The 105,240-nt window shown below is 41.5% G+C and overlaps 1 protein-coding gene across 1 annotated transcript; it reads left to right on the top strand.

The window, feature by feature from the left end:
• Positions 1–28,393: 28,393 nt before the first annotated feature.
• LOC132817340 (secretin receptor-like) lies at positions 28,394–102,251 on the top strand. Its single transcript, XM_060827748.1, has 14 exons — positions 28,394–28,537; positions 29,611–29,728; positions 48,725–48,832; positions 58,126–58,229; positions 58,444–58,541; positions 60,135–60,267; positions 62,410–62,563; positions 62,711–62,771; positions 64,635–64,704; positions 73,105–73,196; positions 93,617–93,755; positions 94,022–94,063; positions 94,172–94,310; positions 102,202–102,251. Exons 1-14 carry the CDS (start codon positions 28,394–28,396, stop codon positions 102,249–102,251), a joined length of 1,452 nt encoding a protein of 483 aa, XP_060683731.1.
• The last annotated feature ends 2,989 nt before the right edge of the window (positions 102,252–105,240 follow it).

Raw genomic sequence — 105,240 nt, 5'->3', positions numbered from 1 at the left:
GGAGTGGGGGAGGGGGGTAGACAGGTTGAGGCGGTTAATGTCCCGGCGGCAGTTGGAAATGAAGAGGTCGAGGGCAGGTAATAGGCCAGTGCGGAGTGTCCAGGTGGATGCAGTGTGTTGGGAGGTGGGTGAAAGGGTCCTCGGAAGGTGGGCGGGAATCCTGTTTGTGAAAGTAAGCTTGGAGGCGGAGGCGACGGAAGAATTGTTCGACGTCACGGCATGTATTAAATTCATTGATGCGAGGAAGGAGGGGGATGAAGGTGAGTCCTTTGCTGAGGACTGATCATTCGTCCTCAGTGAGGGGGAGGTCTGGGGGGATGGTGCAAACTCGGCAGGGCTGGGAGCTGGGATCTGATGTGGGTGTGGAGCTGGGAGTGGGGACGGAACCTGTAACTGGAGTGGGTGTGGTGGTGGGGGGAATGGGGGTGGAGTCATGAGCAGGGGTAGTATTCCCCTCAGGGTTCTGGGGGGTGGGGACAGTGACAGAGGGGTCTGTGGGGGACGTGTTAGCAGAATGCAGGTGAGTGGCACTGGTGGGGGCAGAAGTGGTGGTGACCACGGCAGTAGGGGTGGTGGAAGTGAGGACTGCCGATGCTGGAAATTAGAGTCAAGACTGTGGTGCTGGAAAAGCACAGCAGGTCCAGCAGCATCTGAGGAGCAGGAGAATCAATGTTTTGGGCAAAAGCCCTTCATCAGGAATCATGATGAACCATCTTATTAAATGGTGAAGCAGGGCTGAAGAACTGAATGGTCTTAATTGAATTCATAACTCACACGTTTGCTCATTAACCAGCAAGCACAATCTCTTATCTCCACAACCACAATGTCACTCTGCCCAAAACCACCATCTCTACCCCACCACCAACTACCTAATTTAACTTATTTCAGTACTTTTAACTCTAACCCCCATTATTGGCACAACCCAGCTTCTGAATATTCCAAACAAGATCAGTATTACCAGAGAACAATCTGACATGCAAAGGATGAAAGATTTTCCCTTCCTTAACCAGAATATGGTGAACCCATTTGCAGTTCTGCTACTGCTATCCAAGCTGAGGTCAGTCAAGTCAGTAATTACCGGTGATCAGATACTCAGCATATTAAACAAAACTTTGCTGCTATATCATACTAACATTTCCAATCTTTCCAGTGTCCTTCTCTGATTGAGAGTAGAACTACATCCAGGTCCATTCACCACTTCTGACACTCGAGGCAGCTGAGGAAATATGCAAACTTCACTTTTACATAGAAATTTACAATCCTGCCATGTAAGTGACAGATATCAGATATTTTCGTAATCTAAAAAAATGTAATCTAATCTAAAAAAAATCTTAAACAAAAGAAACCGATTCCATTTTACGCTGTCCATTGCTAACACAAATAGCCATGGTACATTCCACTGCCATCAATATATTTGGAGTCTTTCGACCAGAAGCTGAAGTAAGCCAATCACATAAACCCTGTGACTCCAAGAGTAACCTAGAAGAAAGCACTCTGCAAATAATCACGCAACTTCTAAGACCTCAAAATCTTAACTATACTCATCACTGATTGTGTGCAAGCACAATAATGATGATGCTCAATATGATCCAGGACAAATTGTCCCTGCACACTGAATTCAGTATCCATCCATTCCATGGAGAAAATGAGGACAGCAGATGCTGGAGATCAGAATCGAAGAGTGTCGTGCTGGAAAAGCACAGCCGGTCATGCAGCATCCCAGGAGCAGGAGAATCAACGCTTCGAGCATAATTCCTTCATCAAGAATGGGGCTTATGTCCCAAGGGGGCTGCGAGATAAATGGGATGGGACTGGGGGGAGGGGAATGTCGCTGGGAATGCGATAGATAGATGAAGTTGGGGTGAAAGTGATATGTTAGAGACAAGGGTGGAGCAGAGATGTGGGAAGAAAGTTGAACAGGTAGGACAAGTCAAGGGGGGGGGCACTGAGTTGGAAAGTTAGATCTGGGATAAGGTGGGGGGAGGGGAAATGAGGAAACTGGTGAAATCCACATTGATCTCACCTGGTTGCAGGATCCCAATGTGGAAGATGAGGTGTTCTTCCTCTAGGCATTGGGTGGTTAATGTTGGATGATGGATTGTTTCAGAGAACTTCTCTGGGACACATACACAAAACAACCCCAACGTTGTGTGGCCAAACACTTTAACCTTCTCCTCCCACTCCGCCAAGGACATGCAAGTCCTAGGCCTCCTCCAACACCAAACCCTTCCCACCCGATGCTTGGAGGAAGAACACCTCATCTTCCATCTTGGGCCCCTTCAGCCACATGGGATCAATGTGGATTTCACCAGTTTCTTCATTTCCCCTCTCCCCATCTTATCCCAAATCCAACCTTCCAACTGAGCAACCACCCCCCAGACCTATCCATCTTCCTTCCCACCTATCCGCTCCACCCTCCTCTCCGACCTATCAGTGTCACCACAACTTCATCTACCTATCATATTCTTAGCTATATTCCCCCCAGCCCCATCCCCTCCCAGTTATCTCTCAGCCCCCTTATGCCACAAGCCTCATTCCTGATGAAGGACTTATGCTCGAAATGTTGACTCTCCTGCTCATCAGATGCTGCCTGAACAGCTGTGCTTTTCAACAGTAATCAAGAACCTCAGGTTGATGTGCGTTTGAAGCCTACCTGCAAATGGTGAAAATTTGAATTCAACAATAAGAATATAAATAAATAAATAACCATCCAAAGATGGAGCTTTTTGAGGTAGAGAGGCGATCGAATAGAAGTTTATAAAATAATGAGAGGTACAGATAAAATTAATGGTAGTTGTCTTTTATCCTTGGATGGGGTATTTCAAGACCGGGGGCACATTTTTAAGGTGAGAGGAGAGAGAGATTTAAAAAAAGACATATGAGGCAATTTTTTTACACAGAGGATGGTTCACGTGTGGAATGAACTGCTTGAGAAAGTGGTAGATGCAGGCACAATTAGAACATTTAATAAACATTTAAAAGACATTTGGAGCAAGCCCATGCTTGAAATGTCAACTGTCCTGCTCCTCGGATGCTGGCTGATGGACTGTGCTTTTCCAGCACCACACGTTTTGACTCTGATCTCCAGCATCTGCAGTCCTCATGTTGTCCTAGTTCTGGATTACTGGTCCAGTGACATTACCCGTTATTTATATATCTCTTGTCATAAGTTTACAATTAGATACTGCATTGACGTCTGCCTAATATTCCCGAGCACCACAACTCTGAAACATAACTTCTAGGATCCCTGCTATTTCCTCAAGATGCTTAAATTATTCCATTAGATCCTGTTAATTTATCTTTCTTTAGGTCCATTACATCAATACTTCTATTTATTTATTATTGCGACATTTAACTACTTTATCTGCTAACCTGTTTTAACCAATTTGGGATTTATTTCCTGCCCATAAGTCAATATCTTCTATTCTACAGAACACCAAATGAAAAAGGACATTCAACATGCAGCTAAACATTCTCTAAATAAATCATTCTTTAGATGGACTGTTAGGCAATCTAACTGATACCCCAATCACGCCTAACCATGTGTGTCAATTGAACTGAGTATATTTGAGAGGGTAGGAGAAAGTGAGGACTGCAGATGCTGGAGATCTGAGCTGAAAAATGTGTTGCTGGAAAAGCACAGCAGGTCTGGCTGCATCCAAGGAGCAGGAGAATCGACGTTTTTGGCATACGCCCTTCTTCAGGAATGAGGAAGGTGTGCCAAGCAGGCTAAGATATAAGGTAGGGAGGAGGGACTTGGGGGACGGGCATTGGGAGTGCGATAGGTGGAAGGAGGTTAAGGTGAGGGTGATAGGCCAGAGAGGGGGGTGGGGGCAGAGAGGTCGGGAAGAAGATTGCAGGTCAAGAAGGTGGTGCTGAGTCCAAGGGTTGGGACTGTGATAAGGTGGGGGGAGGGGAAATGAGGAAGCTGGAGAAATCTGCATTCATCCCTTGTGGTTGGAGGGTTCCTAGGTGGAAGGTGAGGTGCTCTTCCTCCAGGCTTCGTGTTGCCATGGTCTGGCTATGGAGGAGGCCAAGGAAATGCGTGTCCTTGGCAGAGTGGGAGGGGATTTAAAGTGTTCAGCCATGGGGTGGTTGGATTGGTTGGTGTGGGTGTCCCAGAGGTGTTCTCTGAAATGTTCCGTAAGTAGGTGGCCTGTCTCCCCAATGTAGAGGAGGCCACATCGGGTGCAGCAGATGCACTAATTGATGTGTGTAGAGGTTGCAGGTGAATTTGTGATGGATATGGAAGGATCCCATGGGGCCTTAGAGGGAAGTGAGGGGGGAGGTGTGGGCGCAAGTTTTGCATTTCTTGCGGTTGCAGGGGAAGGTGCTGGGAGTCGAGGTTGGGTTGGTGGGGGGTGTGGACCTGATGAGGAAGTCGCGGAGGGAGTGGTCTTTCCGGAACGCTGTTAGGGGAGGGGAGGAAAATATATCCTTGGTGGTGGGGTCTGTTTGGAGGTGGTGGAAATGACGAAGGATGATATGATGTATCTGGAGGTTGGTGGGGTGGGAGGTGAGGACCAGTGGGGTTCTGTCTTGGTGGCGATTGAAGGGGCGGGGTTTAAGGGCGGAGAAAGCCGGAAGTGGAGGAGCATCGTCAACCATGTCTGAGGGGAAATTGTGGTCTTTGAAGAAGGATGCCATCTGGGTTGTTTGGTATTGGAATTGTTCCTCCTGGAGCAGATGCGGCAAAGGCGAAGGAATTGGAAATATGGGATGGCGTTTATCTTCACCATGGACATCCAGTCCCTATACACCACCATCCCCCATCACGAAGGCCTCAAAGCCCTCAAAGCCCTCCTCTTCTTCCTTTCCCACCGACTCAACCAGTACCCTTCCACTGACACCCTCCTTCAACTGACTGAACTGGTCCGCACTCTGAACAACTTCTCTTTCCAATCCTTCCACTTCATCCAAATTAAAGGAGTAGCCATGGGCAGCCGCATGGGCCCCGGCTATGCCTGCCTCTTCGTCGGATATGTGGAACAGTCCATCTTCCGCAGCTACACTGGCACCAAATCCCACCTTTTCCTCCGCTACATCAATGACTGAATTGGCACTACCTCGTGCTCCCACAAGGAGGTTGAACAGTTCATTCATTTTACTAACATCTTCCACCCCGATCTCAAATTTACCTGGACCGTCTCATACTCCTCCCTCCCCTTCCTCAACCTCTCCATTTCAGTATAGGGCGACCGACCCAACACGGACATTTACAATAAACCGATTCTTTCCCAATTCCTTCGCCTCCACCGCATCTGTTCCCAGGAAGGCCAATTCCAATATCGAACAACCCAGACGGCATCCTTCTTCGAAGACTGCAATTTCCCCTCAGACATGGTTGATGATGCTCCTCCACTTCCCGCTCCTCCACCCTTAAACCCCGCCATTCCAATTGCCACCAGGACAGAACCCCACTGGTCCTCACCTACCACCCCACCAACCTCCAGCTACGTCGTATCATCCTTCGTCATTTCCACCACCTCCAAACAGACCCCACCACCAAGGATATATTTCCCTCCCCTCCCCTATCAGCATTCCAGAAAGACCACTCCCTCCGTGACTCCCTCGTCAGGTCCACACCCCCCAACAAACCAACCTCCACTCCCAGCACCTTCCCCTGCAACCACAAGAAATGCAAAACTTGCGCCCACACCTCCCCCCTCACTTCCCTCCAAGGCCCCATGGGATCCTTCCATATCCATCACAAATTCACCTGCACCTCCACACACATCATTTACTGCATCCGCTGCACCCGATGTGGCCTCCTCTACATTGAGGAGACAGGCCACCTACTTACGGAACATTTCAGAGAACACCTCTGGGACACCTGCACCAACCAACCCAACCACCCGTGGCTGAACACTAACTCCCCCTCCCATTCCGCCAAGGACATGCAGATCCTTGGCCTCCTCCATAGTCAGACCATGGCAACACGAAGCCTGGAGGAAGAGCGCCTCATCTTCTGCCTAGGAACCCTCCAACCACAGGAGATGAATTCGGATTTCTCCAGTTTCCTCATTTCCCCTCCCCCCACTTTATCTCAAACCCAACCCTTGGACTCAGCACCGCCTTCTTGACCTACAATCTTCTTCCCTACCTCTCCGCACCCACCCCCTCTCCGGCCTATCACCCTCACCTTAACCTCCTTCCAACTATTGCATTCCCAACGCCCCTCCCCCAAGTCCCTCCTCCCTACCTTTTATCTTAGCCTGCTTGGCACACCTTCCTCATTCCTGAGGAAGGGCGTATGACCGAAACGTCGATTCTCCTGCTCCTTGAATGCTGCCTGACCTGCTGCACTTTTCCAGCAACACATATTTCATATTTGAGAGGGTGCAGAGCCAATTGATCAGATTGTTTGCAGGAATGCAGGAACTTTCAAGTATAAGCTGAAGTACTAGTAACTCAAGTTGTTTCCCTGGGAGCAAAGTAGATTAAAAGAGGCTTGATGGAGGTGTATAAGATTATGATAGGTTTAGAGAAGGTGGACAAAGAAAATCTGTTCTCATTAGCTGATGATACAGCAAAACTGGGGGATGAAAATTTAAGATTGTGGTCAAGAGAATCAGGGGTAACGAAAGGAGGAACTTTTTATGTAGCGAGGGGTATTGTGCTGGTACTTACTTCCAGGAAATAAACTTGCAAAGTTATGGGGATATAGTAGGGTAATGGGACTGATGGGATCGCTCAGAGAGTGCTAATACAAACTTGATAGGCTGAATTGTTTCCTTCTGTGTATATATGACTCTATGACACTGTCATATCCTGTACAAGGGAGTGTTCTAACAGACCAACTTGTGAGTCAATTTATGTTGAGTCAGTTTTATGTCTGTTTTTGTGGGTCAATTTATGTCATAATGGTGATAACCCATTTCTGAATTTGATTTTCGTATCAATGGAAATTATTTATAGTTTATTAGAGTGTTATTCTCTCACATCGCTTCTAACTCATTGTAATTCTACTTAAGATGCTCAATCAGAATACAGTTTGTTCAGTGAATAACCTTATTCATTTTACTGTGTGAATGCTTTTGTTTGTTTTAAATGTAATTTTGCAACATAATCTTCATTTATGATACAATGCAAATTTCTTGTCAATGTATCTAATAAGAAATGTATACATTTCTGTACATTTTGTACTGAAATAAAAGATATTTCTTTGCAGATTGTCTACATTGACTAATCTGGAAGGTTTGTTGGTCTCAATTAATGTATCCATAACACCCAAGAAAGACAAACTGAAATTCTTTATAAGGAATGTAAGTCAGTATTGTCACAAATGTTTAGTTTTTATTTGAAATATTTATATAAATAAAGATAAATCCTGAATTGATTAAAAGTGAGTTAAAAGATAACGTAGTTAAGGATTTATATTTTGTTATCATATGTCTTCTAAATAAAACTTCTGTCTTTAAATATTTCACTTTAGCAACCTGAAAAAGAACCATTTGTCCTACTTCCCACTTCCTGATAGCCAACCATGTGCTACCACCTATGTATTGAGTTTTTTTTTGCAATAACCTTTGTAATCAAAAGCTTTCTAGAAACCTAAGCACTGCACTGCACAATAAAGTTTACCCTTTAGACACAGCATATATTACCGCCTCAAAGAACTCCAACAGATTATTCAAACACGGTTTCCCTTTCACAAAACCATATTGACTCTATGTGATACACTTGAAGGTATGCATCCAAGTCCCATGCTACAGTCGCTTTAATAATAGCTACTAAAAATTTCCCTATGATTGATTTTAAGCTAACTGGCTCATAATCTCCTGCTTTCTGTCTCCCTCCTTTTTTGAATAAAATTGTTACATTCACTCTCTTTCAATCTAATTGGATGACACCGAATCTGGGGAATATCGGAAAATTAAAACAAATACATAAGTTATCACACTAGCCACTTATTTTAGGAGCAGGTCCATCAGTGCCCAGGCACTTGCTAGGTTGGAAGTGTACTAATTTACTCTCTATCAATTCTCTGGTGTTTATAATTTTCTTGAATTCCTGCTTCCCTTTCATTTCCAGACTTCTCTGGGATGTAACTTTTACCCTCTATAGTGAAGACAAGATGAAAAATACCTGTTTATTTCATGTGCCATTTTCTTATTTTTCAGTAGTAATTCTCCAACCTCACTTTGAATAGGACTAAAGATCAATTTGTTACTATTTTCTTCTTTAAGTATTTATAGAGATTATAACTATCTATTTCCACATTTCTGTCTAACTTTCTTTTGAGTGTTTCCCTCTTTGTTAGTTTTTAGGTTATTGTTTGCTGCTTCTGATTTTCCATCCAATCTTCTAGCCTGCCACCTTCCTTTCCACAATTGTATTTTTTTTATTTCGATGACATCATTAACATTTGTTAGGACTGTTGTCAAATCTTGCTGGAATAATACACTAAGAAACAAGCCAAGTTATTCCTGGAGTCATCACAAAAGTTCATGATTTTGAAAAGCATGCAGCATTTCCCAACTTAACTGTATGTTTAGATCCAAGTGAACAGAAAACATGAACCATGTTCCTGTATTAAGTAACAATTATTTATTTCAAATAGATTCCAGCTGCAGGCTAACAACAATGAACTTTTGACAAGTAACTCTATTGAAAAAAGCCATACAACCTCCCTTTCTATATGTATGAAGGCTTATGCCAATACCGTTCATGCCCACAACCTGTTCAGCTACCAGGAGCCAACCACATAGCTGTGTAATGGCCTTTGTTATCCATAGCTGGTCACACCCCAATCAACAAACTAACCAACCACTTGTTGCCATCCAAATCTCATCTTTTTCACACCCCCTAGTGCTGGCCGATCTGCAATTGACCTCCCTTACTTGTTGAATAAAGCAGCAAAGTAAAGACCACTTCCAATGGGTTCTGGCAACTTGATTCCAAAAAAGTACTGCAATACCTTCCATAGTCCTTGGTTATTAAAGAAATCCTGTTCCCGTTTCAATACACAATAAAAAAAAACAGAAAGATAAAAAGATACAGTCTTTACACTGTCAATTAGATTTTTCTTCTTCGCCTTTAAATGTATTCTGACATATTCCCTTAAACCCCTGCTTGTCAACTCTATGGAGCTAACTTTTAACTTTAATATACCAATTTACTTTAGCCAGTTTTGTTTTCTATGTCCTCAAAATGTCCCGTATTTATTTTCTTTAATATAGCGCAGACCCAGTCTTCTCTCTCTCTTAAACTGAATGTAAAATTTAATCATATTACAGTCACTGCTACCTCAGGGAACCTTCAGCATGAGGTACTTAATTAATCTTTTCTCATGGCAAAAAAAAAATCAGATCCAGAATCGTCTGCTTTCTGTTTGTTTCCGGAACATGTGGTTCCAAGAAGCTAGCCTGAAAACATTCTATAAATTCCTCATCTAGGCTGACTTTGCCCATCCGACTTTTCTAGTCAAAATGTAGATTAAAATCTCTGATGATTATCATCACACATTGCTTACCTCAAGCAAAAACCACAAGCTTTTGAAGTGTAATTACCATTTCCAATAGTACTCCTTTCAATGATTTAATTGGAGATGTGAATAGTGTTTCCTATTGCACCTAAAACCTTACAGTATAAAAGCCATCCAAGTTAATAATTGAGACAGCTAAAAAGTTAACTATCTCAATTTTAAAAAAGGATGTATCGATACCCAGGCACAATACCTAACATGGAACCATAATTCAATAGCTTTGAGATGACAGTTATTTTAAGTTTTGACCTATACAAATATGTGGCTATGAGCAATCATTATGCAGTGACAGTAAGGAAAACATCTTGAAGTAGTCACTGCTTCTCAACAGGAATTCAGGAGGAGGGTGTCATGGACTGCTGTGCTGAATCAGGCACCCAACAGCCACAATTTGTAGAGCCAAAAAAAAATGAAACAAAGGAGCTTTCACTTACTCCCAGGTGCATGGTTTGCATGGTTAATCTGTGGGAGCAACTTTCAACTATTTGACGACAGAAGCCACAGACGATGTGGAGTCTGACTTCAAAGTTTCAACCCCTTTATTTGGAAAAAGAATCGTCAAGCAAGCCAACCTGCAACTATGGTCCAAACTGATGTCCTTTTCACCTTTGTTCATAAATTACACCCTTCCTTACTTTGTATCTATATTTTATCTAATCTTTTTACCACATTTTACTGAAATAATTGCCTACAACAGTTATGTAATAAACTGTTTATCTTGTTTTAAAGTATAACCAAGAGAAAGTGAGGACTGCAGATGCTGGAGATCAGAGTTGAGAATGTGGTGCTGGAAAAGCACAGCAGGTCAGGCAGCATCGGAGGAGCAGGAGAATTAGTTAAAGTATAACTGCTGGCCAGTTCTTAAAATAAAAATTGAAATTCTAAAGGAGGGGGGGGGCTAAATGCAGTTTATTTAAATTCATTAGTTCACAAACTGCATTAAGGATATATCTTACTGTGATCCTAACAATATACATTATTGCAAAGTTACTGCAGCATCATCTTGGTAGAGGATTGAAAGAAATTCAGATTATTTATTCAATGCATTTTCTCCCAGAGTTTGAACGGATGCAGAATGTCATTCTTGACCTTATCCCACCCCAGTACCGGTAATACCAGATTTTTCGCTTATTCCCTTCTATGGCTGACTTGTGTGCATCTGTTTCATTCGTAGTTCGTCAGATTCCTTGGCAAGCATAGAGTCCAGGAATTTCCCATTAAAAACTGCGGATGGCTTTACTCTATTAATCTAGTGTTTGCTTGTCCCTCTCCCCCAAACAATTGAATACTGCTGCCTAACTTGCTGCCAAATCCCGTGGCTTTCGGAGTCTTTTCCGGTTAAAAAATAACATCAAAGCTGAGGCGATTTCTCGGCTTTCTCCGTCCATGGCCTTCGCCTGACCTGAAACATTGGTTAAGGATCCTTTGTATATTGAGAAAGCTTATAATCATAAACTGTGCTTGAAGTTTTACACTGGAATATATTCAATTTACAATTACAATCTATCACAGTTCTAATTGTATTCCAAAAAGGCACTCTCAGTACTTTGCTGACACAATCCCATTTATAATTAATCGGCGCTGTAGGACAAATAGAAATCTAGATTTACCAATTAAGAAAGACTATTACAGGATCGCATATGCTGTCCCTCTAAATAACAGTGCATTCCCATCAAAGATACATTTATATTAATTACATCCAATCCGCTCGTATGTGGACGGTGCAGTTCTGGGGTTTATATTGTGGCTGCAATTGTTGTGCACCCCAATAATTTCGCTCCTGCTTTCGACTTCCTTGCCACTTGTCACTAAAAGAACTGAGGTTGGAGAAGGGAAAAAAAAACACCTCGCCTCAGCTACAGGGAAGGGCCACAGCTGGGTTTCCATTGGGAGTGCATTATCCAACCTATTGATGCCGAGTGATGGTGTGGGTGAGGGGTTGGCATGATAAATGAATCAGTGTTAATCCCTCTTCTGCCTCCTTTGCTGCTATCCCTTGCTTGCCCTGCTGGCAGTTATCAAAGGGGTTGGCAGAAAGGGAGCAAACATGGCATTGCCACATGCCCAAAGGGAGGGGGGGGGGGGCGCGAAGGAATACCCTTCCTGAAAAAATACCATTTGAAATTACCAGTGAGCAGCCCAATGTCTGCACCCAGAGGTGAAGGGGCATTGAGTACAGCGGAGAGGATCAGTAAAAGCAGCTGCTGTCCCTTTTCCAAGTGCTGCCAGGTTAGGCTGAAGCTGATTATTGGGGAGCAGCTCGGCGATTCTGTAACACTGTCGAGAGAGTGGTGCTGGAGAAGCGTAGCAGCATCTGAGGAGCAGGGGAACAGACCTTTCAGGCATAAACCCTTCATCAGGATTCCTGATGCTGCCTGAGCTGCTGTGCTTTCCCAGCACCACAGCATCTGGAGTTCTCACTTTCTCCTAGATTCTGTAACACTGCTTTATTTTTGTGGCTCTGAGTTCACTCACCCACTAATGCAGCGTTATCACCAAATGGCTCGGGCCCCTTCCCTACACCGCGACAGCCACGTTACCATGGCAACGGCGTCTCCAAAACAAACAGCGGCTTCCGGTCAAGTGACTCGAGCCCGGCAATCCTACGCTGCTGGGGCTCAGAGCTTTGTTCGTGTCTCCAGCGAAGTGGCCATCAATGTCGTTCCTAACCCCTGGAGAGAGCTGCTGCTGCTTCCCCTTCCCCAGACATTCACCGGGACTCTCTCATTATATACCCCAGAGTTCCGATACCTATTGGGGCCACGAAGCGAAACCAACTGCATTTGGGGCTCACAACTGTCAGGTTTGACAGATCTGGGCATATGTCAAAAAAATTCAGGTGAGATGAACTTTGTGCTACTGCAGGCAGGGCGTGATACAGGCTCAAAGGCCAAAACTCCATAAAGAACACCATAGATAAATGTTCTGCAAGGTGCCTTAATTATCTTTGAGGATAACGAATAAGGTATTGAATATTCAAGGAGACCAAGGAGAGATAAAGCATTAATTACTGTAGAGGCAGAATATCGATCCCTATAAGAGGTACTGCAGAAATTCACCAAAGATCCTCAGATTGCATCTTACAAACTCATGACCACTTCCAATTAGAAGGACAAGGGAAGCAGATATTTGGGAACACCACCACTTCCAAGTTCTACTCCAAGCCACTCACCATCCTGACTTGGAAATATATCACCATTCTATTGCTGGGTCAAAATCCTGCTATTGTCTCCCTAATGACATTGTGGGCCAACTTACAACAGGTGGACTGCAGTAGTTCAAGAAGGCAGCTCACCACCACTTTCTCAAGGGCACCTAAGGACAGGCAATAAATGCTGGCCAGCCAGCGATGCCCATATCCCCCAATTTTTTTTAAGTCAAAGTGGACCCAAAAAGAGGCAAGAGGCATGACTAAAGTGTTAAATTGATAAAGTGTTAAACTTTGCACCTGTCTTCAATTATGAGGCCAATGCAGCCCAGCTAAGTTGACAGACAAGGAAACACAGGCACTAATCTGATGATGAGGAGATATTGGGTAAGCTTTTGGTACTTAAAATTGGTAAGCACCAGAGATACAACTTGGAATATTGGAGGAAGTGGGAAGTGCAGAGATACCAACAAGTATCTTTCAATCTTCCCTGGATTCAGGGAGAGGGTTGCTGGGGGACTGGAGAATTGCAAACATTATGCCCTTGTTCAAAAATAAAATGTGGTAAAGTTAGACCAGGAATTACAGACCAGTTAGTTTAACTGTGGTGGTGGGGAAACTTCTAGAATCTATTATTTGGGGTAGAATCAATAATCACATGGAAAAATGTGGATTGATTCAGACGAAGAAAAGGAAATCTGGCCTACATGTGACTCCAGACCCACAGCAATGTGGTTGACACTTAAATGCCCTCTGAGCAATTGGAGATGGGCAATAAATGCTGGCTTAATCAGTGATACCCTCATCCTGTGAATGAATGAATAATAAAAAATAGGACAGTTAGTATGAATTTGTTAGGAGAGCATCACATCTAACTTGTTAGGGTTTTCTTGAGGTAACAGAAAGTGTTGATGAGGGGAAGGTGTACATGACAATGTAAAAGCTGTTCAATGCAGTTCCACACATCAGACCTGTGAGGAAATGTTCAGGTCATTGAATAAAGGGGACAGTTCCAACACAGACACAAAATTGGCTTTGGGATAGGAAACAGAGTAATGGTCAATTGGAATTTTTCACTATCTGTCATGGTGTTTCCCAGATGTCAGTGTTGGGATCCTTGAAGTACCTGATATATAGAAATGATCTCAACCTTGGTGTGCAAGGGACAATTTTTAAAGTTTGTGGGTGTAGCAACACTTGGGAGAATTGTAAACTGTGAGGAGGGCAGAGCAGAATTTCAAAAGGACATTGACTCATAGTAGAAATGGGCAAATGGTGGTTGTTAAAATTCTGTCTAGAGAGGTGTGAGGTGACGTACTTTGGTACAAAAACCATGGGGAGGATAATATTTTAAAAAGGTTATTATTCTAAGGATGTGTAAGAATGGAGAGACCTGAGTATATATGTAAATACATCATTAAAGATGACAGGACATGCAGAGAGAAAGCTGTTAATACAGCATTCATTATTTTAGGCTTCATAAATAGGGGGATAGAGTACCAGAGGAGGGAGGCAATGATGAAGTTACACCAGATATTGATTAGACCTCAGCTGGAGTACTGTACAGTTATGTTTGCCACAGTATAGAAATGCTTTGAATACATTGGAGATTATGTGGAGGAGGCTAATGAGAATAGTTTGAGGGATAACTCACCAGTTATGAGGAAAGATGTGAGAGGTTGAGAATGTTTCCCTTTGAGAGGAGAAGGCTCAGAGCGATTTGATGGAATTTTTCAAAATCATGAGGAGTTCAGACAAATGGTTGGGAGAAATTGTTCCCACTAAAAAAAAATCAAAAATCAGACAGAACGGGTTTAAAATGTTTTGCAAAAGAAGCAACTGTGAAATGAGAAAAATATTTTTCACTCAGTGAGTAATTATGGTCTTGAATGCTCTGCTCAGACATGTGATGGAGGCATGTTCAACTAAAGAATTAAAAAGGGTATTGAATGATTTCTTAAATGGAAATGTGCAGAGTTACAGATAAAAGGTAGGAGATTGGCACTGGCTCAAGAAATCCAGAGAGCCAGTGCAGAAACAATGGTTCAAATGGCCTCTTTCTGCACAGTAACAAATCTCTGATATTGTGAAACTAACTACAAGTTCTCAATATACAGACAGAGATTTGTACTATCCATCACAGCATGTCCCAACAGATTTCCTTGACCTTTTTAGCTTTGGTTTCATTTGCTAAGTGAATTGACTGAGTAAATAAGAATCAATTCCTTTCCAGTTTATCAAGAAGACTAGATACCATTCCATTGCTTTCTAAGGTTATTTTATTTTTAAAGACAAGTGTTTTTGCAGTTTTCAGAAGAAATATGAAATGAAAAACAGGTTTATCTTAAAATCTAGAAATGTCAGTGGTAGAGCTCTTTAAAAAATTATACAGGAAAATATTTTGATTTGTAGTGGACAGCGAAGAAGGTTACCTCAGATTACAACCGGATCTTGATCAGATGGGCCAAATGGGCTGAGAAGTGGCAGATGGTGTTTAATTCAGCTAAATGCGAGGTGCTGCATTTTGGGAAAGCAAATCTTAGCAGGACTTATACACTTAATTGTAAGGTCCTAGGGAGTGTTGCTGATCAAAGAGACCTTGGAGTACAGGTTCATTGCTCCTTGAAAGTTGAATCGCAGATAGATAGGATAGTGAAGAAGGCATTTGGTATGCTTTCCTTTATTGGTCAGAGTACTGAGTACAGGAGTTGGGAGGTCATGTTGCGGCTGTACAGGACATTGGTCAGGCCACTGTTGGAATATTGCATGCAATTCTGGTCTCCTTCCTATCGGAAAGGTGTAGTGAAACTTGAAAGGGTTCAGAAAAGATTTACAAGAATGTTGCCAGGGTTGGAAGATCTGAGCTACAGGGAGAAGCTGAACAGGCTGGGACTGTTTTCCCTGGAGTGTCGGAGGCTGAGGGGTTACATTATAGAGGTTTACAAAATTATGAGGGGCATGAATAGGATAAATATGCAAAGTCTTTTCCCTGGGGTTGGGGAGTCCAGAACTAGAGGGCATAGGTTTAGGGTGAGAGGGGAAAGATATAAAAGAGATCTAAGGGGCAACTTTTTCATGCAGAGGGTAGTAAGTGCATGCAATGAGCAGCCAGAGGATGTGGTGGAGTCTGGTACAATTGCAACATTTAAGAGGCATTTGGATGTGTATATGAATAGGAAGGGTTTGTAGGGATATGGGCCAGGTGCTGGCAGGTGGGACTAAATTGGGTTGGGATATCTGGTCAGCATGGACGGGTTGGACCGAAGGGTTTGTTTCCATGCTGTACATCTCTATGACTCTATGACTCTAATATAACTTTTAACCACAAGTCTTCAGAACTTTAATGCTTCATTGCATATTTTAACATGTTTTGCTATGTTCCATAGATGAAGAAGGCTTTCCACCCAAACACAGTGGTTACCAAGATAATTCTTTCAGCATTGTGGCCTAACTTTATTAGGTAAAAGCAATAACTTTTGAAAATTACAGGTAATTGTCATCAGGTGCTAACATGATCATACCTCAAGAAAAAGGATTAACATTAACAAATTCAAAACCTGTAGAAACCCTATTTGAACATTAAGTGTACATTGGTGACTTTAATATTAAAGATGGATCCATTTATGGTTTCCATACAATAATAAAGAAAGAGATGGAATATGATTCTTCCAAACACTATAAATAAACCCAGAATACCGGTTCACAAAAGTAGAATTTAACTTCTCCAATCATGTAATTCAATGGTCCTTCTGTTGTCTCCCACATGGCATAATTATCCTTACCATGAAAAAATTACTCTTCTGGCTAATTAATTGCAAGACCTTGAGAAATCTTCCAGTTATTTAAATTTGATACTCAGCAGTATCCAGTTTCAATCAGACAAGTTCCTGGGTCACTGTTAAGGAGCTGTTTTCTATAGTACTGGAGAGTGAAGAAAATTAAATTTCCCTTTTTGATCACAGGTACCTGCATCTTTCCCTCATCATGACTTCCCCAACTGTATATACCAACTCTAGTAACAATAACATTCCTTTCTCCCTGGTCTCGCTTCCACCAGTCACTTTTTTTATTTGATTATGGGGTGTGTGTGTTACTAACCAGACTTGCATTTATTTCCCAATTGCTCTTGAACTGAATGGCTTACTCAGCCATTGTAGGGGACAATTAAGAATCAACCACATTACTGTTGGTCTAGAGTTACAAGTAGGTCAGACCTGGTAAAGATGAGAGATTTTCTTTCCTAAATAATGGTTTATTTTACAACAATTGACAATAGTTATATTGTCACCAATCAGCTAAATTTTAGTTCCAGAATTTATTGAATTCATTGTTTTTTATCATTCATTCGCAGGATCAAGGTGTCACTTGCTGGGCCAGCATTTATTGCCCATCCATAATTGAAGTTAAGGGTCAACCGCATTGCAGTGGGTCTGAAGTCACATATAGGCCAGATCAAGTAAGGATGGCAGTTTCCTTCCCTAAGGGACATTAGTGAGCCAGATGGGTTTTTCATCCTGACAATCGACAATGAACTTAATGGTCATCATTAGACTCTTAATTCCAGATTTTCTTTTATTGAATATTAATTATCTGCTATACAGGATTTTAAATCCATGTCCCCAGAACATTAGACAGAGGTTCTGAATTACTGGTGACTTTACAACTGCACCACTGCATTATCACCTACCCAATTCATCCACCAAAAAACAGCTTTCAGTAGCATAATTTCCACTCCACAGTAGCTGACCTACAATTTCCTTCACACCTTCCATTTTCCAAAAAACTTGGAACTCCAACATGCTCCGTATTCTACTAGTGTTATCCCTTGATCTACTACTTTATTCCTAGTTTAACAATTTGCCACTGCCACAACAGCATTCCCTCCATGTATTTGTACTTTTCCTCCACTTGACCCATGACTCAGAATTTCGCTCAATACTGCCATGCATTAAATGAATAGTTTCTGCTGCTTTTCATTTCTGAATATGATCCAGTAGTTCTGAGCAGTGAGATCTCCAAAGTTAAACTACATAAAATATTAAAACTATATCAATGCAAGTAACTCAAACTGTTCCAAGTTACGATTAAAGCACTTAAAGGTGATTAACTTACAAAAACTTGATTAAAACAAAATAAAGACCACGAGGTACTGGCTACATTTTCAATTTTCTTTAAAAACCTGAGCTAATTTCCAAGGCCTGGAGTCGAGCTTATATGTCTAATTGTTTAATAAGAGAAAGAAATCAATGCTGAGGTTTATAGACCAGTCAGTTTGATAAATATTGAGGGAGAGCTGCTAGAGTATTATTTATTATCACTTAGAAGGTTTTTACTAAGTTATTAAGGATGTCCAAAACATCTTCAGGCAATATTAGTTAAATCACAATTGTTTAAATTATTTCAGAAGCAACAAAATTATTGGATGCTGGCAGCCCTCTTAATCCTATTTCTCTTGATGTCCAAAACATTTTTGATAAATTTGGCACATACAAGGCAATTAGAGATAAATAATGTTATCAGATTTTATACACAAATAGGTAACTGGTAGTAATATATTGACAAAATTATCGAATTATTGGATTCTTCTGAATGGAGCTTAAAGGACTGTAGTTGCAAAGAGTTTTATTTCCAAACCATTCCTGTTCATTATTTTCATTCATTAGATTAATGAAGGGATTGACATAAAATATCTGTACATTCATCAATGTCATCAAATGACATTTGTAACTAGGTTAATAAATTGCAGCTGCTTTCGATAGCTTGAGAAAATGAGTCTGTTGGTGTGACATGTATCTGTCAATGTGGAAAGTGCAATGCAATACATCTGGAGTTTGGAACACCAACTCTATTTATTTTGTGTTGAAATTTTTATTAAATAATCAAAACATGTTTGTAATCAACAATGGAACAATGAACAGTACACTACAGGAACTACCTTTTGACTCGACAAACCTGAGCTGATACATACAGCTCTAAACTTAAAACCTTTCACCTCTATGCAGTCTGTATCCCTCTATACCCTGCCTATGCATATACTAAATCCTGTCATTGTTTCATGGTGCTCTCAATCACTTCATTTTTTCATGTAGGAGGACTGGGAGAAGAAAGCAATCTCCTCTATGTTCTACTAGGCATTTGCTGTATCTTAGAGTACTTTTAAGTACTATGTTCCTGAATTGATAATATGTAAGTATAGCTCTAAGTGAACAGAGTGAACAATATGCTCAAGACTGCAACTGCATATGAGCAATGTCATGAAGAATCGAGCAGAGGATTAAATGAGACGTCCATGTCCCAAAACTTGAGTCTGAACAAATATAACTGATTTTGAAAACAAAACCAAGTATCAAATTTAAGAAATATGCAAGAGATGTTGTTATTGTTGTGTCTAGTCAGCTTAACCTAGTGTTCAACTGATTGCTGCAAATATGGGAAAGATCCCAGATTTCTTAAAATTTTGTTTTTAGTTATGAGTATGTAATGTTTCATAAGGGATAATGAGCAAACATTGATAATGATGCCTTATTTGGTGGAGCAAAATTGTGGGGTCATTTTCAGCATATACAAATACAGCACAACAATGTGCCAAAAGTTAGCTAATTACTTTAAACTTTTGGAATTTGTGATTTTTTTTTCTAAACCTGAATGAAAATGGCCAAAATAATTTGCTTTCAAACTTCAGTAATTTTCCTATTTTGTCTTGCTCTGATAATCTTTATCATAAAGTGTTTCTCTTCTGCACAATCCCTGGGGTGAATGTATGAACAGACAAAAATGTTAAACAGCAAAAAAAAACAGCTGGTCTATTTAATATGCTCCACATAGTTATTATGCCTTATACAGGAGAAGTAGGAAAAATCCAGTTCCAAAGTTGGAATGGCTCAAGAAACAAACTGATAATATTCAGAGTCAATGTGCTGGTAAATCACATGTTGTCCTAATCTGTTACTTTATTAATGTTCTCACATCAACATCTAAAGTCTTGATGAACTTTTCCTCAATTTCTATAACACGTTATAGGACAGAAATGTAATTACCAGTCAATGCCATTTTAAACATTGAATAATTCCCCAACTCAGACTTTAAAATGAAATGTGATTAAAGTTTTTATTGAGTGATACTAATATCACATCACAAAAACCAAAAGTTCCAGTTTGTTTAGATGATGTTATTATCTCACTGGAAACAGATCAGTCTGTTCTTTGACCTCACATCTCATATTTTCTATTTTTTTAACCTTTCAGTCTATATTTCTACACGTATTAAACTGTAACAAATTTTGGGTCGATTTGCAAATTCCAGTGAAGGAGAAGTTCAAACAACATACTGGCGCTATACTTAATTGGCGAACAGCTAGTGAAAGAATCTAATTTTTTGAATCAGATTTATTAATTGTTTATCATTTATACAATTTGAAACTTACATAGGGAATCTGTCCTGCCTGTTAAAAGCTACTTAGTATCAAAAACTGATCCAAAGTGACATCCTATTACTGAGGTTTCACTTATGAGTTTCAATACTTCATGCATTGGTTATTGCTAAAGAATTGACCTGTCGAGAATAATTTGGCTTATGTTATCTATTATCCAAATTGGACTATTTATAGCTTTTTTTCACATCATCCCTAGAAACCTACTCTTTGACAGTGCTGTATAAACTTTGAATGCTCTGTCTGTCTATTTGATTTCCACATGAAGCATCCAGATTTCCTTGAGCCACTTCATTGGGGTTGGCATTTTCTCAAATGAGACCAAGAATATCTCATCCTGTTCCTCACATTTTTGTAAAGCCTGCACAAATGTAAATGTCACCTTACTTGATATTTGTATCTGAAGTCTCCTTTCTGTACTTGCATCATTCTAAGCATAAATTACTTCCTTTCTCCCTCTCTCTTTCTTGCATCTTTAATTGTAGTTTTCTCAATTCTAATTTTTTTTATTTCCAATTCCTTATATTTTCAGCACTTTGTAATTCTATTTTCAGCTTTTTCAGCTTTTCTTCTTGCTGAAACTGCTATAACTACAGCACAATATTAACTGATTCTATGATCCTGTTCCATGTATCTAGTATTCTATGTATCTGGTCCCTGCTGTATTTTTACTAAACTCAAATGCTGTGCTAACTCTTTGGTTATCCCCATCTTCTTAGTTCTGGCAGGCAATTCCACTTACAAGTTACTTACCAATTCAATTAATTTGACTTTTGTAATCTCTTTTAAGTTCATCAGGGCTCAAGGAACTCATTTGAAATCTGTAATATTTACTTCCATTGTCCTTGCTTCTAAAATCCAAAATAAAGAAAAAAAAACATATTGTAGTCTTTGCAGAATGAATGCATATAAATCAATGTATGTGAACTCTTAAACTGTGCACCAACACCAGGTAAAAACCAAACCGATAAATATTATTATGCATGCATTGTGATAATATATTTCCTTCAGCCCCAAAGCTGTAACTACCTACAAACAGTTCTGTAGTAAGAATGAAAAATACAAGCTAATCAAAACTAGTATTTTCCTGAAGACTGTCCATTCCTCCCATATTCTACTACCAATATTGTCTCCTATAGCTTCTTTTAAACCCTCTTTCAACAGCAGGTTTAGGGTGAGAGGGGAAACATTTAAATTTTTTAAATAAAAATTTAAAATTTAAAATTAAAAAGGGGCAATTCTTTTTCATGCAGAGGGCAATGTGTGTATGGAATGACCTGCCAGAGGAACTCGTGGAGGCTGGTAAAATTACAACATTTTAAAGGCATCTGAATAGGAATGTGAATAGGAAAGGTTGAGAGGCATATGGGTCAAGTGCTGGCAAGTGGGATTAGATGAATTTAGGACATTTGGTCAGCATGGATGAGTTGGACCAAAGGATCTGTTTAGAAACTAACTTATTTCATGAGAATGTAAATTGATTTTTATCATTTATTTCATCCAACTGACTAATATCTAAAAACCTACTTTCTATTATCCCATTCTATTTCATCAATGTAATGAATAGTAGGTTTTATACTTGCTCTTGTCCTTTTGGATTGGCCTGTCTCTGAACTGCAGTAGAACTTTCGATCCTCATGAAGTATCAAGGCTGATTTGCACCTCAGCTGCATTTACCCACCAAAAGTCCTTTTCTTTTAATATGCTGAACTAAATGGGTATATATTTTGAAGGGGGGGAGGTGCTGTATGATGAATCAGAGAAGATGATTTTGAAAATGGATGGGATATTCACAGAGAAGAGAGCCAGAGTAACTTAACAAATTACTTAAAATCGTAAATAACAGTTCTTATCTGAGGATAAGTAAAACAAATCAAAACAATGTAAGATCACTTGCTGTGATGGACAATTGCCAGGCAGCATTGGGAAATCTACTAACTGAGGCAACGGAGTCTTTTTGCTCCTAGGGAACAGTCTTTAGTTGACATCTGTGCTATATTTTACTATGGGAGGAATCGTTGAAAACCCAATGAAATACCCTTCTGCTGAGGACAAATTACGTTCGACTGGATTGCAACTGCCCAATAATTATGGACAGTTGCAGATCACACGGTAACAGTACCTAGAGTGCAACGGCATCACAATAAACGAGAAAGTTAAGATTTTGTAAAGCATAATAGGCAAATTGAATTAGTGATTTTTGAGAAGATTTGTAGCTCAGGTTGATGATAAGTCTAAGTTAGTTCGTTAGTTAGCTAACTTACAGGAAAATTGAATATCAATAAACAATTTCAACACAACATTACAATTACGGCACGCTACTCCTCAAACCTATTCCCCGCACCTCCCGCTGTCGCTTACCTATTACATTTGGTAGGGTGTTACTAAGACGAAAAAGAATGAAAAAAAAAAGTGCCCATTGATCAAATTTAGTGAAAACCGAAAGAACTACGGATGCTGTAAATCAGAAACAGAAGTTGCTGGAAAAGTTCAGCAGGTCTGGCAGCATCTGTGCAGAGAAATCAAAGTTAACATTTCTGCTCCAGTTCTGAGGAAAGTCACCAGACCTGAAACGTTAACTGATTTCTCTGCACAGAGACTGCCAGACCTGCTGAGCTTCTCCAGCAACTTCTGTTTTTGTATCAAATGAAGTGATTCGACATAGCTCCCAACCTTAAGTTGAAACTTGAATTACATTTTCTGGGTAAAGTTATATTATTTCAATGGTGATTTTAAAAAGAACTGTATTACCACTGTCTTTTTATTCTTATCCATATTTACGCTAGCAGCCAGTGCGCAATTTAGAATCCAACCGATTGTCTACCAGAACTTCTGTAACATCCCAATAGTTCGGAAGTCACACTCAATAGCAGCACGGCAACCAAATCACATCGTGCATTACTTTATTATTTGTGTATATTAATGAAAACAAAGACAAATCTTAAATTAGTCACCTCTTTATAAAATAGAATACCAGTTCTAATACACACTGGGTGGTCGGTGTATTACGCGGCCAGATCCATATTTTTAAAACATGATGTTTCCACTCGAGGAGATCAGTCTTAACGTGGTTTGAATCTTGAACAGTTTACCAGCAGCGACAGCATAGTTTTGATTAGCTGTGGCGCAATGGAGAAGGAATACCCTGTCCGGCATTACAAATGCTTTTTTTTCATATTGGACATAAAATGTTTTTAATTACTCGCAGCTTCTGAACTGTGTATGATTTTATCAAACGGATGTAAAACATTTACATATCTCTGAAACTATTCGAAATAAAGTGACAGTATAAAATATGTTGAAATATTATCACTCCCAATATCATAGAGTTGTGGAGCAGCGAAACGAGCCCTTCGGAAAAACTGGTCCATGCCAATCAGTAAATTACATTAATTTAGTACAATTTGCCAGCCTTTGGCCGATATCCCTCTAAACCCCGCCAATTTCTGTACACATCCAGATGCTTTTTAAATGTTGTGATTGTACCAGCCTTCACCACTTCTGGCAGCTCGTTCCATTGGGCTTGTCACCCTATCCATACCTTCATGATTTTATAAACCTCTATAAGTCACCATTCAGCCTCCATGCTCCTTGGAAAATAGCCTCAGCCTAAATAGCTCAGACCCTCCAACTCTGGCAACATCCTTGTAAATCTTTTCTGCACCCTTTCAAGTTAATAGCATCTTTCCTGCAGCAGGGGGACCAGAATTGAATGCAGTATTCCAAAAATGCCTGAACCAATGTCCTATACAGCTGCAACATGAGACCAAACTCAATGCACTGACCAATAAAGGCAAGGGTACCAAAGACCTTCTTCACTACCCTGTCTACCTGTGACTTCATCTTCAAGGAACTATGAACCTGCATCCCAGGGTCTCTTTACTTGGCAACACCCCCCAGGGTACTAAAATTAAGTATATGAATCTTGCCCTGATGTGCTTTACCAAAATGCAAGCCCTCATATTTATCAAATTAAAATCCTTCTGTCACTCCTCGGCCCATCAAGCCATCTGATCAAGGTCCTGTTAGTGGGCGACACGATAGCACAGTGGTTAGCACTGCTGCCTCCAGCGCCAGAGACCAGAGTTCAATTCCCACCTCAGGTGCAGGAAAGATGCTATTAACTTAAAAGGGTGCAGAAAAGATTTACAAGGATGTTGCCAGAGTTGGAGGGTCTGAGCTAATTAGGCTGAGGCTATTTTCCAAGGAGCATGGAGGCTGAGTGGTGACCTTATAGAGATTTATAAAATCATGAAAGTATGGATAGGGTTGGATAGGGTGAATAGCCCAATGGAATGAGCTGCCAGAAGTGTGTGGAGTTTGCACGTTCTCCCCATGTCTGCATGGGTTTCCTCCGGATGCTCTGGTATCCTCCCACAGTCCAAAGATGTGCGGGTCAGGTGAATTGGCCATGCTAAATTGCCCGTAGTGTTTGGTAAGGGGCAAATGCAGGGGTATGGGTGGGTTGTGCTTTGGTGGGTCAGTGTGGACTTGTTGGGCCAAAGGGCCTGTTTCCGAAGGGCCTTAATCTAATCTAATCTAATCTGTTGTACTCTGAAGTAACCTTCTTCACAGTGCACTACACAACCAAATTCAGTGTCATCTGTAAACTTACTAATTAGTCCTCCTAAATTCACATCCAAATCACTATTTTAGAGAAGATTTGTAGCTCAGGTTGTGGATCAAGTTGTAAGTTTGCTCACTGAGCTGGTAGATTTGTTCTCAGATGTTTCGTCACCATGCTAGGTGACCTTCTATGAGCCTCCAGTGAAGCACTGGTGTTCTGTCCTGCTTCCTATTTATGTGTCTTGGCCTGTTGTGGTGGGTGATATCACTTCAGGTTCTTTTTCTAAGAGGTTGGAAAATGGAGTCCAAATCAATATTTTTGTTAATGGAGTCCTGGTTTCAGTACCAGACTTCTAGGAATTCCCGTGCATGTCTTGTTTAGCCTGTCCCAGAATGGATGTATTTTCCTTGTCAAACTATATCTCTCTTTGCCTGTGTGTATGGATCCGAGTGATAGCTGGTCATGTCTTTTGGTAGCTAGTTGATGTTCGTATATCTGGTGGCTAGTTTCCTACCCATCTGCGCAATGTAATATTTGTTGCAGTCCACACAGGGTATTTTGTATATGACGTTCGTTTCACTGGTTGTTGGTACAAAGTCCTTTAAATTCATCAGGAGCTGCTTCAGTGTGGCGGTAGGTTTGTGGGCTAGCATGATGCCTAGGGGCTGGAGTAGTCTGGTCATCATCTGACATGTCTTTAATGTATGCCAGCAGAACCAGCAAAATGAACATCATATACAAAATACCCTGCAAGGACTGCAACAAGCACTACATTGGACAGATGTGCAGAAAGCTAGCCACCAGGATACATGAGCACTAATTAGCCACCAAAAGACATGACCAACTATCACTACTATCCATTCACACAGACTTGGACAATACATTCATCCTGGAACAGGCCAAACAAAGACACACAAAGGAATTCCTAGAGGCCTGGCATTCTAACCGGAACTCCATAGACAACCTTGGAACTCATTTACCAACTTCTCAGAAAAAGAACTGGAAGTGATATCACCCACAACAGACCAAGGCACATAAATAGCAAATGGAACACCAGCATTTCATTGGAAGCTTGCTGATGATATTACCTAACATAGTGATGAAACATCGGAGAATATATCTACCAGCTCAGCGGACAAAATTACAATCTGATCACATCCAAATAATTTATGTAAATGACAAATAATAGTGGATCCAGCACTGACCCTTGCAGCACACCACTGGTCACAAGCTTCCTGTGTGAAATATAGGGGTGGCACGGTGGCTCAGTGGTTAGCACTGCTGCCTCACAGCACTAGCATCCCAGGTTCAAATCCCTCCTCGGGCAATTGTCTGTGTGGAGTTTGCACATTTTCCTCGAGTCTGCATGGGTTTCCTCCGGATGCTCCGGCTTCCTCCCACAGTCCAAAGATGTGCAGGTCAGGTGAATTGGCCATGCTAATTTGCCCGTGGTGTTAGGTGCATTAGTCAGAGGGAAATGGGTCTGGGTGGGTTACTCTTTGGAGGGTCGGTGTGGACTTGTTGGGCTAAAAAGCCTGTTTCCACACAGTAGGAAATCTAATCTAATCATAACCATCTACTACCACACTCTGAGTCCTAATTTCAAGCCAGTTCTGTATTCAAATGGATAGCTCTCCCTGGATTCCATGTGATCTAACCTTGCTAATCAGTCTACCATGTGGAATCTTGCTAAACACCTTGCTGAAGTCCATATAGACAATGTCCATTGCTCTGCCTTCATCAATCTTTTTAACTTCTTCAAAAACTCAATCAAGTTATCGAGACATGATTTCCAACACACAAAGTCATGTTGACTATCTCTAATCACTCATAGGATTATAGAATCCCTATTGTCCCCTTCAGACCAACAAGTCCACACCAACCCTCCAAAGAGTAACCCACCCAGACCCATTCCCTTTCTTATTATCATATATTTACCCTGACTCAGGCACCTAACTTACACATCCCTGGACACCATGGGACAATTTGGCATGGTCAATTCACCTAAACTGCATATCTTTGGATTGTGGGAGGAAACCAGAGTACCGAAAGAAAACCCACACAGACATAGGGAGAATGTGCAAGCTCCACACAGTTGCCCAAGGCTGGCATCAAACTTGGGTCACTGGCACTGGGAGGCAGAAGTGCTCACCATTGAGCTACTGTACAACTCCAATGCAGGTAAAGGACACAAGTCAATAGCAAGTCAAATAATAACCTAATTCCTGCCTACAACTTGACCAAGAAGTATCTTTATAATCCTGGTTAAATCAGGGAGTCGGTACCTCTTGCCTTTTCAAATACATGTAAATCCTGTCCCTTAGAATCCCCTCCAATAATGTACGCACTATTGATGTCAGGCTTCACTAGTCTGTAATTCCCTGGTTTTCCTTACAGCTTTTCTTAAATAGTGGCACTATGTTAGACACAATCCAGTCTTTTGACACCTCACCTGTGGCTATCAATGATAAAAATATCTCAGCAAGGAGCCCAACAATCACTTCTCTAGCTTCCCACAAAGTCCAAGGATATACCTGATCAGGTCCCAAGGATGTATCCACCTTTATGAACTCTAAGATATCTAGCACCTCTTCCTTTGTAACAGGGGCCAGTTTTCAAGATATGATTATTTATTTCTCCAAGTTCTCTAGCTTCCATACCCTTCTCCAAAGTAAATACTGACACAAATTAATTATTTTGTACCTCACCCATCTCCTGCAGATCCATACATATTGACCTTTAAAGGGTAACTAATAGATAATGCGGAGGTAAAAGAAACTCAATGTGACTCATTTAAAATTATTAAAATCATTAAAAATTGCAATTTAGTAGCAGATTACTGAGAGTAAAGTGGAGCTGCATGGATGTATAGTATTAATTGACTGATTTATTGTCATCACATGTACCAAGGTACAAATGAAAATTGTTGGTTGGTTCACTATGCAGACAGATTGTACCATATAGAGTACGTCATGGTAGCAGAACATAATGCAGAATACAGTGTTAAAGTTGGAGAGAAGGTGCAGACAGAGATCAGAATTAGCTGAGAGGAAGCTGTTCTGGGATCAGTTTGTACCTTTATTCAACCTATCATCTGCCTGATGGAAGAGGGAGGAAAAGAGTATAACTGAGTGGGAGGGGTCTTTGATTATGTTGGTTACTTTTGAGAGACAACAGAAAATTTAAATGGAGTCAGTGGATGGAAGGCTGGTTTGCCAATGAACTGAGGCTTTGTTGACCAATTCTGTAGTTTCTTGCTGTCGTGGGAGAAGCAGTTGCTATACCACACTGTGATATATTCTGATAGGCTACTTTCTGTGGGGCATTTATAAAAATTAGTAAGAGTCCTTGTGAACATGTGAAATTTCTTTAGCCCCCCTGAGGAAGTAAAGGCGTTGTTGTGCTTGGAGACTAATTGCAAAGGATTAAGGCAATTTGATAATGTCTATTCATAACGAATGATAAGGATAGAGGAGTCGAAACGTTAATTGTTTTCTCTCCACAAACACTAGTGATGGTTGTGGCTCACAGGGTTCCTCCTCCTACTCCTCCCCTGACCATCCATTGTCGGTGAGTAAAGGATAATGTGAAATCGAAAATCACTTGGTACTTGCCTTTAGCATTCACAACAGCGGCTAAAACAACGGATCATCCGGCAAATCAGACTGAGGCTGGCCAGGAGCCGGGGTCTTCATCATTTTAGCAGCTTTAACAAGAGGTCAATCAACATCAGCGCTAAATCTGCTTGCCACGGACTCGGGGATGTCAGCATTTTATAGCATTTGCAATTGTCGAAAAACACCACGTGAATCGCAGCGCAGCCCGTATTTCCCAAGATCTGGGGATGTCACATCTCCGGGCTTGCACTTTCTTCCTGAAGTGAACGAGCTGCGACCAGCGTGTGCTGTATAAGTTTTTGGCCAATGTTACTGAATGTTTGTGTGAGGAAGGGTTTGCAGCTGATGGTCAAACCTCAGAGCTCGGACTGAGTTATTTTCCTCGTATGGAAAAGGTCAGCTTTATATTAGTTACCGACGAATCAAACATCGAAACTGACATTTTAATTGGCAAGATTGATGAACTTCAGGCGATTTGATGCAATGATGCACAGAGCGGCTGGAGCACAACTTCTGGGAAATGTTGATGCTAACAAGATCTTCCTGATTCTGATGTATCTCGACTCCGTCATCACAGTAAGCAAACTGTTTAATTTTGTTCTCAGGTGAACATTTTTCTCACGGATTTAGATGAATGAATTTTCGTGATTTGAAGTCAATACGGGAGAAAAGGTTGGGTTTTTTTAAATGCCAAGACTATTTTGCACATTTTCGCAGTTAAGATGTTGGGCCGAGCATAAGGGTTGAGTTCCTGATCAACTTATTCACTTGACGATTTGGAGCAAAGACCACCAATCCGATGTCAATAACCGGACTGTTCAATTCACTGGCCAGTGACCCGGAAAAGCGTTAGATTGGCTTAAGTCTGGTAAAACGTGTTATCGAGAGAATACCCTACAATTAAACACTACTAAAGACTCTGAGAGATGCGTAATGCCGTGAACACCTTGCGATCGTGCGATGCTATACAGTATTAAACTGATGTATTCTAATTTTTGCTCTTCTATGTACATCGTTCATAACGAATCCACTACACGCAGTTAATTCAATGTATTCTGATACTGCACATTTATTGGCTAAGACACAGTTTGTGTCAAAATTCAAAACAAGAAGATGCCTTGTCATTTGCCTGGTTACAGATTTCAGACTTTTTATATAAAAAAGGCTGTGAACCAGCGACTCATTCACAATTCTCACTGGTTGAATACAATAGAAAGTATATGGAGAAGTAAGAATCTCGCAAAGTGAACGTTTAAAACAAAATCAAAAGACGAACGTATCATTTTCTGTTGCACGAAACGTGATGAAGCTTGATTGAGGAGGTTGTGGATAACATACCAGGTTATTTTTACGTTTGTACAGGTGAGAACCAACCCACCAGAATGCGAAATTCCCAATATCCTCAAAAAACAAGAAGAGAAATGTTTTGAGAAGTTGACAAATGATAAAAGCATTTTTGAGAAGCAAAAGTTTCAAGCAGGTAAGGCTGGAAACATGGAATGGAGCATATAACATACAAATTGAAAATTAGGTGAAACACTTTACCAGTGTTGTGATTTGCAATATATTGTCTTCCTGGAATCTTGTTCATTTTTCAAAATCACACTATTCATCTTCCAGAATATCCAGAACATAGGGTTCTAGTACGTAACTGCTTTCGGGAAAACAAAGGCCATCAATTTTGGATCTGAAAAGTGGCCAGTCTATGTCAGATTGACCAAGAATTGTAAAGCCTCAAATATTTGAGCAGTAGGAAAAGCCAGCTGTTTCATGCTGCTGCCGTGCACTAGCAATATGAGTTGCATTTGCCATGAACAGATTACTGTTAAAATAACATTCTGCTTAGCACATTGTTGAGCAATGCAGTGTATGAATCTCAAAGCCTAGCAGTTAAGTGCCAATCATCATTAACTGATGCATTTCCCATTGTAATGCCTCAACCAAGATCACTTGCCAACTAACCAGCATTCTCCTTTCATGCAGTCTAAATATTATTTTCCTCAAACTGATAGTTTTGCAAATTGCCCTGATAATTGCAAATGAAAACATTCAACAAAATTTGTCTTTTCCAGCAGCAAATATTAGACATATAAATCAATGCAAGTACCTCACTCTGGCCACCATATAACTGTTTCTTCACCACAATGTCCGTGCATGTTCCATGGTTACCATCCTATTTCATCTGTCATCCACTCTTGTCAGCAGCTGGAAACCACCAACCTCCCCATGTCATCATGCCAGTCCTCAAAACAACTCACAGACCACTTCAGCTCTTCAACACTTTGAAGCTAAGTAAAAATTATGCCTGTATCTCAAGGTCCCTGTCTGTGAAGAAGGGTGCAAACTTTGCTTTCTAGGTCCTGTCCTCAGATATAATAGTCAAGCACCACAGCATAAGGGACAGTTCCTGACTTGTAGTGCATATGAACTGGTATGTAATTGTTCCACAGGCTAGAGTGATATTAACGTGGGGGAAGATCCTGGAAGTGGTAGGTACTTCCATCCGTCCTGCTGCACAATTGCACATGAATGGTATCAAATAACTGGGTTACATAATTACATAAAAGTGTGGAATATTGCATGAGTAAAAGTGAGCCATTGCATCACCAGGAGCCATGAATCTGACCCAACAAAGCACTTCAACTGAAAAAGGGAAATTCAGCCGAGTGGATCTGCTATTGATGTTTGAGGGATATTGCTGGCACATTGTGTGGATATTGTTATTTTTTGACAACAAAGCTCTGATTGGGTTTCAAAAATAGCTCTTGCCAAAATTGATTGTTTAAAGGGGAGACAGGTGTATCCTGGCTGAAAATGTCTTGCTGGTTAAAGCACAGCAGATCAGGCAGCATCCAAGGAATAGGAATAGGAATTTCCTATTCCTTGGATGCTGCCTGACCTGCTGTGCTTTAACCAGCAACACATTTTCAGCTGTGATCTCCAGCATCTGCAGACCTCATTTTTTACCCTACAGGTGTATCCTGGACTGGTAACCCAAACTAATTGTCTGGATTCAAATCTCCCGTGGGCAATTTTAAGAAGAAAATTTAATCTAAAGTCTGAAACAAAAACAAACATTGCTGGAAAAGCTCAGCAGGTTTGGCAGCATCTGTGGAGAGAAATCAGAGTTAATGTTTTATGTCCAGTGACCCTGCTGCCAGACATGCTGAGATTTTCTAGCAATTTCTGTTTTAGTGTCAGATTTCCAGCCTCTGCAGTTCTTTCAGCTTTTTATGTAAAATCTGGAATTAGAGTCATAGAATCATAGAATCCCTACAGTGTAGAAAAGACCCTTCAGCCCAACAAGTCCACACCGACTCTCCGAAGAATTGAAAGCTAGTTTCTTTAGTGGTGACCATGAAATTATCAATTTCCATACAAATCCAACGGCTCACTATTATACTTCAGGGAAGGAAACTTGCCATTCTTACCTGACCTAAGATTCCAGCCCAAAGTAATGTGGTTGACTTCTGTGTCCTGAAATGGCCTAGCAAGCTGCTCAATTCAAGGGCAATTATTGATGTGCACTAAATGATGGGGCAGCATGGTGGCTCAGTGGTTAGCACTGCTGCCTCACAGTGCCAGGGGCCGGGTTCAATTCCTGCTTCAGGGAGCTGTCAATGTGGAGTTTGCATGTTCTCCCTGTGTCTGTGTGGGTTTTCTCCCACAGTCCAAAGATATGCAGGTTTGGTGAATTGGCCATACTAAATTGCCTGTAGTATTAGGTGCATTATCAGGAGTAAATGTAGGGGAATGGTTCTGGGTGGGTTGCTCTTCAGAGGGTCGGTGTGGACTTGGGGCCTGTTTCTATGCTGTATAGAATCTAATCTAAATGCTGGCCTTCCCTCTACACCCACATCTCATGAATGAATAAAGAAGAAAAACATTTTTTAAATGCCAAGTGTTTTTAAATCTTTCAAATGTTAACCCTTGTAATTTAGAACAGGGGTTCTCAGAGTGGTGTTAGGCACAAAATAAAAGTCTTGTGACATGAACTCCAAGACAGTAATGGTCACCATGAGCTCTGACCAAGTCACAATAGATGACTTTTACCCAAACAGGCACTCTGTACCTCAGTCATCCCTCCACCAAGTCTCAAAAGTCTCTATTTTGTGCCCACAGGTCTCCCTCCCTTCTTTCTCACAAGATTGCTACTCCCATCACCGATCTGTAGCCCACCCCTCCGCTACCTGGTTCTCACAGATCTCATTAAGGGTCGTGAAATATTCAATGCTTTTTTTTTATTGGAAAGGAGTTGGGAAGCATGGATCTAAAGACATATTCTTTTGTTTTTAATACATCAGTGTAAGCTTTCAAAAAGTATTCACCCAAGCGATCCACAATTAAAACCAATTTATACAAGTCAAAGTATTGCATATGTTACCTTCGACATTTAGACAGCACACCCTTGCAATAATATTCTCTAAGAAAAATACATGTTATACTTTTTATTCTTATTATAATTACCTCTGAAATCTATTGCATTTCAAATAATACATGTCCTCTATTCAAGCTTCAACTTCTTTCCAAAATTCCAACATGTCTATGAGGAATTATTATACAAATGATAAAAAGAAAAATTGGTCTTAATATGAATTTAATTGAGATAAACCACAAGAAAAGAAATGGAACAACTACTATGTTCAGTTTTACAAAAATTTAGTTGTAAATGGTTCACAGCTATATGAAAAGATTGACTATCTAAAGATACTCACCATGTGAAATGCACTTCCCATTGCAGATTTGCTATGATAATAACTGTAAACTATACAGTTGTGCATTGCATTGTAATCTGAAGTATAATCTCACAAGTTGTTAATTAATTCAATATGCACAAGAAGACACTAACATGAAAGCAAGCATCTTTGTATCAGGAAAGCAAAATAATCCTGGCAGTCTTTATTTGGCTGCTTCCTTTTATCTCTTGACTAAGGTACATTATAATTTATATGAAATGTGCAGCTCTCTAGAGCACCCTCCAAGCCATCATTGGAGGAAAAATATGGAGAGGAATGGGAGACGCATTCTACCAAAACACTAAACTAAGCGTGTACAGGCACAGCAATAGTTAAAGACACGCAAAAGTCACAATTATAAAATGTTTATTTCAAACAACTTTATAAACCTGTGCAAGTATGAACAGACATCATGACAAGTTGCTGTTGCCATCTAGTGGTTTCTGAATATTTCCTTATTTACCAGAAAAACCTGAATAAGCATTGACAGCCGAAAACACATAAAGAAAACAATTAAACTGATTGATTATACCAGGTAAACCATAAAGTTTACCAAGTATACAGTCATAACTGGTGTGTATTTAACATGGATAGATAGCATTGTACGCCAATATACACTGTTACAACCAAATGTGTAACTCAGTTGTTGCTCTCATAAAACAGTAATTTTCACTTGCAACAATTTTGTATTGTTTACAAAGAAGATGTATGGTGCGAGAAGACGTAGTTATATCCTAAGTTCATGAATAAGGCTGCTTTCATAAAATATAAAAATTGCACAAGTTAATTTTGTGAACTCGTCCAATTAACATAAGACACAACATTAACCTTGTTCCTTTCATGCATTCAGTTAGCATTATTTTTAAATAATTTGCTGCTTTCTAAAATAAAATGCAAACTTATTGTTTTACTGTGTGCTTGTTAAAATTCTCTCGTGTGAAATATGTTGTCAACCATATATTCGAGATTTTATATTCGTCAATGCATTCAGCTCAATTTTGAATATTATATAATAACTTTTGAATCAAAGGAATGAGCTAAAAACAGCAGAGAGCTGCATCAAATTTGAGCTAGTGATTTTTTTCTAAGTGTCCTTCAGAAGAGATTATATGACTAGACAGTGCGATTGTCAGATTGTCACTGGAGTAAGGCAGACTGGAGTTGCATGCCGGGATCCTGTTGCATCCCAGATACAGCGGACTCATCAGGAATTGTTCAGGAAATTGAAAATTCTAAAAGGCATTTTCTCTGCATCAGGAAACCTCTGCAAAAAAACCCTAAATATCAGTGAGTCTGGACAGTTTCGCTTCCATTAAGCTAATAATTACCCAAACAAAAAAAATAGTTATGCAGCAGAAGTTAGACAATTCAAAACCCAGCCTAATTCCTAGGTTAAGCTGATTAAGCTGATTCTCCAACTTACCACACAGCTCCCAATTACAATTCTCCTGAACTCTTATATCCATCGAACCCTGATAGCCAATTCCCTACCAGATCCTCCCAACCCAACCTCCCAAGACCTGACACTACAACTCCCCCACCCACTGAACCATTGACCCTGACACTTCCTACTGCTGCTGTTGGCATTGATATCGCGCCTGACACCACCACTGGCCCCAACATCCCTATCTCTGCCACAGTCAGTTGACAACCACTCTGTTACCCATGCCATTGTCAGCCCCAACGCACCCAGTCATGACCCTCTACCTCAACTCCAGCAATCAATCTTAGTCACTCCATCACTTACTTGGTGCTGTATCCACCTGGCATGCTGATCCACTTGTCACTCTACCTAACCAAGTATTACACTAACCCTACACTTACATTATCTATGTACCCTTTTACAGCAGTTGTGACAGTGTCTGGTTGTTCTTCTGGTCATTTAAACCTCAGAACATGGCAATAAAGAGCAGTAGGCATTGTCTGTATGGACTTCAGCAAAGCATTCGATGGTTCTGCATGGTAGACTGATTAGTAAGGTTAGATCACATGGGATCCGGGGGAGTTAGCAAATTAGAAACACAATTGGCTTGAAGGTAGGAGTCAGAGCATGGTGGTAGAGAGTTCCTTTTTGGATTGGAGACATATGTCCAGCATTATACCAGAAGGTTTGGTGCTGGGTCCATTGATTTTCAACATTTATATAAATGGTTTGGATCTGAATATAGAAAGTGTTGTTAATAGGTTTGTACATGACACCAGAATAGATGGTGCAGTGGACAGTGAAAAAGATTATCTCAGAGTACAACAGGACCTGGATCAGATGGTCTAATGGGCCGAGAAGAGGCAGATGGAGTTTAATTTAGACAAATGTGAAGTGCTGCATTTTGGTAAAGCAATCAGGTCAAGACTTATACAATTAATGGTAGGCCCTGGGGAGTGTTGCTGAACCAAGACATCTGAGGGTGCCGGTGCATAGTTCCTTGAAAGTGCTGCTACAGGCACACAGGAAGGCACACAGGATGACCTTCATTGGTCAGAGCATTGAGTGTAGGCATTGGGCCATCATATGGTGACATCATATGGTACAGGACATTGGTGAGGCCACATTTAGAAAACTGCATACGATTCTAGTCACCCTTCTATAGGAAGAATGTTGCTAAACCTGAGAGGCTGCAGAAAAGATCTACAATGAGGTTGCTGGCATTGGAGGGCTTGAGTTATAGGGAGAGGCTGAAAAGGCTAGGGCATTTTTTCTTGAAGCACCGGAGGTTGAGGAGGTTTATAAAATCAGAGGGGCATGGATAGGGTGAACAGCCAAGGGTGTTTCCTAGGGTGAGTGAGACCAAAATTCAAGGGAATAGGTTTATTGTGAGAGAGGGAAGATTTAGAAAGGACCTGAGGGGTAACGTTTTCACACAGAGGGTGGTGCGTGTATGAAACAAGCTTTAGAGGAAGTGATAGAGACGGGTATAATTACAACATTTAAGAGGCATCTGGATAGTACATGAATAGGAAAGCTTGAGAGGGATATGGGCCAAAACCTGGCAAATGAGACTAGGTCAGATTGGGATCATTTGTTGGCATGAATAAGTTGGACCAAATGGTCTATTTCTGTGCTGTTTGACACTAAGACTCAGCAACTGCTGCAAAACGTGACATGCTTTTTTACTTGCCCTGACTATTCTGCACAACAAAGAAATTTCACCCATGCTCCACATGTATGAACAAGCCAGAATTGAATTCCCAGCTGGAAATGAGGAGCACAGTAGTAAAGTTTTTAAAAATGACCAGCGTGCCAATTCAACTGTAATTGCCACTAAGCAAAAGTGCGGACTGTAGGTGCTGGAAACCAGAGTTTAGATCAGAGTGGTGCTGGAAAAGCACAGCAGGTCAGGCAGCATCCGAGGAGCAGGAAAATCGATGTTTTGGGCAAAAGCCCTTCATCACGTATGGAATCAGATATTATGAGGGGGCATAGCTTTAAATTAAGGGGTGGTAGGTATAGGACTGATGTTAGGGGTAGATTCTTTACTCAGCGAGTCATGAGTTCATGGAATGCCCTGCCAGTAACAGTGGTGGACTCTCCCTCTTTATGGGCATTTAAACGGGCATTGGATAGGCATATGGAGGATAGTGGGTTAGTGTATGTTAGGTGGGCTTGGATCTGCGCAACATTGAGGGCTGAAGGACCTGTACTGCGCTGTATTTTTCTATGTTCTATGTTCTATCAGGAATAGAGGCAGAAAGCCTCCAGGGTGGAGAGATAAATGGGGGTGAGGGTGGGGGTGGGGCTGGGGAGAAGGTAGCAAAGAGTACAATAGGTGAACCACCCCCATTCACCTATTGTACCCTTTGCTACTTCCTCCCTAGCCCCACCCCCCATTTATCTCTCCACCCTGGAGGCTTCCTGCCTCTATTCCTGATGAAGGGCTTTTGCCCAAAACGTCGATTTTCCTGCTCCTCGGATGCTGCCTGACCTGCTGTGCTTTTCCAGCACCACTGTGATCTAAAAACTGTAATTGCCATTGCTCGGATCATCTGGGCTACAGTGCACTAATCATTTATTGGATAAGCAAGACAGCAAAAGTTTGTTGGACTTATGCCTCTAAGCCATTGTAACACCATCAATTTTGTTTAAATCCAGTTCTGTTGATCTACATTCACTGCACCTTATTGATAATAACAAATCACAAATAGGACTTACACATTGACACATCTACAAAAATTGACAGAAACCTTAGGCAAACATTTATTTGTGAACATGATGGTATGATTTCTGAATGTTGGCAAATATCTTATTTGAACAAGGCACTGAACAAATTTCAGTTTTCCAGGCTTCACAACTATTGTAATCCTTTATAAATGGATGCACTGAGCTTTTCATATTTCTGTTCTTAATATTCGGATTCTTAAATCTGTTCCTGACAATTTTGTATAGCAACGCTTTTGTGTTTGGATGTAAAGTGGAAGATGACCTTGATAATACACATATATCCACCAACTATCCTAGGAATAACCCCATGTCACATACGATGGAGAAAAACATTCAGTCCATCAACATAAAATTAGTGTGAGACCTCAGAAACAGTACATTGTCAGTGAATGTAAAATATCTAAGCATCTATCATATATCTTCAACTTACAGCAATCCATTATGTCACCACAAGTTGAAGAACTAGTGAAATTGCACAGCTGACTGTTAAGGCAAAATGAAATCCAGTTGGACCCATAACTGCAGGCAACAATGAACAATTTCAATATAGAGGTTGAAAGGAAATTCCAAGGCTCATACCTTAATCTCTTTGGAGAACAGAATTGATAATGTTTAATCAGAGGTCGCAACATCTCCACAACCCTGGAAAGAGGCTATCAGAGCTATTCCCAATCCAGTTTCTGACTCCAAACATACACCCACGAATCTGCCGGCAGTAGTCACCAGAAAATGATTGGCAACAGGGTGATATGGAGACAGTGCTTGGATGATTGCCCTCAACTAGACTGGAGACTGGGGCTCTACAATTCACTTTAAATCTTGGGTTAAAGAACAAAGAATTAAAAAGAAATACATATTTAATGATGTTGATTTAGGGATAAAGTTTAGTCAGAATACCAGGGATCACTCTCCTGCTCATTCCAGAGTACTGCCATGGAATATTTTAAATTCTCCCAAGCAGACAGGTGAGGTCTTAGTTTAACACCCCCATCGAAAGAAGGCACCTTTGCACAGTACTCCCTCAGTACAGTGTGTCACCTTGATATTTGTGCTCAGGTTCTGGAATGGCAATTGAAGGTGGAACTTTGTGACTCAAGCTATCAACCATGCCACAGCTGGTACTGAAGATGAGGTGGTGGTGATATGGTAATGTCACTGGACTAGTAATCCAGAAACCCAAGTTAATTCTCTGAGGGGAAAAGATTCAAATTCAATTAGTCAATCAGGAATCTAAAGCTCAATGCTTATGACTATAAAGCCATTGCTATTTAAAAATCCATCTGATTTGGGGAAGGAAATCTACTGTACTATCTGTTCTACAAATAACTCTAGATCCACAGCAATGTGATTGACTTTTAACTTCTAAAATGACCTAGCCAACAATTAAGGAAGAGCAAATAATGTTAACCTTACCAGCGACATGAATGTTGTTTTTAAAAAAAAATTGAAGTGGTCTGAGCATTTTGTCCTCCTGTGACACTTCACAAAATAAATTATTACAAAAATAATGGTCCTTCAAATGATGTTCCAAAAGGGACCAAACAGCTGTGGAATGGCACCTTCACCCGGACATAACATTTGTTAGGAGAGAGTTTGGTTTTTCTCTGCCTGATCCAGATCATTAAGAACAATTTGAACACCTTTATTACCATACTGGTTGAGGTCAGAGAAGATGGCACAGTACTAAGATTGAACCTGAGATTTGTGTGACTCAGTTGGTTCAGGCAGTGAATGGCTTTGTAGAACCATTTATCACTCAGAAATTCTATTAGCAGGATTTTACAAATAAGTTGAACTTATAAATAAGTCATCAGCTTTATGATTGGCAGTTTTCTGATTCATACCACATTAGCACCATGGCTCTGTCACTTATTATGAATGCATGAAGCTATCATGAATTGCACCTTTAGATTTGGATGCCAGTTTCATTGAAGGACAGAGAAAATGTCATTAAAATTGAACAACATGATAGTTTTGATTTTTTTTAAAATCCACACATTGAACCCATTAAAATGCTGTGGAGCAAAGCTCTGGAGATAACAAAAATTTAGTCAGACGTAATGAATGTAGACTCTGTTACCACTTTGGCTGTCTTGACCCACCACTGAAGAAGTCTCCTAAACGGACTGGCTATGGTTGAATCTGTCAAGAATGTGACTCCACATCCTCAAAAGAAGATGATGAAGACCTTGAGGAAGATGAAGCAGTGAAGAAGAAAATGTTGTGGAAGGAAATGAATTCACCCCAGTAAATGAATAGTACAGAAATAATATCTCCACGTCATATAGGGATAGAAGTGGTAAATGTGTCAAGTTGAAATCTACCTTTGTGCTTTGCCCTGCTTTGTTCTTCAATATAGTTTTCATCAATCATCATTGTGTTAATCCTGAACCTATTAAAAATAACTCAAAAGTGTTAAGAAAAAATGCTGTGGACATTTTTACCAGTATCTTCTTAAATGTCCCTGCCTCCACTGGAATTTTACAAATGTTGGGGCAGCCTTTGGACAACCCTTATGACCAACTGTCCTTGTGCCAATTGGCCAGTTAATGGTCACTTAAGTCTCACTTGCCACCTCTGTGGCTGTTTGACACATAGACAGCAGATGCCAGTGTTAGATCAGAAACCTAGTAGAAAACACGACCTGAGCCTTAGCTGGTAATTGGGGTAGGGAGAGAGGTTTCTCCTTTACAGGCATTTGGTGAGGAGGTACAAGCAGTAAACACACCAACATTTTTCCCTCTCTCCACCCTCAATACCCCTCACTGGGGATCTGACAGCCTAGCCTGGCAAGACCCCCTGAATTTATCTTACAACTGACTCCAGTGAAAAATGTTTCTGGAGAATGAATGCAATCCCATCAGTGCCCATTGCTACAGGTAGTGTTGCCAGGATCCATCTGATTATCCTGTACCTCTTGCAGAAGAGATTTCCTCTTTAGTGAGCTGGAGGTCAAAGCTCAAAATAATTAATCATCCAACAGACAGTTAATTGCTGTAAGGCCCAGAAATCATTCCCACTTATAAATCTGCCCATAGGTCCTACACCCTGAATGTAAGGTGTAGCCCGCAGAATTGCCCAGGATACCAGCAGCACTCACCAGCGCCATCCCTCCCCCCCACACACCCTCCCCCTCACCTTCACCACCACACCCCCCCACCACCCCCCGCCTTTGAGCAGATCCTGCCTGCAACCTGCCTGATGCTGTTCTTCATAAACATGTTTTTATCTATGTTGATTATACTAACAACTGAAAACAATAGCTTTGAAAACATAATAGAGTCTTTGAGTGCAGACAGGAAGTACATTATTGACTGCAGTTTTACAACTGGCAACATTAGTTTCTATTCATTTGTGAACCACTGAACCATGCAGATTAAACAATGAAATTATTAGTTAAAAACTCAGAATAAATTAGCTGTGGCAATGGTGTAAAAAACATCAGTCCCGTTAGCTTTTGCACATCAACACAGTCAACCTCACTTTATAAATTTTTTTTATTATTACTTATATTTTCATTAATATTATTTTGCAAAGCATGGAAATGCTTGGATACGTTACACAAAGAATACAGAAAAAATAATTTGGCAATACAGAAATTTGAACCTTGCTAAAATGTGATTTGAACATGAAGTTTTCACCCTATAAAGCAGAAAGCTTCAACTTCACATTTCTTTTTAGAAATAGTACAAAATATATCCACAGTACAATTGAATTATTACTTAAACGCCTCTTAATAAAGTTTTCAGCTAAAGCAGTTTAAATATGCTTCATGAACATTTATTTTCTCAGTCCCTGTTTTACTGCAATCCAGTACAATCCAGTAGGAATTTTGCTTATTTCTAGGAATGGTTTCAAAGAGAAGGTTAAAAAGAAATTAGGTAACCAAGTGAACAACACAACAGAGTAGGAATAAAATATTTATTAACTCTGGAAATGACAGAAAAAAATGCGTGCAGCATTAAAAAAGAGATCATGTATGACTTTTCTATTTGTCAATAAAATGTCCTTCCATGGAAAGCCACAATGCCTCACTGGCCAAGGGCAACATAATATCTTACTTCTACATAAAGATGTCTGTTCAACTAATTTACCTACCTTCACTAACCAAGCGTTCACTTTCATTATTCACAGGGATAAAACCTTTACTCAAAACAAACAAATAATGAAATAGATTCCTTTATTAAGCTAAGGATTTATCAAAGTGAAAGCTGCATCAAATAGGGAAATGAAAATCTTATCTCTCAGATGTGCATCAACCCACATCTATATGCTTATTTTGAAGTGTAGTGACAGTATTTTTTGTGGTTTGGTCAAGTTTTTCTTACCCCCAAATATATGCTGATTGAGATTATGATATTTTATGCAAGAACTGACATTGGCATCTTGATGTTTATATGCATTATCTCTTTATATGATGTTAAAGCTGTTCTCTTTTAGATCTTGCTACCCATATGAGGAGGTCATGATATATGGTAGTGTTAGTGAATCATTAACCCATAGACCAAATAATGTATTGGGGATCCAGGTTTAAATCTCACCTCGGCAGATGAGAGAATTTAAATTCAATGAAACAAAAATGCTCTGGTGTTATCCTAAATATTCTCCATCTTCCCTCAGGTTTTTGTCCTTATTTTTCATTCTATACATTTCCTCCTAAAATCTCAGACTTTGCAGAATTAGTATTTGTGATGCCTTGACCAATCATCTTTATCTGACATAGTGAGATTCAACCTCAAATCTTCAGAATGTTACCTTGAGTTTCAAGATTACTAATCCAATGGCATTATTATTATGTCACTACCTCCCTCAGATTCTGCTTGATTGAGGATTTGATGGCTTCACCTTCCTTGACGAAATTTGAGTCCACCTGAACAATTTCATTTGATGGTATACTTGAAAGCGTGCCTCCTTTTGCTTGGTATTCATCCACATGTATTCGGTGGTTGAAAAAAACCTTATGAGTTGTAATCTGAACTATTGTATCTTGGGTGGTATCTTGACAGTCTCTTTCTTGTTCAGAACAGGGACCAATAGTTTATGGTCTGTGTTGGTCTTGAATCGCAATCCCATGAAATACTTGAAAAAGCTTTTATGCATGCACATGACTGCAAAACCTTCACCCTCTATCATGATGCAATGCTGAATGCTGATCCATCTGTGTAAATGATCTAGAAGGACAGTAGACTAGTCTTCACTTGACATCTCTGATTGATTGATTGATTTATTGTCACGTACTGAAGTACATGAAAAGCTTTGTTTACAAGCAATACAGGCAGACTATAGTAAGCAAGGATGTATAGATCTAAAAGATTTAGACTGAGGCATACAGGTTATGTTGCTCAGGCCGTGCTCTAAACAAGATCAACATGAGAAAATCAGCATTATTTGAGGCGAGAGAGTCCATTCATCAGTCTAATAATGTCTTGGAAGAAGCTGTTCCTGAACCTGATGATGTATGTGTTCAGGCTTCTGTGTCTTCTGCCTGATGGAAGAGATTGCAGAAGATCATTACTGGGGTGTGATGGGTCTTTGATGATGCTGTCATCGTTTCCGTGGCAGTGAGCCTTATAAATGGAGTCCATGGATGGGAGGTTGGATTTATGATGGTTTGGGCTGTACACATCACCCTTTGTAGTTTCTTACAACCCTGAGCAGAACAGTTGCCATACCAGGTCATTACGCACCCAGACAGTATGCTTTCAATCGTGCATCTGTAGAAGTTGGTGAGGGTCCTTATGTACTTGCCAAATTTATTGAGGCGCCTGAGAAGGGAAAGATGTTGTTATGTCTTCTTGACTGTTGCATTTATGTGGGACGTCCAGGACAGGTTGTTGATTATCATCACTCTGAGGAACTTAATGCTCTCCACCCTCTCAAATACAGTAATGTAGATGAGGGGCATGTTCTCCTCCTCTCCTTCTGAAGTCAATGCTCAGTTCATCAATTTTGAGAGAGAGATTGTTCTCACTGCATCATGTCACCAAGCCCTCTGTCTCCCTTCTGTATTTTGACTCATCATTGTTAGATATCTGTTGTACTACAGTGGTGTTGTCAGCGAATTTGTAGATGGCATTCATTCAGAATTTGGCAACATATCAGTGAGTGTACAGGGAGTATAATAGGGGCTGAGGATGCATCATTGGGGTGCAGTTACCTATCTTCACTAATTGCATTTTGTGGCTCAGAAAGCTAAGACATCAGTTGCAGAGGGTGGAGATCCGACCAAGATGGTGGAGTTTTGTGATCAATCTGGACGGAATATAGTGTTGAAGGCTGAGTTGTAGTCAATGAGTAGAAATCTGACGTAAGTGTCCTTGTTGTCCAGATATTCTGGGGTGAACCTGTTATGTTGGTAGGCAAATTGTAGGGGATCGAGGCAGGTTGGGAGACTCAAGTTAACATGGGCCACCACCAGCCTCTCAAAACACTTCATGAGTTTTGAGGTCAGAGCTACTGGGTGGTAGTCATTAAGGCACATTGCATGCGCTTTCTTATGAACGAGGATGCTGATGGTCTTCTGGAAGCAGGTGGGGACTGTGGCTTGTAGGAGGGACAGGTTGAAGATGTTGGTGAATGCCTCCACCAGTTGGTCTGCGCCATATTCCAAATAGTCTTAATAGACTGAAAGCTCGTGTTTTCAAATAAACCTGTTGGAATAAAACCTGGTGTTGTCTCATTACAAATACTACTGCTCTGAGCCCTTTAGACAATGTATCTTTCACTATTATGTTTTGTAAATGTGGATTGGACTGCTATGAATTATTTAGAGTTTAGGAGTTTCTTCACCTTTTCAAAAGCATTTTACTGGTCCAAGTTACATCACTATGGCTGATCCAGTCACAAAAGGTGTCTCAAGCACTCATTGGCCTCTGACAATTTTGGTAAAAGCCTGTCCACTTGATCCATCATATCAAGAAATCTTTGAATTTTTCCAACATTCCCAAGTGATGGAGAACCTCTCATAGGACAGAGAACAGTACAGCACATGAACAGGCCATTCAGTCCACCGTGCCTGTGCTGACCATCATGCCATTCTAAACTAATCCTCTGTGACTGCAGAGGTTCCATATCCCTCTATTCCCTGTTTGTTCATGTGACTGTCTAAATGCTTCTTAAACATTGCTATCATCTCTGACTCTACCATCCCTCTGATCAGTGCCCATTCCAGGCACCGGCCTGCCTCTGTGTACAAAACTTGCCTTGCACATCTCCTTTAAATTTTCCTTATCTCACTTTAAACTATTGTCCCCTAGTATTTGACATTTCCAGCCTGGGAAAAGACTCTGGCTATCTACCCTAGCCATGCCTCTCATACATTCATCAAGTTGCCCCTCAGTCTCCAACACCCTAATGAAAACAATCCTAGTTTGTTCAACCTCATATTTCAGCTAATACACTCCAATCCAAGACACATCCTGATAAACCTCTTCCGCATCTTCTCCAAGGCCTTCATATCCTTTCTGTTGTGCACTGACCAGAGCCGAACACAAAATACTCCAAACGTAGCCTAACTAAAATCTTATATTGCTGCAACGTGACTTGCCAATGTTTAGACTCAGTGCCCCAACCAATGAAGTTAATCATGTGATATGCTTTCTTTATCCCTTACCCACTTGAGTTGCCACTTTCAGGGAGCAATGGACTTACACCCCAAGATTCCTCTGCATATCTTAAGGGTCCTGCCATTTGTTCCATACTTTCCTCTTGCATTTGACCTCTCAAAATGTATCACTTCACACTTGCTCGGATTAAACTCCATCTGCCAATTCTCCACCCAATTTTCCAACTGATCTGTATTGGGCTGTATCTTTTGACAACCTTCTCATGATCCACAAATCCCACCAATACATAATTCATAAAAGCAAAACACCTCGGATATTGGAAATCTGAAACAAACCCAGAGAATGCTGGAGAAACTCAACAAGTCTGGTAGCATCTGCTGAGAGAAAAGCAGAGTTAATCTTTCAAATCTAGTATCATTTCTTCTGAAGGACTATTAGACCAGACATAAAACATTAACTCATCAGTCCCTAATGTAGGGTCACTCCATAGATGCTACCAGACCTGCCAAGTTTCTCCAGCAATTTCTGTTTTTGTTTCAGATTTCCAGCATCCACAGTTCTTGATTCTATTTTTCCTTTAAACCTGCCTTTCTACTTAGTAGAGAATATACCTGATTCAGAATGACATTGAAAGATTCAAGGATTTCTCATTCTTTATACTTGAGAACTTTTACCTTATACTTTTGTATTGAACTTGCCCTTAACTTTTAATCAATCTCCTCCAGGATCTTGTAATTTAATAGAGATGATTGCAATGTAATTTATTTTAGTCATGCTGAAATTATGGGATCCTGTATCAAATTTAATGTCTTTGGAATATCCATCCATTTCTAGTTTAACATTCCAATACTTGTTTTTAGTTTAAATGATTCTCTCAAAGAGAGTTTCAGTTTGTTCTTATGATTCTTCAACTTCTTGTATGCGGCATTGCTTAAAGAACTTCTCCCTTTGTCTCCAGATTGTAGAATAATAGGCTGCTTTAAAATGTTTTCCACTGTTGTAGCACTATGTGCCCCTGCTGGACATTCATCACATTGGTGTTGCTTGTTTTTCCCACACTGGAGATGTTTTGAAATATGCCTGACAAACTTTTCTCCATTTTGTTGAGCTAAGGGTTTTCTGCACTTTTTCCTTTATGGCCAACAATCTGAAATGCCTCACTTGACTTTTTCCATTGTGCAGTACTGTCACTCAAACAAAAATACTTGTTTCTAGCTCATAATTTGAATTGTTTTCTCCTGAGTTAAATTATAACCAGTCTACAAGAGGTTCAATAATACCTTCCCTGCAACCTTGACAACAATCTGATCGCAAATCAACTCTGCTTTTAAATCTTTATAAGCACAGCTCTATGCCAGCCTATGGAGTCATTAAACAAAAATCACTCCGTGCTTTTACCTGGTGTTTGTTTCCAAATTTTGACCATTCAATAATTAATTTGCAATTACCATTGAAATGTGTCAAATGCCTATTGTACCCTCTCATATGAAGCAGTATTCTCATCAATGCCCCACTTTGCTCTAATATTATTGATGACGATGTCCACAGAGTATACCTCAATAGCCTGGAATATTTCTGGGAGTAATAGGTTGGATTCCACATTTCTTTGAAATCCTAGAACTATATCATAACTATCTACATCTCACTGTGTGTGGTTTCAGGCCTTTGTTCACTGCTGTCTAGATTCTGTATCCTTTTTCCAGTTTACTGAAGCTGTTCCTGTGAGGATCCCAATGTCTCGCTGAGGCTCCAAATACTTCTCTCTGGTTCTTTTTCTTAATATTGTGATTGTCTTCAACTGCTGGCTTCATAATTTCTTTCATCCATTCGAGCTACCATCATTTGTGTATAGTTGTATTGCAACTGTTTAGACTCCCAAAAGTATGGCTTTTTAATGCAAAAACACGTTACTTACAACTAATTCTTTACTTACATTATTTCTTCATGTGAGGTCAAAGCTTCTGCTCTCTTCCAGGTTTCTCTACCGACTTATGTGACCCTAACATCATTACTACAAAAAACCAAACTTCTGCAAAAATCATAAATTGCTGGAAAAATTCAACAGGTCTGGCAACATCTGTGGAGAGAGAGAGAGAGCAGAGTTCTGAAGAAGGGTCACTGAAACCAAAACATTAACTCTGCTTTCTCTCCATATCTGCTGAGTTTTTCCAAGAATTTCTGGTTGTCTTTATCATTAGTACATGCTTCTGATATCATCCCTATGGCTTTTACTATGATTCGATTGGGTAAATACATGCAACAGTCATTTTGTACAAACCAAATTGAACAAAAACAATGAGATAGTCTTGTTTCAATGAGATTTGTGGAAAGAATTACACTTACCATGAGACCAAGGAAATTGTCTTCTTGTGGTAGGCTTAAATCCACAAAGTATTGATTCAAAAATATAAACGGCAACCAACTAAACCAAGCAAACAATTTTGAGTAAGTTAATTTATCATGGAAAGAGAAAAGAAAATAAATATCATGAAGTGTTTTATATGATCGTAGAATCAAGAGAAATTACAAAAAGCACTGTAAAAATGATTGCAGTGGTACATTTTAAAATAAAGACTCAAAACTGAACAGAGATTAAGAAAAGTTCCCATGGAGTGAAAAATGGGACTTTAAGAACTAGAAAATTATTTTGCTAAATTTATTTTGTAACTCTGGTATTCATTGTCACTTTTAAGTGCCAAATCAATAATGAAAACCCCATAGAATTGAAACACATGTAAACGGATTGAAGGGAATTTTATCTTTTAAAATCAGGCATGAGGTATTTGGACAATTTTCTGTGAGTGTTCAATGTTCACTTAAATTCCATATGATATTGTAAATCAAAGTTAAGTTCTCATATATAAATGGGAATGGTTATTTAGAATGTACTAAATTGTTTACAAAAACCGCAATTAAGGTTCCATTCCTAACAAGCAGAAAGAGTACAATTATTAAATGTGGGAATATGTTGTTCCTCTGAGAAAGGTTGTTTAATATCACATTACGAATGGAAAGTTTCATTAAAATATAATGACCCAGATCTTCTGATCAGAATTGAAACCTGAACACTTAATGAAGTTCTCTGTGCAAACTTCTAGTGTGACAGATATTTGAAGGGGTTGAGGTGGCAAGTCGATGAGATGTTGGGTTGGCAGGGGAATGGGGTTGCAAGGGTTGAAGTAGGGTTAGAATGCTAGGTGAATTAGGGGTAGCATGTCAGGTGAGTGAGGTGTTGTGGTGCCATGTGGGTGAAGTGTTGAGGTGTCAGGTCACTAAGTGGGTTGGGCGGCAGGCAAGTGGGTCCTTAGAATAGAATAGGGAGTAGGTGGTTGTGGGGATGGTCCTGTTGGGGGTGGGAGGGTTGGTATTTTTACTGGGAGGGTTCTTTGAAGTCTTGGAATCTGAGAGAAGTGGGTTGAGTCAGGAGAGGGATTGCGTCTTTTGTGAGTCAGACAGGATCAGATTATGGGGGGTTGGATTGAGTTTTGGGGGCTCTGTAAAATATCCTTGGAAGGTTTGGAGGGATTTGGGTTGAGAGGGATGTTCAGTGAAGACTGTTGGGTATGGAGGGAGTGTTATATCTGGAGGAGATTAGGAATAAGTGGTGATTGGGAATGGGTAATGAAGATTGGGAGGAGTCAGGGGTTGAATTTGGTGGATTGGAGTGTCATGGGTTCAAGTCTACCTCAGTGCTAAGCTGGGGGATCAGTTTTACAATTATGGAGGAGTTAGAGCAGGTTACATTTCGTTAACATTTCCTGAATAGCTATTTAATCAGAACCATCAGAAGTCTCCAACTCTTACTCAGAGTAATTCTCCATCAGAAGTTTAACTTCGAGAGCAAATCTCAAGGAGTCAGCTGTACTGGGACTTCCATATTACCCTGATGCACAACTCTAGCCTATAATCCTGCAATGACTATCTTCCCATCAAAATATCTGTGCTATAGTACGCAAGTTACATCTTCTAATACATTTTTAAACTGACTTTTTACCTTATTCTATCTTATTTTCCAATAGGCTGCGAAGGAATGTGGGATAACTTGACGTGTTGGCCCTTCTCCTCACTTGGAAAGACTGTTACCCTACCTTGCCCCAATGTGATCTATCTTTTGGCTCAAAAGGAAGGTAAATAAAACAGTCACAATAAAGCAAGTGGATTCATTTTGTGCTGTGTAGATTTTTTAACGAAAATTACCATTGAAATTTTATGAAAATTATCACTGAAAAACAGCTTTTCCAAAAACATAAGTCTATTTTCAAATTCTTCTCAAAAATAAATACTCTTTTCAATTAAAAGTTTGAATAGTGTGTTGGTATCAGATTTCAAAAGTGAACCTCAATTACTGCAGCCATAACATTATATTTCTCGCTCTGTTCTATTACCTTTATGCACTTAGTATGGTACGATCTGCCTGTACTGCACAGAAAGCAAAACTTTTCACTGTACCTAGGTGCATGTGGCAATAATAAATCAAAACAAGTCAAATCAATTCATGCTTTACTGACTGTCTCAAAAACCATTATCAATAATGTTCAATTATCCATGATGACTCCATTATAAACATACAGAAGAAGCTACTATCATTAGAAAACAACAATAAGTGGCTAGTAGACTTGATTGTGGTCCTCAAAGGGTAGGTCTGAGGCTCTCAGGCCCTGGTCAAGATAAAAGTAAGTGGATTTTTTTAAAATGCTGTTAAGTTTCTCATTAAATCATGGGCTGTTCTGACCTGTATTTGCTGCTGATCAGTTGAGCCAAATAGCAGGAATCTTGGGAATGAAACAGGCCGTGTATTTACATAGTTCTTTAAATAAGCAGAGTAAAATGGCACAGTAGTCAATATGTGTTTCATAATGCCTTGTGTAAGTGAAGCATAATATCCTAACCTTTATGATCAATCCTCTTGTAATAAATTATAGTATTCCATTAGCTTTCATAATCAATTCATGTATTTGCATTCTAACTTGCAGTGACTCATGCAGTCATATGCCTAGATCCTTTTCACCACTGCAACTGGTTTAGGTTCAGGTAGGAGAAATATAGCATGAAAACCTGGGGAGAGGTAAAGCCTCCTGTTGTGAGCACTTCTCTCCCTGCTCCTCCCTCCTCTACAAGCAGTTGTATCTGCTCGACCTCTCTGACATGTTGCAAATCCAGGATGCATTAACCAGAACAACCATGTTTGTGAGCAGATGGTTTGATCAAGCATTTTACATACTTCAAAACAGTTCATCAACAATTAACCACAGTGTGGTTGATGATCCAGTTAATAGACATTGTTTGTGACTTGCAGCTAGGAGTGCATTAAAAAAAGGCATAAGTTGGAGATACTGGTTCAAAATGGGCAGTGCTGGTATTGAATCAGCATTCTGCTAGGACTGAGACCATAAACCATCTGCTTTGCATACTTTCAACAGACATCTAAGGCCCACACCAATGCTGTCACCAAGATGGTGCTCAGTATGGGCTGCACCAAATTATGTACATACAATGCAGATGACACTTTGGAGCTGAAATAATATTCATAGTACCAAAACTATGGAGTTCAGTTTCATGGTTACTGTATTTCAGGTATATAGGATGAAACTTTGCTCCTTTCCTAAGTTTTCCTTCTGTTATGATCTGAGGGGCTATTACCAAAGAACTATATTTACCAAAGGATCACCCCCACTGCCCCTCCATTGAGAAATTTCACTTTTTGCAACTTCTGTTATCATACAAATTAGAAGAAATGTAAATTGACATGGAAGTCATGGTTGACACAAACTATACATTTTCATGGAATAGCACATATAATAATGACTATATCTAAGTGATTTAGTAGAATACTCATGTCCACCGCAGGACCCAACCAAATTCCAGTCCTTTTCCTTCCTGGCATTAGCTGATTCTCCACAGATTGCTGAAATGTCTCCATGAAGGCTGGTACCCATCACCAAGTCACCCTTTATTTACATATACATTGTACATGACACTGACCCAGCTAACAGAAAACTGGCTCCGAGAATGAGCAGAACCCCTGACACTCCTCTTTATATCTGTCAGCCAAGACTCCCTGACTGGGGTTAACAGTCCCAATCAGGGAACTCATATTCTATAAGATCTACCTAGCTGCCTTCATTCCAATCACTGCAATAGCAGTTTCCACATGAACAGGGTACTGCTTAAGCAATCTTCCCTGTATCATTCACTTCCTTCCAGACCTTCTAAACTCTTTGCTTTGCTTTATTTCTGCACCTTAGACTCACCACCTTCTGCCTTCAGCTATGCTCTCTTGCAGCCTCTCAGTTTCTTTGCTTACATCACTTTCGTACATTAGCTTCCATCCTGATTGCATTCCATCCAGGTCACATACCAGTATTTCTTATTATTCGAGAAATTCCAATTTAATACCTTTACAGTTCATAGAAATTCTTCAAGACCTTGTTACAAGTTTCTTTCGGAAAAAAGGCCCTCACAGACTCCCCATTTTATTTTTTAGTTTTAAACATCCTTATTGCTTTCAAAGGCCAAAACATTTCTTACTGGCTTGGACAAGAGTGGTGCTATAATGACATTTTCTTTACAACTGTACAGGAGATGCCTGTGTATCTATAGTATACAAGAAATAGTATATAACATTGTATCCATTGTATATAAATGATAGATTTTATTACATATGCAGATTTATTTTATAATCTGAAAAGATACAATGCATTTATCTAGTTTTAGGACATTATTACAACCCTTGATCTTTTACACTCAATAAAGCTTCTGTAATGACATTGTTTCATTTGGCAACGTATGATTTTTACTGCAAGTGGTTGTAGCATCAAACTACTTAGAAACAGTTTTGTAATTTTTGAGAAAGATCTGTTAGTTGTGGTCTGTAAATAATAGCCCAACACTTCTCTATACAATATAAACACTTAAATACTTCATATTCCCAATATTATAATGATTAACTTGTAACAAGGAACCAAAGGTGACAATTAAGATTTAAAGTCCAGATTCCATGAGTTAATATACTCCCAAGTCTTGCAAATGTCACACTGTTAATTTACTTTCTATCATTCTCCACAAAAGTTCTCGGAAACTTTCAATCCTAAAACATTTTATTGGAGCATAGCCCATTGTTCTTTAAACCAATTCAGAATTGTAGCAATTTTCTCAAATGAAAAGAAATGCATCTCCACTTCCTCCTTACTAAATTTGGGTAGTATGTGGATATTCCCCAAATTCTTTGAGTCATCCTCACCTCTTCTCACTCACACAAGTTTGCATAATCAAAATCCATTTTCCAGTTGAATTTTTTCACCACTCTCTGGCTTTACTCTTTCTTATCTCTGTTCTGTTTCTAGTTAATTTCTCTTTCAAAGCCAAACTTCATTAGTTCTATTTCAATTTAAAGTCTGGCAATGGTACTTGGTCATGAATAGAAACAGTCTTTTCATTTTCAAGGTATGGATGCCTTGTTGTTCAAGGGCTCCTTCTTAGCTTCTGATCTTAGGTTAATTCCCTCATGTTCTTTGGTAGCTGTAAACCATCTTTCCTTAATTGCTTCAGGTGTCTGAGAGTTAGATTCTCTTAAAGGCTTGAGACTCAAAGATACTCATGTTGATTTCCAAATGCAATATATCAAAAGCAGACGTGAAATATTGCTTGTTTGAACACTGAAAAGTTACAGTGAACTCATTTCAGTCTCTGGAAGGAATTTTCTCCTCTTTGGTGTAACATGATCAACAGTGAGAAAGTGACAAAGACCTCCTTGGAAAACTTCCAAGCCAGACAGTGTGAAGGCATTACATGAGGTTTCATTATGATTGTCATGAGGGTGAGGGCATTCTTTCAACAAAATAATGATTTCTTTCTGACATTCCACACAGATTATCTGTTCAGGGAACATTATGGAGAATGCCAAAATTAGACATGATTAGGAGATGGATAGGGTAAATAGGCAAAGTCTTTTCCCTGGGGTTGGGGAGTCCAGAACTAGAGGACATAGGCTTAGGGTGAGAGGGGAAAGATATAAAAGAGACCTAAGGGGAACTTTTTCACGCAGAGGGTGGTACGTGTATGGAATGAGCTGCCAGAGGAAGTGGTGGAGGCTGGTACAATAGCAACATTTAAGAGACATTTGGATGGGTATATGAATAGAAAGGGTTTGGAGGGATATGGGCCGGGTGCTGGCAGGTGGGACTAAATTGGGTTGGAATATCTGGACGAGTTGGACTGAAGGGTCTGTTCATCTCTATGACTCTAGATGCCAGCGTTGGACTGGGGTGTACAAAGTTATAAATCACACAACACCAGGTTATAGTCCAACAGGTTGCTCCAGATGCGGTCTCCTCTACATTGGGGAGACTGGAAGCCTCCTAGCAGAGCGTTTTAGGAAACATCTCCAGGACACCTACACCAATCAACCACACCGCCCTGTGGCCCAACATTTCAACTCCCCTTCCCACTCTGCCGAGGACATGGAGGTCCTGGGCCTCCTTTACCACTGCTCTCTCACCACCAGACGCCTGGAGGAAGAACGCCTCATCTTCCACCTCGGAACACTTCAACACCAGGGCATCAATGTGGACTTCAACAGTTTCCTTATTTCCCCTTCCCTACCTCACCCTAGTTCCAAACTTCCAGCTCAGCACTGTCCCCATGACTTGTCCTACCTGCCTATCTTCTTTTCCACCTATCCACTCCACCCTCCACTCACCTATTGTACTCTATGCTACTTTCTCTCCACCCTTCAGGCTCTCTGCCTTTATTCCTGATGAAGGGCTTTTGCCCGAAACGTCGATTTTACTGCTCCTCGGATGCTGTCTGATCTACTGTGCTTTTCCAGCACTACACTCTCGACTCTGCAGCAGAGAATTTCATACATTCGCTATTCTCTGAGAGGTGAAATCCTTCACTTCTCAATTTTAAAGTGAGTGTCTGCTTATTCCATAACTATGTGCCCCAGTTTGAAATTCCATCAATAGTGGAAAAATCTCTTTGGGATGGGTGTAGATCTCCCAATCCTAAACCTTAACATCAATGCAGGAGTAAGTGATGCTATTTTCTATAAATGGTAGCTTTTCATATTCTCGCTTTGTGATGAGGAGAGTCAAGCAGCTTGGGCAATGGGATTTGTCATCATTATTGGGTTCCCCAGTTGTGGGACGTCACAGACTGCACTCAGGTTACTCTAGCAGACCCTAGCACCAAGAGTTCATAGAGTCATAGAGACGAACAGCATCTCTAGAGAAAGAGATCCTTCGGTCCAACCTGTCCATGCCGACCAGATATCCCAACCCAATCTAGTCCCACCTGCCAACACCCAGCCCATACCCTTCCTATCTATATACCCATCCAAAAGCTTCTTAAATGTTGCAATTGTACCAGCTTCCACAACATCCTCTGGCAGCTCATTCCATACATGTACCACCCTCTGCGTGAAAAAGTTGCCCCTTAGGTCTCTTTTATATCTTTCCCCTCTCGCCCTAAACCTAGTCTTAAAAAGTTGTATGAACACAAGCATATCAATGAGGTGTAGAGTTAACCAAAGCAAATGACAAATTTATTAAGATAATTAAGCTTTGCACATTGTTAACCTCACCAGGTTGACAATATAAGGAGAGCAAAGCTTTTATGACTATTTACAGTATATATCCTGTAAGAGCAGGGTGATACATCTTAAAAGCTAAAACAAAACACAGGTGTTAATGACAACATGTTACTACAATGCTTCCTGAAAGACAAGTACCTCAGCAATTTGCATTGCACAATACAACCTACTAGAATCCATCTCATGCCAGGATTGGCAGAATCACAATTTAATTCCCATATGCAAGCTTACTTTAGTTTCCTGAAATCTTCTACCTGATCCAGCAGGTCCATTAGGTGCAGGACTACCAGGGTACATATATGTCAGTATAGTCACAGTTCATGAGATTCAAACTGTACCCATAGCAGAACAGATTACATGTGATACATCAAATTAGTTGAATTTGGAGGCATTCTCTGTTGCACATTGACCAGAGCCAATGTAAACAAAGTCAATTGGAATCTGCCAAAGATGAGCTTCTGAAAGAGTTTCAAACGATCATTGTCCTGTGATGTCCTGACAGAATTAAAACAGTATCTGAGGTGATTAATTCATTTTGGTCATACGGAGAAGAGTTTGGTGTCTTCTGGCAGGTTGTTTGAAAGGACAAATATGTTCTATGCCATGGTATTATATCCATGTTACACCAGGGTATTGAATGCACAAATCAGGCAGCATGATTTGTGAATATATGTGACGCAATGCCAAACATATCAACTCCAGCAGCAGAGGGAGCTTTGCTATCCACATGATATTCCATCCATTGCTTGGACAAAAATAGCTCCAGATCTATTCTCTATTCATGCGGATGCTTACATCCCTGCGATGGATTACTCCTCCAATTTTCTGTTGTTCAATGATTTAGCAGCACAGTAAGTGTGACTGTCACTGACATATTGAGTGCTAATTTTAGTTTATTTGGCATACCAGAATGGATAGTTTTCAGCCATGGACCACAACTCAGTGGTAAAACATTTAATGATGTGTTCTACGTGACCTTATAGAGGTCTATAAAATCATGAGGGGCATGGATAGGATAAATAGACAAAGTCTTTTCCCTTGGGTAAGTGAGTCCAGAACTAGAGGGCATAGGTTTGGGGTGAGAGAGGAAAGATATAAAAGAAACCTGAGGGGCAACTTTTTCACGCAGAGAGTGGTACGTGTATGGAAATGAGCTGCCAGAGGAAGTAGTGGAGGCTGGTAAAATTGCAACATTTAAAAGTTATCTGGATGGGTATATGAATAGCAAGGGTTTGGAGGGATATGGGCCAGGTGAGACTAGATTGAGTTGGGATATCTGGTCGGCATGGATGAGTTGGACCGAAGGGTCTGTTTCCATGCTGTACATCTCCATGACTTTATGTGGGATGTGACTAAATCACATCTTTACCCCACTACCCATGCTCAAATGGTCTAGCAGAATGTATGATATGTACATCAAATCAAGGATCATTAAGTACAAAAACAAATATAGCTGGAGAAACTCAGAAGTTCTGGACTGAAGAAGTGTCACTGGACTCAAAATGTTGACTCTGCTTTCAGTCCAGAAATGCTGTAAGACCTGCTGAGTTTCTCCAGCTATTTCTGTTTTTGTTTCAGATTTCCAGCATCCACAGTTTTTTTGATGGATAATTAGGTGTCAAGCAATAAAATAAGATTTTTGTGTTGCATTGCTGCAACACCAATAGAAAAGGGATTATTTTAACCAATATAAGGTATGGTCGAAAGGTCAATTGAGACGCAGGGTGTTCTTCACCAGGCAAAGGAGAATGAAAGAGATACACAACAAATAAGCAGACAAAAAATTACCAAAATTGTACTCGGGGCAATTGGTGCAAGTTATAAATCCAAATCCAAATATTTGGATACCAGCAAATGTTTCTAAAATATTCAGCCAGCCCAGGTCATATGAAGTCATCACTGATCATGGTGTTACATTGCAAATGAACAGAAGCCAGCTCAGATCCAGGTATGACACATCAATCAAGCACACACAGAGTGAGCAAGGAACCTCAAATGATGAAAAATATGCAGTGACATTAAGTGACATCACCAGCAGCAAGACGATGAAAGTGTCAAACAACTGCAACAGCGAAAAACACTGACCTCTTCAAATGGGTGTACAATCAACAGATCAGTATGAGTTGTCAGACCTCCACAACATTACATTGAAGTTTAAATTGCTCTTCTTGTAAATTTCATTTTACGTGTTTGAATAATTTTCAAATTGACAGCTTGTGTATATGTGTAACCATGTATGTCTATTTGAAGTTATTTTAACCTTTAGAAAAAGTGGACATTATATATCTCGCATAGTCAAAAAATGTGGTGCTGATAAAGCACAGCAGGTCAGGCAATATCTGAAGACCAGGAGAGTTGACGTTTCAGGCATAAGCCCTTCATCAAGAATGATGAAAAGCTTATGCCTGAAACGTCAACTCTCCTGCTCCTCAGATGCTGCCTGACCTGCTGTACTTTACCAGCACCACACGTTTTGACTATGAAACATATACAATTCTCCTACTCCTCAGATGCTGCCTGACCTGCTGTACTTTTCCAGCACCACACACTCGACTCTGATCCCAAGCATCTGCAGTCCTCACTATCTCCTATGTCTCTCAGTCAGTATGTCAATATACCTTTAAGAGACATGCTTGTGTTATCATTGCTGTGTCACATGCATGTGACCTGACAGTATAACAGCATCAAACACCATCTTAACTCAAATCACTTGAAGCATGACATATTGCTCTTTGTAACCAAATTGTCTAATACTAACGCAGACACTTGTATTTATGGATGTAATAATTATATGTAATAGTCGGTGGTTTTAGATGTCATTTGGATCCTTGAAAACATAAAAACATAGGAATGGAAATAGGTCATTCAGTTCCTCATTCAATTGTTCAATTATTCAATGACATCATGGCTGATATGTGGCCTAACTCCATATATCTGCCTTTGGCTCAAATCCCTTAATAGCTTTGCTGAACAAAATTTATCCATTTCAGATTGAAAATTAATAACTGATCCAGCATCCATTGCTATTTGTGGAAGAGAATTACAAATATCTACCAGTTGTATTAGGTGAACGGGTAAATGTTGAGGGATGGGTCCGAGTGGGTTGCGGTTCGGTGTGGGCTTGTTGGGCTGAAGGGCCTGTTTCAACACTGTAAGTAATCTAATCTAATCTTTCTGTGTAAAATTTCTCCCTGACCTCTCTCCTGTACAGTGTGGCTGTAATTCTGAGACCATGCCACCTAGGTCTAGAACCAGTGGAAATAGATTATATTTTTTCTGTCCTGTCTTTTCTGTTAATACCTTGTAGACTTGATCATGTAACCCCTTTCTGAATTCTAGGAAAACAGACCTAATTGTCTAATCTCTCATCATAATAAATGAAGTGCAGATATCATTCTTGTAGGCCTAGGCTGTACTCCCACCAAGGCTGGAATGAGCCAGATCTGCTCACAGTACTCCATGCGGGGTCTAACCAGGGTTCTGTATAACTGCAATGTAACTTCTTCATCCCTGTACTCCAGTTCTCTTGACATAAGGCCAGCATTCCATCAGCTTTCTTGATTATTTTCTGCATCTATCATGACCTTTTAAAGATCAATGCACCCAAATGCTCAAGTCTCTGTGGACATCACCGTGTTTAACTTAATACCATCTGGAAAATACCCTGATCTATCTTTTAAATTAATACCACGTTATCCATACCTAGGTTCTTATGTATGAGGGATAACAGAAACATTGCTGCAGAAGGCAAAACTCATATCAGCTTCTATTTTAACTCGCTTAATCTAAATTACTGTTGTATCAAGATCTATTTATAATTTTTACCAGGTTTTATTTCTCGAAACTGCACAAGTGAAGGGTGGTCTGATACATTCCCTGAATACAGAACAGCTTGTGGATATGATATGGATGATACCACAAATGATGCCAAGGTATGTATGTAGTAACACAAATATGCCAGAGTAAATACATCCAGCATCTCATGTGCTCTAATGATTGTTTCATGACTGTTCAGTTTTGTTCATGGAATCGAATTGTATATGCATTTGCAAAGATATCAATGACATAGATAACTAAATCAATGAAAATATGCTAAATACAGTTGAGTTTACTTTGAAAATGTTATTTGTTTGTATTTTTATAAAGGAAGCATTCTACATGAAACTGAAAATCATTTACACTGTGGGAAACAGCATTTCTTTCATATTCCTGTTCACAGCAGTCACAATCCTCAGCTTATTTCGGTAAGTGCAACTTCAGCAGTATCAATGTTCATAAAAATTTTGTATTTATGTATTTGGGGGAACAAAATTGCATATGACAGTAGGTACATCAATTATCAAGGCTCTCCATGGTCCCAAGTTTTATGAGTCATCAGGAAAGGAAAAAAATGTTTTGTTCACCTAACTAGCAGCTACTCAGAAAGTTTTTGTAAGCTTCAGAGTGCAGACCTGTTCTCATCTGGTCTTTGATTGAGCATGGTACTTTAAACAGAGGAGCAGAGGCCTCCATGAGTAAGTAGCAGTGAAGCTCTTTCACCAAGTAGATTGAAAAATCACCAATGACATGCAGGACAGGATATTCTATTGTTGGCTCCATTCCACCAGCAGGGAAAGTGCAAGCTGGGAACCTGCACATGCTCTAACTGGGAATTAGAGTATAATTTCTGAGCATGTGGTCAATACATCCAAATAAAAATGGAAGAAATGGAGTCTGATGCTAAATGGCAATGCTTCTTAGAAAAAAAAAGTCTCCACCACATTTTAATTAAACTAAATGAGAATACTCACATGTAAAATTATGTTTTAGGGCCAGCTAGGTTGTTTGACACTAAGTATCACTTATTACATGGTTACAACTCACTTCCCTGAATGCACAAGCTCTATGCTTTCCTGTTGTCATAGTAGGAGACTATTGGGAAAGTAACCCAGTTTCAATTGCTATATTGATTTCAGAGTATGGTGAGGACTATAATTGTACATTCTGTGAAGGTGCAGGGTATCTCTGACAACACACATCCGGCACCAGAAATGGCTGTTTGATTTAGTCTGTGACACTGATAAACACTATTAGCCTCATCCATATTTTTGTTGCAAAACAGGTTCTTGGTATTATCATTCACATGATCAGCATGAACCAAGCATACTCCAATACATTTCCCAAAACCAGAAATGGAAAACCAGCCATGAAAGCTTATATGCCTTTCCCATTCTCCTTAGCCAGCCCAATAAATGTAAAAGCTGGAACCTATAAATGAAGTTCAAACATTTACAAAGCAGCCTGTGAGTACTTTGATATACCCAACTGTTTCACCTTAATGTTAACCATTCTAACTTCTAGTCCAGTCTTTTCCTCTATTCTTTGTATCCAGTGATCCCACTGTTCATTTCCCACAGGCCCCATTAATTCTGTTGTACTTGGTTGTGCCTTTAGAATGACAAAATTTGTTATTGGTGCTAGAAGGCAAAAACTTACAACTCCAATTATATTGTCTCCCTTTCTGCTATCAGCACTGCATTTTCCCAAAGCCAGAAGCCACGAATAGAACTAAGATAGACTTTGCTTTAAATTTTTAATTTTTTTCCCCGTATCTCTACCTTCTGTAATTAATATAGGCACCATGGTATAGTGACATATATACACATTTCACTGTACCTTTTTTTTGTAAAAAATACTATTCACAATAAGTTACTATTCTATTCGATCTAGTCCCCAGTATTGGCATTTGCAATGCTATGTGACATATAGTGTTATTTTAAAAGAGATAGAAGCATAGATAAGTTTAAATAGTTTAGAACGGTAACTAATATAACTGAATTACATTGCATATTTTACAGGAAGCTTCACTGTACCAGGAATTATATTCATATGCATTTGTTTGTGTCATACATTCTTCGTGCAATTTCAATCTTCATAAAAGACAATGTCTTGTTTTCCAGTGAGGATAAGCGTCACTGCACTATTTACCCGGTAATTATTTCATTACCTAGCAACATTTATCATTATTTCTCATGATTATTTTAAAGTGCTAAATTGCTTAAATTATTGTTAAGAATTAAGCAGAATGGTACGATAAAGAGGCAAAAACTTAGTACAAGATACATCACTATGATCTGTCATTGATTTGGTAAAAGTCACCACAGTTGTACCAGACCATGCAGTTGCTCTGTCATTAAAGAGAGACGACTGATATGGCGAAACCTTAGGGTCAAAAAGGAGAGTCTTTCATGGTAACCTCAGCCAGTGCAGGATTTGATAGCCCCCCACCCGCCCACGGACATTGTTGTCACCGCCCTGCATGCAAACCAGCCATCTGATCAACTGAGCTAACCAATGCCCTTAAATATGAGAAAGTGATGACTACAGATGCTGGAGATCAGAGTCAAAAGGTGGGAGGGCACTACTGACTGATGTGCATTCACTGTCACCTTTGAAAAGTACACAATAGGAAAGAAAATAGCGGGGACTACACCAGAATAGTGAATCTTGACCTGTGAGAGGGTTTGTAGACCCACTGCTATGAGGTCAACAGCATTTCACACAGATCCATGCACTGCACAAGACACAAACCTGCAAATCCCTTAATTCCTGGCAATGCTAATGCATTGGCTCCATCTGTCTGTACAACTCCCTGCTCCAGAAATTGCTGCACACTTCATTCACACCATCACTTTTGGACACAGAGGCCAGGATTAGAATAGGGATGTTTGACTATGAGGGGTAACAGTAGCAACAGAAACAATTGCACAGTATACACTTTGTCTACATTGTGTTCACATGCTGTAGGCAACCGTCAACAGAGACATTGATCCAAGGTACATCCTGTACAGACATGACATTAGGCATCATGCCAGCAATGTTACAATTGGGACTATGCAGACACTCAAACAACATCGTGAAAAAGTAATAAATTTATATAAATGTCAAACTTTATCTATAACATCATCATGCCACCAAATGATTATTGGCTAAGGCTCTGCAGCTAGGCACCACAGAGGCATTTGTATCTAGATGGCCCTTGACATACTGAGGGTTTTCACATCAGAGGCAAGTGGATCATCCTCAGCTTGAACATTTTGGGGCAGAGAGGGGCAGGCAGGGTAGAGGTGGAGGTCCCAGCCATCTCTTGAGTGTCCTGAGAGGAGCCATCTGAGAGGCCTGTATGTGGTTCCTCCTCCTGCTGGCTGCTTCCTGGCACTGCCCTGTGTCCTTGTGAGGAAGTGGCACCAACAGTGTGTGTTAGCTTCCCTGATCTTCTGTCAAATGCCTTCGGTCCTGAGCCAATGGCTGGGGCAATGGCATGCAAGTGTGTGCTCCTTTCTAGCTGACCTTGAGCGGGCTGGAGCTGGCTCCCCATGGCAATAACCAGCCCATCCATGGAGGTAGCCAATTACATGGTGAAGGAACTGGGTTCCTATAGCATTGCTGCATTCACGCAGCCACTGGACAATAGCTGCTATTGACCTCCACAGAGCTATCCGTTGGTGCATATGGCTGAAGTCCCTGATGCTGATTCCACCACTTTCTCTCCTGCATAATACTGATTTTTGTCAGTCCCCTGAGTTCCACCTGCCGAGAGCAGTTTTTCCTCATTAGCTGTGTAGCCATTACATTGAGCTGCTGATCAGCTTGTGCTCTCAAATGTTCTAACATTAATGTTCCCACCAAGGTACCAGTATCTGGGCTGGTGGTAACTGCAGGAGGCAGTCTTGCTGACATTATTGCTATTTGTACATACATACACAGCCTAGATCAATAGTATTAATTCATTATTATAGTGATATAAAAATAAAGTTAATAATGTATCAATTTAGTAAGTTATCCGAAACAAAATATAGAAATTGCTTGAGAAACTCCACAGATCTGGCAGCAACTGTGGAGAGAAAGCAGAACCAATATTTGGAGTGTAATGACCCTTCTTCAGAACTCTATTTTCTCTCCTCAGATGCTGCCAGACCTATTGACTTTCTCTCACAATTTCAGATTTTTAATTTAGATTTCCAGCAACCACAGTTCTTTGTTTTATAATAACAAGTTAGCCTGTTTCTGTAGTAAAAGTAGTAAAGGCTTGGCCTGTGATTTATTGTCTTTTCTGTTTACTTTTGTTCCCAGGTTGAATGCAAAGTCGCTATTGTTTTCTTCCAATACTGTGTCCTGGCTAATTTCAATTGGTTGCTCATAGAAGCATTGTACTTGCACACACTTCTGGCGGTATCTGCCTTTTCAGAGCAAAAATATTTCAGATGGTACATCATTCTAGGATGGGGCAAGTTTTACTTTGAGATACTAAATCTCATATTTTTGTATAATTCTAAATCTTCTATTTTGAGAAAACTGTCATCCTCTTTTCCTTCATCTAATAATCTGATTTTCCCTTTTTTTGTTGTTTTTGTTTTACATTTTTCACATTCAGGTGCACCAGCAGTTTTTATCATATCCTGGTCAATTACAAGACAGATATATGAGAACACTGGGTAAGCTATGTTTTCATGTAAATAAAACCTAGAATCAAAAACACTTGTTGCCCTAAAGAAACTTTCATATCAAACTTTCTTTATTGCTTTACTTTGGAGGATAATATTACTTTAAGTAATATTACTTTAAGATATGATCAGCAAAACCAAGTTATAGATTAACAGAACTAAAACCTCTAAAGCTACAGCATATTTACACATAAGTGCAAAAATACATGGTACCTACAAGTGCACAGTATGTTAAAAGTCTCCAAATTCTTTAAATGGCTTAGAATTGTTTTCTCAAATTCCATTGAACGATAGTGAAATTGTTTACCATGTCATTTAAGAAAAATAGTAACTATTGCCCTCCTTACACTTTGACATATGTTCCTTAATATTTAATTCTTATTTCAAGTTTAGTGTCAACTTTATATCTATAATATGCTGATGCTAAAGGGTTGAGAGTGTGGTGTTTGATAGGCACAGCAGGTCAGGTAGCATCTGAGCAGCAGGAGAATCGATGTTTCGGGCAAAATCCCTTCATCAGGAAGGAGGCTGTGAGCTGAGGGGGCGGTGAGATAAATAGGAGAGGGGTGGGGCTAGGGGGAAGGTAGTTGAGAGTGCGATAGGTAGATGGAGGTGGGGGTAAAGGTGATAGGTCGGAGAGGAGGGTGGAGCAGATAGGTAGGAAGGAAGATGGACAGGTCATGAGGGTGGTGCCACGTCAGAAAGTTGGGATTGGGATAAGGTGGGGGAGAGGAAATGAGGAAATTGATGAAATCCATATCGATGCCTTGGGGTTGAAGGGTCCCAAGGCGGAAGATGAGGCATTCTTCCTCCAGGCATCAGGTGGTTAGGCAGTGGCAATCGAGGAGGCCTAGGACCTGCAAGTCTTTGTGGAATGGGAGGGAGAGTTGAAGTGTTCGGCCACGGGGCAGTAGGGTTGGTTGATGTGTGTGTCTTGGAGATGTTCCCTGAAGCACTCTGCAAGTAGGCATCCTGTCTCCCCAATGTAGAGAAGGCCACACCGGGAGCAACGGATATAGTAAATGACGTGTGGAAGTGCAGGTAAAACTCTGATGGATGTGGAAGGAGGGAGGTGTGGGTGCAAGTTATGCAATTCCTGCAGTGGCAGGGGAAGGTGGGTTGTTTGGGGTGGGGGGGGAGGGGGGGAGGTGGACCTGACAAGGGAGTCACAGAGGAAATGGTCTTTCCGGAAAGCAGATTGGGATGGGAAGGAAACATATCTCTAGTGTTGGGGTCCGTTTGTAGCTGGTGGAAATGGCGGTGGATGATGCGATATATATGGAGGTTTGTGCGGTGGAAGGTGAGGACCAGGGGGCATTCTGTCCTTGTTGCGGTTGGAGGGGTGGGGTTCAAGGGTGGAGGTGTGGGAGGTGGATGGATTGCACTGGAGGGCATCATCAAATACATGGGAGGGGAAATTGTGGTCTTTAAAGGAGGAGGCCATCTGCTGTGTTCTGTGGTGGAACTGGTCCTCCTGGGAGCATACGGCGGAAGTGGAGGATTTGGAAATAAGGGATAGCGTATTTACAGGAAGCAGGATGGAAGGAGGCGTAGTCTAGGAAGCCGTGGGAGTCGGTGGATTTGTCGAAGGTGTTAATGTTAAGTCGGTCATCGTTGATGGAGATGGAGAGGCCCAGGAAAAGAAGGGAGGTGTCTGAGATGATCCAGGTGACTCTAATTTCCAGCATCTGCAGTCCTCAGTTTTGCCTGATGCTAAAGGATGACAAATTAAAATGTATTAACTATTAATATGTAAATACAACACCAGCATAATTAATCAAATAATTTGTCAGATTCACAGTGTTCAATCATTTAAAATCAAAGAAACAGCTTTATAATTTCTATAATCCATAGCTGCTGGAATGTTAACTCGGATGTACGTATATGGTGGATCATTAAAGGACCTCCAGTTGTATCAATTTTGGTAAGTATTTTTTTAATTGAAGATGATTCTGATTTCTTGTAAATTATTACTGTAAGTGTACATTTTAACCAATTTGGATTGTACACCCTAGGTACATCAGATATTTTAGAATTTGCAGAATAATGTATGGTGCATGCACTTATTTCTTCAAATGTGGTAGCTTTTGGTAATATTGTAAAATAAGGTTGACAAATCAATCATTTGTTATACACTTTTTCTGACATCTCTTTCTATTGACATCAATGAAACAAAATTTAGGTGGGGTGTATAATGTGTACCCACTCATTATCATCCATTTGACATTATCTCTAAAACTGAAAATGACTACCACCAGTGCTTTGATACCTCTGATTCCACACCTATCATTTTCAAGATTGAATTGGCTATACAGGCGCAGTTTGGTCCATTTAATTGTATTTTTTGTTTCAAATTGTGCATTAATATCATGTTGAATGTGAAGCAGTCATAGAGATGTACAACATGGAAGAAAGACCCTCTGGTCCAACTCATCTATGCAGACCAGGTTTCCTGAAATTAATCTAGTCCCATTTACCAGCATTTGGCCCACATTCCTCTAAACCTTCCCTTTTCACATGCCCATCCAGATGCCTTTTAAATGTAATTGTACCAGCCTCCACCACTTCCTATGGCAGCTCATTCCAAACATGCACCATACTCTGTGTGAAAAAGTTGCTTTTTAGATCCCTTTTATATTTTTCCCTTCTCACCTTAAACCTATGACCCCTAGTTTGGACTCCCCTAAACTGGGAAAAAAAAACAGTTGCTTGGCTATTTACCCTAACCATGCCCCTCATGATTTTATAAACCTTTATAAGGTCACCCCTCAGCCTCAGACACTCCTAGGATATATAGCCCTAGCCTTTTCAACCTTTCCCTATAGCTCAAGCGTTCCAACCCTGGCAAATCCTTGTAAATCTTTTCTGCACCCTTTCAAGTTTAGCAGCATCCTTCCCATAGCAGGGAGACCCAAACTGCACACAGTATTGCAAAAATGGCTAACCAATATCCTGTATAGGTGCAACATGACCTCCCAATTCCTATACTCAATGCACTGACCAATAAAGGCAAATGTACCAAATGCTTTCTTCACTACAGAGGAGCAAATTATTGCAGATGCTGGAATCTTCACTGGGGACAAAAAAATGCTGGAAATCACAGTGGGTCAGTCAGCATCCGTGGAGAGAGAGCAAGGTAATGTTTCGAGTCTAGATGACTTCTCATCAAAACATTAGCTTGCTCTTTCTCCACGGATGTGGTCTGACCTGCTGTGATTGCCAACATTTTTTTTTATTTTCAGCCTTCTTCACTATCCTGTCCACCTGTGACTCCACCTGCAAGGAACTGAGAACCTGCACCCCAAGGTCTCTGCTCAGCAACACTCCCCAGGACCCTACCATTAAATATATATGTCCTGCCCTGATTTGCCCTCCCAAAATGCAACACCTCACATTTATCTAAATTTAACTCCACGTGCAATTTCTTGGCCCCTCAGATCAAAGTTATGTTGTACTCTGAGATAACTTTCTTCATTGTCCACTACCACCAATTTTGGTGTCATCTGCAAACTTACTAACCTTTTCTCCTATATTCACATCTCTTGTAACATTCTGAAATTTCTCAATGATTATAAGATAAACCAAATTTTTTTTAAAAATCTGAATTTCTGGTGACTGCCTAAATTAAAAGAATCATATAACAAGTCTTCACATTTCAAGATCTTTACTATTTTGACAATTATGTGTCAATGAATTTGAAAGTCCCGTTTGCTCAATAGTTTTTCCTCAATTCACAGAATCTCACAATACAGAATGTGGCCATTTGACATCATAAGTGCTGCCAGAATAGTGTACTGACTGACTTTACCATGAAGGTCCCACCATCTTAATCTCTCCCTTGACTGAGGCCTGGTGTCCCTCAGGTTAAACCACCATCAGTTGTTTCTCCCTAGTGAGAGAACAACCCTATGATCTGCCAGGACCATGGTGACTTTACATTTTTATACTGATCTATATCATTTGCAGTGTATGGTCAAAAAGAAATATAGAACCATGGAAGATAGGAGCAGGAGTAGACCAATCAACCTCTCGAGCCTGATCTACATTTCATTATAATCATGGCTGATCAGCGAGCTTAATACTCTCCAAATCCCTTGATGCCTTTGGCCACAAGAGCTATATCTATCTCCTTCATAAAAAAGACATTATATTTTGACCTCAACCTCAACCGCAGGAAATGTAAAAACTTGCGCCCACACCTCCTCCCTCACTTCCCTCCAAGGCCCCAAGGGATCCTTCCATATCCGCCACAAGTTCACCTGTACCTCCACACACATCATCTATTGCATCCGCTGCACCCGATGTGGCCTCCTCTATATTGGGGAGACGGGCCGCTTACTTGTGGAACGCTTCAGAGAACACCTCTGGGATGCCCGGACCAACCAACCCAACCACCCCGTGGCTCAACACTTTAACTCTCCCTCCCACTCCATCGAGGACATGCAGGTCCTTGGACTCCTCCACCGGCAGAACATAACAACACGACGGCTGGAGGAGGAGCGCCTCATCTTCCGCCTGGGAACCCTCCAACCACAAGGAATGAACTCAGATTTCTCCAGTTTCCTCATTTCCCCTCCCCCCACCTTGTCTCAGTCGGTTCCCTCAACTCAGCACCGCCCTCCTAACCTGCAATCTTCTTCCTGACCTCTCCGCCCCCACCCCACTCCGGCCTATCACCCTCACCTTGACCTCCTTCCACCTATCACATCTCCATCGCCCCTCCCCCAAGTCCCTCCTCCCTACCTTTTATCTTAGCCTGCTTGGCACACTCTCCTCATTCCTGATGAAGGGCTTATGCCCGAAACGTCAAATTTCCTATTCCTTGGATGCTGCCTAACCTGCTGTGCTTTAACCAGCAACACATTTTCAGCTGTGATCTCCAGCATCTGCAGACCTCATTTTTTACCCGAAGATTTTAACCTACTGCGAATCCTCTTGCAAGGATGCCTTCCTTGAAGAAGCTCTCTTCCTCCCTCTACAAGGATTTCAGTGAGTCTCTCTCTCACTGCACCCCCCAGGTCATCTCCTCTGCACAGAAACTCTTCAGCCACGTCCTCAAACAGACCCGTTACCACAGCCACATCTCCTTCCTCAGCACCTGCCTACGGAACCGACTGATCCCGCACGGACTCCAGACTACATTCCAACCAACAAAATTTGGACCCAACCAGGACAACCTGTACCTACAACAAATCCGAAGCCTCCAGCATCAGACCTCCCTCCGGATCCTCCGCTCCACCCTTGCAGCCATGCGTCGCTACCTACATTCCCTGCAATCAGCCCTACCCCAGCTCAGGACCACACTCTCACAGACCTGCAAAGGACCTCTGCTGTTCTTCATCTACAGAAGAATCCACACACTAAACAAACAGTTCTTCCTAGCCATATCAGAAATTAAAGACAGTAAGTACCGAAAACTTTCATGTACTTACCCCCACACTTGTGGTTCCTCAACTGTTCCAGAATCTTCTATCGGCCTGTCGAACGCCATTACACATGTGGCCGCTACAGTGCCCGCGGCACCAACGGCCGCTGCCGACCGTGACGTCACTTCCGCACCCACCGACCTCGGAGCCTCCGCGATCGCTGCCCAAACAACCGCCCCGGTGATCACCGCACAGACAACCGCTTCCACGATCGCCAGGAAGATCGCCGACGGACTCGCGACCCCCACGGCTACCGGGAATGACTACGGTTCTTTCGTCGCCACAACCATTTCCGCCCCTTCGGTTGCCGTCGCCGCAGCCACTTCCGCCCCCACTGACATCACTAACCTGCAGGACCACACGCCTCAGGTTTCTCCACCCCCACGCTGTCTTTCGTCACTACACGTAACCCCGCCCCCACGCCGACTTTCGCCACCACACATAACCCCGCTCCCACGCTTATTTCCGTCATGATGCATGACCCCGCCCCCACGCTTGACCCTGCCCCCACACCGAGCAACGTCACCACGTCTAACCCCGCCCCTACGTCGATCTCTGTCCCCACCCCTATCCCCGCCCCCACCCCCAGCTCCAGTCCCACACTAGGTCCTAGCTCCCAGCCATGCCGGATCTTCACCATCCCTCCAGACCTCCCCCTCTCTGAGGATGAAAGATCAGTCCTCAGCAGGGGCCTCACCTTCATTCCCCTCCGCCCTCGGATTAATGAGTTCAACACGCGGCGAGATATTGAACAATTCTTCCGCCGCCTTCGCCTCCGTGCCTACTTTCACAACCAAGACTCCCGCCCACCCTCTGACGACCCCTTCTCCAGCCTCCAACGCACCCCATCCACCTGGACACCCCGTGCTGGCCTCTTACCCGCCCTTGATCTATTTATAGCCAACTGCCGCCGCGACATTAACCGACTCGACCTGTCCACCCCTCTCACCCACTCCAACCTCTCACCCTCAGAACGTGCAGCCCTCCACTCCCTCAGCTCCAACCCCAACCTCACCATCAAACCGGCAGACAAGGGAGGCGCGGTAGTAGTTTGGCGCACCAACCTTTATACCGCTGAGGCCAAACGCCAGCTCGCAAACGCCTCCTCTTATCGCCCCCTTGACCACGACCCCACCTCCCACCACCAAACCATCATCTCCCAGACCATCCATAACCTCATCACCTCAGGGGATCTCCCATCCACCGCCTCCAACCTCATAGTCCCACAACCCCGCACCGCCCGTTTCTACCTCCTGCCCAAAATCCACAAACCTGACTGCCCCGGCCGACCCATTGTCTCAGCCTGCTCCTGCCCCACCGAACTCATCTCCGCATACCTCGACACGGTTCTGTCTCCTTTAGTCCAAGAACTCCCCACCTACGTTCGGGACACCACCCACGCCCTCCACCTCCTCCAGGATTTTCGCTTCCCCGGTCCCCAATGCCTTATTTTCACGATGGACATCCAGTCCCTGTACACCTCCATCTCCCATCACGAAGGACTCAAAGCCCTCCGCTTCTTCCTTTCCCGCCGCACCAACCAGTACCCTTCCACTGACACCCTCCTTCGACTGACTGAACTGGTCCTCACCCTGAATAACTTCTCTTTTCAATCCTCCCACTTCCTCCAAACTAAAGGAGTTGCCATGGGCACCCGCATGGGCCCCAGCTATACCTGTCTCTTCGTAGGATATGTGGAACAGTCCATCTTCCGCAACTACACTGGCACCACCCCCCACCTTTTCCTCCGCTACATCGATGACTGTATTGGCGCTGCCTCGTGCTCCCAGGAGGAGGTTGAACAGTTCATCAACTTTACTAACACCTTCCATCCCGACCTCAAATTCACCTGGACTGTCTCAGACTCCTCCCTCCCCTTCCTAGACCTTTTCATTTCTATCTCGGGCGACCGACTCAACACAGACATCTACTATAAACCGACTGACTCCCACAGCTACCTGGACTACACCTCCTCCCACCCTGCCCCCCTGTAAAAACTCCATCCCATATTACCAATTCCTTTGTCTCCGCCGCATCTGGTCCCAGGAGGACCAGTTCCAACACCGCACAGCCCAGATGGCCTCCTTCTTCAAGGACCGCAGATTCCCCCCAGACGTGATCGACGATGCCCTCCACCACATCTCCTCCACTTCCCGCTCCTCCGCCCTTGAGCCCCGCTCCTCCAACCGCCACCAAGACAGAATCCCACTGGTTCTCACCTACCACCCCACCAACCTCCGTATACAACGTATCATCCGCCGTCATTTCCGCCACCTCCAAACGGACCCCACCACCAGGGATATATTTCCCCTCCCCTCCCCTATCAGCGTTCCGCAAAGACCACTCCCTTCGTGACTCCCTCGTCAGGTCCACACCCCCCCACCAACCCAACCTCCACTCCCGGCACCTTCCCCTGCAACTGCAGGAAATGTAAAACTTGCGCCCACACCTCCTCCCTCACTTCCCTCCAAGGCCCCAAGGGATCCTTCCATCTCCGCCGTAAGTTCACCTGTACCTCCACACACATCATCTATTGCATCCGCTGCACCCGATGTGGCCTCCTCTATATTGGGGAGACGGGCCGCTTACTTGCGGAACGCTTCAGAGAACACTTCTGGGATGCCCGGACCAACCAACCCAACCACCCTGTGGCTCAACACTTTAACTCTCCCTCCCACTCCACCGAGGACATACAGGTCCTTGGACTCCTCCCCGGCAGAACATAACAACACGACAGCTGGAGGAGGAGCGCCTCATCTTCCGCCTGGGAACCCTCCAACCACAAGGAATGAACTCTGATTTCTCCAGTTTCCTCATTTCCCCTCCCCCCACCTTGTCTCAGTCGGTTCCCTCAACTCAGCACCGCCCTCCTAACCTGCAATCTTCTTCCTGACCTCTCCGCCCCCACCCCACTCCGGCCTATCACCCTCACCTTGACCTCCTTCCACCTATCACATCTCCATCGCCCCTCCCCCAAGTCCCTCCTCCCTACCTTTTATCTTAGCCTGCTTGGCACACTCTCCTCATTCCTGATGAAGGGCTTATGCCTGAAACGTCGAATTTCCTATTCCTTGGATGCTGCCTAACCTGCTGTGCTTTAACCAGCAACACATTTTCAGCCATTTTCTGTTGTAGTCTATTCCACAGACTCACCACTCAGGGTGAAGAAATTTCTCCTCATCTCAGTACTAAAAGGTTTACCCATTATCCTTAAACTATGATCCATGGATCAGGACTGCTCTACCATCGAGAACATGCGTCTCACCTGTCTAATCCTGTTAGAATGTTTTAGGTGAGATCCCCCTTCATTTTTTTAAACTCCAGTGACTGCAATCCTAATTGGCTTAATTCTTCCTTATGCATCAGTCCTGCCATCTCAAGAATCAATTTGGTGAACCTTTGCTGCACTCTCTCTATAGCAAGAACAGCCATCCTCAGATAAGAAGACCAAAACAGCACATAATATTCCAGGTTTGGCCTCACCAATGCCCTCTGTAATTGCAGCAAGACATCCTTGTTCCTGTACTCAAATCTTCTTGCCATAGAGGCCAACATCAGTCTGCCTTCTTGCTGCACCCACACTTACTTTCAGTGACGGTGCTCAAGGACACACAGGTCTCATTGAACATTCCTCTCTCTCAATTTACAGGCATTCAAATCATTATCTGCATTCCTATTTTTAATACCAAAGTAGATAACGTTAGATTTATCCACACCATCCAGCAGGTCACTGAGGGAATGCAATTCTTTTTATTTTGTGGTACATCGCAGAGTTTGCAGTGCCCAATGAGTGATGTCTATGCAACAAGTAGCAACACCCTATACCATGGGAAAACCTGCATTCCTCTTAAACCCAGGTGATTTCTTCTCTCTGGAAAGGAGGATTGAAATGAAGTGCATATTCAGAATGTTAGTGATCTCTTTTACAGACAGCAAACTATGAGATATTACAAGTATTCCCTTTCCAGACTGGAAGAAGCCAGACACTGAAAAGCTACACTGACAATGTAGCGTATGCTTTACAGCTGGTAGATTTCAGAGAAGACATTCTACAACGTAGTTCCTTAAGAAGCTTCAGCTAAGAGACAATCTCACTGAACCCACTAGATTGACATAATCTCTTAATAACAGCCTTTCTTCCGTCTACTATTCCTTTCACTTCTTGTTCTGTTTGATCCTCTGATCATTCTCTGAGTCATGCTGTAATCCAGAAAGAAAGCCTACCAGTAATGAATGGTTTGCACAGAAGCCTTTTACTCATCTCTTTTAACAGTTACCACGCAGCTCCCTGTAGATGTTAGCAATTTGAAAGAATTATCAAAAGCGTCAAAGACAAATAAAATCATCTGAAATCACTCAGCAAATAAATATCATAGGTGTGTGTTTTCTTTCTGTTTAAGATATTAAATAAAGATATTCATGTATTTGGACCAAAGGCAGGAATTAGGCCACATATCAGCCATGATCTCATTGAATGGTGGAAAAGGCTTGAGGGGCTGAATGGTGTTCTCCAGTTACTATGTTCCTGTGTATTCAGTTATGAGAAGTTAAGAGATGATGGTAGATGGAGCAGTGGGATTCAAAGTGGCAGCACTGGTATCAAATCAGCATTTTACAATGATTAACATGATTACCTCTGCTCGGTATCATTTTTAATGAATGCTTCTGTTCCCATCAAAATGACATTCAGTGTGACTTGTATTTGCAAAAGTGTTTATACTCACTGGGAATTTTTGGCTCTCTTGGATGACTTGCAGAAAATGGATGTTACGCTTCTATATTTTGTGCTACGGGTACATATTTACAAAGCTATGATCACAGACATTTTTGTAAAAGCTTTATCAACGTGCCATGTTGTCTTTTAAAATGTACACCTTTACTTTTATTCTATTTCACAGATCAACTTTATTCTCTTTGTGCGCATCATTAGGACATTAATGAAAAAACTAATTATGCCAGATGCAGTGGGACAAGATTTAAACCAGTACAGGTAAGTGATTATACCTATCATCCCTTTTAATTTGAAGTATATGTGAAATTGAATGTGGATTTGGAAAAGTCAGTGAGCTTGATTGGCAATCTGCTCCGCCCCCACCCCCACTCCCCACCCCCCACCCCGACTCCCCCACCCCCCCATTCCCCAGCTTCATTTTATCCACCACCAGCACAAGATTCACTGCAGCAACTCACTCAGGATCTTTCAACAGCATCTTCCAAACCTCCAATCTCTGCCTTTTAAATGCAAAAGGGCTTCAGGCACAAAAGAATACCATTACCTGCAAGTTCCCCTCCAAGTCAGAATACCAGTTTGAAAATTCACCACCATTCCTTCCTCACTGATAAGTGAAAGTCCTGGAATCCTCTACAGAACAGTGTTGTGACTGTCCGCACATCACATGGAGTGCAGTCACTGCAGCAATTCAGAAAGATGGCTTACCACTGCCCTTTTAATGCTGTTAATTAGAGGTAATAAATGCTGGAATTGCCACAGCCTGTGAACAAATTTAAAAATGTACCACATAATAGTACTGCAAAATCCAACCCAGTACCTACTTCTATCCTAAACATATACTGTTTGCCATTCTGAGTTGTGTCCAGTTCTTTAACATATAGAAGTTTAAAAAAATACTGACTGTGTGCAGAACAAACAGGAAATGAAAATGATAACAAATTGGTATGAGAACTGAGAATTTTTGGGTGGCGTTTTATGGTCTTTCACAAGGTGTATTTCGAGGTGAGGAGGGCATTTGGGAGGAGAGTACTGTATCAGACTTCCTCTGCCAGAATTAACTCAAGGATAGGAGGGCCCATGGGTGGATGTGCAGATCCATTGTCAAATGAGGCCCTTAAACATACATCGAAACATACATAGAATCCTTACACTGCAGATAGAGGCCATTCAGTCCATTGATTTGCACCGACCCTCCAATGAGCATCCCACCCTATCCCTGTAAATGCACATTTGACATAGTTAACCCACCCAGTCTGCTCACTACAGGAAAATTTAGCGTGGCCAATCCACCTAACCTGCACATCTTTGAACTGTGGGAGGAAATGGAAGCATCCAGAAGAAATCCCTGCAGACACACAGAGACAGACAGTCACCTTAGGCTAGGATTGAACCTGAGTCCCTGGTGCTGCGAGGCAGCAGTGCTAACTATTGTGCCATCAAGACTACCAAGTGGGCATTTAATGGCTTATTCCACACCACTGGTATTTTAACCCCAATGCCAGGCAGCCTGCCAATATGCAATGGGCATGACAGCAAAAGCAGCAAGGGATGCTGTTGGTCTCCCAATGGGCTTTCCATCATTCAAAGGCACTCAGTGGGATGCAACATTGAGAAAAGGGGCTGCTGAGGACCAGAAAGCACCGGCCCCGTCACCTTTGCTGCTGGAACTCAGACCTTCCTGCCCCATGGTCTCTGTGAAATGAAATTCTCTTGCCAATAATGTGACCTGGTATTCATTTTCTCCAGCATTGTCTGTATTTGTTTCTGGTTTCCAGCATCAGCAGTATTTTGCTTTTCATCTAGTGAGGTGACAAGTGAGGTTGCAAGGGGTCTTTTTTGAGACCTCCACTGGATCAACAGTTTTGCACTTAATAAATCTGAGATTTTTTTTCAAAAAGAGGCAAAGTTATTCAAATGTCCAATGCAGTGAGTCTGATATGGAAGGGAGGTTCCCTGATAATTCTTGATTGAAATGCAAAAGAATTTTTTTTGATTCAGGCAGCTTGTTCTGCATTGCTAGTAGACATATCACTTGCATTGTGAGTGCATTAGCACCCTGCAGTTGCAGTGCTAGCAAACACAGCCAATAGGGTGGGCAGCGAGCATAGTTCCAGCCAAACTTACAGCCCTGGCCTGCTAACTCACTATGATGGAGAATTCCTATCATAGTGCTCAGTTTTCCATGCTTTAATTTAGGAAGAATGGCAAAGCTAAGGCAAGTATATTGATGTAAAGATGTTATACTCAGGATGACTAACTTGATGTCCAGTGAGAGAATACAAAAAATAGGACATTTCCCATTTTTCACTCTGTTGGGGAAGAGTGACAATAAAATGACAAATTATCATATAATGATAGAAGATGGAGAGAGAGTAGTTAAATCCAAAACTCTTCATCCCATATCTAAATAAAGGGAACTATGAAGGAATAAGTTGCAAATTGTCAAAGATGGAATAGGGAACCTTACTAACTGGGGTTTTGGATAACTGGGGTTCTTTCTGGGGAAGGTGGGACCTCTATAAACATGATGGTCTACACCTGAACCTGAGGGGCACTAGTATCCTTGGGGGGAGGTTTGCTAGTGCTCTTTCGGGGGGGTTTAAACTAACTCTGCAGGGGCAAGGGAACCTAGACTGTAGTTTTAGGGTGCAGGACCTGGAGTGTAGGGAGGTTAGGAACCAGGCATCAATCTCGAAGGAGGGTGCCTGTAAACAGGAAGGTGGCTTGAAGTGTGGATACTTCAATGCGAGAAGTATTGAAAATAAGGTAGGTGAACTTGCAGTGTGGGTTGGTACTTGGGAGTTCGATGTTGTGGCTATTACGGAGACATGGGTAGAAAAGGGACAAAATTGGTTGCTGCAGGTTCCAGGGTTTAAATGTTTTAGTAGGGTCAGAGGTGGGGATAAAAGAGGGGGAGGTGTGGCATTGCTTGTCAAAGATAGTATTACAGCAGTGGAAAGGACGATGGATGAAGACTCGCCATCTGAGGTAGTTTGGGCTGAGCTTAGAAATAGGAAAGGTGAGGTCACCCTGTTAAGAGTTTTCTACAGGCCTCCTAATAGTCGTAGAGACGTAGAAGAAAGGATTACGAGGATGATTCAGGAGAAGAGTTACATTAATAGGGTGGTTGGTATGGGGGACATTAACTTTCCAGATATTGACTGGGAAAGCTATAGCTTGAGTATGTTAGATGGGTCGGTGTTTGTCCAATGTGTGCAGGAGGGTTTCCTGACACAATATGTAGACAGGCCAACAAGAGGTGAGGCCATACTGGATTTGGTTTTGGGTAACAAACCAGGCCAGGTGTTAGAATTGGAGGTAGGTGAGCACTTTGGGGACAGTGACCACAATTCGGTGACTTTTACTCTAGTGATGGAGAGGGATAAATGTGCACTACAGGGCAAGAATTATAGCTGGGAGCAGGGAAATTATGATACGGTGAGGCATAACTTAGGATGCGTGGCTTGGAAAAGTAGGCTTCAAGGGAAGGGTGCAATCGATATGTGGAGCTTGTTCAAGGAACAACTATTGAGTGTCCTTGATAAGTATGTACCTGTCAGGCAGGGAGGAAAGAGTCGTGTGAGGGAGCTGTGGTTTAATAAGGAATTGGAATCCCTTGTTAAAGTGAAGAGGGCGGCCTGTGTAAAGATGAAGTGTGAACGTTCAATTGGGGCGATTGAGAGTTATAACGTAGCCAGGAAGGATCTAAAGAGACAGCTAAGAGCAGCAAGGAGGGGACATGAAAAGTCCTTGGTTGATAGGATTAGGGAAAACCCAAAGGCTTTCTATAGGTATGTCAAGAATAAAAGGATGACTAGGGTAGCAATAGCTCTCGTCAAGGATAGTAGTGGGAAGTTGCGTGTGGAGGCTGAAGAAATTGGGGAGACACTGAATGAATACTTTTTGTCAGTATTCACTCAGGAACAGGACATTGTTGCTGATGTGAATATTGAATCACAATTAATTAGAATGGATGGCTTTGAGATATGTAGGGAAGAGGTGTTGGAAATTCTGGAAATGGTGAATGTAGATAAGTCCCCTGGGCCTGATGGCATTTATCCTAGAATTCTCTGGGAAGCAAGGGAGGAGATTGCAGAGCCATTGGCCTTGATTTTTATGTCCTCGTTGTCTACAGGAATAGTGCCAGAAGACTGGAGGATAGCAAATGTGGTTTCCTTGTTCAAGAAGGGGAGTAGGGATAATCCTAGTAACTATAAGCCGGTGAGTTTTACCTCTGTTGTGGGCAAAGTCTTAGAGAGAATTGTAAGGGATAGGATTTATGAACATCTGGATAGGAATAATGTGATCAAGGATAGTCAGCATGGTTTTGTGAAGGCCCGGTCGTGTCTCACAAACCTTATTGAATTCTTTGAGAAGGTGACTAAGGAGGTGGACGAGGGTGAAGCGGTTGATGTGGTGTATATGGATTTTAGTAAGGCGTTTGATAAGGTTCCCCATGGTAGGCTACTGCAAAAAATACGGAGGTATGGCATTGAGGGGGAGTTGGAAATTTGGATTAGGAATTGGCTGGCTGGAAGAAGACAGAGGGTAGTAGTTGATGGTAAAGTTTCATTTTGGAATGCAGTTACCAGTGGTGTTCCGCAAGGATCTGTTTTGGGACCATTGCTGTTTGCCATTTTTATAAATGACCTGGAGGAGGGGCTAGAAGGTTGGGTGAGCAAGTTTGCGGATGATACAAAAGTCGGTGGAGTTGTTGACAGTGAGGAAGGATGTGGCAGGTTACAGCGGGATGTAGATAAGCTGCAGAGCTGGGCAGAAAGGTGGCAAATGGAGTTCAATGTAGGTAAGTGTGAAGTGATTCACTTTGGTAAGAGTAACAAGAAGATGGAGTACTGGGCTAATGGTCGGATACTTAGTAGTGTGGATGAGCAGAGGGATCTTGGTGTCCATGTACACAGATCTCTGAAAGTTGCCACCCAGGTAAATAGTGCTGTGAAGAAGGAATATGGTGTACTGGCTTTTACTGGTAGAGGAATTGAGTTCCGGAGTCCTGAGGTCATGTTGTAGTTGTATAAGACTCTGGTGCAGCCACATCTGGAGTATTGTGTGCAGTTTTGGTCGCCATACTATAGGAAGGATGTGGAGGCACTGGAACAGGTGCAGAGGAGGTTTACCAGGATATTACCTGGTATGGTAGGAAGATCGTATGAGGAAAGGCTGAGGCACTTGGGGCTGTTTTCATTGGAGAAAAGAAGGTTTAGGGGTGACTTGATAGAGGTGTACAAGATGATTAGGGGTTTAAATAGGGTTGACCATGAGAACCTTTTTCCACGTATGGAGTCAGATATTACGAGGGGGCATAGCTTTAAATTAAGGGGTGGTAGGTATAGGACAGACATTAGGGGTAGATTCTTTACTCAGCGAGTCGTGAGTTCATGGAATGCCCTGCCAGTAACAGTGGTGGACTCTCCCTCTTTATGGGCATTGAATAGGCATATGGAGGAAAGTGGGCTAGTGTAGGTTAGGTGGGCTTGGATCGGCGCAACATCAAGGGCCAAAGGGCCTGTACTGCGCTATAATTTTCTATGTTTCTATGTTTCTATGTTAAAAGGGTTGGCGGTGGCTAGGCAATGTCAAATATTTAATTAGCATTTTTGTGAATTACAATTTCCATTTTGCACAAAAATTAAACAGCAAAGGTGGCTCAACCATGGCTCACAAATGAAATTAAGGATAGCCATGGATGTGAAGAGGACAGATATAAAATTGCCAGAAAAAAAACAGCAAGCCTGAGGATTGGGATCAGTTTCGATCAAGAGAATGATAGTCAACTTACAGGAACATAAAACCTGACTGTACAAACCTCTATAAAAATGTGAAGAGAAAAATAATAGTATAGATTAATGTAAGTTCCATACAGTGTGAAATCAGTCAACTTTGCTTGTCAGAAGGAGAGATCACTTTCACAGTTTATTGTTCAGGGAAGCTGAAGGCAACATGGGAATAGAATGGGAATAAATCTTTCTTTTGTTTCTCCATTTTAAACACGTGGGAATTTGGTGCAGAGTGGAGGAGCTGCCTTTTGTTTTATTTTTGGTTCATAGGTTGTAAGGTTTTTAACAGGATAAACTGAAGCCCAGGATTAGGACAAAAGAAAGTGACAACACAGCAAAACTGTAAGTTCATTACTTGGTAATAGCTACAAGCCTCCTCGCAGTATTCAGAATGTGGGGAAGAAACAATTCAGCAGATAGAAAAGACATGAGGGACTTAAATAAGCTGGTGGACTGGGAAAATCAGGCTGGTAGCAGATCTCAAGGAAAGGAATCTATGTAAAGCTTATGAGACTTTAGTTTGGAGCAGCTTGTGGTACAAGTAATTCTAGACTTGGAAATGTGTAATGAGACAGACTTGATTAGAGAGCTAAAGTAAAAAAAAAGCCCGAGGGGGCAGTGACAATAATATGATGGAACTTACCCTACAGTTTGAGAAGGAGAAGCTGGAATTGGATGTAACAAAATTATAATTGAGTAATGGTAGCTAGAAAGACATGGTCACTGATTGGAAGGGGAGCCCAGCAAGGAAGATAATAGATCAGCAATGGGGGGAGTATCTGGGGGTAATGAGGAGGCACAGCAGAAATGCATCCCATGGAAGAAGAAACATACTAAAGGGAAGGACAAGGCAACCATGAGTGACAAGGGAAGCCAGAGATAGCATAGAAGTAAAAGGGCAAGCATGCAGTGTGGCAAAGATTAGTAGGAAACCAAAGGAAGCTGTTAAAAACCTGCAGAGGGTAACAAAAAAAGCAGAAAATGGGGAGAAGGTGAAAAATGAGGGAAAGCTACTTGATAATATAAAAGAGGATTGCAAGAATGTTTTTTTTTCAGATATATAAAAGAGAGGCAAGAGTGGGCATTGAATCCATGGAAAATGAGGCTGGTGAAGTTGTAATGGGTAACAAAGAACTGGCAGAAGAACGTATAAGTACATTGTATATTGTAGATGGTACACTATTCTGCCAGTGTGAGTTAGTTAGGGAGGAACTGTATATTTGTAAATGTGGAGCCAGTCAAGCAGGCTGGTTTGATCTGAATGGTATCACGCTTCCTGAGTGTTGTTGGAGCTGCACTCATCCAGGCAAATAGAGAATAGTCCATATCCTCCTGACTTGTGCCTTGTAGATGGGGGGAAAGTGTTGTCTGTAGTTTCTGGCCAATGGTAACCCCTGGAACATTGATAATATGGGATTCAGTATTGATAATGTCATTGAATATCAAGGGAAATGGTTAAATTCACTCTTGTTGGAGATAACCGTTGCCGAGAACTTATGTGGCACATTTTTTTAATTCATTCACAGGATGGCATCACTTGCTAGGCCATCATTTATTACTGAAAATGTGTTGCTGGAAAAGCGCAGCAGGTCAGGCTGCATCCAAGGAGCAGGAGAATCGACGTTTCAGGCATGAGCCCTTCGGGAATGAGGAAAGTGTGCCAAGCAGGCTAAGATAAAAGGTAGGGTGGAGGGACTTGGGGGAGGAGCGTTGGAAATGCGATAGGTGGAAGGAGGTTAAGGTGAGGGTGATAGGTGAGGGTGATAGGCCGGGAGTGGGGGTGGGGGCGGAGAGGTCAGGAAGACGATTGCAGGTTAGGAAGATGGTGCTGAGTTCGAGGGTTGGGACTGAGACAAGATGGGGGGTGGGGAAATGAGGAAACTGGAGAAGTTTGAGTTCATCCTTTGTGGTTGGAGGGTTCCTAGGCGGAAGATGAGGCGCTCTTCCTCCAGGTGTCGTGTTGCCATGGTCTGGCGATGGAAGAGGCCAAGGACCTGCATGTCTTTGATGGAGTGGGATGGGGAGTTGAAGTGTTGAGTCACGGGGTGGTTGGGTTGATTGGTCCGGGTGTCCCAGAGGTGTTCTCTGAAACGTTCCACAAGTAGGCGGCCTGTCTCCCCAATATAGAGGAGGCCACATCGGGTGAAGCAGATGCAGTAAATGATGTGTGTGGAGGTGCAGGTGAATTTGTGGCACATATGGACGGATCCCTTGGGGCCTTGGAGGGAAGTAAGGGGGAAGGTGTGGGCGCAAGTTTTGCATTTCTTGCGGTTGCAGAGGAGCGGAGGTTGGGTTAGTGGGGGGTGTGGACCTGACGAGGAAGTCACAGAGGGAGTGGTCTTTTCGGAACACTGATAGGAGAGGGGAGGGAAATATATCTCTGGTGGTGGGGTCAGTTTGGAGGTGGCGGAAATGGCAACGCATGATACGATGTATATGGAGATTGGTGGGGTGGTAGGTGAGGACCAGTGAGGTTCTGTCCTGGTGGCGATTGGAGGGGCAGGGCTCAAGGGCAGAGGAGCAGGAAGGGGAGGAGATGCGGTGGAGAGCATTGTCGACCACATCTGGGGGGAAATTGCGGTCTTTGAAGAAAGAGGCCATCTGGGTTGTTCGGTATTGGAACTGGTCCTCCTGGGAGCAGGTGCGGCGGAGACGAAGGAATTGGGAATATGGGATGGCATTTTTACAGGGGGCAGGGTGGGAAGAGGTGTAGTCTAGGTAGCTGTGGGAGTTGGTCGGTTTATAGTAAATGTCGTCTTGATTCAGTCGCCCGAGATAGAAATGGAGAGGTCTAGGAAGGGAAGGGAGGAGTCTGAGACGGTCCAGGTAAATTTGAGGTCAGGGTGGAAGGTGTTAGTAAAGTGGATGAACCGTTCAACCTCCTTGTGGGAGCACGAGGCAGCGCCGATACAGTCATCGATGTAGAGGAGGAAAAGGTCGGGGGTGGTGTCAGTGTAGCTGCGGAAGATGGACTGTTCCACATATCCTACGAAGAGGCAGGCATAGCTGGGGCCCATGCAGATGCCCATGGCTACTCCTTTGGTTTCCATTTACTATAAACCGACCAACTCCCACAGCTACCTAGACTACACCTCCTCCCACCCTGCCCCCTGTAAAAACACCATCCCATATTCCCAATTCCTTCACCTCCGCCGCATCTGCTCCCAGGAGGACCAGTTCCAAAACCGAACAACCCAGGTGGCCTCTTTCTTCAAAGACCACAATTTCTCCCCAGACGTGGTCGACGATGCTCTCCACCACATCTCCTCTACTTCCTGCTCCTCTGCCCCTGAGCCCTGCCCCTCCAATCGCCACCAGGACAGAACCCCACTGGTCCTCACCTACCACCCCACCAACCTCCATATACATCGTATCATGCGTTGCCATTTCCGCCACCTCCAAACGGACCCCACCACCAGGGATATATTTCCCTCCCCTCCCCTATCAGCGTTCCAAAAATACCACTCCCTCCGTGACTCCTTCGTCAGGTCCATACCCCCCACCAAATCAACCTCCACTCTCGGCACCTTCCCCTGCAACCACAAGAAATGCAAAACTTGTGCCCACATCTCCCCCCTTACTTCCCTCCAAGGCCCAAGGGATCCTTCCATATCTGCCACAAATTCACCTGCACCTCCACACACATCATTTACTGAATCTGCTTCACCCGATGTGGCCTCCTCTATATTGGGAAGACAGGCCGCCTACTTGTGGAACATTTCAGAGAACACCTCTGGGACACCCGGACCAACCAACCCAACCACCCCGTGGCTCAACACTTCAACTCCCCCTCCCACTCCACCAAGGACTTGCAGGTCCTTGGCCTCCTCCATCACCAGACCATGGCAATACGACGCCTGGAGGAAGAGCGCCTCATCTTCCGCCTAGGAACCCTCCAACCACAAGGGATGAACTCAGACTTCTCCAGTTTCCTCATTTCCCCACCCCCCACCTTGTCTCAGTCCCAACCCTCGAACTCAGCACCACCTTCCTAACCTACAATCTTCTTCCTGACCTCTCCGCCCCCACTCCCACTCCCAGCCTATCACCCTTACCTTCTCACCCTCACCTTAACCTCCTTCCACCTATCGCATTTCCAACACCCCTCCCACAAATCCATCCTCCCTACCTTTTATCTTAGCCTGCTTGGCACACTTTCCTCATTCCTGAAGAAGGGCTCATGTCCGAAACGTCGATTCTCCTGCTCCTTGGATGCTGCCTGACCTGCTGCTCTTTTCAGCTCTGATCTCCAGCATCTGCAGTCCTCACTTTCTCCTACATCATTTATTACTGTTATGACACGGCAGTGAACCCTCTGTTAATTAAACCAAACAACCAGAAAAGCTCACTTTGCCTTGTATTCTGTTAAAATATGAGTGACAGAGAGCTTCCAAATTTCACTATTTACAGAAAATAACATCACTTTATTTTTTAACTCTAAAAGTGAACATTAAACAACTATTCACAACTCTAAGCCCCCTTTCTCTTAAATGCTTCAATCTGTCCCCAACTCTCTAACAATATACTGTTCCAATAAGACACTTTTTAAACTTACATCAGCTTAATTTCAAAACTACACAGCTGCTGTCTTCTGTGTCTTTCTTCTTCTGCTGAGGATTTCCCTGGGTCATCTCCTTGCATTTCTGTCTCTACCACAGTTGGTCTCTTTTCAAAATATCTGCATTTTCTTCCTCTCCTCTTCATTAGATCATCCTCTTTTGTTCAATGTTGGCAAAACAATAAATTCAAACTGGATTGGGTTTTAGTATCTTGGGGCATAACTTAAAACGATTGGTTAAAGCCGACTGTTGTCAAAATAGCAACCAAAACTCAGGTATGCATTTCATAGCTAAATGTTACATATTTTCAATTTACAAGTACATTCTGAGATTGCCATTTACTCATATACATAAGTGCCTGTAAACTCTCAGTTCAGAACAGCAGTCTATATCTCTCTTAAAAGTACAGTACATGCCTCAAACTTCATAACATTACTCATCCCTAGTTGCCCAGAAGTCAGTTAAGAATTAACCACATTGCTGTAGGTCTGGTGGCTGATGTGTAAGCCAGACCCGATAAAGAATGTAGATTTCCTTTTCTGAAGGACATTGGTGAGCCAGGTGAGTTTTTCCAACAATCAACATGGATTTATGGTCATCATTAGATTTGTAATTTCAGATTTTTATTGGCTTTAAATTCCACTACCTACCATGGCAGGATTCAAACCTGAGTCTCCAGAACATTGTCTGAGTCTCTGGATTAATACTGTAGTGCTTATATCACTTGTCCATTACCTCACCAATAAATGTAACTTATCAGCTCAAGCCTAGATATTGTCTAGGTTTGTTGGATTTTGGCTTGTTATGCTTCAGTGTCTGTGGAATCGTGAATGGTGCTGAACATTGTTCAGCTGTCAGCGAGCATCCCACATCTGACTTTATGAAGAAGGTAAGAGCCTTGATAAAGCAGCTGAAGATGTAATAAGATACAAACCTGAGGAACTCCTGCAGAGATGCTCTGGAGCTGAGATGAATGACCCCCAATAGACTCCATCTGCCTTTGAGTTAAAAAGTGTGATGCTGGAAAAGCACAGCCAGTCAGGCAGCATTCGAGGAGCAGGAGTCAACGTTTTGAGCATAAGCTCTTCATCAGACATTCTTGATGAAGGACTTATGCTTGCAACGTCAACTTTCCTGCTCCTTGTATGCTGCCTAACTGGCTGTGCTTTACCAGCACCACACTTTTTCACTCTGATCTCCAGTATACGCAGTCCTTACTTTCTCCATCTTTCTTTGACCTTGGTATGACTCCAACCAGTGCAGCATTTTCTCCTTGATTACCATTAACTCTGTTTTTGATAGGGCTCCCTTTGACACCAGACTTGATTAAAGGCTGCCTTGTTGTCAAGGCAGTCACCTTTACTTTTTACCTCATGTTCAACTCTTTTGTCCATGATCGAACCAAAGCCATACTGAGGTCAGGAGCTGAGTGACCATGATTGAACCAAAACTGAGCATTAATGAGCAGGTTATTGCTGAGCAAGTGCTGTTTGATAGCACTGTTGATGAAGCCTTTCATCATTTTATTCATCATTGAGAGTGGATGGATTGGTGGTAATTGACTGGATTTTTTCCCTTTGTTTTGCATACAGGATATACTTAGGCAATTAATCACTTTGTTGGCTAAGCGCCTTTAGTATACCCATACTGGGACAGCTTGGCGAGGAGTGCAGGAAGTACAGATTTTCAGTACTATTCCAAGAATGTTGTCAAAGCCCATAGTCTATGCAGTATCCGGTGCCTCTAATCATTTCTTGATATCATGTGGAGTGAAGCAAATTGGCTGAAGTATGGCCCCTGTGATAAGTGATGATAGGAGCTTTGGAGGAGGTCAAGATTCAACATTAACATTGTTACAACATGCCACCAAGCATTCAGTCTCTTTCCTGTATTCTGTTTCATCATTGTCTGAGATCCGGCCTACAATGGTGGAGTCATCAGCGAACTTATAGATGGAGTTGGCATGGAATTTGGTCACACAGTTGTGCGTGTATAGGGAAAATAGTAAGGGGCTGAGAACATAGCTTTGTGGGGTGCTGATGCTGGATCTTATTGTTGAGGTGTTGTTGACTATTCTCACTGGTTGTGGTCTGTGGGTCAGGAAGTTGAGGATCCAGTTGCAGAAGATGGAGCAGAGACCTATGTTTGGATAAAATAAATGACATTGGTGGACGTGCAACAGATATTTATTGTATCTGTTGCTCCCGATGCGGTCTTGTTTACACTGGGGAGACAGGACGCCTTCTCGGTGAGTGCTTTAGAGAACATCTCCAGGACACCAGCACAATCAACCCCACTGCTCCATACACCATCATTTCAAATTCCCCTCCCACTCTGCTGAGGACATGCAGGTCTTAGGCCTCCTCCACTGCCACTCCCTCACCACCCGACACCTGGAGGAAGAACGCCTCATCTTCTGCCTCGGAACACTTCAACCCCAGGGCATCAATGTGAACTTCACCAGTTTCCTCATTTCCCCTACCCCCACCTTACCCAGTTCCAACCTTTCAGCTCAGCATCATCCTCATGACCTGTCCTACCTGCCAATTTTCCCTCCCACCTATCTGCTCCACCCTCCTCTCTGACTTATCACCTTCATCTCCACCTCCATCCACCTATACTGGGCAGCACGGTGGCACTGTGATTAGCACTGCTGCCTGACAGCGCCAGAGACCCGGGTTCAATTCCCGCCTCAGGCAACTAACTGTGTGGAGTATGCATATTCTCTCTGTGTCTGCGTGGGTTTCCTCTGGGTGTTCCGGTTTCCTCCCACAGTCCAAAAACGTGCAGGTTAGGTGAATTGGCCATGCTAAATTGCCTGTGGTGTTAGGTGTAGGAGAATGGGTCTAGGTAGATTGGGCTTCGGCGGGTCGGAATGGACTTGTTGGGCTGAAGGGCCTGTTTCCACACTGTAAGTAATCTATTGTACTGTTGGCTAGCTTCTCCCCAGCCCAACCATCCTCCCATTTATCTCTCCACCCTGGAGGCTCCCTGCCTTCATTCCTGATGAAGGGCTTTCTGCAGCATCTGCAGTCCTCACTTTTGCCTAAAGTTGATGTGAGCCATGATTAATTTCTCAAAACACTTCATGATTATGGAGGTCAGAGCCATTGGGCGGTAGACATTAAGAGACACTGCATGAGAGCTTTTTGGCACTGGAATGACAGTGGTCTTCTTGAAGCAGGCATGGACTTCAGATCGTAGTAAGGAGGAGTTAAAGATGTCTGTGAATACTCCCTCCAGCTGTTCCATACAGGATATGAGTGCATGGCCAGAAATGCCATCTGGGCCAGTTGCGTTCTGTGGGTTCACTCTCAAAAAGACTGACCTGACATCTGCAGCGGTGACTGAGGGAACAGGTGCAACCACAGCTTTTGGGACAGGTGACACCATTTCACTGATGTTCTGTTCAAAACGAGCATGAAATGCATTGAGTGCATGAGCGAGGGATGTAATTTTACTTGTTATTCTCTTCTGCTTTGCTTTGTAGCCCATTATGCCATTTAAGCTTTGCCACAAACAATGGGTGTCTGTGTCATTAGTTGGGTCTCCAGCTTAGTTCAGTATTGCCGGCATCTCTAATGGGCCTTACGGAGGTCATGTCTTCATTTTCTGTTAAGGTCAGGGTCATCTGACTCACACCTGGATTCCAGCAGGCAATGGTTCTCCCAGTTTATCCATGGTTTCTGATTGGGGAACATGCAGATTAGCTCCTTTGGCATGCAGTCTTCTACAGTCTTGCTAATGAAGTCTTTAATGGTAGTGGTATACTCATTTAGATTGACTGCCAAGTTCTTGAATATGGACCAGTCCACCCACTGCAAGTGGTCTCATTGAAGCTTTTTGCTGCCTCACTCAGGCCCACCACTCTCTGGCTGAAGAAATGTCTCCGCATTTCTATTCTGAATTGGCCCCCTCTAATTCTGAGGCTGTGTCTACGGGTCCTAGTCTCCTCGCCTACCAGAAACATTTTCCTAGCGTACACCCTTTCCAAGCCATGTATTATCTTGTAAGTTTCTATTAAATCTCCCCTTAATCTTCTAAACTCAATGGCCGCACACTCTTGAAGTTGGTCTGCTTGAAGTCACCAGCTATGATGAACAAGGTCTCAATCTCTACCTCAATGTCAACAAAACAAAAGAGCTAATCAATGACTTCAGGAAGCAAGATGCAGGGCATGTGCCTGTCTGCATCAATGGTGCTGAGGTGGAGAATGTCAAGTTCCTTGGAGTGATGATCACCAACAATCTGTCCTGGCGCACCCACGTTGATGCTACAATTGAGAAAGCACAGCAACACATAATCAAGTAACTAATGAAATTTGGCATGTCCATAAAGACTCTTACCATTTTTTATAGATGCACCATAAAAAGCATTCTAGCCGGATGCACCATGACTTGAAATGGCAACTGCTGTGCCCAGGACCATGAGAAACTGCAGAGAGTTTTGAACACAGCCCAGACCATCACAGAAGCCAGTCTTCCATCCGCTGTCTCCATCTGTGCTTGTCACTGCTTTCGGAAGGCAGTCAACATTATCAAAGGCACACACACAACTCCCACCACCCCCCCCCCACCCCCATCCCCACCCACCCCCCACCTTGTTCTTTGTGCACCTTCTCTTAGCTTTAACATTGTATTCTTCACTCTGTTCTATTACCCTTAATACACTTTGTATTGTATGATCTGCACACAAAACTTTTCACTGTGCCTAGATATGTGATAATAATGAATCAAATGAAATCAAATGAAGATACTAACAGATACAGCATTATCTTTTGTGCTAATGTGCTGGACTTCCCAATTATTGATGATGGAGATATTTGTGAAACCTCCTCTTCCAGTGAGTTGTTTAATAGTCCACCACCGCTTATGACTAAATGTGCAGGACTCAGAGCTTAGATTTGATCTGTTAGTTGCAGAATCACTTAGCTATGTTTATTACTTGTTGCTTATGCTTTTTGGCACAAGAGTTGTCCTGTTTTATTATTTCACCAAGTTGACACCTAATTTTTATTTATACCTGATGCAACTCCTTGCATGGCCTGCTGTACTGCACTGAACCAGGTTGATCCCTGACTTGATGGTGATAGTAGCATGAGGAATATATGGGGCCATGAAGTTGTAGCCTATGGATGAGTACAATTCTGCTAATGCTAACCCACGGTGCCTCATGAATGTCCAGTCTTGAGTTGCTGGGCCTGTTTGAAACCTATCTCATTTAGCATGTTAGAGGGTATCCTGATATTTTGTCTCCACATAGATTGTGCTGTAATTACTCTTGCTGATACCATCATAGACAGATGCAGCAGCAGCAGGCAGATTGAGAATAATGTCAACTATGTTTTTTTTTCTATTATTATTTCCCTTACCACTTCGTGCAGACCCAGTTTTGCAGTTAAATCTTTGAGGACTTGACCAGCTTGTTCAATAGTGGTGCTGCCAAGCCACTCTTAGTGATAAGCATTGAGGTCTCATACTGAGAATATATTCTTCATCCTCACCATTCTCACTGCTTCCTCCATGTGGGGTTCAACATAGAAGTGAACTGATTCATCAGTTGAGAGGGGGAAATACGTGGTAATCAGCAGGAGGTTTCCTTGCCTATGGGTTGGCCTGATTCCCTGAGACTTCATGGGATTGGAGTCAATGTTGAGGACTCTCAGGGCAACCACCCCCCCCCCCCCCCCCCCCCCCATGACTATATACAATTTTTCTACCAACTCCATTGAATCTGTACTTCTAGTAGAACAGAAGATAGAAGGGCAAGGCATTGTCTGGAGCATTGTCTGTAAATTCTATGAGTATGACTACGTTGGGCTGTTGGTTGACTGGTGAAATGGCTCTGTCACTTCTGTCACTGCCCCCAGATGTTAGTCAAGAGGACTTTCTGGGGTCAACAGTGCTGAGTTCACTGTGTTTCCAATGCCTAGGTTAATGCCTGGAGGCTCATCTAAATTCTTTGAGACCTTTTAGTGGTTAAGGCCATTTCAGAGGGCTGTTGAGAGTCAATTACATTGCTGCGGGTCAGGAATCACATGGAGGCAAGACCGGTTAAGGACTGCGGTTATCCTTCCAAAAAGGAGATTAATGGATCAGGTGGGTTTTAATGACATTAAACAATAGTTTCATGATGACCATTAGACTTCACAATTCCAGATTTTCTAAAGTTCAAACTCTGAGATTTGAACCCAGGTCCCCAGAGCTGTGTCTCTAGATTACTGGTCCAAAACAATATTGCAACACCATCACCTCCCACAAGTGTATGTTTATAAGAACAGGCAAGAGCATAATAAGTGGTTAATTATCTGATTGACCATTTCTTTATTTCAATACTTTTTTGGCCATTTCATTCCAGAATATAGCAAAAAAAATGTTGACATGAATCACATCCTGCATTTTTAGCAGAAGCTAAACTTCATAGTGAGATAAATTGAACCTTGACATATTAAATTCTAAAGCATTGTGAAGCAACCTTCCTTGCTTCTAGTTACAGTATAAATGCAGAAACAATGTATAATTTGAACACAAAAATCTTAATCATTAAAGATTAAACAATTGCACTAATCCTACATGTGTATGTTTATAAGAACAGGCAAGAGTATAAATTTAAGGCGATCATTGCAGGAATGTCGAGGGCAGTTAGAAAGGTTTCTGCAGGGGATCATTGGGAAATATAATGTCCTACAAAAATGGAAGGAAAATCAACCTAAATTTAAAAGGAAAATGAAAAAATACTTGATTTATTTTAATGTCATCTGGATGTCAATAGAACAGGGGAATGGGACTAATGTGTATCAGATTTTTAAGTCTACAAAGACCTGGTTGACTATCTGTCTGCCTTCTTTACTGTAAAGCAACATTATTCTATGATTCTTGTGATAATCAAGTTAAATATAGCTCTAGATTAACAAGCTATTATCATAATCATGTTTCAGATAAGGGAATATTAAAAAACTTGGAGTAGAAATATCCAGTGGTATAAAATAAAATTACACCTTGTATAAAGAAAGTCTTCAATTTAAGTTCCTCTCAGTCATCAGCTGTTGTCACTGTGAACAGAACCAATGTCTATTCAATTTTATTGTGGAATCTGTAGTTCTTGACCACTAAGCAGAAGTAACCTATTCTCTTTAGCATTCTAAAGTAGCATTATTATCAACCCATATTTATAAACTGTAGTTTACTACATAAGGAAACGCATGGGTATGAATACCACTTCAATCAAAGGCAGTTCTAAAAACTACAATCAAAATTCATGTCTAAGCGTACAAGGTAACTCTAAAAATATGACTTAAGTTCTAGAACAAACATAAAAGAATTTTAACCTTACCATCCAGCAATTAAGATATCTATACAATGATTTATTGCCCCATTTCCATTCATTTTTTACTTGCAAAGGAGATTCACTAAGATGTTGCCTGAGATAGAGCAATCTGGCTATGAAGAGAGGTTGGATAATCTTGGGTTGTTTTCTTTGGAGGAGAGAGGTAGAGGGAAGACCTGATAGAGGTGTAAAGGTTTATGAGGGGCCTGGACAGGATGAATATAAAGCAGCTGTTCTCCTTAGTCAAAGGATCAATAACAAACGATCATAGTTTTAAGATGAAAGGCAGAAAGTTTAAAGGAGATTTGAGGATTTCTTTCCATCTAGAGGGTGGTGGTGGTCTGGAATATTCTGCCTGGGTGGTTAGTTGAGGTGGGTAACCTCACAATCTTTAAAAAGTACTTGGATGAGGACTTGAAATATCATACTGGTCAAGATTATGCACCTAGTGCAGGAACGTGGGACTAGTATAGAGTTAGCGTAGCTTTGGTGGTATAGATTTTCTGGATTGTATGGTTCCATGATTGCCAGTATCTTAACTGGGTCTTTTCTACTGCTAGATCAATGCAAGTAGAAAACAGAAACCAATACACTTTGTGGATAGAGTTTATTCACACTCAGTCTCACACCTCCTTTATCACATCTATCCTACCTGGTCCCCATTTATATCTATTGCTTCACTTAATAATTTAACACCACTCATCTGTTTATCTCCTCACTAAATTAGATTAGATTCCCTACATTGTGGAAACAGGCCCTTCGGCCCAACCAATCCACACCGACCCTCCGAAGAGTAACCCACCCAGACTCATTTCCCTCTGACTAATGCACCTAGCAGTATGGGCAATTTAGCATGGCCAATTCACCTGATCTGCACGTCTTTGGACTGTGGGAGGAAACCAGAGCACCTGTAGGAAACCCACACAGACACGGGGAGTATGTGCAAACTCCATACAGTTGCCCGAGGCTGGAATCTAACCTGGATCTCTCATGCTGTGTGGCAGCAATGCTAACCACTGAGCCACCATGCCGCATTTACAGGTTGTCAAGGTTTGCACCTGGCTTAGTAAAGTGTCACTGTTGTATATTAATCAGGTTCCTCAATGTACCAAACACTCACGTGACAATTTAATGGCCAGCTGAGTAAAGTGCCCAATATGGGCTTACCTTTTAGTATTATATTTTGTAAAAAAAAGTGAGGTGACTCTGAGCATACAGAAACATTTGTATATAGTCCAGGAAAAAATGGAGTGTACCCTGAACTCCATAATGATATTTTGAATTTTTAATGTCCTGGTCTTCGCACATCTCACATTCCTGCTGTAGTTGTCTGGGATATACTTTGGTGTTGGTGGATAGCCTCCAGGGCACATGGTACTGGTCTGTCCAATTCCTGCTAGCTGTGTCTTTATTAGAGACAAAAAAACTACAGACGCTGAAATCTAAAGTAGAGAAGCAAGAGGCTGGAAGAACACAGCATCAGAAGATGGAGAAGTCAATGTTTCCGGTCTAACCATTCTTCACGACTGGGGGTGGGTGTAAGGTGAGTGCAGATAAAGCGGCAGGTGGGGAAGGATTTTGGATGGGGAAAAGGGCAGAGTGGTGTGGTGAGGGTACAGCCTGGTTGATCAATGGAACTAATGAATCTGATTGATAGCTGGAATGAAAGGTCAGTCAGAGAAATGGAAGGGAGGGGGAGGGACTGGAAAGGGAGTCTGGGATGGGAAGGGAGGTTATTAGAAATTGGGGAACTCAATGTTGAGTCCTCTGGTCTGTAGGCTGCCTAGACAGAAGATGACTACTTGTCCCTCCAATTTGCCCACCACCAAGACTAACTTCCCCTTCCCACCTCTGTCTGCCTTCCGCAAGGAACAGTCCCTTCACCAATTCTTGGTTCATGCCACTCTCCCCACCAAACCCTCTCCCCCGAATCCCTGGTACCATCCGCTTCAACAATAATACTAATGTTTCTATATTCTTGGGATCACCTCACTTTTTTTTTACAAAATAATACTAAAAGGCAAGCCCATGTTGGGCACTTTACTGAGCTGGCCATTAAATTTCCATCTGGGTGTTTGGTACATCCTAGGAATCTGATTAATATGCAGTTTTTAACAGTGACACTTTGCTAAGCAAAACCTGCAGGCACGCCACCCCGCATACCTCCATCCAGGGACCCAAAATGTCCTTGCAGGTGAGACAGAGGTTCACCTGCCTCTCCTCCAACTTAGTTTACCGGTATTCCCAATGTGGTCTTCTCTACATTGCTGAGGCCAAATGTAAAACTAAGGGTATGTTTCACCAAGCATTTCAGCCAGGTTTGCATGAACTGACCTGACCTCCTGGTCACAGCCCATTTCAATTCTCCTTCTCATTCTCTCTCTGACATGACCATTCTTTGCCTCCTCCATTGCCACAGTGAATCAGACCTCATCTTCCGCCTGAGCAGTTAACAGCCCGACATTGAGTTCCCCAATTTCAAATAACCTTCCCACCCATCCCCCCAACTCCCTTTCCAGCCTCTTCTCCTATCTTCCATTCTTCTGACTGACCTTTCCTTCCAGCGACCAACTGGATTCATTTTTCCCATCCACCAACCAGGCTGTACTCTCAACTGTGTTCACCAATCACTACCTCACCACCCCATCACTCTCCCCAAACAAATACCTCCCTGACTCTACTTTTATCAGCAGCTGCTCTTACCCCCCACCCCAGTCTTGAAGAAAGGTTACATCTGAAACATTGATTTTTCCTCCTCCTGATGCTGCCTGACTAGCTGTCCCTTTATTGTTTGTTTCAAGCCACGGGCTAACAGAACATGAGGTCCAACTATAATTGGTAGACAACATCCAAGAGTGTGAAGGGTGGGAAAGATGTAGGTTGGGGACTGAGGTGATTAATTTTGTCCAGTTTCACACCTCGGAGTGAGAATCCACTAACAATATAAGGACCAAATGTATTTTAACGAGTTCTGTATGTTGTATTTTGTTATTTCTAGGAGGCTTGCAAAATCCACTCTCTTCTTAATCCCATTGTTTGGAATCCATCATACTGTTTTTGCATTTCTTCCGGATATTGAAAACTACCTTGCAGTGTACTTGCGTGTAGGCTTTGAACTTGGTCTTGCATCGTTGCAGGTATTTAAAATTATCAATCAGCCATATTATCACTAACAAGATTGTAGTTTTATAGGAACTTGATGTGAATAATAATATATCACATGTTTAGGAGTTTCCAATATTCATTAAGAGCAATTAAGATTTTCTGCCATTGGCTTACAAGAAGCCTTACTCTATGTATGTTCAGTAGCATTGTGACATCAAATTATTTTTCTGAGAGTAATATTATATCAATGTAAATATGTTCTTTCCACGATTAATGAGATTTTTTTTTAAACTTACAGGGATTTGCTGTTGCATTACTCTACTGTTTCCTTAATGGGGAAGTAAGTATTTTACTGATTAGTTCTGTTTTATGTGTCACACATCATCAAAAGAGCTTTTCTTTCACAGTAATAACATTGTTTTACTTTGCTATCAATAAAATATGATAGGTTCGAGCTGAAATCAAGAGAAAATGGAGACGATGGAGGTTAAAGAAATATTTTGCTGTTAACTTACGCAATCAAAAAAGTTCCATAATTACCAGTGGGGTAACTGGTGCAATCCAAGTATCGCTACTGACAAGGTGCAGTACCATGGATAAAAGGGAATTTGCTTAAGAATGTTCAGATGTTCTCTACAGGATCGCATGAAATATTGTGCTTTAAATGCTTTTCCAAAAGAAAATGTAAAAAAAATGTATTTCTGTGAACAATTTTACAGAGATTCTGCTGCTATGGATGTTCCAGAGGTTATTGACCTGTCAATTCCACTGAGAAGTACAAATTGTTTTCGTATTGTCTTCTCCACTAAGTTGTTGTTTGCAATATGGTCTTACCAAGGAACAATACGTTGATCCACGTTACTGGTATTATGTATGTTTGAGGTTTATGTGTAATTCTGTTACAAGTGCTTTGGTATTTAAGTAAGTTTATTTCAACTTATTACATGAACCAGCTTTGAGTGAGCAAGATAATTCTTGAGTAGCTTTTTTGTGTATTGTGATTGCAAATCAGTGTCCCAAATAATTCTTGAAGTATCTAAGTTACATTGTTGCATGCATGGGAAAATGAAATTCTTATAAATAACCAAATACTAATAGTGTCTGAGTGTTAATCTCATTGTTTTATCATATTGTAACAGTTCCACAATCAGCTAAGATGGATAGCAAATCCTTTCAGCTCAAAATAATCTATCAACAAGCATTGCAAAGACCTAGAACTTGTAAAACTGTTACTGTAAGGAAACCAAATCGTCTTGCCCTTCAGCATGATTAAGACACTGAAAATCTGAGAGTTGGAACACTCTGAGGTATAATGCATTAGGATTGCAGCTTTGTAATTCTATTCCATGAAACATAATTACTAACCTCTATGCAGACAGAGGCTAATGCTTATTAACAGGTTGCCAAATTGAGTTTCCTTAGTAAGGATGAAGAATTAAGTTTACAGAAGCGTTTCAGTTTCAAATATTATTTTCGTGAGATTAGTGAAGCTAATTTAGTATTAAAAATAATAATATCAAAGAAGAGCAAATTCGAATTCATTTCACTACAATTATACTATAATCAAGATAAGATAAATTATTTCATTAGCAATATATATTGTTTTGGTGATTGTATCTCTTCAACTTATTTAGTTTGTTTGAACCAATTGGAGTTGGGGTCCAAGGGAGGCTTGTGGGGACTACCACATATCATTTGACCCTGTAACTCAAAGCCTCTGCATTTCTTTTCTGATGCTTTAGGGTTTCACATGGGTAATGGACAGTTTTTATACACACATCTTGCAACCTGATGACATCAGCTGAATGGCCTGTTGTTATGTTCCGATGATGTATAATGTTAGTCAACACAATTACACCAATATGTTGTATAAATCAGTTAATTATAACTGGTGATGAATTATTATGGGCTAAATTCAACATTTTTTGGTTATGTTTTTTGAAATTTATTTGACTTATTTTGAAAAGCTGCTTGAACCCAGATGTGCACTGGGATTCTGAAGCTGCCCTACCCATCAATGAGCAGGTTCTGAACATGGTGGAGAAGGGGGTAATAGTGCTGTGATTTTCTAACATGGACTTGGACATTGTATTGGAAAGGTGGTGCAGAGAAGGTGTAGCCTTTTCCCAGAGGACTGGCAGACCACACTAGCAAGCTGATCTGTGTTTGCCACTCAGGTCAGTGCCATATCCATGGTGTGCAGGATGGCTAGCCGTGCCGCAAGAAGGTCAATGACCTTCTCCACTACACCAGGATATGTGCCACACTCAGATTCATACAGCACAGAAAAGTCTCTTCGGCCCATTGAGTCTGTATCAATACAATAACTACTATAAGTGTGCTAATACCAATTTTCTGCACTTGTCCCATATCCTTGAATGTCATGATATTTGAAGTACTCATCCAAATTTTTTTTAAAGATTGTAAGGTTTTCAGATTCCAATACCTTCCCGGGCAGTGCATCCCAGATTCCCACAACCCACTCAATGAGAAAGCTTTTTCACACTGAATTCCCTCTGAATCTCTTGACCCTTACTCTAAAACTATGCCCCCTCATGACTGACCCCTCAACCAAAGGGAACAGCTAGATTAGATTTTTTAGATTAGATTTACAGTGTGGAAACAGGCCCTTCGGCCCAACAAGTCCACACCGACCTGCCGAAGCGCAACCCACCCATACCCCTACATTTACCCCTTACCTAACACTATGGGCAATTTAGCATGGTCAATTCTCCTAACCCGCACATCTTTGGACTGTGGGAGGAAACCGGAGCACCCAGAGGAAACCCACACTGACACGGGGAGAACGTGCAAACTCCACACAGTCAGTCGCCTGAGTCGGGAATTGAACCCGGGTCTCCGGCGCTGTGAGGCAGCAGTGCTAACCACTGTGCCACCGTGCCGCCCACATTTCTATTCTAATTTCTATTCACCCTGTCCATACCCCTCATAAACTTAAACACCTAAAACCTGTCCCACTTCAGTTTTCCCTGCTCTAAAGAAAACAATCCAGGCCAATTTAGTCTCTCCTTTCAGCTCAATTTCTCCATCTTAGGCAACATCTTGGTAAACCTCCTCTGTACCCCCTCCAATGCTATCACATCCTTCCTGTAGTGAGGTGATCAGAACAGCACACAGTACTCCTGTTGTGGTCTGACCAATACTCTGTAGAACTCCAACATTACCTTCTCTTGCTCTTATACTTTCATCAATCATGGCATAGACTAAGTGTCCCGTATTTCTTCTTAACTATCCTATTTACATGCTCTGCTGACTTTAGGGATCTGTGAATAATTACCCCAAGATTCCTGTGTTCCTCCAAGCTACCCAGTATCCTGCAATTCATTAAATACTCCCTCATCTTGTTTCGTCTTCCAAAGTGCATTACTTCACATTTATCAAAGTTAAATACCATCTGCACTGGTCTGAACATCTGACCATCCCATCTATACCTTCTTGTAAACTATACCTTCCTGTAACCTATACCTTCCTGTAATCTGCTTTGCTATTATCTACTCTGCTAATCTTGGTGTCTTCTGCAAATTTGCTGAATGTTCCTCATATGTTTTCATCTGTATTATTTAAGTATGTTAGAAACAATAAAGGCCCCAGTACTGATCCTTGTGGCACACTGCTGGACATCAGCATCCAATCACTCAAACAGCTTTCTACCACTACCCTTTGTGTCTTATTACTAAGCCAGTTTCTGATCCATCTCACCAAGTTTCCCTCAATTCCACATGCCTTAACCATCTCAATCAATCAGTTTCCCATGTGGGACCTTGTCAAAAGCTTTGCTAAAATCCATATAAACTCCATAAACTGGACTTCCCTAATCTAGGTACTTGATCACATTTCCAAAAAAAAATTCTAACAAAGTTGTTCGGCATGACTTCCCTCTGCCAAAGCCATGCTGATTATCCCTAATTAACCCATCCCTTTCCAAATGGATACTACGTCGCTTCTTCAGAATTTTCTCCAATATTTTCCCGACCACTGATATGAGACTCACTGGTATACAATTTCCTAGTTCATCGCTACCACCCTTCCTGTGGGTCAGAAGTCACACGACAACAGGTTATATTCCAACAGGTTTATTTGAAATCACAAGCTTTTGGAGCGCTGCTCCTTCATCAGCATTTATTTGTTAAATACAGTATTATTGTAAATTCTTGAATGTGACCATTTGCTACTGTTAACCATTTTTCATGTGCAAAACTGAAACTTCTTGTGCTGGCTTATCCATGTGAGTTGTTTACTTCTTAGTTATTACATAAACTAGTAAATATAACTTATAACTTGTAGTCTTTTTTTGGAGTACTTGTTGCCAATTGTAATGTTTATAAAAGCTTTTGCTCTCCAATCTCCATGCACTAGTCTCTCAATACATGTTATCAAACCAAAACTCCCCAGAACAGCAGAATACGAAGGATGCTGAAGATCTCATAAGACAGAAGGTGCTGGAAAACTCGGCAGGTTTAGCAGTATCTATGGACAGAGAAAAACACTGTTAAATGTTTCATGGCTCTTCTTTGGAACTTTAGAACTGTTTCAAGGAGAAGTAATTAGGCTCAAATGTTAGATGTTTCTCTCTTACAGATGCTGCCAGACTGTCTGAATTTCTCCAGCATCTTTTGTTTTAACTTCTAGGAGAGGATGGGGAAGAAGGTGTCATTCTGCTTTATGTGTAACAATGGTGGCTTAGTTTATTGTTAGACTGCCTGTGAAATGTGCATTCTATAAACCATAAAGTACACTGATCTTCTCTTCACCATAAGGTTAGAAGTTGGGATGTTCACTCATGATTGCACGATGTTCAGCTCAATTTGTGATTCCTCATATATTGAAGCCATCCACATTCAAATGCAGCAAGAGCTGGACAATATCCAAATGGCAAGTAACATTCATTCCCATCAAGTTCCAGACAATGGCCATCTCTTCAACAAGAGATAATCCAACTCTTGCCTCTTGACATTCAATGGCATCATCGATTCTCCTGCTATCAACATGCTGGTGGTCACCAATGATCATAAACTGAATTGGTCTAGCCATATAAACGCTGTGGCTAAAAGAGCAGGTCAGAGGCTAAGAATCCTGAAATGGGTGATTCACCTCCTGATGCCATCCACCATTATAATGTCAGGAGTGAATGGAGTACCCTCCACTTAGCTAGCTGAGTGCAGCTCTAACAACACTTAGAAAGCTAACACTATCCAGATCAAAGCAGCCCACTTGATTGGCACCATATCCACAACCACTCAAACTCAACAGCAGCAGTGTTCACTATACCAATGTCTGAAGAACACTGTTCCTGAATGTTTTTTATTGTTTCATAGGATGTGGGTAATCTCTAGAAAAGACAGTATTTGTCACCTATCCAAATGGATTTTGGGCAACATTTATTTTTTGAATTACTGTAACCATTTGGTTTTGATCATATTTGGCATCAGTGAAGTAATTTTATTTGCTTGCACTGCTCTTTTTGTGGCAGAACTCTTGAAAAATTCAGACATTAGCTGCCCACCTTAATTTTCCAACTGTATCTGAATTTTCACTGTTGCCTGCCAAGAGAAGTTCCCCGCTGACACCATAGTTCAATAAGATTACCATGTTCAGTATCTATATCAGGCATCATATGTCAGGAAATTTGAGTGAGCTGCAGAACAATGTTTTCTCTGATTAATTCCAAAAAAATACACCTCAACACAATCCCAGAAGAGCACTTGCATTATTTCAATATTCATTATCCTAATTCTCACACCAGTCATGCTCAGAACATCTCAGCGAGTCAGCCAATTTAATGTCAACTAGTAGACGGCTTTATGATCTAAACCTATTCCCAATATAATTGGTTTAAGACTTTCCACATTCATTTTACTCAGAACATTTCCCATAAAAGCACAGGAGACAGTATCCAGAAATCTGAATTGGACTCAAATCCATATTTCAAGAAGATAAACTACAGAGTTTAGTAAGCTAAAGTGTCACTTAATTCATAAAGTATTGCGATCTTCAAATCCCATAAATGATACAATTTTTAATTTCTTTCAAAATAAATGGTCAACATTTTCAAAGCTTTTAAATTTTGTTAAATATTAAGATAATAATATTCTCACCTATCCACTTCTCACCAGTTGCATCTGCTTATCCTCTCATTAACATAGCTGATCTCACTTCAAGTACAGTTAGTAAAGTGGTTACTTTTAACATAAATGCAATGTTCTTAGAAATAATGAAACTATAAGCACAAGCTGGCGTTATTCTCCAAATCACAAATTATTGCATATATTTTGGTACTGTGATTTGTTTTCTGATTTCTGCTTGAAGATTGTTGATTTTTTAAAAAATCCTATTTAAAAATAGGAACATAAAACAGCACATTGCAATACAAATTACAGAGCCAGTGCAGTTTTATTGAGTTTGTGAAAATAGTAATAGCAATGCTCAAAAGTGAGAAACCTGGAACATACACACTTCACATATACAGACTCAGAGACCAAACTATTTTATATAAGTGAGGAACTCATAAGAAAAAGTATCGAGCAAACAAAATTATTCATATGCCTGCTGAAATCTCTGAGTTTGTAATGCTGTACATGTGAAGACCACTAATACCATTGATGAAGAAAAGAAATGATGCGATGAACGCACACCAATAAGCTAAACTGATGCCTGTGAATGTAATAAAAGTCCACAACTGAATGGCAAAGACCAGCACGCCAACAGATGTCATGAAGAAAGCCAGGAGAATCAGCCCTGAACCATATGCCCACTTGCGCCTGGAATAAGTATCTTGACAAATCTGAGAGGTGATCAGCATGTCCAAGCCAAAAATTGCCAGCACCACAGCACATGTGATGTTGATTCTTGTGAAAACAAGACCTGTATATAACCCATTAACCTCAGCAACACTTAAATCTGTTGTACATTGAGGCTCGCTGTCATACTCTACAGTGCAGAAATGCCAGAGTCCAAATAGCTTCCTGCCTGCAAACAGCCAAAAACCTGAGCACACAGAGATGGATGACAGAACAACTGCAATGGTTGTGCAGAGAATGATCAGAATCTTTAAGACTGTGTTCAGTGCTGATTTTCCAGCCTTCCAGCCTTGGAGCTCTTCTTGTACCTAGAATGAAATGTACACATTATTAGGTGAGAGACATTACTTCAGAATTAATGTTCAATGAATTTTATATTTTTGAACTTAGATAATAGGCTTTATTCTATCAAGCCTCACAGAGGTAGTGCATCCCTAAACATTTTAATTGTTACAAAATCACAAAATCCGATTTCTGCAAGTGTTCCCTAAAGGATTGTAAAATAGGCCTTTATGGCTACAAGCCAAATTAAGTGGTTCAGATAGCATCATGATAGCAGACCACCAGATGACAGTACAAATTTTAAACATTTGAATTTTAAAAGCTTGAATGGGTTGGGACTGTCCATTTCGTTGTGAGCATTTTACTGTATGCAATTTCTCTTTCTCATTTTAAACTAAAATAGTGTTCCAGAAAATGATTTGATATTATAGTGCTAAGAAATGGAATTCTTTCCATTTCAGACAACCAGAGAAAGATGTTTGCTCCTGGGAAAATAAGCTAATCAGCAGCCTATCCAGGAGTAGTAGCTGAGAATCTAATTTTCATGATGGAAAGCAGTTCCATTCTCTAAGATGGTTTCTCATTTAAACCTGCCAGGAATGATAAGGAGACAGACAGCTGGAAGTGATATTTTGATCAACAAGAGAGGATCTAATGCAATAGTTTCCAGCATAATTCTCACAGACAGGGAGGGACAGAGGCAAAGTCAAATGAGAATATCTAGCTTCTGCTGGGTGAGAGGGTTACAATTCCCCCTACTCAGTTGTTAATTTTGTTTAACTCTATCAAACTGGCAGTCGTTACCTAGGGACTCACTTGTGCTCCTATAAATAGGAAAAGACTGAAATTGTGATTGGCTAAGGTAGGGCATATACATCCCCTTAGGCCATCCGCCATTAATTTGTTCATGCCTCGACTGTATTTCAAACTTCCATTTCCTCCCGATCTCATGATACCAGAGCCTAACAAAAATCGTTGGGCAACATGAATTCCAGATTCCTGTCATCTTTTGGGTGAATAAATGCTCCTTGCTCTTAGTCCTTAATGGCTTCGGTTAAATTATGTCTCACACCAGTACTAGATTTAGGGCCTCACATTATGAGAAACATGGAAATATGCAAAACAAAAGACATTTCAAGTTTTACATAACTAAGTGGAAGGTAAAGCAGATAGGAAAACAAGATGGTCTAAAACACATTTCCATTCTGATAAGGCAAAACTATATTTATGTGTGGCAATTATTATATGACAACACAATTATTAAACAGTGGCAATTATTCAACAACAATTGTTATATAAAACAGTTTCACCTAGACATTAAACATGCTTAGAAAGCTTGAAATACTCCCAGCCACTATTCAAGGAATGTAGTTCTCAGATTCCCAGATCCATGTCTCAAATTGTCAGAGTGCAATGCAACAAAGCTAACAAAATACATTCCCACATAGCCACTCCTTTGCCTTAACCTCTGGCAATCACATGATCCATTTAGCTGCTTTAATCAGAAAAGTGCTCATATGACTTTTTTTTAAGACAACAGAGCTTTTTTAAAAATTTTGTAAAGTATTTTCCTTTAAAATATATTTTCTTAAAACCAATAAAGCAGAAAAATACTCCTTTCTCTTCATAACACAAGTATATTATTAAATGTACACATTGCAATTATTACTTCTATTTTAAATAAAAACAAAGGAATCTTCAAAAAATTGTCTAGGGTTTAATTCTCTCATTATAGAGAGGTCTGTTAAAAAATGAAGAGAACATTTGAAAGTGGCAGTCAGAAGAGGATTAAAAGAGACAGCAACTTGAAGGGCAGCTAAAGCAATTACCAAACAATGACAGTTATTTCATTATAATAAAAGGTGGAACTGTGTAATCAAGAGTTAGCCAGGCTCATATCATCCACCGCTTCTACTTGGATAGAGGTTACAGATATGAATGTGACTGCTGCACCTGACAAGGTTACCGAGCCTGAATCACCAGGTAAATAAAATAGATACACAATGTCCAAACACCTTGATTTCCAGCATATCTTGAATAAGCATGTTATTTCATTTTAGATACAGGGAGTTCAACACTGGAATTGCCCATTTCACGAATCAATGTGGTCATTCAAAGACCAACTTAGATATTGTTCAAAAGGATTGTTTTATTGATCAAGAGTTAATGATGAAAAAATACAATCATGAGTGGCAAGTGTACTGTCCAACAACAGAATCTTTTAGGTTTATTGTTTTTATCTGGAAACACTTCTCAACATTACCGTCTGCAGTCAGAAGTGGGTTTAATGATGGATGAAAGCCTGTTGGAATCTAAGTCCTGAGAACATAGAGGAATATGAAAAAGCATTGCTTACATATTTAATCAGGCAGTATGGGTTAACCTTGGATTCATATCTGAAGAAATGCTTGAAAAGGAGCTAATGTACTGGGGGCATGGAGTTGAAAACATTGTTGCATTTGTGTGTAATTGAATAAAATGTGCACCAGCTTTTAGGGGTGTTAATGAAAAGTTTGGCTTGCCACATAATGGACATTGTTAGAATGCATTGCTAAGTTTAACCCATTTCTTGCCAACCACATGTAAGGGACAGCACAGTGTCTCAGCAGTTAGCACTGCTGCCTCATAGTGCCTGGGACCCAGCCTTGGGAGACTGTGTGTAGTTTGCACAATCACCATATCCACATGGATTTCTCCCACAGTCCAAAGGTTAGGTGGACTGGCCATGGTAAGTTGTACGTAACACGCATGTTAAGTGGATGAACCATGCTAAATACAGGGTTACAGGGTCTGTGTGGGATGCTTTTCTGAGCATTGGTGCACAGTCAATGGGCTGAATGGTCTCTTTCCACACTGTAAGAATTCTATGAAATGCAATGTGGCAGGAGCAGTGGATTTATGAAGCCTTCTTGTTGTTAGAAATGTGTTCATCCAGTTTATTGCTGAAAAAGAAGATCTATTTTTGGACGTCTCGTAAGACAGGAGGTCCCACCTACCTCCTGTAAAAACACCATCCCTTATTCCCAATTCTTCCACCTCCACCACATCTATTTCCAGAATAACCAATTCAACCTCAGAAAGTCCCAGATGGCTCCTTCTTCCATGATCACAACTTCCCTTCCCACGTGGTTAACAATGCCCTCAAGCGCATCTCCACTTCATTCACCACCGCCCTTGAACCCCACCCCTCCCAACGCAACAAGGACAGAGCCCCCTGGTCCTCATCTTCCACTTTATCAACCTCTGCATACATTGCATCATCCTCTGCCATTTCCGCCAACTCCAAACGGACTCCACCACCAAAAAACATATTTCCCTCCCTACCCCCAACAGCATTCTGGAGAGACCATACCCTCCACGAGTCCCTCGTCAGGTCCATGCCCCTCTCACCAGTCCACACCCCACTCCTGGCACCATTCCCTACCATCCCAGGAAGTGCAAAACCTGCGCCCACATCACACCCCCTCACCTCTGGAGTGTACTCAAATAATTTTTTAGTCCTAATTCCCCTGTACAAAACATCTCTCGAACAACACGTGCAAAGCACCTACAAAGGTTACTTCAAGCATTGCTGAAAATTGTGGTTTAGTTGCTGAAGCTCTTACTCACTTTCATACTGATGACAGTGAAACACGTGACAGAAGGAAAAAAGCTGGCATTCTGCAAGAAAAAATGGGGGAATTAAGAGTTTGTGTTCATGTTAGAATTATTTGTTAATTCTATTCCACATATGGAAAGCTTTACATTATCTTACTTCTTGAAAGAAGTCAGAGAAAGTTATGATGGAATTGAACTCAAAAAACTGTACTGTTTCTCATTTCATTAAGATAATCTGGAAGGGTTATTTTACTATCAACTAGCAATTTTTCAGTTACTGTGTTGGTGGGAATAGGATGTTAGTGATGCCTTTTAAAGGAATTGGCATTGTGAATGGATTTACTTTTAGGACAAGAATGATGGAAGGCAAATATGCTTGAGGAAGGTTTCCCGACCCAGGATGTCATCAAGAAGGCATTGCTGACTTTTGCTCCTAATGACATAGAAGTGACTTGGCAAGCAGCACAATGACATGAGCTGAGATGACAGAACAGAAGAATGCTATCTGCACTGTGCCCAGGACCCAGAATGATACACACAGAAATATCAGTACTCAGGCATTGACTCATGAAATTGACCTTGGTACCACGGGACTGACAGGTACTATTCAACCACAACAGAACATAATGCCATATCCTTGAACAGCTTCTGACCCCGTGTCATTGCTGATGCCTGGCAGCTGAGCAAGACATACACAATCATTAAGATAATAGTCTGTAGGTCAGTGTTTGAGGAAGTGCCTTCCCAAGTCCCTTGAGTAGTAAGTTAGCAGCCTTCTATCTCACGTACTGCTACCATCAGTGAAGACGCCATAAGAAAA

Source organism: Hemiscyllium ocellatum, chromosome 7 (genome assembly GCF_020745735.1).
Source record: "Hemiscyllium ocellatum isolate sHemOce1 chromosome 7, sHemOce1.pat.X.cur, whole genome shotgun sequence".
In the NCBI taxonomy this organism is placed as follows: Eukaryota; Metazoa; Chordata; class Chondrichthyes; order Orectolobiformes; family Hemiscylliidae; genus Hemiscyllium; species Hemiscyllium ocellatum.
Note: the sequence above shows the minus strand (reverse complement) of the source record. Positions and strands in the feature narration are given on the sequence as shown.

Bases quoted from the DNA above. Each gene is read 5' to 3' on its own strand.
- LOC132817340 (XM_060827748.1), top strand. From the start codon at position 28,394: ATGTCAGCATTTTATAGCATTTGCAATTGTCGAAAAACACCACGTGAA. The intron at 58,230-58,443 runs GTATGTATGTAG...ATTTTTATAAAG, and splicing joins ATACCACAAATGATGCCAAG to GAAGCATTCTACATGAAACT. The intron at 94,311-102,201 runs GTACCATGGATA...TGTAGTTCTCAG, and splicing joins ATCGCTACTGACAAGGTGCA to ATTCCCAGATCCATGTCTCA.